The 141,058-nt window shown below is 37.8% G+C and overlaps 2 protein-coding genes and 1 pseudogene across 4 annotated transcripts; 2 read left to right on the top strand and 1 right to left on the bottom strand.

The window, feature by feature from the left end:
- Positions 1-36,713: 36,713 nt before the first annotated feature.
- LOC306864375 (7-dehydrocholesterol reductase) lies at positions 36,714-44,181 on the bottom strand. Its single transcript, XM_079408377.1, has 8 exons — positions 44,017-44,181; positions 42,918-43,029; positions 39,818-40,040; positions 39,624-39,714; positions 39,275-39,488; positions 38,310-38,514; positions 37,998-38,129; positions 36,714-37,863 (listed from the first exon to the last, which is right to left on the bottom strand). Exons 2-8 carry the CDS (start codon positions 43,022-43,024, stop codon positions 37,399-37,401), a joined length of 1,437 nt encoding a protein of 478 aa, XP_079264503.1. The 5' UTR covers positions 43,025-43,029; positions 44,017-44,181; the 3' UTR covers positions 36,714-37,398.
- Positions 43,026-69,004, top strand: LOC306870357 (glutamine-dependent NAD(+) synthetase-like; annotated as a pseudogene). The gene is made up of 17 exons (XR_013785781.1): positions 43,026-43,067; positions 44,850-44,877; positions 45,154-45,214; positions 45,376-45,484; positions 45,562-45,615; positions 52,999-53,087; positions 53,245-53,362; positions 53,673-53,804; positions 53,911-53,982; positions 54,054-54,178; positions 56,045-56,093; positions 56,297-56,399; positions 56,482-56,650; positions 57,394-57,529; positions 66,754-66,844; positions 66,933-67,064; positions 68,141-69,004. The product of XR_013785781.1 is annotated as a glutamine-dependent NAD(+) synthetase-like (transcript).
- A 1,546-nt stretch (positions 69,005-70,550) lies between these two features.
- Positions 70,551-91,226, top strand: LOC306876010 (two pore channel protein 2-like). 2 transcript variants are annotated; one of them, XR_013784792.1, is made up of 25 exons: positions 70,551-71,058; positions 72,292-72,344; positions 72,432-72,508; positions 74,358-74,535; positions 74,729-74,845; positions 75,455-75,561; positions 75,733-75,805; positions 78,008-78,107; positions 78,432-78,497; positions 78,931-78,995; positions 79,415-79,524; positions 79,643-79,724; positions 79,809-79,895; positions 80,640-80,759; positions 81,365-81,424; positions 81,623-81,751; positions 81,879-81,928; positions 82,012-82,111; positions 82,453-82,524; positions 82,599-82,712; positions 82,908-83,016; positions 83,354-83,436; positions 83,555-83,636; positions 84,064-84,155; positions 89,315-90,397. XR_013784792.1 is itself a non-coding variant. In XM_079426898.1 (25 exons), the coding sequence occupies exons 1-25, from the start codon at positions 70,905-70,907 to the stop codon at positions 89,391-89,393; spliced, it is 2,319 nt and encodes a 772-aa protein (XP_079283024.1). In that variant the 5' UTR covers positions 70,551-70,904; the 3' UTR covers positions 89,394-91,226. The 2 variants fall into 2 exon arrangements, 1 of the variants encoding a protein (XP_079283024.1); XM_079426898.1 differs by having other exon boundaries at positions 82,599-82,672; positions 89,315-91,226.
- Positions 91,227-141,058: the final 49,832 nt, after the last annotated feature.

The following is a 141,058-nucleotide window of genomic DNA, read 5'->3' as shown; positions in this document are numbered from 1 at the left end:
TGAGCTTTAAAATGCAGCGGACAAGGGCGTGGTCGGTGTCACAGTCCGCAGAGTGCATGCTCCTGTGCCTCTTGACAGCGTTGAGTTGGCGCCTCCTGACAAAAATGTGATCAAGTTGGTGCCAATGTTTGGACCAGGGGTGCATCCAGGTAACCTTGGATCTAATAGGTCCAGATGAAAAGGAACCCGGTAAGCATAGGTCATGTGCAGCGCACGACTCGAGGAGACGTTGGCCGTTGTCATTGATGCTACCAATCCCAAAAATCCCACCACACTCAGACGTCTTCAGGAAAAGGGCTACCAAGCCACTTCTGAACCAGAGACAACGTCAGAAGCGTCTTACCTGGGCTGTGGAGAAAAAGAACTGGACTGCTGCTCAGTCGTCCAAAGTCCTCTTTTCAGATTAAAGTAAATTTTGCAGTTCATTTGGAAATCAAGGTCCCAGAGTCTGGAGGAAGAGTGGAGAGGCACAGAATCCATGTTACTTGAAGTCCAGTGTGAAGTTTCCACAGTCAGTGATGATTTGGGCTGCCATGTCATCTGCTGGTGTTGGTCCACTGTGTTTTCTGAAGTCCACAGTCAAAGCAGCCATCTACCAGGAAATTTTAGAGCACTTCATGCTTCCTTCTGCTGACAAGCTTTATGGAGATGCTGATTTCATTTTCCAGCAGGACTTGGTACCTGCCCACACTGCCAAAGGTACCAAAAGCTGGTTCAATGACCATGGTGTTACTGTGCTTGATTGGTCAGCAAACTCGCCTGACCTTAACCCCATAAAGAATCTATGGGGTATTGTCAAGAGGAAGATTAGAGACACCAGACCGAACAATGCAGATGACCCGAAGGCCGCTATCAAAGCAACCTGGGCTTCCATTACACTTGAGTAGTGCCACAGGCTTATTGCCTCCATGCCACGCCACATTGATGCAGTAATTCATGCAAAAGGAGACCCAACCAAGTATTGAGTGCAGAGAAATGAACATACTTTTCAGAAGCCTGACATTTCTGTTTAAAATATCAATTTTTTTATTGATCTTATGTAATATTCAAATTTTCTGAGACTCTGAATTTAGGGTTTTCATTATCTGTAAGCCATAATCATCAAAATTTCAAGAAATAAAGGCTTGAAATATTTCACTCTATGTGTAATGAATCTATATAATATATGGGTTTAACTTTCTGAAATGAGCGACAAAAAATATTGACCTTTTTCATGATATTCTAAATTTTTGAGATGTACCTGTAATGGTAGTCAATGGGACTCGCGGCTTTGATCCACCGCACTGTCCTGACACTCCTAATTGAAATTGTAGATAGAGTGTCAATGGTCCATTTGAGAGATATGTGGCGGTTATGCACTTAAAAGTCTGCGATCTGCTGTAAAGCAAGAAAAAGAAGACGCTTCACGTGCCGGCTGTTGTGAACGCGCTCAGGACGGTTGGACAGTCCGGTGGATCAGAGGTAAAAAAACAATATAAATACAATTCAGTTTCTTGCACAGACTGATCGTTTCATGTCTTTAGACCTCAATGCATCTTCACGAGCCGCAGGGTTTCATTTGATTTTGTCTGTGTATGTTTTTTTTTTTCTCTCAAGGCCACGAGTCCCATTGACTGCCATTATATGACTGACAGACTGGTTTGAGTTAAAAATCTTTGTTTGTGTTCTACTGAAGAAACAAAGTCACCTACATCTTGGATGCCCTTCTGCTAAGCAGATAAACATCAAATTTTAATTTTTGGGTGAACTATCCCTTTAAGTATCAAGTTAATACCTCTAGTTACTTGTTCCCTGTTGAAAAATTCCTTTGTGTGCTGGGCTTTTGGCTAAATAGTTTTTACTTGCAAATATACACCTCTTCTGCATCTCTGGACTTGTTTTTCTCACCAACTGAGCTGTCAAAGCTTTTTTCACAGGAGCCAGCCAAGCACCGAGCTGAAAGTAGAGATTCTCGAAGACATTTTTGTGAGATTGGTAAAGAAGCATTGTCACTGTTCACATGTCTTTTCAAAGAGTGAGCAACCACACAAAGTTTCTGGACAAAAGACAGTGACACACACGCTTTCTACTTTTGAAGGGTTGTTCAATTTTTTATTTTCCCACAGAAACCTCAACAGGTGCTGACATCAAACATCCCCATGTTACATGATGAAATGGCCATACTTGCTGTGAAACTGATATTAAGGTCCGTTGCGTGCATGGAGAAATGCATTTGGACTTTTCTGTGATAATCCACAGCGTTATCTGATGCAGCCAGTTTAAGAGAGCTGTGTGAGAATGATGTGCTGTCAGAAATCGAGAGCCTTGAGCATCTAGGAGTCTGCTGACCTGCATGGCCTTCAGGCCACATTATCTCTTGGGTTTGAATTATGTTGCTCATCAGTATGAGAACTACACAAAACTCTCTTCTGTTTTTCTCCTCATTCCCTTTGAATTTGTCATCAGTGTTTGAACTGAAGGGGGGCCGGTGGCTCCTGGAACCCCTGTAAGAGTTAATGGACCACCCATATGAGCAAAGAAATTAAATTTAGGATTTTTTTGGAATTAAAAAAAATGTAATAGTGACCTGTAGTTCTGAAAGTAAAAACGTTCTCATCACATAAGAGCTATATACTAAAAGAAAAAAAAAAGGCACGTCATTAACTCACAGAATGCGATTCCCAGCTAACAGGGAACGTCCTCACATCTTTTACTAATATTTTTAAAAAGATAAATAAATGTTAGGAGTCAGGACAAAACATTTTTAAACTAATGTTCTTATAACTGTATTAATATTTAATATACGTTTTTATATAAGAAAAAAAAAAACAAGCGATCCCAGGCCAGATGAGAAAAACCTGTAAAAGTAATGTAATGCATTACTTTCCATAAAAAGTAACTAAGTAACGCATTAGTTACACATTAGCAAAATTGCAAAACATTGCTTTTAAAAGTATCTTTCCCCAACACTGATTTTGGGTGATAATAAAGTTGTAGAATGTTGTAAGAAACATTTTTTTGTAACCCCTAAATAATATTTTAATTATTACAATAAAACTTTGTTAGAAAACTTTAAATAAACCTTCAAGCAGCATTATATTTTGGGTAAAAATAATGTTATTATAATGTTGTAAGAAACAATTTTGGACATTTCAACATTTTAGAAACTTTCAGAACTATGTAACCACAATGTTTTTATAGCCTAAATGTGTTACCTGGAAATGTGAAGATTCTCATCTTCATTATAAGAGAAAAGTAGGCTAAGACTTGGGTCCCTCAAGAGCTCTCTGACAAAATTCTAAGTTGGGTTGTCATCACAGCAGACTTCAAAGCAGGAGAACTTTTAGCATGAGGAGTTCAGAAAAAAATCCTCCTGTCTATGAAGGTAGTGAGTGTGTTGTGCTGACGCAGATTACAATAACCCATTCATTAAAGGTCTTGTTAACCTGGGGTAGTATGGTGATTTACGGTCTGACTGTAAAGTGTCTGTGTATGTTTGGTTGTGCTGACTGAGATATTGCATTTTTGCTTTGTGTGCAGGGGAGGGATAGTGATGAAACCATGAGATGGAGGGGAAAGGAGGACAGGTGGCTCTGTATCATCTATGATTTGAAGAATAGTGGAATGCATTGCTGAACAAAAGAAGAATGCACTGTATGTTTATTGCATAAAATGTGCTGTCATGTCTAATTACGAAGGTGGTTTTCAGGCCCTGCTAAAACAATCAGTAATAAGGCTTGATCAAACTGGGTTGGCCTGGTAAACCACCTTGGGCCAGCAAATAAACAGATACCATATTACAAAAACAGTCTGACATCTTTAAGCGTGTGCTTTTCTTGTTTTGTTTTTTTAAATAAACTGCAAAGGTAGACAGTAACGAAATACATTTACTTGAGTATTGTACTTAAGTACAGTTTTTTTTCTGGAAACTTATGACTTTAACTTCACTACATTTGAAAGACAAATATTGCACTTTTCACTATATTACATTTCTACCAAGGTCCTCGAAATAGAAAATGGTTACTACGTAGCTTTGAAAGTCAGTGGGTGTTTTTTTTTCTTCTTTTCTAAAATTTGACTTTTTTTGACAGCCTATCAGTTATAACTCATGTAGGGCTACGGGAAGTGATTTCCAGCATTTTTTGAACACTGACTAGTTGCAGATGTAATATTTATTTACAACAATTCAATATTAAGAAGTTAATATTGTGGCATATATTAGACACAATGGTGTCTGACTTTGTACAATTGTGTAAACGAAAATATTAACTATAAAGCCAGAAGAACTGTTTTGCATCTCCTAACAAGACACAATAGGTGCTTGAAGCAGCACTGCACAGACCGTTCTGTGTGAGACATCAAAGTACCGCGAGAGTGGTTAGAGGGCATTTTTGAAGTTTTAGTTTTGATGTCAAATAAAACTGTTGCAGTTTTGCTTTTTTGATAAATAGTTTTGCTGTTGTAAAGTTATACAGCTACAGTTGTGTTGCTGGATTTTAAAGCAGGGTTGATTTTTCTTTTCCCTTATCAGTCTGTATTTCCAGCAATTTCACTATCCATTCGGTTTAAATGTAGATGAACGGCTACACAAAGACGTGTGCTCATACTGCCAGAGCTGTGTGAGATTGCTACCATGCTGCTTTTATGAGGGATGGAAAGAGATTTACAATATATATTATTAAAATATAGTAATATTAATATTAATAATTATATATTCCAAAAAAAAACCCATTGCTAAAACTACCCGTCCTGCAGATTTGATTTATTCAACATCAAGAAATCAGGCCCTTTCTTTCAGAACATGCTTCACTACTCCTTGTTCAAGCTCTTGTTCTGTCCAGGCTGGACTATTCTAATGCTCTCTTGGCAGGTCTTCCGGCCAGTTCTATCAAACCTTTACAATTAATCCAGAACGTGGCAGCAAGACTGATTTTTAATGAGCCAAAAAGAATGCACGTCACACCCGTTTATCAATTTGCACTGGCTACCAATAGCTGCTCGCATAAAATTCAAGACATTGATGTTTGCCTACAAAACCCCCACTGGCTCTGCACCCCTTTACCTAAATTCATTACTTCAGACCTATGTATCCCTCTAGTAGCTTGCAAGTGAACGTCGCTTTATTGTGCCATCCCAAAGAGGCACAAAATCCCTTTCACAAACTTTTAAATTAAATGGTCCCTCCTGGTGGAATGAACTGCCCAACTCAACCCTGGCAACACTGGTTCACTGTACCCTTATCCTTACCCGTACTGTACCCTCTCTCTCTCTCTCAATTCAATTCAAGTGTGCTTTATTGGCATGACAAAAACTATACATTTGTATGGCCAAAGCAATTGCAGCTGAGCTGCTTACAAATAGTGCATGTACACTCACCTAAAGGATTATTAGGAACACCATACTAATACTGTGTTTGACCCCCTTTCGCCTTCAGAACTGCCTTAATTCTACATGGCATTGATTCAACAAGGTGCTGAAAGCATTCTTTAGAAATGTTGGCCCATATTGATAGGATAGCATCTTGCAGTTGATGGAGATTTGTGGGATGCACATCCAGGGCACGCAGCTCCCGTTCCACCACATCCCAAAGATGCTCTATTGGGTTGAGATCTGGTGACTGTGGGGGCCATTTTAGTACAGTGAACTCATTGTCATGTTCAAGAAACCAATTTGAAATGATTCGAGCTTTGTGACATGGTGCATTATCCTGCTGGAAGTAGCCATCAGAGGATGGGTACATGGTGGTCATAAAGGGATGGACATGGTCAGAAACAATGCTCAGGTAGGCCGTGGCATTTAAACGATGCCCAATTGGCACTAAGGGGCCTAAAGTGTGCCAAGAAAACATCCCCCACACCATTACACCACCACCACCAGCCTGCACAGTGGTAACAAGGCATGATGGATCCATGTTCTCATTCTGTTTACGCCAAATTCTGACTCTACCATCTGAATGTCTCAACAGAAATCGAGACTCATCAGACCAGGCAACATTTTTCCAGTCTTCAACCGTCCAATTTTGGTGAGCTCGTGCAAATTGTAGCCTCTTTTTCCTATTTGTAGTGGAGATGAGTGGTACCCGGTGGGGTCTTCTGCTGTTGTAGCCCATCCGCCTCAAGGTTGTGCGTGTTGTGGCTTCACAAATGCTTTGCTGCATACCTCGGTTGTAACGAGTGGTTATTTCAGTCAAAGTTGCTCTTCTATCAGCTTGAATCAGTCGGCCCATTCTCCTCTGACCTCTAACATCAACAAGGCATTTTCGCCCACAGGACTGCCACATACTGGATGTTTTTCCCTTTTCACACCATTCTTTGTAAACCCTAGAAATGGTTGTGCGTGAAAATCCCAGTAACTGAGCAGATTGTGAAATACTCAGACCGGCCCGTCTGGCACCAACAACCATGCCACGCTCAAAATTGCTTAAATCACCTTTCTTTCCCATTCTGACATTCAGTTTGGAGTTCAGGAGATTGTCTTGACCAGGACCACACCCCTAAATGCATTGAAGCAACTGCCATGTGATTGGTTGATTAGATAATTGCATTAATGAGAAATTGAACAGGTGTTCCTAATAATCCTTTAGGTGAGTGTATATATATATACACACATACATACACACACACACACATATATACACATATATACACATAGGGCTGGTTGGTTAGGGGGATAGGGTTGGTTAGGGCTGGTAGACCACAGCACCCATCTACCATGTTCTGCAAACCATCTTCATCTTCACCTGTTATGACCTGATATTTCCACACAGGAAACACATTCTCTAACCTTGTACATGCAGATTCAGTTTCGACACTTGTTGGCAGGATATGAGGGCAGAGAATGGGGAAAACCCAGTTGAGGTTAGGTCATCTGTGGGGCCTGAAGGAGAACAGTTGTGGTTTGATGGTGGGTGGAGGGTGGAGGGTTCTGGGCATTGAGAGATGATGTCACTGACCACATGGCACAAAAGGATGTTTTGACAATATTTAGGTTAATTGTGCCAAGCAACCTGGCAATGAAAAACGACATGGCAAATTATGTCACTATGGTGCAGCATCACAGAGGCCCTAATAAAACTGAAACATGAGGACTGAGAGAACTGTACCCTAATATAAAGTCAGTCCTTATTAAGAGGAGAAGAGACAGTGTGCTTTCTTTCCTTAAATATCTGCTGAAGAGGCTGACGTCAGGATTGCTTTGGTGATCGGTTGCAGAAGGAGACACAGGGCACTGATGTCATCAATATCACCGGTCTAAGACACACTGTTGCATTAACAATATCTAATTTAATACTGGCTCATTTTCTTCCTTTTTCTCTAAAATGTGCAAACACACAAAACGTGACTTGACTAGAGTGCTGAATTGCAAACATATCCCCATCACTGTGATCAGATGCTTTCTTAAAGGGATAGCTCTTCCAAAAATGAAAATTTGCTGCTCATTTACTCACTCTTGGGCTATCCAAAAGTGTAATAAACAAAGATGATTAAAACCAAGGTCCTTAGTAAATGCAAGTCAACAGCCACAGTCACTTTGAGAGTCAAAAAAGCAAAAACAGGCAATACAAAATTAATACCCCTGACTCCTAATGATATGTTGAGGTCTTATGAAGAAAAACAATTGGTTTGTGCAAGAAACTGAACATTATTTGCAACATTATTGCATGTAATACATGACAAATTGTAATATTGAACTGGTTCATTTAGTTGACTGGATGAAAGTTCACCAAAACTGATATTTTCTCACTACTGTAATTTTTTTTTTTTTTTTACTCTAGTATTATAGTGAAATACTATAGTACTATATAGTCTGGTGTGTCAAGCTTGGAACAAGACAAAGTACAAGTAATTGGAACAATTCCAGTAACTGAAACAATTCAAGATACATTCTCTGAGACCCTGACCCATGAAAACAAAATTAGCTAATAGCATATGTGACCAAGTACAAGCCCTACAATGTCCCACCTCAACTTCCTGTTTCAGTAGAAAATACATCAACTAAGGAAGGAAACGTCTCAGGTTACGTATGTAACCTTGGTTCCCTGAGAGTAGGGAACGAGACACTGCGTCCTCTAGGGGTCGCTATGGGGAACGCCTTGGCGTGACCGGTGTCTTGAAGCATATATCTAAATCACGACAATAACATTGGCCGGTGACAGCCTATGGCGTTACTTCCTGCGCGGCCACAGTATAAAGGGGCGCCGGGAAAATACGTCATTCACTTCTTCGTCTGAAGCTTGCGTCCGAAGCATGGCACCGAACCTATAGGACACAGTGTCTCGTTCCCTACTCTCAGGGAACCAAGGTTACATACGTAACCTGAGACGTTCCCTTTTCGAGGGAACTTTGAACTGCGTCCTCTAGGGGTCGCTATGGGGAACAGAATACCCACGCCACCATGCTGAGGGGAGTGCAAGCCAAGCACAAAAGCCAAGCACTAAGTACTAACTCTACCCGGCTAAGGGAGTTGTCCCTAGAACGGTAGGACGGCTGTCAGTGACATTATCCCCTTCGGCCAAAGGCCTGAGCTGCATACCCCAGAACTTACCTGTTAGGGACCAGGCCTCCTGGACCCAGGATAGAGCTCAAAGGCTTGGAATCAGAAGAAGAGATTCCTTTAAGGGGATACACCAAGCTCTTAGGATAGTAACCAAGTCTTGGCCTGTCATCCAGGGGCTACTGCTTGCTCTACAATGAGCTCGCTGAAGGAACTGTCTCAACAGATCCTTGGTAGCAACACCCTGTTCAAGTAGTATCACTGGGGATACATAGGTAGAGTGGGGACCAAGGTGAAACCGGGGCCTGACCGACTCAAAGAATGGGCACGAAGCCACAGCACGTAACCCATACCGTACAGGATTTTAGAAAGACCACAAAACACTGGGTGTGCGATCTTACCACAACGTGGCTTTCAGAAAGTGCACAGAGACATGCGTGCGCACTTACCATATCATGGATTTGAAATATGACGAGTTTTCTTTTGAAAAGCTGTGCAGTTCTGCTTTTCATATTTTTGACATATTCCATGAGATATGCTACTGGATGCACAAAGATACTGAACAGACCTTCTTGTTATTTGTATTAAAGTTGACGGCAAAGAAAATAAATATTTACTGTAATGTGAAGGCTAACATGCACAGAAAATGAATATTTGCCTTTTAACAAAATATTTGCAAGAAAATGTATTAAAGTAGTAAGAAAATCAAGCCACATAGGTGTTTCATTTGGCAGTAAATCTGCATTCATGTTTGGAGAGGTCTAGCATGCGCAACATTCCTCGCCCATCCCTATCAGCCCAACATCCTCGCTGTGGGGTGTGCTTCCTGCTATTATACTCATCAACATCAGAAAACTCCACAGAGACAATACACAAAGCCTCTCATATTCAACTCACGGCCCTCCAATCATGTCAGATGCCAGCATTTGAAATGAGAAATGACAGTGTAGGCGCTCTAAACATTTCTTTGATTGCAATGCAAACAAACGTATGATTCTGTGGTCACGTCATGAGTCCTATACAAATGAGCTCAGGAATTATGGCTAAAATGTGGCCTTAATATCTGCTGTGAGAGTTGGCAGATTTCAGCAGATAAGGTTCTGCAGAATTCCAGCTTGAGGGTTCAACTAGAGGTCAGAAGGACACGTTCGAGAAGATGGAAAATGTATTTCAGGAAAAGTTGTTAAAAAGAGCTTTAAATAAATGAATACATTTATACATAAATATATTAATATCACAAAAGCCTGTATGGCGTAAATCTGTATAAAATACTGATTTTTTATTATTATATTTCAAACTTGTATAAATATATACAAACTTAACAACATATATTGTAAATAATAGACATGCTATATATATATATCATCAATATATATATCATCAATAATTGTTAGTTGTTCATATTTCTGCATTTGTTTTAGCCTTATATGTATATTCTAAATATAATATACATATTTATAGAAACAATTAGCATTTACCTAAATTGTATTTTTTATAATGTATTTTCCTGCTCCTTTAAGTATAGTTTGTGGTATATTTTGAAGGTTTAAATACAATATATTTTCATTTTGAAATAGATACATTTAATTATGCAGCAGGGTTTGTAACATATTTGATAATTTTTTTTTTAAAGCAATATGGGTTATTTTTTGACATGAGGGGTCTTGGGTTTAAAAATTGCTACTGCATATCAAGGGATATCACAAAAGGCTAACTGATTTGCATTTATTTTGACAGTATTTTTTGCATTAATTTTTACTTATATTTCACTGCAATAGAGAGCAGTCTGCAGAGAAAGATGGAGCGCACAACTGAGAGAGAAACAGGAGTGCAGATGGATGGATTGGACTGAAAAACAAAGTGAGAATCTTTTCCTTTTTTTCCAAATCAAAGGTGCCGGAATGCCCTGCCTGTCTTCAGGGAACTGTAATGAAGTATTAAAGCTAAAGTTACACTATTGACCCTGTCACTGTTTTGTGACCTTATGTTTCACAGAGTAATTTTTCCCTGCTGTCAGCTTGACAGTGACAGACTGAGGAAAGTTTCAGGCTTTGATTAGATTTCCATGCTACAGTGACACCAGATGGCCTTAGTTTTACAGTTACTGAGTGTTTTCCAGGCAAGTTTGCAATGACATCAAAAGTCCAGCTCCATGTTACACAGCTCATTCTGTCAGCGGCTGTGTAAATGCTGGCACTTGCGCTGACCACCCTGTCTGCTTTTTGGCTATGTAATATGGGCAAAGGTTGCATGTATGACACTCTTTCTTCTTTGGAACACAAATGCAGATATTTTGAAGGATGTTCATGCTGTTCTTTTCAAAGTTTGTGCGCCAGAGTGCATAATTTTTGCTTTAGTGGTGAGCTGTTCCTTTAAGACGTTATATTTCTGGTAACTCTCTGGTGTCTCGTCCAGCGTTTGACTTGTGTGGTATGCATCTGATGTGTGCATGTGTTTAGGAATTAACAGCATGTAGGAGTTCCAGATAGAAGAACAGAAAAATGAATGGACTTCATTACAGCCCCGAGTCTCAGCTGGCTGCGGGGGTCACCGGCACAGACTACAAAAGACTCTCTTGTCTTTCTGACAGCTCCAATGGCAAGGAATCAGCCTGATCGACTGAAGGGAACAGATATAAAGCAGAGGAAGGTCTTGCACACAGCTGGTGACTGATGAACACAATCTTTACTGCACAGAGGCTACTGTAGACGTGGAGAGAGCTGTATCTCTTTCATAGACATCTGATTTAGTCACATGTCTGTGTTTCTTGAGATATAGCTAGCATGACAGATTAGCATCTCTAGACAGTTAAAACTACGAAAGTTTTCATTTATTCATATACATTAATCACTCATATACTGTTGATTTATGCTCTTAGCAAACACATTTTTACTAAAAGTGACTCACAATAGTGCTCAATCATGTTTCTGGCAAATATGAGGAAGTGTGGCTTACACAGTGTTTTAGTGTGGCAAGTGGCTTTTAGATAATATTTCATAAAACTTCACTTACTAGGTTATGTAGTATAACAAACAGGCTGCTTTGCAATAAAAGTGTGCAGGCTTAGTGAAAATTTTAATATTAACAATAAAAAATAAGTAATGAATCAATCATTTTTGGAGTTAATGTTGAAGATAAATTGTTCTTTTCCCAGAATGTTAAAATACTTTATCCTGGCTTAATTTACAGAGCCATTTGTAGATAGATTTCTTTTTCATCCTGATCAGATTAATCTGTTTTACTAACCAATGGAGACCTGGGGAGTGTTCAGGAAATGTGAAAACAGTCATGTTTTAGGTCTAGTGCTGTCAAGACAGAAACTTTAATCTTTATGTAAGTGAGTGTATGCTGAGTGTATGATTTATCGCGGGCAAAATTGTTTACATATTTATAAGATAAACAGACATTTGAATTTTACATTTCAGCCACAAACTCTTTTCAATGAATAGGTTATGTGCTGTTTAATGAAGTGCCTGATGTACAAAAAAATTTAAGCCAGTATTATTTAAATACCAGTAAAGTGGGATATAGATATATATATATATATATATATATATATATATATATATATATATATATATATATATATATATACATATATATATATATATATATATATATATACATATACATATATACACACACACTCACATTTTTTATTTTAGATAATTATTTTATTTTATTTTATTTTTAATTAAATTGATTTAAGTTTAGAAATGTTTAGACATCCTTTTCTAGAGTATTCTAAAATAATAGGAACACATTAGTAGTTCCTGATTAGTTATAATTAAAAGGTCAAAGGTCATGCACAACCACCACCTTTTTCTTGGGCAACAGAACGTTATCAAATTGCAACGTGTGCTTTTCAGCAACAATGCTGATCTGTTACGCTGAAGTGTGATGGATATTTCAAGTTCTTTTCAGACTGGAAGGACACTGAAGCTTGATGAATAGATAAATGCTTAGAAAACAAAGGTGTGTTCTGCGTTTGTGCACACAGGCTTGGAGGGGGTCATGGTTGGGTGGATTTTTCTTGCCTAACCTTGGCTTGCTGACATCAATACTTTGGTTACTAGGGTAATTTGGCTTAAGTGTGTGAAGCAGCCAGAACAATGGAATTCCTGTGCCTGTTAGAATGGTCACTCATCTCATGCCTTCAAGGAAGGGAGGGGGGGGGATTACAATCGACAGATGAACATTTCCTGGCGGAAGACTTGTGGATGACATCACTTCTGGCGTAGCAGCCTGGATGTGAGGAGGTAGTGTGTCAAAGAAAAAGTTAGGGTCTGGATAGAACATGTGCTTTCCTGTTATGTAAAGTGTTTATTTTTAGTTATATGTATATATATATATATATATTTTTTTTTTTTTTGAGCATTCTTTACTGTTTTTAAAAACATTCAATGTTTTTAAAAATACTTGTCCAGCATAGCTCAGATAAATTGATCTGGGAAAGAAAGTGATGAGAATAGTCTGAGTTCATATTCAACCTTATAAAACCTGTCTCATATTTGATTAACATATTTCTAAATGATTAACATGTACATAATTTACTACATGCATTTTATGTAAGTAGTTTGTTATATTGTTATAAAGATCTCAAAGATTTACATTACAAGCTATCAGAATTTCATTCATTCATTTTCAACTTTTTGGCCATATAGATATTAGTAACTGCAAATGAGCAAATTGCACATTTTTACTTGATTTGAGCCTCTGAATAAAACAGGTGTTTTTTCTGTATGTTTGTTTTTTTCAGTATAGGAGTATAAGCTCCTATACTGTATATCATACTGAATGATAAAAGCCTGATATATCAGATGTTATATTCCAAATAAATAAAATAAAATGTAACAAACATTAAAAAAAAAGTGTAAAAGTAAAAACAAAGAGAAACAAATTCAGGCTTTATGTTGGAAAATGTGAGCACATTCTGAAACATTTTGGAGATCTCGTCTGTAATTTTACAGAAAATAAAGTTGAAATAGCTGTTGCTTCTGGCAAAAATATGAGTCCATCATCCATAAAAGTCTGTTGTCCTCTCACATCAAAATCCACAGACATCTTTAGAACTGTAGTTTTTGGAATGATTTTGCTTGTAAATGGAGCATCAACCATGAGAATCTCTGCTTTATAAAGCTGCCATCTCTTTCTTTCTCTAAAGGTTGTTGTAAACTATAAAGACTGAGGTGAGAACACTTAATGTGAGTGTTTTTGACCTTTGGCCTGTCGGTATTAACAGCTTGCGTGTGAGCACCAGTGTGCCGTGATAGAGAAATAATAGAGATTCCATGCTTTGCCTATGAGGTCAGGACCATTGTAATAGATCTTAATGCCTTCATTCAGGCCTGCTGTGTCCCTCTCTCTGATCCTGCCTTCAAGAAGGTCAGTCCTCCCTGAGATCCCTATCGCTAGAAGCTAAAGCTAACCCACCCATTGTAAAACGCCCATAATAAACCATGCTGAAACTAAAAAAATTCACCTGGTGGTTAATGAATAACCCAAGAGTTCCCTGCTGTGATGGTCTGCTCTGTTTGCATGAACCGGCTCTGGTATTGTTTACATGCTTCTACGCATCTCATTTACCATGAACGAGCAGGTTTTCCCATAGTGTACCATAAAATAAAAAGATGAAAGGATCAGAAGTGTGGGAGAGAGGTTCAGAGGTAGATGACAGCTCTTCAAGGTCTGATCCTCATAAGTTACATGAAGTCACCACCTTCTTCTCTGTTCTCCTTGACTCTTGGATCGGAACATATTGATGATATTCCAATAAGAGGCTCAAGCAGGCTGCTTTAAGGACTGCTGTTATGAGAAGATGAATAGGTTTCTGGTGTGCACACCCAATTGTGAGATATAACCTATAAATCTTTGATTGGCCACTGCTATAGATTCATTAAGCCTCCCTTTTCAACAGTATTCCCAGAGGAAAGCTTTATTGCTCATGGGTGCTCTATCATAGCTCAAGAGACTTAATCAAAGTTGCATTTCAGTAACAGCTTTGACAAACGGGTTTATATAAAATAATATACTTTTAAAAGAATACACAAGTGCAAACTCAATGTAATGTTTTCAGACACGTAATTGCAAATTAATCAAATGTATTATAGTTAAAATGTTCTTTTTTGATCCACTTATGTAGGACATTTTTAGATGTAATTTCATAATTACTTGTACATTCCATAGAAACATTGTTAAAGTATTCTGCCAAATGTACCGACAAGTATATCTGGTAAACTAAAATATACTTTAATGTCATTTATAGAGTTATAGTGATGAAGTTGCAATTAAGTATGTTTATAATAAATTACTTTTAAATATCAATATTAAATACAGTTGAAATGAAAATCAAATAATTAAATGTGCTTTAATCGGTCAACACATTAAAATAAGTATGCTTCTTTAAAGCACAACAAAAGATTAATAAAACAATTGAAATGTAAAACTTTTAAATTGACAATTGAAAAGTCCACATTGATATTACATGCAAGTTTTTTTTTGTTTGTTTGTTCATTTTTAGAATATGTACTACTAGAATATACACATTGCAAGTGCACATTCAATACAATTAAGCACTTTTCCCAACAAGGTTTGTTTTGGAGAAAAATCACTGCACTGCTGTCTAGGAAAAGCAACTGAGATAATTAAAGTTAGCAAAAAAAGATCTGTAATGTCTGTGAATAAGGCATGAGAACTTGGGCAGAAATGTAGAAAAGTAGTCTTTTACGGCCCACTGGCTGTAATATGGACCACAGACGCCAACATCAGACTGTTTGTAAGCGAGGGTTTCATTATTAGTCTGATGTTACTCTTCCTGCTGCTTTGTTGTCTGTTTTAATGGAATAGTGCCTTCCAAAAGAGGTCTAAGATATGCAGACTCACTTCATTCTCCTGAATCACACAGCCTCATGCAAACCACACTGTTGATAAAAATAGGGTGAATTCGTCAAAAACGTTCCTGATTTACCTGAAATAATCTTACATTCCAGAGTCCTTGTATCTGAGCCAGCTGTTTTCTCTTAGACTAACCGTCTCTCCTCTTCTTGCTCTGTTTACAAAATGTCCATTATATTGGTTTTCCCGGTTGAGCATCTCTTTTCAAAACAGCACCTGTAAAAAATAAGTGGATTGCTGAGTGGTGGTTCTTAAAACGCATTGCTGAGTATCTGTGCATGTATGTGGAAAGGGTCTCATACAAACAGCCCACTTTCAGATTTCTTTGACATTCAATTGAGTAGATCCATAGACTATTTTTGAACTGGAATAATACCTTACTGCATCTGCATATTAGGCCTTTTTTGCCTACACTTTAAGGTAAAATATCTGTAGAAGAACGGAAAAGGTACTGGTAATCTTCTGCCACTAAAATTTGGGAATGTATTAACTATATCATGAAATATCTTGATTCTCACCTTTATAGATTATGTTAGTTGATCTAGTGGGCGATGGTCAAAGTAACCTAATAATGTAATCTATATGCATAAAAACCTGTCTTTTTAGCCTACTTAATTAACAGATATGGGTGTCATGCCATAACATATTTTAATACGACTGACTTTATATTTAATGTGAATTTAACATTGAAAATTTATGTGAATAACAACATTGTTTGGCTACTAATCAACACTTTCATTGTACAGAAAGAGAGCAAAGAATATTTACATTATAAAAGAACATTTTCATTGACAGATCAAGCACTCTCAAAAACTCCCATTAAAATCACTGAAGCTGTTTACACTATGAAATTAATATCTTACGTATTCATACACACATCTGCACTTTGTTGTTTCTGATGAGAAAATTTGCCAGAAAGAGGTATTCAGTCAGCGAGCGAGTGAAGAAAACACCAGCATTTTAGCGATGACTCATCTGAACGCCTCTGATTGGTCATTGCATTCATAAGCTCAACAGCATCGTGTGTGATTGGTTATAATGCGCAGTGCTGTAAAAACATGTCTATCTCTGGCTCCAGCGAACACAGATTTGAATTTAGCAGCTGATGATATGACGCACTGAACGATTTAATCACGCTGGTGTGATTGTATTAAATATAGAAAATATTAATCTGCTATTTTTGTCTTTTAGAAGCTGCATTCAAAATCCACTTGGCTCAAAAATCTGAGGGGGCACGTCCACGTGGGCATGACGCCTCTGCTTGTACGTGTCAATCACACCTTATTTCAGGTGTTTATTCATAAAAACCAGTCGGCTTTAGGACAATGAAACTGGAAGTGCTAAAATACTTTGGCCTAAAAAATCTATACAATAGGAAAAACATCTGTGAAAAACAATACAATACTTAATGTAAACACAGTACATCAGACCCACTTTTTACTGACTTTTTAAAGTGTACTTTTATTTAAAAATATTGAAGTGAAAATATAACAGTAGGCAATGGGCATTATTTCATAAAATGAAAACAATTGTTTAATTATTTTTTTAAATTGCAATGTTATACAAAAAATATGTCTCAATATTTGGTTGTCGGAGTCAAAAAAATACAGCTCATATTACTTTGTAATGTATTGTTCTTGTAATATTACTGGGAATGGAAGCTCAAGGAGTGCATTGCGTTGTGGGATAAAATGCCCAGTGCATTTCAGAAAATAATAGGTCTTCCAGGTATTTTATGCATACAGAAAATGTGCATACTGTGCGTAGTATACAAACCATATAAAAATGGAATAAGAGAAGTACGGTAGTATGCTATTCTGTACATAGCCAAACTCACAACTTACACCTGCTGACAACAATATGGAGTTCAGAATGAATTAATCTAATTAAGAAATTCCTTTTGGCAAGCAGGAAACTGTAGCATGCTGTCAATCTGCCACATGGCGATAAATTGTCGCCCTTGCCACCCGTCCCTTCCACCCCTTCAGTGCTTTTCTTCATCTCCTCTATATGTCCCTATTTATGAGGCCTTGTCTTTTCTCACCCATAGCGGAGTGACCCTCCCCATCTGCTTTCGCAAATGAAATAAGGACTCTAATGTGATTGAGTGAGCTGCTCTCTCTCTTTCTCTCTCACTATCTCTCTTTCTTGTCGTGTTCTGGTGGAAGAGGAGGCATCCATAGACTGCCTTAGCTAATTTAATAAAAACTCCATCAGGCTAATGGAGCCATGTGGTCTGAGCACCTTCTCCTCCCCCTTCTCTCCGCCTCACTCTACTAGCTCCAGGGCATTGTGGGAATCCATTCACATTTATCAGCCGTTACTCTCTGCTAACTTATCAGACATGCCAGAACAGAGAAGGTTGAAGAGAGTACGCTTACAAAATGCACACAGAATGACAGTCCATAGTACCATACTACTCTCGGTTTACTTTTTCTGCAGTATATACTGTGCATTTTATTAGATTTTTTAGTATGTGCTGTATATGCTGCCATAACTTCAGAATGGTCATAGTTAGGAAATGAGCATTCATGAATGCCTGCACAATGTCATAATTACTGGAGAAATATGTCAGTTAGCATGCAGTTATGAAATTACACATATTGGAATCACTGCCCTCTGCTTCATGGACATTCAGTGGACATGAGCCTTAGCTGTAACACAAGAGTACATATTACTATTTTAAGGGTGCATATTACTACTCTACTGTACCACTGTACTCTATTTTATTAATACAGTTGTCTGATTTATTTTATGGTCTCAAGCATTTAGAAATCACGCAAAAGAAAATTAAACAGTTTTACTATGATAAAACCATGGTTACTTTTTGTAAGGGTTGTGATGTCCACATGTTTTTTGTTGAAGAAATTATAGAGGCTGTGTCATCTATAGCAAAAAGGTGGCCAAAAATTAATGACGTAAGTTGCTTTTAGAATAATCCTTTCATGGTCCCGTTTTACATGTTATAGTAGATTTTTATTTAGATTTATTTTTTTTAATGTCAGCTATATTACAGCCAATGAACATAACAGCAGTCATTCCAACATATTGTATATACAAATATTAAACAGACAATATGAGAACATACAAGACATAAAATAATTAACAATAATAATGAAAAAAAGAAGAAAAAAAGGTATGAGAATCATACAAATAGCGTAAAAGATTCATGTTATAGTACATAGATCGATTAATGGCATGCGTCATTCCGTCACCACGCCACGCCATCCAACGTCCCCTCCAGAATTTCACTTATAAACATAGTTCGTCTTCGTGATGATGCCATATACAGTATAGTGTTTCATTTTTAATTTTATGAAAGCTTCAAGTGCAGTTAATTATTTGTACGTGCACACAGACGACGGTGGTGTTGAAGCTCTTTTATTTGCCGTCAAACGGTTGACCACTGTGTGTGTGTCCTGTCGCAAAATGCGGCGAAAAATCCTACACAATGTTTGATTAAAAATTTGAATCAAAGTATGTTATAGAAGTTTCATTAAGACGCTAAAGAATCATATCAACTTGTGGAAAATGGGCATCCGATGACCCCTTTAAAATAATAGTTCATCTTAAAATAAAAATGTACTTACCCTGATGACGCTATTCAAGATGTTGGTAAATTTGTTTCTTCTGAATAGATTTGGAGAAATTCATCATTGCATGACTTGCTTACCAATAGATCCTCTGAAGTGAATGGGTGCCGTCAGAATGAGATTCCAAACAGCTGATAAAAACATCACAATAATCCATAAGTCATCCACACAGCTCCAGTTCATCTATTAACGTCTTGTGAAGCAAAACCTGCACTTTTGTAATAAACAAATTTACATTTTTAAAATACAAGTCCTCTATCCATAATATTGCTTTATCATAGATTGTAAAAGTTGACAATACTACCGTAACTGCATAGCCTACTACACAGTACACAGTATTCAAAAACAAAATAATATAAGGGAAAAACTGTGTAAAATTAGTCTCATGAGAAAATATAGCTATTTTGAATTGGTGGTGAATTTGTATGATTTGCTTCATACACAAATCACAAATGTTCTATATTTCGGTATTTTTACACAAAAAAGATGTGCTGGAATATGAGCAACTGCCATGATGTGAATTGAGGACAAATCTTTGAACAGCTTTATGCTGTTGTTTCAGGTTTCAGTTTTCCTCTGTAGAGTCTCTCAACTTACAAGAACGTGTATCTTATTTTGGTTTCCTTTCTTGGCCTACCCTTTGTACCAAACAGTTTCTGCAGGTCTTGAATTACATTTTGCTATCTTTACTGTATCTAGGCTGTTATGACAAGTGTGTTTGGTAAATGATCCTAATCGATCACTGACTGAACCATTATGAGATAAGAAAATGCAGTGCAGTCAGTGCAAATATCCTAAATGTTATTGCTCTACAGTTTTTCACGAAGAGCAGGAAGGGGCAGTGAAGTGCTCTGATTTGCTGGTCAGTGAGGTCTATGTGCTTTTTCCTCGTGGATGAAGAGTAGAAGGTTAATTTTGTCCTTTAAAGGAGGTCATGTCCTACATTTGATGCCATTTTATTGTTTCCCTGAAGTTCACTTATAATAAGTAATGGTTTCACGCACAAAGAACAGTCATAAATTAGTTTTATATGAACACTCTCTACCCTCACATTTAAAGGGCCAATTCACCCAAAAATGAAAATCCCATCATCATTTACCTTCCTCCCCTCCCTGTTTTTCTCCATATTTGGCACAGCTTTATTATTATTAACTGCAACTGAAATCTTAAATAATAATAAATTTCAGCTTGTGGCCAAGCTAAAAACTTAATTGCTAAAACTTAAGCAAAAACTTCAAAACACAATAAAATTAATAAAAAAAAAAAGTATAACATGAAAATTAAATCTAATTCAAAATATTAACAAAAACTGTATGCTACTAAAATAACACTGCTTCAGAACATAAATGAAGATTATATCCTCACATCATTTTTCTTTTTTCAATGAAAGTCCATGCAACCAAAATTTTCAAGCTCAAAAAAAGTACATAAAGGCATTGTAAAAGTAATCCATATGAATCGAGTGGTCTAATCAAAGTCTTCTGAAAAGACATGTTCACTTTATATGATAATGATTCCTTAATTTTGCTTTCTATGATGATTACTTATTTTAGGCTTTTAATCACATATAAACTGATCAGTGCACATTAAGCTCAACCATACTTGTTTGATGTGAAGAAATGAATGCTGTTTATGTTCCTATACTGTGAGTGGATGAACTATGAATTATACACTCTTAATTTATGCTTTATAAAGCTTATATTTCAAAAGGTCATGCTGATAAATAGGTTTACAGGGCATTTTCAGAGCATTTCAAATAGGTACCAAAACTACTCTGAGTGCCACTTTTGGGACACAACACCACTAACGTGCAGTTTCATTGAAACCACAATCAAAATGACCTTCCGCTGTCCCTGACATTTTGGAGTGACCAAATCATGCTCAGCTGTTACACACAGCTTGAATTCATTTCTTGTTGGTCTCATGAAATTAAACCCACTGTTTAAGATTATGTGGAAAGAGCTGAGTGAGCAATACTTTACAAGGATTATATGTAGCTGAATGAGTGGAACACAAATCAACATGGAGACAGTGAACGCTGGCCACACAGAGGTGACAGACAGACTGCCTCCCCTGCTGCTGGTTACCAGAGAAACATAACTGTATCTCCACCCTGCAGTCCATTTCCATTGCCTTTTTGTGCCTGAGAGACTTAAGAGCCTCTTCACTGGTCATTATGGCACATGTGTGTTTGTTAGGATGTGAGTGACCCTGGTAACAATCTGTCCTGGTTACAGCAAACTTGCTGCCAGGATTTGAGCAAACCAACCAGCCCACAGACAGTTACTTAGCATATCACATACTATGCCCGAAATGTCCTAGATTCTCTACAACAAAGTACATTTTAGCATAGCTTTAAAAAGCATAGTTATTTGGGAAACAATATACTAAAGTGTGAACTGAATTTAATGTTTTCAGATACAATTGCATGTTAATTGCAATGTATCAGTTTAAATTATATTAAATTCAATTAGCTGAACTTTGGAGTGATTTTTGATTTACTTAAGACTTAAGTACATCTTTAAATGCAGTTAATTTTGTCTTTGAAAATGGTTAAAGTGTACTGAATGCGTTGTTGACAAGCATTTATATCGAACTAAAAAAAATGAATCATCATTTTTATTTTTTTTGCAATTTAGTACACTTAATATATAATAACTTTAAATGTAATATCGAATAACACACTACAGTTAAAAATAACCGATTGCTTTATATGTGCTTTAGTATGTTAGTCATCACACCAAAATAAGTGTACTTTTAAAAGCTTATTAAAACATGATTAAAATGTACTTCAAACTTCACTTGTGGCCTTTTATTTCATAATTTTATTATAATGTCTGCATGTACAGTTTTATTTAATAGAACTAAGAACTTGAAATACACTATATGCACATTCAATATAACTACACTTTTTAGCAAGTGTAAAGGTATTATGATTACTATAGGCTAAAAAAACAACAACAACAAAAAAATGTCCCTGCATTGATTTTACACAAATTATAGCTAAATATAGGCCTAACACAAAGACACACCCACATCTCCGCATCCTCCCTGGCTTATTGTTGTTAGCAGTAACTAGTAAACAGACAGAGAGATGCCACAATAGCAACTGTCAGAGCCTCACATGGATCACATTTTACAGCAATAAAAATACTCCACCGGAACTCAGATTGATGGAACATACAGCTTATATCTCCCACACTGCCTGCTTCTTGTGTGCAATAATGAGAGGATGAGAAAGGAAACGTTAATCTAAAGATTTCCTGATGTTAGAACATCATCTCAGGACTTTTAGCTCCATGCACATATACACACATAAGGGCTTTTTACATTGCACTTAACCCTGGGTTATCAATGTTATCACCTCACTTTTAACCCTGGCTAAAGGTAGATTTCATGCTTGTAATTTAGTGGCGGGTAACACCAGCTGCTTTTAGAAACACTGCCTGTTGTATAAACGGTTGTTTCAGCATCTTAAAATATTAAATGAGGGAAACCACTTGAATTGGAGTGAAGAGACTGTTTTTTTATTCTTATAGTACCTTGAAAAGTCCATTCAGAAAAACTTGATAGTTCAATATGCAATATACATGTAGCCTATAATGTGTGAAATGCAATGCTAGTGTCACACTTTACCAGGAAGCAAGGAACGAGGAGTACGTCAAAAACACGGTCTTTAATAGCCCACACACGCAAAAGACACAGGAACACATGGAAAGCTGTTCATAAACTTATAAACACAGGGTAATCAGGGAGGAAGACGAGACACACCTGGAATCAAATTAACAATCAACATGAGGGAGAAACTGGGTCACATGAAACACACGGGGAGCAAAACACACACAAAACAGTCCACAATCCTGACAGCTAGAGCCATTATGTAAACAGGTTGCGTGCACTCTCAAAAATAAAGGTACAACAGCTGTCACTGGGGCAGTACCTTTTCAAAAGGTACACTTTTGTACCTATTAGGTTCTAATATGTACCCTTTAAGTACTATGTACCAAAATGGACATTTATGTATAAATATGTATGCAACAATGGATCAGACATTCACTGAATTGATTATGGGATTTCTCACCAAACTTATAATTTTGACCTTTGTGTCCAAGTCATTTTTAAGCAAAATATTTAAATTAATTAGTTAAATTTCACATTCATTATACATAATTACTACATAATCAGAATCATCACAGCAAATATTTACAGCTATATTATAAAAAGTTACTTTTTTTTAACCACGTAGTTTCCATTCTGCACATTCTGACTGAATCTAAGGTTTGTGGTTACTTTTTATCTGTAAAATTATTATATAATTTTAACTTTAGTGGGTTCTAAGCATTTATTACTGTTGATCCAAACCAGAGTAAGGAGTGAGATCGCTAAGCCAGTCATTTTTGACTGCGTCATAATGTGATGAAGACCAGCGAACACATCTACAAATGATTGTTGTGGGTCCTCGGTTTCTGGTGTCAGTAATTCCATTCATAAATCAGACTCACATCAGTGTTCCACATCACACACAAGCCGAGAGCGTAAGTGGTATTGAGGCGTAGTCTCTGAACCCACATTAATGCTTCCACTTAAAGGAGTACTTATGTAAAGTCTCAGGGGTCCAGCAAAGTGTATTTTCTTTATGGAGGCCACACTTTTGCTGTGTGTGTCACTGAGACTCTCATGTGGCACGTGGTTTGAATACTTGTTAATTGCTATGAAGCTATACTCTCCTCCATGATCTTAAAATTCTCTCATGAAAAAAGGTCACTATATATCCTGTGTGGGTCCCTTGAATGGCCTGCAATAGTGTTTGAAAATATCTAGATATAACTAAAAATATGTACTGGAGTATATGTGTTGGCTTAGCTGAAATCCCATCAAAACATCTGAATAGTATTAGAAGACAGTTGCATTGGCTTTGATAAGTGTTGATTTTTAAAATACATTCTTTGTGAAGTGCAGTGTATTTAATATGTGTAATGTAGCTACTTCAAATCTTAAAGGCAGAATTCTTAAAGACACCTTAAGAATACGCTATCATGACTGTTTCTTAACCAACCTAAATTAATTATTTTAAAAGTGCACTTTGTAATAATGGCAAATTAAAAGTTGCATTTTAAATACATTTAAAATCAATGTTTTATTAATCTTTTGTAGTGCTTTAGATAAATTCACTTATTTTAGTGTGTTGATTTTTTTGTAACTGTAGTGTTATTCAATATTACCTTTAAAATTTATATATTTAAAAAGTTCTAAATTTAAACTTTATCATTACCTATATGTACGGAAGCGTATTGCATTCACTTGAGGAAAAAAAAACTACTCTGTTTTTCTGAATTAACGACTTAATTATCTCAGAATTACGAGATAATTTTTCATTAAAAAAAAGTTTTTGCTCTGTTTTTCTGAATTAATGACTTAATTATCTCGTAATTCTGAGATAATTAAGTCATTAATTCAGAAAAACAGAGCAAAAACTTTTTTTAATGAAAAATTATCTCGTAATTCTGAGATAATTAAGTCATTAATTCAGAAAAACAGAGCAAAACTTTTTTTTTCTTTAAAAATTATCTCGTAATTCTGAGATAATTAAGTCGTTAATTCAGAAAAACAGAGCAAAAACTTTTTTTAATGAAAAATTATCTCGTAATTCTGAGATAATTAAGTCGTTAATTCAGAAAAACAGAGTAGTTTTTTTTTCCTCAAGTGAATGCAATACGCTTCCGTACATATGTGCCTATATGTAAATATAAATATATTTTTGTTTGCCATAAATGTTTGTTAGTACATTCAGCAGTACACTTTTTCAAAGACAATAGAAGTAAGATCCTGACATATAAAGATGTACTCAAGATCTGCTAATTGAATTTAATAAACATTTAAACTGATACATTTTAATTTAATTTAATTTACTTTTAATTAAGTCCCCAAAAAAGTGTGTTCAGTAATTACATGCACATTACATTAACTTCTTTTATAAGTGTATTATTTCCGTAATAAGTGTGCTAAAGTGTAATTCTTTTTCAAAATAGATGGCAGGTATAGATAATTTTTACATGCTATGGGACAAGGCACAGGAAGACCTGAAGGTCTATACATTTAATTATTAAATTTTTATTATTAAATTATTAAATTAAATGTATTAATATTTTAATATAATATTTTATTATAAAATTGTATTATTAATGATTAAATTAAGACCCTGAGAGAGAGAGAAAGACCGAAGGAAAGGGGCCTTACTTGAATGGGGACCACTCATACTTAGAGCCGCATTTTAACCTTAGTAAACCAGAGTGCAAAACACATGCAAAACATTTTATGTAGCTTGATTACCATTTTGCCAGATTCTTTAAGGTACTATGTTTTCACTTCAACAATATAGACCAAAAGAAATTCATTTCACGAAATGAAGACTCTATATCAGTGGCCTAAAGTAAAAAAAGTTGTTGTGTTGTACTTCTGAGTGGTCCCTCCCATGGTGGCTGCCATATTGAGATCACATGACCAACTCAATACCATTTTAGCCACTGTTGCTGAACAGTTTTGGTTACCAAATAATTTATTAATGTCAGTGAATGGCAATTGTATTTATGCCATGGCATCCTGCAACCAAAAGGTTTGCTTTTTGTGTGATGCTGCATCCACGCATGTAGATAACCTATGAGTATAAACACCAGGACCACTGATGCTTTATTCAGCAAAAATTACTTAGTGCGCTTTTAAAGTGGCATGACGTAATACAGCAAAAACATTTAGCTATTAGCCAAAATTAGACAGAGTCTTTAGGTTGTGCTGGCTTGTTCTGGCTTGTGCGCGTCACTCAAAGCTGCAGCTGGCACTTGGCAGGCATCTCAAAGCCGCTGGCATTCAGAGCGTCCAGAAACAGCAGCATTGTAAAGAGCATGGGCAGAGTCAAATCTGACTGATTACGTATTAGAATGGGCTCACTGTTGCCAAATCCCTCCCCCGTCCGCATCCTGCACCAATCACAGCCTGACTTCTGACTGATTGATGGTGTGATGCGTCATCAGCTGGAGGATGTTATATTTCTGCCTGACACCAAATAAATCTTCAGTATATCCCTTCTCTGGCTGTCCTTCAGAAGACCTTTAAAGACGGAGCCGGTCTGGAATACTTACAAAGCCAGGCTCTGTGTTGTGGATGGGATTTCCCTTTTTCATGATGTTATGAGGGTCTCTCTCAGTAAAGACAGAAGACAGACTGCAGCATATTAAAACATTTTGCATGCTATTTACTCATAAGATACATCATGTGCAAAAGATTTAGTAGATAGATTTACTTTGACTGCATCCCAAGTTGTTCCAATACAGTGCACTAAAATTATGTAAACTGTATACATGTATGTATGTTGGTAATGGGAAAGAATGTGCGTGTGCGTGTGCGCGTGCGCGTGTGCACTTACCTCTTGTGTTTCCACCAAGTGTTGTTGTCATCTGTGTCCTTGATCCAGATACTTCTCCCGAGTCTCTGTCCAGCCAGAAGTGAGGTGTGTGGCACCATCGATATCCACAAGCTCCTGTCAAGACACCAAGATCAGTCATTCAAGTATCCAGTCATCTCAAAATATCTGCTATCTGAGCTCACCTAGTCAGTCTTCTATCACCGCTCATCAGCTTTAATAAATCTTACCTTTTTACAATCTCTCTTGTGTTGAGTCCCCTTCCGTAACACTCAGGTTATAAAGCCACAAAAGTACCACAGAGCTTGATTCATAGTGTTCACAACTGCATGCACTGTAAGTGTTGGCATCTAGTGTTACCTTAAAATTAATTATTGATTAACTTCCATATTTTATTACTGTTGTGGCAGCTTCAGCCTTGCTACTTTTTCTAAAGAAAACACGAAAGTGAATTGCTACAAATTGTGCACTTAATTGTACTGAATTGTCATTATATTCAAAACTTAAACTTTAGATTAAAACTAACATACTTTTACAGTATTTCATATTAAGAGAGCACACTTTCATAACAATGTTTCTTAACATACTGAAGTACATAAAAAAAATGCAAACTCATATTAATGTCATTTTAATAATCTGTGTCATACATTAAAAGTATATGCTACTTATTTTGAAGTGTGGACTAACAAAGTACATGTAAAATACTTTAATTGTAACTGTACAGTATTGTGTTATTCTCTATTACATTTAAACTTGATATATTTTAATTGTACTAAATTGGAACTTTATCATGAAAAATATGTGATTACAAATATATTTAAATATACGACATACAAATTTCAATAGAAATTAAATTAAAGTATTTTGTTTTTAGTTTAGCACGGGCAATATATATATATATATATATAACAACAGTGTCATCCAGGATGTTTTACTTATTGGTTTTTGGTCTGTGTATGTGTGACACAATTATAATTGTGCATATTATTTAGGACAGTACACAAAGTGTCTTATTTTGTTTTCCGCAAAAACATCTAAAACAAACTTCATTTTAAATTTTTATTATTATATATAATTATATTTAGTTTATTCGTTTATTCTTTGAAAATACCTGGCAATTGAACAAGACAAAATAATCAGCATATTATTTTACGTGACTCTGAGGAATAGTGGTCTGATTGGTCACATTCTGCAGTCAAAAAATTAAATAAAATGTAGCAGTTAATTATTTTCTTCTCAGTTTATTTATTCTGCTCTCTGAATCTCCATATATCTTTGCTCAACAGTCTATTTAGATCCTCTAACTACTTTTCCTCAATTTATTTCCTTCCTCTCACTCACAAATGTAAACCCAGCTCTCCCAGGACGACTTGACCTCTCTCTCTCTCACATTTCAGGCCTATAAGAAGTGGGTCAAGTCAACACTGATGGAGAAAAGGAAGAGCAAAAAAAATATAATTCCTGTAGGAAGAGCGGATACAAAAAAGGCCTCAGAATGGGTACTGAGCTCATACAGTTAAGAGTCACCGTGGGAACTGAAGAGGAAGCCAGGCCTGTAAAAGCACTGATGACGGTGATGATGACAATGGCGAGGAAGGTTTGTGTGAATGGAGAAGGCTGAGTCAGGAGAATAATGCTGGGATGGGAGGAGGGGTGTAGTCTGGGTTATGGATTTGTAATGGGCCCCTAGCATGTGAGTTCTAATGGTTTGGCTCAAGTCAAAGAGCGTTGAGCGAATGGGACTTTACAGCACCAACGTCATTGTTTTAACAGCATTTTCTCTTATAGTACCCTCTGGCTAATGGGCAGACATGAGGCTTGCAATTATTGATGCTGATTGTGCAAATTTTTCTGCGGTGCATTTAAGTTTATTTGATTGTTAACTTGGATTCCGTTTGTTTTATTCTGGGTGAAACAGAACGTTTATTTGTAATATTGTGTACATTTGTGATTACATATGCACTTTTCTTTTATATTGCTCTGATGGACTTGAATGGCAAAAAATAATTGAATAGCATTAGGTTTCTGTTAATGGTTTTGGCATGTAACTTCTTCAACCGACTTTTTTTGCAGACAGAACAGCTTATTGCAATACACTGAACATTGTTATACAGCATTTAATGCTAGAAGGGAGACAGCTACGGCTGCTGGGTATGCGCACATCAATATAGTATAATTTTTGTGACACTGTACAACATTACTGTTTTTGCATTAGTGTAAGAAGTAGGTTTATTGTTGGGGTAGGTGTAGGTGTAGACTTTAAAAAAACACAATCTAATTGGTAGAAAATTAAATTTATTTTTAGTTTCCAGCCGTAGATTTATCCCTTCTAGTCACAAACTTATAAAGCTTAACCAGTTCAATCTGAACAAATGATTCTTATGAACTGGTTCATTTAAGTGATTTAGAAACACAAAGTGAGCACTATAGTATCACTCTTCTAGTATATTTAGACTCATGTAGTTTTTTAGTGAATAAAAACATACAGCATAACATTTATGGTCCAGTTCCTGAATGAGTGGCTCTTGTGAGCTGGTTCTTTTTTAGTGAATCAGAAACATCCAGTGGAACCAGTGTAGCCTGATTTCTGAACAAATGACAACAAATTACTCTAATGAGTCAATCCTTTTATTTATTGAAACACATATGGCTTAAAACTAATATAAGACTTAAATCAGTATAGTTACTGTCTAGTTGTTCACATGACAATGTGCACATTATAGGTTTTCTCAATGTTTTATAAAAATACATTTTTAATCAAATGTGTTAATTGTTGTTTGTTTAGATGTTATGTCAGTTATGGCATTGAATTTATACTGTAAAAAAACCTCCACGTTTCACATCATTATTGGATGCTTTAATAACATAATTGCATATATGTGACATTGCATGATTACATGAACTAGTGAACTGAACCAGTTCATATATACGAACTGTCTGAAAGAACCAGTTCATGGAAAGAAGGCTATGGATTACAGGTAACAATGTTGTTTCTTGCACTGACTGATCGTTTCGCTTCATAAGACCTCAATATATCAAGAGCCACGAGGATTAATTTTGTGTTCCCTTATATGTTTTTTTTAATCTTAAGCAAACAGACCGTCGCTGTCTTACATTTTATGAATCACCAAGGACTACAGTTTCAGCTGAAAATCTTCTTTACTGTTCTACTGAAGAAAAAAGTAATCTACACCTTGGATGGCCTGAGGGTGAGTAAACTAACAGCGCATTTTAATTTTGGGGTGAACTTTAACACTATTATGGGCTGCTCTGTGTTCTAACGCACACAGTCAGGATCACAGCCAAAGTCTGCTATTCTGGGATATGAGATGTAAAGACAAGCCCGACTGACCTTTCTGCCTGCTACTTTTGCCGGCCTTGACAAGCGGTTGGCCTTAGTCTGAGCTACATTTTCTCTAGCCAGCCCATGTGGACAGCTGACCATTACACCCACACAGCCTGTCCCAACAGTCCCCTTTCATTCCTGTGCAAATATGTCTATCAGTCACCACCGCAACTGCTGGCCGATGTCCCTCAGGAATCTCTCCACCTGTTCCCATCAGAGAGAGAAAGAGTGATGGAGGGAGGGGAGGGATATAGTAGGAGTGATAAAGAGTGTACGTTATGGAAAAAGACAGAAATACTCAAACTCCCACTGAACGCACCCTGAACATGACCCCCTGTTTAACGCAGCTTAATTAATGTTAAGCGTCACTCCTCCATATACAGACATCTCCCACACATACCGTATTTCCATAAGAGAATCAGCTGTGCTTGTAGGTGCCATTTACAAAGGGTTAGAAAGGGGAGATTTTATATAAATATGTGTTATGGAATATGTGCGGTGTGCATGAAAGTCACTTACAATATGTACCAAATTAAGTTTTTTTGGGCATAACAACATGGCACAACCAGTTTGGACATAACCATGATGGCAAACTAGATTTTTTGTTGAATAATGTAAATACTATAATGCTTGTATTTATTTGGTATTATAATAGATTACGATATTTGTCCTTTTATTTTTATTTTTTTCTCACTGCATGACTGTTTTGGACATTTGCAACACTTACCTGATAAGATGTGTAGTATTAAATAAAAAAGGTTTCTGTTTGAATTTATTTTCATATGTAATTAATTCTTGTGATGGCAAAGCTTAAATTTCAGAAGTCATTAAAGTCTTCAGAGTTACATGATCCTTCTAATATGCTGATTTGGTGCTCACTTAACACTATTGTTATCAATATTGAAAAGATTTGTGCTACTTAAAGGAATAGTACACCCAAAAATAAGATTTCTGTCATCATTTTTTTTTTCTATCTATCTATAATGAATGTTAATTAAAATGTAATTTATATACACAGACAAAATATTTGTATAGGCTACATCAGAATCAGAATCAGTTCTTTATTATATACTTTATTAATCCCCAAAGGGAAATTGGATTTGTTACTGCAGCTCCAAGTCACCAAAATAAGAATGCAAAATATAATTCTATATAAAAGGAATAAGAATAAAATATCAAAATATAAATAGCTATACAGATAAAGGCATAATATTGCACAGTAAAATACGCTATTGTACAGAGAAATTATAAAGTCTAATAGACACAGGTAAAATGGATTTCCTGTGTCATAAATATTATATACATACATTTTATATACACCAGGTCATTTCCACAAATCTAAATGTGTGTGCATTTTGTGTGACAGGAAATTACAAGCATTTTTTTTTTTTTTTTTAAATATGATGATGTGTTTTACTCCACCATGGTGACAGAAGCTTACACTCACCTGTTCGCACAATTTATTTCCACAGATGAGTGCGACAGTGTGATCCACTGTATCCTACAATCCTGGATACAGGCGGCAGAAACTTTATACGAGTCCTGCTCAACACATTCCACATTCCTCACAGATCCTATCTATTATCATCTGACATCATCTCTGGGTTACTAGTTTACTGACCCACTAACATTCCATACTAAATGCCTCCTGCGTAAAACACTTGACTAGTTACTTAACTTCAAGCAGATGCTTTTACATCCAGAATGGTTTTCAGTGCGTTAATTGTAGGGACAATCCGCCTGAAGCAACCCAGGGTTTAAGAGCCTCGCTCATTACACATAACTGAGGTCTCAGGAACTCTTCCATTCTTCGGAAACAGCAGATTAGATGAGCAGTCAAGATATATATATATTACATAATATAGTAAACAGAAGTCAACTTTGTTCAAGATGTTCTACAAATTAATATATATATAATACTATGTTATGAGCTCAAAATGTTTTACTGTGGAGTATTTGTAAACGAATACATTTTGATGTCTGCATCACATAACCAGCTCTATATACTGTATATATGGCTTTTCTGACACAGTAAACTTGCTCGTTAGCTCACCTGGTACAGAACAGCAGTTGCAATGGACTGAAAAAAGGGTGTTTCATTTACCTGTTTTAATCATGTACATTGTTTCTACATGAATTAATAAAGCAAACACAAATGTAATTTGTTCACATAACTTAAACAATCATCAAATGAAATTATGTTGAAGTGACCAAATTAAGTAGTCTCAAAGTGATTTTATATGGCTCTCAAAATGTAATACATTCAAGTTTGTATATATATATATATATATATATATATATATACACACACACACACACACACACACACACACACACACACACACACACAGAACCCGAATTCCAGAAATGTTGGGACGTTTTTTAAATTTGAATAAAATTAAAACTAAAAGACTTTCAAATCACATGAGCCAATATTTTATTCATAATAGAACATAGATAACAAAACAAATGTTTAAACGGCGAAATTTTACACTTTTATCCACTAAATGAGCTCATTTCAAATTTGATGCCTGCTACAGGTCTCAAAAAAGTTGGCATGGCGGCAACAAAAGGCTGAAAAAGCAAGACATTTTGAAAAGATTCAGCTGGGAGAACATCTAGCAACTAAAAAAGTTAATTGACATCAGATGATTAGTTATAAAAGGGATGTCTTACAGAGGCAGAGTCTCTCAGAAGTAAAGATGGGCAGAGGCTCTCCAATCTGTGACAGAGTGCGCAAAAAGATTGTGGATTACTTTAAAAACAATGTTCCTCAACATCAAATTGCCAAAGACTTTGCGAATCTCATCATCTACAGTGCATAACATCATCAAAAGATTCAGAGAAAATGGAGAAATCTGTGCGTGAGGGACAAGGCCGAAGACCTTTGTTGGATGCCCGATTCGGGCCCTCAGACGACACTGCATCACTCATCGGCATGATTCTGTCATTAACATTACTAAATGGGCTCAAGAATACTTCCAGAAACCACTGTCGGTAAACACAATCCGTTGTGGCTTCTACAGATGTCATCTAAAGCTCTATCATGCAAAAAGGAAGCCATATGTGGTCCAGAAGGCTCATTTAAAATGGATTGTTTCAAAGTGGAAAAGTGTTCTATGGTCAGACGAGTCCAAATTTGACATTCTTGTTGGAAATCATGAATGCTGTGTCCTCCGGGCTAAAGAGGAGGGAAACCTTCCAGCGTGTTACCAGCGTTTAGTTCAAAGGCCAGCATCTCTGATGGTATGGGGGTGCATAAGTGCATACGGTATGGGCAGCTTGCATGTTTTGGAAGGCACTATGAATGCTGAAAGGTATATAAAGGTTTTAGAGCAACATATGCTCCCCTCCAGACGATGTCTATTTCAGGGAAGGCCTTGTGTATTTCAGTAGGACAATGCAAAACCACATACTGCAGCTATAACAGCATGGCTTCGTAGTAGAAGAGTCCGGGGGCTGAATTGGCCTGCCTGCAGTCCAGATCTCTCACCTATAGAGAACATTTGGCCCATCATTAAACAAAAAAATACGTCAAAGACGACCATGAACTCTTCAGCAGCTGGAAACCTATATCAGGCAAGAATGGGACCAAATTCCAACACCAAAACTCCAGAAATTCATAACCACCATGTCCAGACGTCTTCAAACTGTTTTGAAAAAAAGAGGAGATGCTACACCATGGTAAACATGTCCCCATCCCAACTATTTTAAGCCCTGTAGCAGGCATCAAATTTGAATTGAGCTCATTTTATGCATAAAATTGCAAAAATTCTCAGTTTAAACATTTATGTTATATATATTCTATTGAGAATAAAATATTGGCTCATGTGATTTGAAATTCTTTTAGTTTTCATTTTATTCAAATTAAAAAAATGTCCCAACATTTCTGGAATTCGGGTTGTATATACACACACACACACACACACACACATATATATATATATGTTATTTGTATATATATTACTGAATTATAAGATAATACTAGCTAGCCAGCAAACTGTTAATGAGCAACAGCACATATTAGCATGCTAAATCAGTTCCATAATTAAAGCAGCATAGTCAATCAATACACAATACTGTCAATACTTCAGTGCAGCATATTTTGACTTTCTGCACGAGGGCACCCTCCAACTACGAGCATAAATGAAACAAGTATTACATGTGGCAATGGTGCTCCATATTAGTTACATTAAAAAAATTAATAAAAAAAGCTATTTTTAAGTAAGCATATCCAAATTTTTCCCTAGTGTTTTACCACCTCATTAAGTTTTTATTAATGTAAAAATATACCTCACGCTCATGTTATATGCTTGTTTATCTTGTAATACAACTATCAAATTTCATGTTGTGCCAGTTTTTTAAAGTGGGTATTGAAAATGGTATCATATATCTATATTTTTCAAGGTATTGTATTGAGGATAGAAATTCTAGTATTGTGATAACACTACACTGAAACACGAGTCAGATGAACTGAAACATCTGTCAAAGAACTCAACATGGTCAAAGAACTGAAAGACTTGTAAAGGCAAACTAAAATGACATGCTTATGTTTTTATCTCATGTTTTCTTATGTTAACACTATTGATTAGGTTCAGTGTAGGTGGTGTGATGTTTTCAAACACGATTAACCTTTTGGCACTACTAACTGTATCTTTCCTTTCCGAGCTGTTACACATAAGTGCAACAACCCATGTAATAAACCATTGCCAGATTCACGTTCATCTGTTTTGGATGAAACTGAAGATGCTTTTAGTGCCACTCACTGGACATTTCATTTTGAAAGTGTCACGAAATGTAAAAAGCAATGCAATATCATTTTGCAGAAACTTTGCCAAAAGGACATAATTCCAATGAGCATTTGTTGGATAATTTGGTCTTTGATGAGAAATCAAACAATTTAATGAGAAATGTTATTGAAATCTCTGATATACTCTGATATGACAGACTTTGGTATTTTTAGTCTATGAGAAACAATTGAGATACACATAGTATCATATTGTTTAACACAGGGTGGAGCTGGAGAGGAGCAGTCTGGTGACCTTTGGGGTCATGGTGTCAGGTTTGTTTAGTCTGCCCTTTTCTGATCATCCCTCAAGACATGGACACAGAGCTCGCACCTGACAAAAGCACACAGAGAGAGAGGACAAAGCATGATGGAAGAGTGGGAGCGTCTAAACGCAAAGTAAGGCTTTGTCACACATGAATACTGCAAAGGTGGAGATACAGAGGATTTTTGTGTTTAGGTGTGTGTTGACTCCTCAAGGTCACAAAAAACCCACTACACAACACCTTCTCTTACACCAGCTATATCTGTGTGGGAAAATTACCAGAGCGTGTACACAAAACTATTTTTATTGATCACTTCTCTCTTCTCTTTTTCTCTGAAATTAAGCCAAAAAGCACTAACAAGGTTGTATAAACTCCCACGCACCAAAACCCCCCCCCCAACCCTAGTTTCTTTCTTTCTTTTTCTATCAGATAACCTTTGCTCAATGCAATTTGTAGGTCAGATAAAAAACAAGGAAATAAAGTAGTAAAAAACAACAACTGAGGCCTTTGAACCTTCTATGGTACTGCTGGTAACTGCATTCTCATTGGTCAGCCATATATGTATTTATATATGAACCAAATAAATGGGCATCAAAGGGCAAATCTCTTCAACAAGCCGCATGGTTTGAAATATTGTTAATAGCAAAATGATGCAGGAGTTACATTCTAAAGTAATACTACTACTAGTAGTTGTTCTTAACCCTAAATGTGCACAATAGTAAAAGCTTGCATTAGACAGTGACATTCAGTGTACTGTATGTGCTCAGTTAGATATGTTTTTTATCCATGTTCACAAATGTCCTCTGCTCATCCAATCGCCACAATCAATACAAATAAAGATCTAGTTCATCGCGGTTTCTGTCTTCCCTTCTCTCCCATTTTTTCAACCTCTGGACAGCCATTTTGCATAATGGCTTCTTTATTGTTTTGCATTAGCTTTGTAAGAACAAAGTGAGAAATCAGAGCAAATCTGATTACCATAACTTCCTTATGTCCATTATAGTCAGTGTGAAGAATCTCATAATGTTGTTTACCCTTTTTATATTCCACAAAGGAACATTAAAACATTGAATTTATGACATGTACCACAGTACACAGTATTTTGGTATGGCAAGCCTATGGGGTTTCTTGTCACATATACATGCAGTATATATGGACATCATTAAAGTAATACTGTACTGCTCACTGTTTTAGAGAGAGCTTAAGATTCATGATCCAAAAAATCAAGTATAGTAGTAAAACTGTGGTTTATACTGTATGCATCTTGCTCTGTGTTTTATCCATGTAAAGTAAATGCAGGTGGCATGTTGTTTTTGGGAAATTAGCCCTCAATCCAGGAATGACCAAGTTCATCATGGTTCAGCAAACAAAGTCAATCATTTGTTTCGTAAAAGATTTCAGTGGTATTAATGTGTATCTGTTTCAAGTATATTTAGATAAAAAAATATGCAAGATCACCTAAATGCTCTTGTTGTTGCATGTTCTTGTCAGGCTTCAAAATGAAAAACTCTGACTCCACCTGCTGCTGGCGGTGTATCATTATCCTTAAACTAAAATTGAGGATGTGCACTTTAACACAGGTTTACTTTGTTTTTTGTTTTGTTATTTGCACATTTCCTGAATTTAATTTATGTAGTTAATTAAATTGTATTAAAAGTAATTTAATTTACATTAAATTAATGTCCAAATTATTTTTTTAACTGCTTTACCACACAACTTTTAACAATTTTCAGCTTTAGATTCATTAATATATTTGCACATTTCCTTAATTTATTTAGTTCATAAAATTGTATTATATTATAAAAGTAAATTAATTTACGTGAAATTAATGTCAAAATGACTGTTTTTTTTTTAAAAAAAAGCTTTACCACACTGTTTTTTTCTTGCACTACAAACATTTTTCAGCTTTAGATTCATTAACATCACCAGGAGAACAAGCAAAGACAAAGTGGGAAACTTTTATTTCAGTAGTCTGGCTGGTAGAAAAAATATGAATAGAAATATGTGCTGTAGTCTGAGCATTTCTGGGTTCATAGACTTTTGTCTATTTAAATCCTGAATAATAATGAGTGCTATTATCTATACAATGAGTTTCCCTGCCTATTGAAAAAAAAAAAAAAAAAAACTAAACAAAAGATACAGCTTTTTCAAAGGCAGGAACACTAAGACCGTATCTCAGGATATTTTTAAACTATCATTATGTAATGAAATGCTATGTGTCACCTTGATAATCTTGCACTTCATGTATAGCACATCCACACTCACACTCACTAAAAGGCAAAACAATCTTTGTAGAAAAATTGGTTACACTTTATTTTAAGGTGTCCTTGTTACAAATTTAAGTACTGAGTAATAATAACTAACTACATGTACTTACTATATGGTTAGGGTTAAGATTTGGGTTTGGCTTAGGGTTGCTTGAATGTAATTATGCATTATTAAGTGTTACTATAACAGCAAGTACATGTAACGTGAAACAAGGACACCTTAAAATAAATTGTTACCAAAAATTAAAGATTAAAAAGCCAACTGTTTAAAATAAGTATGTGCAGCCACATCAAATAACAAGATAAATTGCTTTTCTGTACATGGTTGAAAAGCAATCTGGGATATGGCGGAACGCTCTAGAAGATGTTGGGCAGCAAACGGTAGGGCACGGCTGCGGTGTAGCGGTCCCAGTCCTTGCTGTACTTGTTGCGACAGCGGTGCTCATCACGAATGCAGCGGTGCACCAGCAGGATGGTCATGTAGACGATGTAAAAATAAGGCAGCAAGTGCTCACCACCGCAGGCCAAGCAGTATGCCAGTGAGCCCATCAGGTCGCCCGTGTAGTTCATGTGACGGGCCACCCCCCAAAACCCAGAGGTCATCAGTTTGCTCTTGTGAATCCCGCCATCGGCCGATTGGTATGAACACTCGATGAAGGTGGGCTTCTTACCCCAGATTTTACAGTTACCCTCTGTGCGACGGAAAAGGTCTTTCTGGTGGTTGGTTGAGCGGAAAATGTAGTAGCCCACCAGACCCAGGATGAGGACACCTGTGGCATGAGGCGTAGAAAGCTGGACGGGGTTGTAGACCAAGTAAAGGCCCTAAAGAACAACAACATGAACATGACATAAACAGCATTACTCTTACTGAAATCAATGAAGCTGTGTACGAGGTAAAATAGTGAGTCCAGTATTGTAGATATCACATCCATCACATATACTGCTCAGATACACACCTGTAGTGTGTAGAGGAAAGGAAGCCACACACAGTCTCCCCATCCCAGGTACCAGCCAAAGTGATCATGGCAGATGTCTATAGTCTTGAGGTACCAGGCTTCGTTCCAGAAGAAGTCCAACACATATATGGCCTTAGAGATGAAAAGGGTCAAGGTTGTGATATGATGTAGTGAAGGGAATAATATGAATGAAATGAAAAACACTTTATGAATCAATACTGAAAAAAAAAGTTGTTGAATTTAGGCAGTGTATGCAATAGTAAAACACTACTAAGTTGTTTTATAGTGCCACCTAGTGGCTACATGACTCACTTGCAAAACATTGACCAGGATCATAGAGTTTGTCACATAACCATACAGCTCCTGCTGTTTAGCAGCGTAGGATAAGTTAATCAGGGTCCACGCCACGATACCCGGCCGGCCATTGAAGAAAAGCTTGAAGTCAAACCATTTTCCTACGCGAGGGTTGAACTCAATTCCCATCATGTAGTTGTAGAAGATGTTGCCTGTGAATTTACTGTAAATCAAACAAGAACAAGACAAAACCCTTTAGTGTACATGTATTTTACTCCGTGGACAGTCTGATAAAACAAACTTCATGCCTTTTCTCAGACCAATGGGAAAATACTGAGTCAGAAAATCACCACATAGTTTGTCATTAAGAAACAATAAAAAAAATGGTGAAAGTTAAAAGTAAAATTAATTATTATTATTTACAATATTTATTAAATTAGGCATTTAAAAAGTTCAAACGAAAGCAAGACAGTTTGCACTTTCAATTATAATTTTTGTATAGTGCACTCCTATTAAAATTAAACCATTTGGGGAAGTAAAAAATTAACCTTTTTCCACATTTAATGTAATATTGAAACCAGAAAAATGTATGGAACAAACAGACAGAAACATTTAAGAAAAAAAAAAAAAACCCATAAAATCACCTGGTTGCAAAAGTAGTCATGGGGCATGGTACTCTGTTTTTTAATTAACCAATCACAATCAAACTCTTACTGAAAAGTTACTGTAATTCTGTGGTCATTATTTAGGCTGAATAAAAATAAACTGTTTGTGTAAAATTTTCTTAACATCCTCACATTTTATTGCTGAAGCCACGGCCTGCAAAGAGCTTACAAAGGACTCGTGTTGAATTCTGCTGGTTTCAATATTACATTAAATGTGGAAAAAAGATCTGAAACTTCTTTACATCTCAAAGCTTGAGTTTAACAGAGATGTGTAGGCTCCCTGTATGCACAGTAAATAATCAAAATGTGTTTTCTCACCAGTCCTCTGGGTTGGTAGGGAACAGATAGGCCTTAATGAAAGCGAAAGTGGATACAGCATAGCCGAGGATGTTGGTGCACCATAAGAGAGGGATCCAGTTATCAATGATGATGGTTGGTGAAAACCAATGGAAGTACTGAGCATTAGCCACCCATAAAACATGAGTGATTATCCAGCACTGCAGACCGTTGACTTCATACTTATTAATCAGACCTGAGAGAGAGCAACACATTATGAATTAAATATGGTTTTAAATATATGTTTTACCACACAAACCAACAACGAGTCATTTGAGTAAATTTGCATTATTTTTTAAAATGTATATTTTTGTCCTAATTATGTTTTTACCTGCTGGTGTTCGGGCACCGTCCTGCACTCCTCCCACATAACCTGGAAGAATCTTATGCATGATATCTGGAACGCACATGTACAGCACCACCTAGTGTAGACACAACCATATCTCACAATTCAAGCTTAAAACTATTCAAATATTTCTCATTATAAATGTTATTACGCATTTATCCATCTGTAATTCTGCACACCTGAAATGTCACCCAGACTGCGTAGATCTTGGCAGCAGCCCATGTGAAGGAAGGGGCACGGTTCCAGATGGTGACCAGGGTGGCTTCATCGTTGTAGAGGTCCAGTAATGGGTGGCTGATGGAGCACTGGTACTGATCACATGCCATGATGAAGAAAAAGACGATGAAGGGGGCAAAGCACAGCAGCAGGATCACACCTGTCAGAGAGAACCAATCCACCTCCCTACAGAGTCCAACAGATCAGCAATATGAGTCAAAAGTAAAATCAAATATGTGACACTGGACCACAAAACCAGTCTTAAGTCGCACGGGTATATTTGTAGCAATAGCCAACAAAGCATTGTATGGGTCAAAATTATCCATTTCTATTTTATGCCAAAAATCATTAGGATATTAAGTAAAGATCACTATAAATATATCAAAATATAATTTTTGATTAGTAATATGTATTGCTAAGAACTTAATTTGGACAACTTTAAAGGCGATTTTATCAATATTTTGATGTTTTTGCACCCTCAGATTCAAGATTTTCTAATAGTTGTATCTCGGCCAAATATTGTCCAATCCTAACAATCCATACATCAATGGGAAGCTTATTTAATCACTATTCACAAATATCAACATCACTGAGTATCAGTATCAATATAAGTAAAATTTGAAGGACTGATGTCAATGTAATGTAAAGACAATAGCATTTCAGTTGTGGTCAAAATGGCACAAAACATATAGATCAAAATTGCTGCTAGGGAAAATTCAGCAGTCGGTGGATATTGGTAAGGCCATGTCCTATGTCTTTATTAAATTCTACACCGCTGATTTTTATGACAATTCTAAGGTTTTACAGTATTGTAGTTCACTGCAAACGGACAATTTGAACAGAGCAACCAAAATGTTATTCACATTTTTTCCTTTTATTTTCCATAGTCATACAGGTTTGCCACGACATGAGGGTGAGTAAATAATAAACGATTCACACACAATTTTTTGGTAAAATATGCCTTTAATGTTACCTACACAGTAATTTATTTATTTTTTAATTTTGTTTTATGTTGTTGTAGGCAGAATTACCCAGATAAAGACCCTCATAGTTCTAAAAGTAATTGCTTTGCATTAGGGATGCACAATATTATCGGACTCGGCCGATAATGGATTTAAATGTAAATATCGGCATTGGCCTGATATGAAAAATTATGCCGATATGTCTTGCCGATGTCACGGACAGTCCAAGATGAAGACAAAGATGAATATTTAAAAAAAAAAAAAAATCAAACAAGTTTTTTTGAAGAACTCCAATCTACTCAAAATAGCGTAACAGTGTGGTTGCATAAAAGCAATACCAGACAAACCAAGAGTGTGCAGACAGGAACTTAAGTACAAACTAAATGAATCACATAATGCTTAACACCTGAGCTGATTAAATGAATTACCATGACAACTAAGAGTGGCAGGAAAAAAGAACAAAAGGAAAACATGTGACTGAAGGTAACCAATAGAAGTCCATGAAAATCAAAATATTCCATGATGAAAATAACTGAAAGTCTGTGGCATAACACACCCTCCCGGAAGGCGTGACCTCGCGCAGTTAACGAAAAACAGGAGACGAGAGAGAGAGAGAGAGAGAGAGAGAGAGGGAGGGTGGGGGCAGGCTTTGGAGGAGGTCGAGGAGTTGGAGAAGGGCTGGAAAGGAGCAGGCAGAGGGTTGGTGAGAACAGGCAGGCAGACAGGCAGAGACTCCACGGAGGCACATATGGTGGGCGGATCCAATGACGGGAGGAGTGGCCAGATGTTGCAGACCCAGAGTGAAGACAACAGCCCACGGTGGTGTTGATGGAGGGAGCAGCCAAGGTGGAGGTGTGGCTGATAACATCTGTGGGACGACCGATGGAGACAGAGCTGATTTCAGGGGATCCCAAGGCGATGATGGAGAGCCGATGGAATCAAGCGACACCGCTGGTACCGGAGGCATGGGCAGAGCTGTGTCGACGAGCGTTCAAGGTGGAACCAGAGCTCCTGAGGCCTGAGGCAGAGCCGGTGCGACAGAGGACCAAGGCGAACCCGGGGGGTGGGGGGGGAATCCCACTGCAACCGAAGGGGTGGAGATCCGAAGCGTAGCGGGAGGCTCGCAAGTCCGTGGTGCAAGGGTGACGACTGACCAAGGGGGAGCCAGAGGGACGAGGGAACCCGGTGGAGCCATAAGGTCGAGGGTCTCTGGTGATGCCGAGGGTGGGAGGAGCCAAGGTGGAGCTGCCAGGTCAATGGGAAGAGGTGGAATGAGAGGATCTGAGGCCGGAGGCAGAGCCAATGGATCCACCCGATTTTGCGCGGCTGGCGAGTGCAAGTCCTGAGGCTTCACCGCACCACAGGGAAACCCAGGGCAAGACACAGGGCTGGAGGACTGGCAGTATTAAATAGTGGAGGTGGGAGAGGGAGGTTGGGCGGGACCACAGAAAACAGTTCACAGTGAATAATGGATGATAAATCAGTCTCTGTGGTGGTTATATCTAGCGATGATGATGAAGGTTCACACAGATCAGGGTGGGAGGCATTATTTCAGCGTACAAGTCAATAAGCCTCCCTTGAGTCCAACTCCACCAAAACACCCTCAGGGACGGCTGCAGCCAGCTCACACCCCTGAAGCTCTCCATCTGTGGGGGGCAGCATTGTCGTCTCCATGATGATGGGAGTTGGTGGGTTATGCTCTGGGTCGGTCTGCGCGACGTCTGTGCAATGTGGCTGGATGAGGCTGCTGTCATCCTCTGTTTCGCGGCATCGGTATCGGCCAAAATTTGTTGAAAAATATCGGCAAAAATCCAATATCGTGCGTCCCTAGTACTTTGCATAATGGTAAACAATGCATTCACAGCATCAATGTAATATTAGTCTGTACTTTCATTGTACTGAGCTTTTGAGTGGCTCACACAAGCATTAGTGACTGAACACAGAAATAGTACTTTAAACCTTTTTAATCCAATAAAATTAATCAGTTATTTACTTATTTACTTTACTTATAATATTGAACCTGATCAAACAATGTTTTGTGTATGACTGAATGACTTCAGCAGTGCATTGGCTGTATAGTCAGAGCAGTGCAGTGGCTTACCATGCTCTTCCCCATTGAACCGGCTCCTTCACTTGGTCTTTCACCCCTGCCCGGGCTCCATTGGAGCTGCCCTTATGGCGCTTTCTCACAGCGTCGGCTGTCGTCATGATGTCTGAGGGAGTGAAGTTTAAAAATCAGAGAGAAGAGAGGGTTAGATTGGGAAGAAGGGCATAAAAATCACCTCTGAGATAGCATAAACATGTGTCTTGCATGAGTGCATAAGAAGAGAACAAAGGGCACTGCTGATAACAGATAGCAAACAGAAGATCTAGGTGTTACATGTGTGCTAAATATGATAAGTTCATGGTTTTAAATAATGATTATAACATAACTCATCATATATGATCTCAGAACCAGGCCAGGGTTGTTTCCTTTACTGCTATGATATATAAGGTTATCTTTCCAACTGATATGAGGTTGTTAATTGTGTGCTTATGTTATGCAAGCGAAGACAGATACTCTGCATGAATCTATTTTCAGTTTATGGATTTTTAATCCACAGAAAACTCTATAAAATGTTCATGACTGTTCTAATGTTGTCAAATGGTAATTTCTTGACTTTTAATAATTTATTTTATAAAACTCACCAAAGCTAAAAGTGGCCAAAAACACCCAATCATGTATCACGCTGCTGTAACACCTGTGAGTTATTCTCCTGCCAAAGTAAATGTGCTCGTTGAGCTTAATGCGATATAAAGCAGTTTAAAGGGAAATATGACTCCAGTCGTAACATACTTCCTCACATCAAACCCAATGCAGTGTGATAGTCGTAATTACCCCAATCCGATACCATAATTAAGCAGGATGCAGATACTAAAAAGTCTTTGAAAGATGTGTGTACATAAAGTGTTAGATAAAGTATGCATAGAGTTTACAATGCACTCAAATAATCATTATTTTCTGTTGCATTTGTACTTTAGTTGCACTGGAAAGGGAAGTGCTGCACACCACACCAGAGATTTCAATAAACTGCACCTGCAATGTATACTGGACATATTGCCTTACAATAAATATAGCATTTTAATAAGTAGCAAAATGTAGATTTCTCAAATACATAAAAGCAGCTGGTTAAAAAAAATGAAATATCACAAATGCTTACTGGTATTGGGGTGATGCTGCGCCACTTCACGCTGCCCAGATGTTCAGAGTGATGTAACGAACCGAGTTCAACTCCACCCACAGGTGATGTCATGACCAAACATCCAATCAGAGACAGATGCAATACGTACTCCTGTCAGTGATTGGACAACCGAGACCTGAAGCCATGAGCGCCTGATGAGCTCAGCCCAAGGGTCCTGCTGTCTTCATCAAGAGCATCCACCTGCACCACATTTACGCAGTTACTTTAAATGAGAAGTACATTAAAATGGCAATTCTCCAGTCTATAACAATGAATTTATCAAATAATTTATTTGGAAGGGAAATGCCAACCTTTTCATAAACACACGTAAAAGCTTTATTTGGTTTACTGGAAAATTTTAAGAGAAAACACCCCAATTGTTATTAAACGCTAATAATAAGTGCATAATTGTCAAAAAAAAAAAAAAAAAAAAACTTTAGAACGTAAAATAACAAATTATAATGAAAGGTAACATTACATTTATTATTCATGCTTTATTTATTTATTCATTTCAAATTTATTCTGGTATTTTATAGAAATTAAATAACAGTTTGACTCATTTTTTATGTATTTATTCTTAAAGGTGAATTAATAAACTTAAAAGACGTTGAAACAATATTGTACAGTGTTGATAGTTTAATAATTATGGGTCTGGATAGCAAAGAGTGATTTTTTTTTTTTTTTTTTTTTAATGTTTAATCTCAAACTTTGTCCCAAAGTGCTGTCTCTGCTATTAGTTTACGGTAAATATGTTTGTATGTTTTTAAATAGTTTTCCTTACGCTAAACTTTTACTTTTATTTTGAAGTGCAGAATCGTACAGACCGGAAATGGAACTACAGTAAATAACAGTTTTGAGTACTGTTGCACGGCTGCTGTCAAGAGTTGTTTTGATACATTTGAAATAATTTGTGTCGGGTCGCAAGGTTACATTAGCGACTTGCTCCTTAAATCAGTGGGCACTTGATTTTGAAGGCAACTTGACAAGAATACTTAAAAGTAAGTTTATTATTCACCTGCAATTTGTCACCAGTAGCAGTAACTAATAATGCTAAAGGTCTTATGATCTTAAAGTGACCTCGCCTCATTTTAAATCATCTCTTTTCTCCAAAAACAGGTATTGAGATAGCCAAAGAGAAAGGAGCCAAGTACAGACTGGGACCGGAGCTAGAAATCTGGTAATATTGTCATTCATAGACTGTAGATATTTCAACAAATATGTGATGCATTTGTACAATTGAGAATAAGGAGGAATATTTACATTCATATATAATATAATGTAATATAAAAGGAGAAAACTGATGATACTGTATTTTGTGGTCTCTTTCATATACATCAGTGGGTACGGCTGTGCAGATCATTTCTACGAGTCAGACACCCTGCTCCATTGTTTCCAGGTTCTGAAGTCGCTCTTGGAATCTCCTTTGACCCAAGAGATCATCTGTGATGTGGGAATGTAGGTTATATTGTATATAAAATGTATATGGTTTTTAATGCATTTACCTTCTATCTGCTCTTTCCACAGGCCTGTTATGCATCACAATGTTCGATACAACTGCAGAGTCATTTTCTTGAACAAGTAAGATTTTACTATAGTGCAGCATTATAAAGCATTTGCATTACTGCTTAATGATTAGTTAATTACAATAATGGTCATGGCCTAATGGATAGAGAGTTGGACTTGCAACCTGAAGGTTGTGGGTTCGAGTGTCAGTTCCAGCAGGGATTATAGGTGGGGGGAGTGAATAACCAACACTCTCTCCACCCTCAATACCACGACTGAGGTGAGACCCTGTCATGATACGTGCAGAGAATGAGGCGAGAACTCAAGTGCAGGGGAATGGTGAAGTTTTAATAATAAAAAGAAACAAAACAGAAACATAAATTACCCCGAGGGGAAAAACAGACTGACAGAGCAATGCAAAAACGAGGACTAGAAAACAGACATGACTTACTGCACCAAGAACATATGACAACGTGGCCGAACAGGACTGCAAACACCAGGATCATTTAAAGGAGACAAACGAGGAGGCACCAGGTGTACACGCTGAGACAATAGGGAATAACAAGGAGGGCGGGGTCAAACAATCAACCGGGGGAACACATGGAACAATCACAACACAAACCCATGTGCTCAGACACGACAGTGACATCTGGTGGCCAACCAGGGCACACCCACAGGATACGTGACACTACCCCCCAACAAAGGAGCAGCTCCCAGATGCTCCACCTGCAACACTAAGAACACACAAAAACATGAAAAATGAAAATACAAAAATGTCAAGAAGGGAGGTGGGCAAGAGACAGATCAGGGGGAGGGATGGTGGGCCAGGCCCGTGCAGAGGCAGGGGGCCCGCAGACCAAGGCCGAGCAGGAGACCAGGACGGATCCGGAGGGACGGACCAGGGGGTTTCCGGCCCAACAGGAACCCCAGCGCACGGCCAGGGTGGGGCCGGAGGGACAAGCCAGGCAGTGAGTCTAAGAACGGCCTCTGTGGCCGTGACAGGACAGACAGTCAGTTCAGAAACGGCCTCTGTGGCCGTGACAGGGCAGACAGTGAGCTCAGGAACGGTCTCTGTGGCCGTGACAGGGCAGACAGTGAGCTCAGGAACGGTCTCTGGCAGGGTAAGGAGCTCGAGTGGAGCCTGCAGGGCGAGAAGTTCGGGTAGAGCCGGCAAGGCGAGGAGCTCGGGTGGCGCCGGCAGGGCAAGGAGTCTGGGTGGCGCCGGCAGGGCAAGGCGCTTGGGTGGCGCCGGCAGGGCAAGGCGCTTGGGTGGCGCCGGCAGGCCAAGAAGTCTGGGTGGCGCCGGCAGGGCGAGGCGCTTGGGTGGCGCCGGCAGGGCGAGGCGCTTGGGTGGCGCCGGCAGGGCGAGGCGCTTGGGTGGCGCCGGCAGGGCGAGGCGCTTGGGTGGCGCCGGCAGGGCGAGGCGCTTGGGTGGCTCTGGCACGACCTCCTGGCCAGCAGTGAGCTCCTGGGTAGCCTCCTGGCCTTGTGGGACGGAGAAGGCCTTCCTCCGCCTCTTCCTCCGTCTCCGGGAGCGGGGCGCCGCTGCGGCATCCTCGGCCGCCGCCTCGGGAGCGCTGTGAGCGGGCACCGCCGCCGCCTCGGGAGCGCTGTGAGCGGGCACCGCCGCCTCGGGAGCGCTGTGAGCGGGCACCGCCGCCTCGGGAGCGCTGTGAGCGGGCACCGCCGCCTCGGGAGCGCTGTGAGCGGGCACCGCCGCCTCGGGAGCGCTGTGAGCGGGCACCGCCGCCTCGGGAGCGCTGTGAGCGGGCACCGCCGCCTCGGGAGCGCTGTGAGCGGGCACGGCCGCCTCGGGAGCGCTGTGAGCGGGCCCCGCCGCCTCGGGAGCGCTGTGAGCGGGCCCCGCCGCCTCGGGAGCGCTGTGAGCGGGCCCCGCCGCCTCGGGAGCGCTGTGAGCGGGCCCCGCCGCCTCGGGAGCGCTGTGAGCGGGCCCCGCCGCCTCGGGAGCGCTGTGAGCGGGCACCGCCGCCTCGGGAGCGCTGTGAGCGGGCACCGCCGCTTGGAGAAGCGTCAAAAACTCCACCAATTCCCCAAAAGTCAAGTGGTCTAGCTCCCTCATCCACTCCTCATCGAGGGGCTCATCAAGGGCAAGGTTAAAGAAGTCCTTGAGAGCCACCTCGTTGTATCCCAAACCCTCTGCTGCCTCACAAAACATCCAGGCAAACATCCTGACGTCAGTGCCCCTCTGACGGAGAGAGTGCAGCGTCCTGACCTGGAGGATCCGTAAAAAAGTGGGGTTCCTCACGTTAGGGGCTGGAGGATGGGAAGAATCCATTCCCCGCTGAGTTCTCTGATGTCGGCCACGTTCTGTCATGATACGTGCAGAGAATGAGGCGAGAACTCAAGTGCAGGGGAATGGTGAAGTTTTAATAATAAAAAGAAACAAAACAGAAACATAAATTACCCCGAGGGGAAAAACAGACTGACAGAGCAATGCAAAAACGAGGACTAGAAAACAGACATGACTTACTGCACCAAGAACATATGACAACGTGGCCGAACAGGACTGCAAACACCAGGATCATTTAAAGGAGACAAACGAGGAGGCACCAGGTGTACACGCTGAGACAATAGGGAATAACAAGGAGGGCGGGGTCAAACAATCAACCGGGGGAACACATGGAACAATCACAACACAAACCCATGTGCTCAGACACGACAGTGACATCTGGTGGCCAACCAGGGCACACCCACAGGATACGTGACAGACCCTTGAGCAAGGCACCGAACCCCTAACTGCTCCCTGGCCGCCGCAGCAATGGCTGCCCACTGCTCCGGGTGTGTGTTCACAACTGTGTACACTTGGATGGGTTAAATGCAGAGCACAAATTCCGAGTATGGGTCACCATACTTGGCCACATACCACTTCCCTTTCCTTTTCCTTTCCTTAAGGTATATAATTATTAATAATGGTTCGTATTATTAATTTGCTGAGCTGGTGCTTTAGAACCAGATCAAAAACTATATATACTGTATATATATATACACTCACTGGCCACTTTATAATAGGTAGACCTTGCTAGTACTGGGTTGGACCCCCTTTTGCCTTCAGAACTGCCTTAATTCTTCGTGGCATAGATTCAACAAGGTGTTGGAAACATTCCTCAGAGATTTTGGGCCATATTGACATGATAGCATCACGCAGTTGCTGCAGATTTGTCTGCTGCACATCCATGATGCAAATCTCCCGTTCCACCACATCCCAAAGGTGCTCTATTGGATTGAGATCTGGTAACTGTGGAGGCCATTTGAGTAAAGTGAACTCATTGTCATGTTCAAGAAACCAGTCTGAGATGATTTGAGCTTTGTGACATGGTGCATTATCCTGCTGGAAGTAGCCATCAGAAGATGGGTACACTGTACATTTACATTTTACATTTATGCATTTAGCAGACGCTTTTATCCAAAGCAACTTACATTGCATTCAAATTACAGTTTTTACATTTTTTTTATCAGCTCTTGTAGTCATAAAGGGATGGACATGGTCAGCAACAATACTCAGGTAGGCTGTGGCGTTTAAATGATGCTCAATTGGTACTAAGGGGCCCAAAGTGTGCCAAGAAAATATCCCCCACACCATTACACCACCAACACCAGCCTGAACCGTTGAGACAAGGCAGGATGGATCCATGCTTTCATGTTCTTTACGCCAAATTCTGACCCTACCCTCTGAATGTCGCAGCAGAAATCGAGACTCATCAGACCAGGCTATGTTTTTCCAATCTTCTATTGTCCAATTTTGGTGAGTCTGTGCGAATTGTAGCCTCCGTTTCCTGTTCTTAGCTGACAGGAGCGGCACCCGGTGTGGTCTTCTGCTGCTGTAGCCCATCTGCTTCAGGGTTCGACGTGTTGTGCGTTCAGAGATGGTATTCTGCATACCTTGGTTGTAACGACTGGTTATTTGAGTTACTGTTGCCTTTCTATCATCTCGAACCAGTCTGCCCATTCTCCTCTGACCTCTGACATCAACAAGGCATTTTCATCCACACAACTGCCGCTCACTGGATATTTTCTCTTTTTCGGACCATTCTCTGTAAACCCTAGAGATGGTTGTGCGTGAAAATCCCAGTCGATCAGCAGTTTTTTAAATACTCAGACCAGCCTGTCTGGCACCAACAACCATTCCACATTCAAAGTCACTTAAATCCCCTTTCTTCCCCATTCTGATGCTCGGTTTGAACTTCAGCAAGTCATCTTCACCACATCTAGATGCCTAAATGCATTGAGTTGCTGCCATGTGATTGGCTGATTAGCAATTTGTGTTACCAAGCATTTGAACAGGTGTACCTAATAAAGTGGCTGGTGAGTTTATATATACAGTATCTCACAGAAGTGAGTACACCCCTCATATTTTTGTAAATATGTTATTATATCTTTTCATGTGACAACACTGAAGAAATGACACTTTGCTACAATGTTAAGTAGTGAGTGTACAGCTTGTATAACAGTGTAAATTTGCTGTCCCCTCAAAATAACTCAACACACAGCCATTAACCCTCTGGGGTCTGAGGTCATTTTGGGGCCCTTGAGATGTGTTGACATGCCCTGATATTTGTGCTTATTTCAGCTTCTTAAATCATACTATTGACCAACATGTAATTTTTTTTGTATTCAGCACAAACTGTGCTACAATAATATGTGACCAAGATGGATGTACATGTCTGCATTTCTTAGAAAAAAAACATTATGCGTGGTTAGTAAGTTTTGGGGAAAATAATGTAGCTGAAATAAGGCCATAAAAGCCACACTAAATCGTCCTGAATAAGACTTTTGAGTAATCAGTCTTGTAGGCTAGAATATTTACTTCACAATTATGTGAAAATCATTCTGCTTACTCATTCACAGAAAACAATATATTGATTTAAATTTTTAAAGACATGTTTTGTGATCTAAAGCCAATATGCGAGGGAGTGGAAATGGTCTTGAATATTAAGTGGTTCTCACCTGAGAGACAAAGGGCCCTCCCCTAAAGCTGCTAATGGCCCATCAGTGTGACTGTGACTGAGGCAGGTAAGACAGAGAGTGTGAGGAGACTGAAAAAATGGGTTTTTTAAATGATTTGTATTTTATTTACAACACAGTATAATCAAAACATACATAATGAAGGTCAAAGACACATTATTGTGCACACTGATCTAACCACAGAGATGTGAACAGACTTTGAGTCATTCCTGTAACAGATTCTGTTCAACAAGTGAAACAAATACCTGATATTTACTTATTTCCATGGATTCAAGAAGAAAAAAACACAATCAGTAGCCAAGGATCTTGTTTTACCATAGAATATCAGTGTAGTTGACCATCTGATGTTGGTACGGCGCTCTCAGAGGAAAACATCTTGAAGAAAGTCATCAGGATTCATCTGTGGTTCAGGTACCTGATCCAAAAAAATACAAACAACCAAAAAAAAAAACATTTGTGAGCATAGACTCATGCATGCTTTGTACTATCATACACAAAAAAAGACATTTACTATCTGAGAAACTAATTATTATTGTTTAGTATGTTATTAAAATCTAATTTTGAACAGAGTAGGCAATTAATAATAAACATGTTCTAAACAGACTCGTAGTATTCATCATGTTACAATGTACTCTCATATTACTTTTATTGTTTTATATAGAGCATGAAAACAACAGTTTGGGGAAAAAACAACTATGATTGTGTAGTCATATAGCCTAGTATGCATGATTTTATAGCAGCTGTTATGATTCTGCAGCACTAGACTCAAGTATGCTGTGATGTGAACCACAAAAGGATGCACTTTGTACTATAAAAAATTATATTTTATATCGGAGAAACTATTATTGTTTAGCATGCTATTATAATCTATTTTGAACAGAGTAGGCTATTAATAATAAACATGTTGTAAACATACTTAGACTCGTAGCATTCATCATGTTACAATGTACTCTCATATTACTTTTATTGTTTTATATAGAGCATTAAAACATCATCCTGCCATAAGAAATTTAAATACAATAAATTGTCCATCATATTCAAACACTGTAGTGTGGAATTACAGTTTGGGAAAAAACAACTATGATTTTGTAGTCATATAGTCTAGTATGCATGATTTTATAGTAACGTTAGCTGTTATGATTCTGCAGCACTAGACTCAAGTATGCTGTGAACCACAAAAGCATGTACTTTGTACCATAAAAAAGGATATTTTATATCTGAGAAACTAATTGTTATTGTTTAGCACGCTATTAAATCTATTTGTGAACATTAAATATTCAAATATTCATTCTTAGATGCGTAGCATTCATCATGTTGTCGGTTGGGAAAAACCTAACTAAACGCGTTCAAGTTTGTCACAATAACACGCTAACTAATGCAAAAAAGAAGCATTTACTTACTCAGATCGATCTTCTGTATGAAGTCTTGCACTTCTTCTGAGGTAAATCCAGCCTTTACTCAGCGCGTCTCCTTCCAGAAACGAGCAGCAACAGAGTCTCGTGACTGTTTGTTGTTGGGCGTCTCCAAGCGCGCGCGCGCGTCACGTGGTTATTTGCATGTGAACACGAGGGGGCGGGATCTCATTAGAAATAATGAGTTAGACTGGACAGACTGAACATGGTGTCGGTTTCATACTGATTACTTTATCACAGAACATTTGTTTTCGATAACACTTACTTCATTTGAAAGCAGACACTTCAGGCTTTCTATAGATATAACTCTCATGTTTCTGTGTTGAGTATTCGCTGAGTTACACTTCATTTTAGTGACCCGTTACTATAAACATATCGCGGAGACGGAGAAGACAGAGAGCGCATCCTGTTGGTTTTCTTTTTTTTTCCAAAACCACAAAGTTTTGTTGTAATCGTGAGTGTACTCAAAAAAAAGTAGACACTTAACAGTTTCGATTGATGTATAACACTTATTTGTGTGACCAAAATCAACAGAGTACTTTTAGTGTCTTTTGCACTTATCGTAAAAAAACCGAGTTCGTATCGCCGGCGATACGGCGGGCCCCAGAGGGTTAATGTCTAAACCGCTGGCCACAAAAGTGAGTACACCCCTAAGTGAAAATGTCCAAATTGGGCCCAAAGTGTCAATATTATGTGTGACCACCATTATTTTCCAGCACTGCCTTAACCTTAATATATCCACAGTTGCTGCAGATTAATATATATATGGCAGCTAAGACATTTATAATGTTAGAAAAAAGTTATATTTCAAATAAATGTTGTTCTTTTTCATTTCTGTTCATGAAAGAATCCTGACAGACAAAGAATCCAGAAATATTTAGCAGCAAAACTGTTTTCAATATTGATAATAATAATAACCATTATTAAAAATTAAGTACCAAAAATAATTATGTTCTTAATTATTCTTATTCTACATGTATATTTGTAAATTTGCATGTATATGTATATTTGTAGGGACACATTATTTGCCATAAATAATAATCTCATCTGTCCTCATTGATAGACCACAGTGACGTTTGGAGATGGGGTGCTGTCCACCAAGGACACCTGCATAGGGAGTGAGATTTGTGCTGAGCTGTGGCACCCCAGAAGGTAATGCTCATCTCTTCAAGATTGTATGATAAAATCCTTAAATCCTTTCCTAATGTCCTGCAGAGGACATGTAGACATCTTTTTTATGTTATGCTATAATCTGGTGAAATAAAACATGAACGTAGTTCCATAAACTTTCTTTTTCTTCTTTCTTTAGTCCACATGTCGACATGGGTTTAGATGGTATTGAGATCTTTACCAATTCCTCTGCAAGCTACCATGAGCTACGTAAGGCTGACCACAGGGTGAACTTGGTCAAATCTGCCACCACTAAGGTATAAAAGTATATTAATATTTCTGAAATATTTAAATCATATAACAATAGAAAACAGTTTAAATAGTAATAACATGTTACAATATTATTATCACTGCATTTATGATCAAATAGATAGATTGGTGAGATTTAGAGACTTCTTTTGAAAACAGTTAAATATTTCATATTTTACAGTACATATTAATTAATCCATTTTCAAGTGGCCTTTGTAAAGATAGTGGTGACATTGAGTCTTATATATAGAACCTTTTTGTAAGCAACCATTTTTTATAGTTGTTTACACTGATGTTTTGTGATTGTGCGTGTTTCAGAGTGGCGGGATCTATCTATTTGCCAATCAGAGGGGCTGTGATGGAGACCGCCTGTACTATGACGGGTGTGCTATGATTGCCATCAATGGAGATATTGTTGCCAGAGGAGCGCAGTTCTCACTCGAGGATGTAGTATGTGCCAATTCACACTTACTTGAATATTGAAACTCGCCCAAGTGACTGTGATTAACATGCTGAAGATTTCAGTTTGATCAGTCAGATTTCTTCTGACTTGCAGGAGGTTTTCACAGCCACTCTTGATCTGGAAGATGTTCGGAGCTATCGAGGAGAGAGGTGTCACCCACATATGGTGAGCAACTTTAAAAGACATCAGAGTTTGAAATGACAAAACATGCTTTAAATATGTTTCTTACTGCACAGGAATATGAGCACAATCCTTATCAGAGGATCAAAACAGACTTCTCTCTGTCTGACTGTGATGACAGGTGTCTGCCCACACATCAGCCTGTGGATTGGGTTTTCCACATGCCAGAAGAAGAGATCAGGTAACTTCAACAGGGAAAAAAATTAACCTACATATAGCCTAGATGTATCCATTTAAAGGAAAAGTTCACCCAAAAATAAAAATTTGCTAACAAGTTACTCTCTCTCAGGTCATCCAAGATGTAGATGAGTTTGTTTCTTCATTGGAACAGATTTGGAGAAATGTAGCATTGCATCACTTGCTTACCACTGGATCCTCAGCAGTGAATGGGTGCCGTCAGAATGAGAGTCCAAACAGCTGATAAAAAACATAATAATCCACAAGTAATCCAGACGACTCCAGTCCATCAGCTAATGTCTTGTCAAGTAAAAAGCTGTGTGCTTGTAAGAAACAAATCCACCGTTAATGTATTTTAACTTTAATCGACTCAGTGATAACACAAATCTCCTGACATCAAAATCCACTGACATATTTGTTTAGAACTGTTTTGTACTTTTCACTTTTAGATGGTGCTTGATCTGTAAAAATGTTCTCTCCTGATACATACGAGGCAACTTTCTTTTTTGGAGAGAGCAATATTATGGATAGAGAACTCATATTTTAGCCTAAAGCAAAATATTTTTAAAGTTAAAAACTTAATTTGTTTATTACAAACACACAGCTTTTCGCTTCACAGAACATTGATTGATTGATAGACTGTAGTTGTGTGGATTACTTGTGGATTATTGTGATGTTTTATCAGCTGTTTGGACTCTCATTCTGACGGCACCCATTCACTGCATAGGTGAACAAGTGATGCAATGCAAAGTTTCTCCAAATCTGTTCCGATGGAGAATCAAACTCATTTTTGGTAACCTGAGGGTGAGTAAAAATTTCAGTTCTCATTACATTTACATACTTAAGTAAATGTACACACATAATGAGGTATAAACGCCAGAGAAAACATTGAAAATCTGTTGTTGTTGTTTGTTTTCCTTGAAACAAACAGAACGTTTAATGATTTTTCAACACTTTAAAACATCATATAATATATAGATGTAAAAAGAAGAAGAATTTTGAAGATTCTATTTCTATATTTTCGATTTTTTTTCACTTCTGCTTTTCATTCAAATTGTTATGCAAATAATATAATTTACAATAATAAAAAAAGACAATTACAGTTTCTAAATTACAAAATAACAATACAAAGTAGAAGTAGAATAAATTTTCACTTGTGGAAGACTTTTAATTTTCATATTGCATCAACAGACTTGTTTTGCTGCTCTCTAGTGGAGCTGCACATTAATACACCCTCAAACAGATCGACTGTTTAAAGTGAAAGTGACATGACATACAGCCAAGTATGGTGACCCATACTCGGAATTCGTGCTCTGCATTTATCCCATCCAAAGTACACACACACAGCAGTGAACACACACACACCGTGAACACACACCCAGAGCAGTGGGCAGCCATTTATGCTGCAGCGCCCGGGGAGCAGTTGGGGGTTCGGTGCCTTGCTCAAGGGCATCTCAGTCGTGGTATTGAGGGTGGAGAGAGTGCTGGACATTCACTCCCCCCACCTACAATCCCTGCCGGCCTGAGACTCGAACCCGCAACCTTTGGATTACGAGTGTGACTCTCTATTTGTGTTAACATCCATCCTGTAAACTCAGTTATGACTTAAAGAGCAGCCAATTCACTAAAATTATTAAAACCAAGTGATTTAAATTTTCCTGTAACATGCCAAATTAGTGTTCTGATCCAATGAGACTATTTTGTTTAGAGGCTTAACATTACCGTCTGACACTAATTTACTCCTGGCTGTATAATCTCTGTTTGGAAATAAAGATTCGGAGATAAAGAGGAGAAACTGTGAGAAGGGAAATGTGTATTGTGCACATTTATAAAATCAATTATTACATGTTTATTTTGGGTGTTTTTTCAGTCTTGGTCCTGCCTGTTGGTTATGGGACTACTTAAGGAGGAGTGGGCAGGTGTGTTTTTTTTTATTTTATTCTATTGTGCATGTAAATATGAATGTTTACATTCATTTATACAATTTAATAAAACTTGGTGCTTGTTTTCTTACCAGTCTTTTTAGCAAATATCTTTATTTGCATGCTTATGCTTATGGTCATGAATGTAAAGATATAGGTCATCTTTAGCTAATGTGATTTGTGAGTTTTGTTGTTTTTAGGCTGGCTTCCTTCTTCCCCTTAGTGGTGGTGTGGATAGTTCGTCCACTGCCTGTATTGTGTACTCCATGTGTGTGCAAATCTGCCAAGCTGTCAAAGAGGGCAGTAAGTCCAAAATACTCACACACACACACACAACCAGCTAATTTAAAGCTTATCCTTTAAACATGTTTCCCATTGTTCTCAGATTCTCAGGTGCTGGAGGATGTGCAGCGGGTGGTCAGCGATTCGTCCTACAGACCTGAGGACCCACGTGAGCTGTGTGGACGCCTCTTTACCACGTGCTACATGGCTAGTGAAAACTCCTCTGAGGACACCCGCATCAGAGCCAAAGACCTCGCTGCTCAGATCGGCAGGTCAGTGGATGACATGGCATCTAGTACATTGTTGAATGTTTCTTTTAAAAAGAAGCCTCTGGTGCTCACCAAGGCTGCATTTATTTGATTGAAATTACTGTAAAACAGTAATATTGTCAAATATTATTACAAATTAAAATAACTCTTTTCTATTTTAATAAAATGTCATTTATTTTCTGTGATGGCAAAGCTGAATTTTCAGCAGCCATTACTCCAGTTTTTAGTTTTTGCTGCTTAATATTTTAGGGGAAACCGTGATACACTACCATTCAAAAAAGGTAAATTAATACTTATATTCATCAAGGATGTATTAAAAGTGACAGTAAAGACATTTCTAACATTACAAAAGATTTCTATTTCAAATAAATGCTGTTCTATTGAACTCTTCATCTAAGAATCCTGAAAAAGATTGATTAAAGTTTCCATACAAAACATTAAGCAGCAAAAACTATTTTCAACATTGATAATAATTTATAAATAAGCAAGTATAATAAGTGATAATTGAGCTGCAAATCAGCATATTAGAATTATTTCTGAAGGATCATGTGACACTGAAGACTGGAGTAATGATGCTGAAAATTCAGCTTTTCCATCACATGAATAATAATAATCATTAGAATAATATAATTTTTACTAGTATATTATAATTGTAATAGTATATTTCTGTGATTGTAATTATTTAATATATAATTATTATTTAAAAAAAGTAATTTATATGACAATGTTATCTGTTCTCCTCTCAGCAATCACCTAAATATCAATATTGACATGGCAGTAAAAGGCATGCTGGGAATCTTCTCTATGGTCACAGGGAAGTGGCCTCAGTTTCGTGCTAATGGAGGAAGTGCCAGAGAGAACCTGGCACTGCAGAACGTCCAGGTACTTAATAGACACTGATGCTATTAATAAATGTATGATTTTTTTTTATTAGTGACTTGTTGCATATTTTCTGCAAAGAATACATAATTAACATTTTCAGAAAAAAAAAACACTTCTGTCTCAGTATCACTAATAATAATAATAATAATAAAAAACCCGCCTTACGCAATAACATTGAATGTGCATTACTAAGATTGTTACATGTAGTTGTTGATGGGCATTTTGATATGACTTGCTGCTGATGATTTGTTTTATATGCTTTTTACATGACCCATAACATCACAAAAGCGCGGGCTTGAGAAAGCAGTTTCTGTCTTTTTTTATATGCAGTTTGCTTGCATTGTAACACAACCACCACGGTTTTCACAGAATAATATTGCGGTTAGTCACCCTAAGCGTCAATCGACTTGCAAATTTGCTGAGTTTGGGTTCTATCTTCACTATTTTAAAACATAACTAACATAGTAACATTACACAACTCTTTCCAAGCAAATAGCTTGTGCTTTAGATTGGCAAAGTAAAGCTTGATTAGAACCTATTTAAGACATTTATGATGTCACAGCTTTGAAAGTGGTATAATGTGCTCTTAAAAGTAATTTAACCACTTAAACAAAAGTTTACAAAGAAATAAAAAGCAGTTTGACTGCTATGATAATGTAAACTCACACAAGATGACGCTTCTAGTAATATCAGTGGCAATTTGATTCAATTCCAATTTATTTGAATAGTGCTTTTCACAATAAATATTATAATTGTTCCTTATCTGCATTATTGCCCTAAACCCCCTAGTGATCAAGACAGTGGTGAGCAAAAACTAGGAACAAATAAATGTATCTTAAAATTGTATACAAATTTAATTACATTTTTTTATTTCATTTAATTTTTATTTTATTTCTTAGTCAAAAACTAGACACATCAAAATAATCATGATTAGTCTTATGATTTCCAACTTGTCTTTTTAAAACAAATGTATAAAAATGGTTGCATTGCACATTTAATATCTTGACATGTTAACTTTGACCGACTTTAGAATTGTTTAAATTATCTTTTATGTTTTTCACTCAACATTTTTGCAGACCCCCTAACACCCTTTGATTACTAAAAACTTTTGCTTTCCAAAATATTTCCAAACAATTGTCTGTATATGACCGTTTACTGGTCAGTGAAACATGAACTACGGTTACTTGAGGAAAATTTAAATGATCCATTAATGTATGGAGCTTATAATATGACAAAACCATTTGAATTTGAATGGTGTAAATTTGAATTATTGACAAGTGTAATTTACAAAACTGAGTATTATGTGGCATTTAACATAGTTCTGAATAAATTTTTTTTAAACTTGAATAATGAACATTTGAAATTTAACACAATTGAATTTTTTTTATGGCAGTTTTTTTTTTTAATAGACGTATTTTCAGACAGCGGATTTTCTGTTTTGAATTCTTTGACTGCAAATATCCAGTTTTTAAAAATACAGCTTCAAGTTTTCAAGATGAAGAAGAAATTCGGAACTTCAAATTCAATATTTAAAATTCAAAAAGCAGAAATTCAGATCGTACAGAAAGTAGGTCAGAGGTCATCCACAGGTAAGACTAGATGGTCTCTGAAAAGTCGAACAAAGCATTTACTGTGACCGGGAGGGGATATGTTCGGTTCACTTAGGCTAGTTTTGTCCTGGCCACAACATATTAACTCGTGGGAGCGTGATTATATGTCGTTGCCACACGATGTGACGTTGAGGGAACAACATCCATTTCTCGTGGCCAAAAGTTTAATGTGTAATCAAACCTGTGTGACCATAATAATAATTTGTTACATTTATATAGCGCTTTTCTGGGTACTCAAAGTGCTTTACGTAGAAGGGGGGGAATCTCCTTAACCACCACCAATGTGCAGCATCCACCTGAATGATGCGACGGCAGCCATATTGAGCCAGAACGCCCACCACATAACATCACACACATTTAACATTTACTGGTGGAGAGGAGACAGAGTGATGAAGCCAATCAGTGTATGAGGATGATTAGGAGGCCATGATGGTCAGAGGCCAATGGGGAAATTTGGCCAGGATGCCGGGGTTACACCCCTACTCTTTTTCGAAGGACATCCTGGGATTTTTAATGACCACAGAGAGTCAGGACCTCGATTTAACGTCTCATCCGAAGGACCATAGCAACCTGGGATTATCAGAGATGGATAAAACATTTTTCTCCATCCCACAGTCTTGTAAATCTGTTAATTGATCGTGTCCTTTTATTTAATATTTGTATGTTATTATTATAAAACTGTAGGCTAATAATAATATTATATTATTATATTAACTGGTTAGGGTTATATTTTTATATTTATTGTTATATATGCTTATTCCCCTTTCAATTCGTGTAGAGCTTTACTTAATTAACGTTTTGTATAATTATTATTAATATGCTACCATATTTTGCAAATACTGTAAGCGCTTATGCCAATGAAGTTTTGGCCTAGGCCTATTTTATTTTATGTACTTTATGTAATTTATTCATGATAAACTTCATTCGAATGCTGTCTACATTGCGCGCAATACAGTTGTTACAGATCTGCCAGGTTCTGCTACCCAATCACAGCGCTCACCCTCACCAGAATACTGATCACGCACACCTGCCACTCATTCCCTTCTCATTACCCACGCAGCATAAAGACACACACCGCCCAACACCAGTCGTCCAGTCTCGTTTGTACGAAGAGGACTAACTCACTACGCTCAGTCATAGTGCAGTACCTACCTAAGAAACTTACCTGTTGATTACTTACCTGTTCTCCTCGCTCCTAGGCAATCTCCAGACCCAGCTCCAGTGACATCTGTTCCGAGATCGTTTCCGGATAAACCCCAAGTCTGCGGTGTGTGTCTGTCACAGCTTCCTCATCCCTCTCTTCTCCTGCAAGAAGGAAAACCTAGATCATCAGCCTGCTCGTTCAGCGACCCCAGATTCTGTCATTCACTTACCTGATACCATTACCACTGTTGATCATTAAACCTACCTTCACTTGTGATTCTGTCGTCCTGCCCTCTCATTATAACAGAAGACTGGACCATTACATCAACGATCAACAACATGAGCAATCCAGACGCATTCCAGGACCTGGTTGACATCTTAAAACAAACACTCACTCCAGCAGCGGTCTCTCCCAGCCCAGGTACTTCCGCAATCTCTTCTTCGCTGCCCACGAACCACTCGACAGTCCGACCAGCGCCCTACGCTGGTTCGGCGGAAGATTGCAATGGTTTCCTGCTACAATGCGACCTGGCGTTTGAGATGCAGCCCCACTTGTTTTCCACTGAGAAGGCCAAGATTGCGTTCATTATCCAGCATCTCCAGGGTAAAGCGCTGCAGTGGGCTACCACCATATGGACCCAAGGAGGCAGTGTTACCCAATCCTCCCAAGCCTTCGTCCAACACTTCAGAGATGTGTTCGGTAAACCTGCTTATGATTCCTCTGTCTGCGATCAACTTTATCAGTTACGCCAAGGCAAGAACGATATCCAAGATTACTCCCTACAGTTCAGAACCCTAGCCGCAGCCAGCGGATGGAACGAGCGAGCCCTGTTAACCGCCTACCGGCAAGGTTTGGCACCTCACCTCCGTCTACAACTAGCCGCCTTTGATGATGCCCTGGGGTTGGAGGGCTTAATTCAACACTCCATCCGATGTGCCACACGCATGAAGACGTGTCTGTCTGAATTCAACCCGGGTCATAGCTCCTATCTCCCTGTCATACCGAACCCACCAGAATCCATCCCTGAACCGATGAATGTTGATAATTCTCGTCTCTCCTCCCAAGAAAGGACACGCCGATATGCCCAAGGACTCTGCCTGTACTGTGGAGAGAAGGGGCACCTCCGAGTCACCTGCCCAGTAAGACCAACTCGCCTTTTGGTGAGTGCCTTGAATTCCGAGATCCCTAATCTCAAGCCTTTAACCACTGAGGCCCTTCTTATGGGCACCACTTTCTCCGTTCCAGTCGTTGCCCTCCTCGACTCAGGGTCGGCGGGGAACTTCATTTCGGGCAGTCTCTGCAGACAACTCGGCCTCACAACCTCCATCACCCCAAGAAACTACCAGATCCAATCGGTGACGGGCAAGGCGGTAAGCCGTAAGTTAGTGAACAGATGGTCTACTCCCGTATGCCTGAAGTTAGGTTTACTCCATGTAGAGTATATCAGATTATTAGTGCTCGAAGATGCTACTACGGACATTATCTTAGGGCGACCCTGGTTAGTTCAACACAATCCCATCCTTTCATGGAAAACGGGCGAGATCCTTAAGTGGGGTGAGTCATGCTTTCCCGAGTGTTTCCCACATATCCCTAGACCAACAAGACCAGCCGCGGAGATCCTGAAATTACTTACCACCTCCGTAGAGAGTCCCCCAGAGAAACTATCCACCGAAATTCCTTCTGACTATGATGAATTCAAAGATGTCTTCTGTCCCCAGAAAGCCGCACAGTTACCACCTCACCGACCCTGGGATTGCGCCATTGACCTCCTTCCGGGTGAACCAGTGCCTCGTGGTAAGATATATCCTCTATCCATCCCAGAGCAGAAGGCCATGGAGGAGTACATCGAGGAAGCCTTAAAGCAGGGATACATTCGCCCTTCCACCTCTCCGTCCTCCTCCAGTTTCTTCTTTGTCGCCAAGAAGGATGGAGGACTCAGACCTTGCATTGATTACCGAGCCTTGAACCGAATCACTGTCAAGTTCAGATATCCGCTTCCCCTCGTCCCAGCTGCTCTGGAACATCTGCGAGGTGCCACCGTGTTCACTAAGTTAGACCTCCGCAGCGCCTACAATCTTGTCAGAATACGTGAGGGGGACGAATGGAAGACCGCCTTCGTCACGCCCACAGGGCACTATGAATATCTTGTTATGCCCTATGGGCTCGTCAACGCCCCCTCCGTATTCCAAGATTTCATGCACGAGGTGCTCCGGGAGTTTCTCCATAAGTTTGTACTAGTGTACATTGATGATATTCTGATTTACTCCCGGAGTATGGCCGAACATCGTCGCCACGTTGCGGAGGTCCTACAACGCCTGAGGAAGTTCAACCTGTTCCTTAAGGCGGAGAAGTGTCTGTTCCATCGACCCTCAGTACAATTCCTCGGCTATAACATCAGCCACGGTGGTATTCAGATGGACGAGGGGAAGGTTACGGCAATCCGAGAATGGCCCACTCCTGACACGGTAAAGAGACTTCAACGCTTTCTAGGCTTCGCCAATTTCTATCGCCGGTTTATTCACAATTACAGTTCCATAGCCAGTCCCCTAACCAACCTGTTGAAGGGAAAACCCAAATCCCTCTCCTGGACAGTAGCCGCTACCAAGGCATTCCAAGCATTGAAGGATGCTTTCACCCGAGCTCCCATCCTCGTACATCCAGACCCAGAGAAACAGTTTGTTGTCGAAGTCGATGCCTCCACGTCAGGAGTGGGTGCCATACTGTCCCAGAGACAGGGGACGCCCCCACGACTCCATCCATGTGCCTTCTTCTCCCGTAAGCTCAGCCCGGCGGAGAGGAACTATGATGTTGGCAACCGAGAACTTCTAGCCATCAAGCTCGCTTTGGAGGAGTGGAGACATTGGTTGGAGGGAGCCCAACATCCGTTCCTAGTCCTCACCGATCATAAAAACCTCCAATATCTCAGAGAAGCCAAAAGATTAAACCCCCGGCAAGCCAGATGGGCTCTGTTTTTCACCCGTTTCAACTTTTCCATTTCCTATAGACCCGGTTCCAAGAATACAGCGGCAGACGCTCTTTCCCGACAATTCGAATCCCATGAAGAATACGATGAAGTTCCAGAATCAGTCCTCCCAGAATCTCTTTTTGTCTGCCCCATCCAATGGACCTCCCCTAGCTTTACCTCCTCCAATGTCTCCTCCAACATTCCGCCGGGCTGCCCCCCAGGTACACAATTTGTTCCCAGAAACCAACGCTCACAGATCATTCAGTCAGTTCACTCTTCCCTTGGCACTGGTCACCCAGGGACCAACAACACCCTCTCGCTGCTACGAGAGCGCTTCTGGTGGCCCAACATGGCCAAGGATGTGAGTAGATTCGTCCAGGGATGTAAGGAATGTGCCATGTCCAAATCTCCCCGACATCTGCCCGCCGGTAAGCTACTTCCTCTGCCCGTTCCCAATCGACCGTGGTCACACCTAGGAGTGGACTTTGTCACGGACTTACCACCATCGGACGGGAACACCTGTATCTTGGTGATAGTAGACCGGTTCTCTAAGGCTTGCCGATTACTCCCACTTAAGGCCCTTCCGACAGCCATGGAAACTGCAGAACTAATGTTTAATCATGTGTTCAGATATTTTGGGATCCCGGAAGATATAGTCTCAGACAGAGGCCCACAGTTCGTGTCCCGTGTTTGGAGAACGTTCTTCAAGCTCCTGGGTGTGACCATCAGTCTGTCTTCCGGTTACCATCCACAGACGAACGGGCAGACGGAGAGGAAGATCCAGGAAGTAGCCCGGTTCCTCCGAACCTTCTGCCATGGCCACCAGAACTCCTGGAACCAGTTCATCGGTTGGGCTGAGTATGCCCAGAATTCCCTGCGCCAACCTACTACAGGTATAACCCCATTTCAGTGCATACTTGGTTTCCAACCGCCCATGTTTCCCTGGTCAGGCGAACCTTCAGACTTACCTGCCGTGGATCACTGGTTCCGGGAGAGCGAGAGGGTCTGGGACAACGCGCATCATCACCTCCAGCGCGCAGTGAGTAGACGTAAGTTGACAGCCGACCTCCGCCGCTCCAAGGCTCCCGTGTATCATCCAGGGCAGAAGGTCTGGCTGTCAACTAGGGACATCAGGTTACGTCTACCCTGCAAGAAACTCAGTCCCAGATTTGTTGGTCCCTTTCCCATAATCAGACAAATCAATCCAGTCACTTACCAGCTCCAGCTCCCCTCACAGTATAGAATTCACCCCGTCTTCCACGTGTCACTGCTAAAACCGTTTCACCCTCCTGTTTCTCCCCCTGCAGAACCTGGTCCCGAGGAAGAACCCCCTCTCCCGCTGGTATTGGAGGATGGAACGGTCTATCAGATCAAGGAGATCTTGAACTCCCGACGCCGAGGCGGCAGGTTAGAGTACCTCATAGACTGGGAAGGATATGGTCCTGAGGAGAGGTCCTGGATCCCCAGGGATGATGTGCTGGACCCAGTGCTACTCGAAGAATTCCACTCTAACCACCCAGATCGCCCTGCCCCTAGGGGAAGAGGTAGACCGCCATGGCGTCGGGGTTTTCGGCCCTCGGGAGCGGGCCGTGGAGAGGGGGGTAATGTTACAGATCTGCCAGGTTCTGCTACCCAATCACAGCGCTCACCCTCACCAGAATACTGATCACGCACACCTGCCACTCATTCCCTTCTCATTACCCACGCAGCATAAAGACACACACCGCCCAACACCAGTCGTCCAGTCTCGTTTGTACGAAGAGGACTAACTCACTACGCTCAGTCATAGTGCAGTACCTACCTAAGAAACTTACCTGTTGATTACTTACCTGTTCTCCTCGCTCCTAGGCAATCTCCAGACCCAGCTCCAGTGACATCTGTTCCGAGATCGTTTCCGGATAAACCCCAAGTCTGCGGTGTGTGTCTGTCACAGCTTCCTCATCCCTCTCTTCTCCTGCAAGAAGGAAAACCTAGATCATCAGCCTGCTCGTTCAGCGACCCCAGATTCTGTCATTCACTTACCTGATACCATTACCACTGTTGATCATTAAACCTACCTTCACTTGTGATTCTGTCGTCCTGCCCTCTCATTATAACAACAGTCCGGTAGCCTAGGCCTATGGTTAAAATAATTTAATAATGTTACAATTTGTAATAATTAATATAATAATCTCTGAATTCAAAATTAAGTATTGGTCGTTCGTTCTTTTGTCACGTGACGTGACAGCATTGGATAGCGAAATTAGTTAATTTGAATTCCTTACAAACGAGAGCATAGTTATTATTATTATTTACTCTTACAGTTATGTGATGCGTTTCTGGTCTCAAATTGTAGCTTTTTAATTCTTACAGTTTATAAATGTGTGAATTTCTGTCGTGGTGGTTCTTTTCCATAACACTGAATGTGGTAACAAAGGTAATAAACTAAATAGTTGGTTATTATTATTATTAAGTCTTTTCCCCTCTGACTGCATAGGTTTAGCTTATGAGGCTGTCACGTGATGAACGAACGACTTGAAAAACCCGAAGACTCGAAACAGGTGAACGCATTCAATGCAGATGTTGCGTATGCGCGACTGAACGAATCACTCCCCGAGACGACTCGTTCTTCCCGAGTCACATTAAAGATTCGTTCAAAATTAACGAATCGTTCAAGAACCACCCATCACTAGACAAAACTAGCCTAAGTGAACCGAACATATCCCCTCCCGGTCACAGTAAATGCTTTGTTCGACTTTTCAGAGACCATCTACTCTTACCTGTGGATGACCTCTGACCTACTTTCTGTACGATCTGAATTTCTGCGCTTTGAATTTTAAATATTGAATTTGAAGTTCCGAATTTCTTCTTCATCTTGAAAACTTGAAGCTGTATTTTTAAAAACTGGATATTTGCAGTCAAAGAATTCAAAACAGAAAATCCGCTGTCTGAAAATACGTCTATTAAAAAAACTGCCATAAAAAAAATTATTTAAAAGTTAAATTTCAAATGTTTAAAAAAATATAATTCAGAACTATGTTAAATACCACATAATATTCAGTTTTGTTAAATGACACTTGCCAATAATTCAAATTTACACAATTCAAATTCAAATGGTTTTGTCATATTATAAGCTCCATATTAATGAAGAAATATGGTGAGAATTATGCAACAGATTAGGAATACCATGCCTCTCATATCACACCTGCATGCTTTTTTTACTTTTATACTGTAGAATATCTGGCAACGCAGGTTTCATTTGTTAACATTAGTAACTACATTAGATACATTAGGATCAAACGTTGTATATGTTAAAATTAGTTAACGCACTGTGAACTAATACGAACAAAATTGACTAACATTAACAAAGGTAAATCAATGCTGTAAAATACAGTATATTGTTTTTGTTAGATCATTTAGTTAATGCAACAAATGAGATCTTATTGTAAAGTGTTACTGCAGATCCTTTTGAATCTAAAGGTCTGATGTATGTGCATGATGCATGTGTATGTTTACTCCAATACAGGCTCGTATCAGGATGATTTTGGCCTACCTCTTTGGGCTCAGGGACAACCTGGTAGTCTCTTAGTTCTTGGTTCAGCAAACGAGGATGAGAGGTGTGTCTTTATGTTGTTCTTTCTTTCAGTATCCAACTTTCAATAGTAATAAAGGTTGCTTAAAAGAACGCATTCTTTGTCTTTGCAGCTTGACTGGATACTTCACAAAGTATGACTGCTCCAGTGCTGATATCAATCCCATTGGAGGTGTTAGTAAGATGGGCCTGAAGTGCTTTTTGCAGTACTGTGTAAAACGCTTCCAGCTCACTGCCCTCATAAGGTGTGTAACCCTTCCTTTTGTTGCACATTTGCTGATGAAATAACTGATGTAGTTACATAATCTTGATTGTTTTGGCCAACAAATTTGAAAAAATCACATTGAGTGAAAATTAAAAGAGGGACAGTTTAAGGGGAGGCAGACCACACATTGAAAAATTAATAGGAGAAAATTCTTTTTGAACTGATTTGCAGGGCCAGCCTGAAAAACAGTGATTTTAGCATGATTAAAAAAAAAAAAAAAAGGTTTTCAAAGAAGTCTCTCATGCTTTGCAAGGCTGCATTTATTTAATAAAAAAAAATACAGTAAAAACAGTAATTACAAAATTTTGTAATTTAAAACAACTGTTTTCTAATTGAATACATTTTAACATGTTATTTATTCCTGTGATGGCAACACTGATTTTTCAGTCTTCACATGATCCTTCAGAAATCATTCTAATATGCTGATTTGGTAACCATCTTCTGTACAGACAATGTTTTCTGGTACATATAATCTAAATGTCTGTAAATAATAAAAAAAGAAACATTCTGTTTACTTCACTTTAATCACTGGATGGTGCAAATGTGTCTCATGTTACATATATGAATTAAATTTTAAAGAATGACAGATTGGAGAGGATTATTGTGTGTTATATGCCTACGTGGCTTCAGCTATTTTTTTAGGCTTTCAAAAAGTTGTAGGGATGGAAAAGTGGTCAAATAGCAATTAAAATTCTGTTTAATTAGTGACTTTTAATTTCTTTTTCATTTTAATAAGTGTTATTTCTCTGTTTATTTCAATTATATATTTTATATTTATTTAATTTTATCATATTCAAATTATTCAAGAACAAATATACATTAATTATTCTATACATATAATGTATATTGCAGTCAATAAATCACTGTAGGATTTGTAATCGAATGAAATGAGAACCTGTTTGATGTCTGAAATTTTTGTGTATTTTGTGAATTTTTTTCTGTGTACATTTATGTTTCAAAATGTCAATTTATGTTTAATTTTTGTATTTATTTCATTATAATTTATGTATTTTTGTATTTATTTATTTGTTCGAGTTCTGTGCCTCCCTCCCACAGGCTGACGTGGGAATGACCTACTCAGAGCTGTCTGTGATTGGCAGACTCAGGAAGATCTCCAAGTGTGGCCCGTACAGCATGTTTTGCAAGCTGATTCACTCATGGAAAGAGACCTTCTCCCCCTCGCATGTCAAACATGCCCTAAACGTTACAGTACTCATTGTGCCTGATACTTTTAAAAGCAGTTAATACGAATATTTGACCACCGTTATTTTATGACCAGTAGGGTAATGCCATGCTTTGTGCAAATGACATTTTTGGGGGTTTTGCAGGTGGCTACTAAAGTGAAACATTTCTTTAGGATGTACTCAATCAACAGACATAAGATGACAACAGTAAAACCCTCTTATCATGCTGAAAACTACAGTCCAGATGCTTTGACCTTTCCTTTACAACACACAGTAGGTTTGGCAATTCCGCTGCATCGACAATGAGGTCAGCAGATCTACAAAACAATGTGATTTCATACAAATACTGTGTGTGTGTATAGATATATAGATGTAAATGTTTGCCTGAAGATGTCTGTATGTAGTTTTTCTATTTGTATGAATTCCATTCTGTTTTTCTGTTGTATAGGTGGCTATGATGGAGTGATATTGAAGGCGTATGTTATCAGAAGCCATTGATCCTTGGTCCAAAGATTCGTCTCATCCACTGGTGTTACAGTGAGCGCTCAACAGTTCTCTGCACATGCACGGCAACTTGTTCTAGTTATTGTTTTTCTTAGGATGTATAAATCCTAAATGATGTCTTCAGTTATGTTCGCATTATAATGCGAATAATTAGGTGTGTGATCATTGATATTCTGTTTGTAATGGTTGTTTAAAAATAAAACAATGCATATGAAATTGTTCATATGCAGTTACTGTTAAATAAGTTATCCTGTACTGTAATTTTCATAATCTTTCATTGAATAATTTGCCAGGAAACAACCATATTTGTCCAGATCAGCTCAAGCGTGTAGTGTTAATGACTCTATAACCAAGAAAATTAAATGACTGCAGCATTTTTCAAGAATACAGGCATGCCAGTGCTATAACAGTGATGACTGGGTCATTCCTTGCAGAACTCTGTAATATAATATTTCTACAAAAAGGATTATGCTCTTCATATAGTATGCTTTGGTAAAGCTCAGGCACTTAAGGTTTCTAAATTGTAGCTTGATTATCTGCAACGTCACAAGAAAACAGGAATAGATCAAATTCTGTCATTATTTACTCACCCTCATGTTGTTCCAAACCTGTATGACTTTCTTTCTAAGTATTTTTGTTGGTTCTGGTTACCATTGACTTTCTTTTTATAGACATGGTTGTTCTTAAAAATATCTTATTATTTTACAACCACAGAAGAAAGGATGTCATGCAGGTTTGGAATAACATGAGAGTGAGTAAATAATGACAGGATTTTCACTTTGGGATGAACTATGCTTTTAACTTGAGGGTCATTTTTGAAATAATAAATAAATGTTGACGTGGGAAAACAGAATGGGACGTTTTAAAGTGAGCCAAACCAACTAATACAGCAAATGATCATTTTTATTGATTTATTTTAAAGTTTAATCCTTTGCTAATGTTATGTTGTCTGTGTCTATGTTTTCCCACCAAACATATCACTTCCTAAAAAATGATTTTGGAAGTGTCTTTTTGTTTAGATATTATAGTTTCAAAGACTAACAGGATAGAATGTGATGTTGAGGACAAAATGCTATTAATTGATTACCAATTTAAAAACAAAATAAAAGTGTGATTTTCATATTTTATTCATTATGGCGTGCAAATGTAGATTTGAAAGAGATTTTAAAGGTACTTTAAAGTTGTCTTAAGGCAGAAAGCATGAGAGGGCGGATGTGGGTGTTAGAGAATTGACTTCCTCTTTGAATGTGTGAAACGGTCTAAACACACACAAACGTTTTATATACATATAAATGAGAAGAAAAAATAGTTTATCAGGGAGATTCATTTATGTATTATTTAACTGTTTTTATAACCCGTATTAAGAGTGTTGCCAATAAATTCCCACGCTTGCAGCTCATGGCGCAAATGAACTCGAAGGAAAATTTAGGACAAAGGCTCATAAATCCCAACCAGCTACCTAGATAATAATAAAAAAAAAAAAAAAAAAAAAAAAAAACTTCATTATAAACAAAGGCGGATGTTTATTTGAGCCTCGGAACGCACCAGCAGAGGATTACGCTCTTCTTTTGAATGATTCTTTTGAACCGATTCGCATTTAGTGTTTTATCACATGCCTTTATAAACACCATAAACTTCAGCATGTGACGAGCTCTATGTAATCTTTAATATATAAAAAATTGTAGAGAAACATCAGAATGTATCTAAAACGTATTTTGATGACTGAACGAGTGAATTTTTGGAGGGTGAACTGATTCATTGTAACGAATCACTGAACCGATTCGCTAAAATGAAACTTACCTAGTCAGTGCTCTTAACATGAGCGAGCAGAAACTTTCATTTGAGTGAGTGAGTGAGCAGAGGATATGGGAGGAGTTGACAGCTCCTAAAAACACCGAGCACTGTTGCTCTCTCTGAAATATTACACTTACTTACTGTAACACCGACCCAGTACCGTGGGAATAAAAACAAGTGCGTCTCCACTATGGTTACTTACTACTAGCGAGACTGTCTCTTTATTCACGGACATGGGCAGAAGACTCGTTTAGGTTTGTCCTTCCTCACTACTGATATCTTTAACGCCCTGTTTGGGACTTATTTGGCAAATTTGGAGCCTTGTTGCGATTGTCTAGATGGAAGAAGAAGAGCCGCTACTGACTGGCAGAATTAACCGGGGCTCAGGTGATTATGGGTCTCATGATAATGAACATTATCAACATGAAGAATCGCCAGGATCAAGACGACTGTCCTATTCAGTGACTGACGATTCGTACCCTGTGCACGAAGGTACATGTCCTGACTTAGCCTTTGAAACTTTCCCTTAACCTTTGCTCTGCTGTCTTGTTGTTTATTTATTTTCTCTGTGTTACTTCATTAAAGTCTAAAGATTGTGAAGGTTGTGTCTTTGTGAGTCTGGTATCATGTTTATTCACCTCTTTGCTGTCAGACAAACACCATTGCCTCTGCAGGTCATCTACTTTGACTTCACAAGTTGCTGATTGATGTATCAAATTACAAGTAATAGTTAGCTAGACACACTGCATTTAAATTATTTTATTGTTTTTATTGTTTACAGTTAATGCCAAATATTAGTTTTCACATTTTAGCAGAAATTTGGGGCAGCTGAAGGTGTTATGGGTGGAGGTGTGGAAATCTTGTTCAGACTTGTTATAAATAGTGTTGCAAAATACAATTTGAACATTATGTCAAAGTAATCTGAGCTCAAACTAACTAGTTTGGTTTAGTCTGTGATTTTGGCATGTTTAGAAAAGTTTTTATTTGTTGACATTAGTTAGCTAAATTAGTTATCACGAACTAACTACAGCATTTATTAATCTTAGTTATTTTTTTATCACATTTATGAAAGCATTTTTAAGATCAAAAGTTGTATCTGTTAACAATAGATATGCTGTGAACTAACATGAACATTGCCTTTTTTTATTAAGATCAACAAAGGTTAATAAATGCTGTAAAAATATATTGCTGTTAGTTATATGTAGTATTACAGTAAAATAAGTTCATGTTAGTTATTTTATATCTCCAGTACAAGTCAAATGAAATGTTCAGTGGCTCTTTATTGTTCTACTTGGTGTTTTCACTCAAGAATGTTGGGATTTGCTGGCTCATATCCTGTTGAGAAGTTCAGGTTTGTCAGCTCCTGAATATCCTGCGACACTTAAAAATATGCATAAACGCATAGTTTTACAATCAGAATATTTTTTCAACTCAGTACAGGTCATAGAATGATCCAGTTAATTTTGCACCGCGAGTGCGAGTGCAATATGGGAATGATTTTTATGGAGCAAAAATATATTTCACTATATTTTTGTTTAGATTACAGAGAATTTAATGGTTTAACTTTGTTTAATATTACAGGATCGCCAATGCAAAACATTTTAGGGACCTTTTTACAAATTAAAATAAGAAAAAGAAAATGTTTGGAAGTCAAACGCATAAACAAAATTCACAACTAAAACTTTTGGTTTATCTTTTTGTTTATTTGTTTTTCCTTTGACACAGATGCAGACCTCTATATCCAGCAGGCAGTTGTATTTATTGAAGATGCGATTCAGGTTATTATTATTTTTTTCTAACATCTTTTTCATTTTTATATTGATTGAATGAATGCCTGATTTCCCTGTTTGTGCTCTTTCCCACAGTATCGATCCATCAATCACAGGGTTGATTCTGGGTCCTTATGGTTATATAGATGGTATTATTCCAAAATTTGTCAGTGGTAAGCAAGCAGAAATTTATACTTTTTAGTATTTTTTTATTTTATTTTGCCAGCCATGTGCCATACAAATGCAAAACGCAGTAACTACGGCAACACCGGAATTGTGAAAAATTGCTTCATAGGTTTATATAAATATATAATAGAATTTCAGTTTATTTGATATCAGTATTCAGTCTGTAGTTGTATAAATCTTATGTAGTTGAAAAACTAAAATATTACTATTCCAGACAATTCCAATGGATAACATCAAGTCTCGCCCACATTTTGTCATTCAAGAAGCCTAATACAAGAGTTTTACTTGGATATATGTCACAGCAAGGGAAAAAAGCTAGTTGGGACAATCCCTTCGGTATTCCCTGCCTCAATTTCCTGTACCTAGTGGAGATACTGTACGTTAACACAGACAAGAAAACTAAGATCACAAAGCCATTTCATAGTTCTTTAAGCTTTATTCACAGAACCTTGTTGTTTAATTGGATCAGACACATTGTCAATTACCACAGAAAGATTAGACTTGTTTCTTAATTTGTAAAATCAAATAAAATTCACATTCTAGACGATTTAAAAGCAGAAATATTGATTGTATTTTTGTTTCAGTGCTTGTATTTTACATTGCACAACATTACAAAATGTTTGTTTTTGGAGCTATTAAGTTGTCCATGTCATCCTTTTGTGGTGTCTTTACTGTTCTAGGCAGAAGAACTGCTACAGTAATAATGCATTACCAGTATAGTTCCTGTGGGTCGAATGTAAACAGCTCTTACAGTTACATAATGTCCCTTTCTGGCATCCTTGCAGGGTTAGAAATTAAAACCTGCCAAATGTGGGCAAAAATCATCCATGCTGGCCAGTTTGGTGGGATGTGATTTCTAAATCTATCATTTTACATGTTATCGCTATCAAAGACCTTCCCATAAAAGCAGCCTCCAGCATTAGCAAAACAAAGCAAAAAGAGGGTCGCACATCGGATGAGACAAACATCCTGCCATGACACAGTGAGCCACTGTGTGTCCCACTGAATTACATTAACAATATTATGATTGTGCATTGTGCATTTTTCAATAATAATAATTTTTTTTTTTGGCTTCAATAAAGTCTTCATATAGAGAATTATATCAGAGCAGCTTTTTTCTTTCCATTAGCCCTTTTTGCGTGACCAGTTTACTGTCTTCCAGAGCCCTTGTCAGTACACAAATGCCAAAGCACCCTTTAGCGTGTTTATTGCAATGCGCCAAATTTAAAAACATTTGTCGATATACTGATATGAAGGGCATGAGAATTTCACATTCGTTAAATTAAATGCTGGGGTATACTTTTGTATCATGGTATGATGTTTTGGGGCATTATTTTCAGACACCTTGGGAGTGGCATTTTTTAATTTTTGGGCATTTTTGAAATTATGGCCTGTCCACTAATCTTCAGTGTTTAACATTAAACATTCATTTTTGAGTAAGCTATATTTGAAAATTAAAGGCTTTCGCAGAGATTTTTGTGTGTGTGTGATTTTTGACAATCCACTTTATGTGCAATATTTCTGTTTTGGCTATTAGAAGTTATAAATGGCCAATAACCTAATTTGCCTAGTCAGTGAAAAGGTTAAGGTGTATCATGCTAAAATACACAATGCTAGACAGTCTCTGCAGTCACATTAGTCAATTTGATACCTGTCTACCTTTCTAATGCTTTATTCTTTATTAGTGACTGTTAGCAGGAATATTTTACGGTAAAAAAACTGGATCTGCAACATGCCTGCAATTATTTTGACCTGCACCCTCTAGCTGCTTATGTGGTTATTTGCTTATGTTTCTCTCTGTCAGTATCAGTTCCATACTTTCTCTTTTTCTTGAAGGGGTCTGGGGTTCATTATTGCTCTTGTACTGGGACTGGCTCTCATTGAGAGACCCTCCTCTCTGACCTACACCTCGGACATTCGTTTCAAACCCAAGCCTTGGGAGCCACCCTGTGGACTGACGGAGGGGATTGAGATGGTCTGCCTTTGTATCTTCATCTTAGATGTCACTGTGAAGGTAGAAATCCAGAAATATTCAGTTGACTATTGAGATAGCATTAAACAGGTAGTTCACCCCAAAAAATGAAAATTCTGTTATTACTTGTCATTCAAGCCTATATGACAGAATTAAACAGACCTCTTTTGTAATGTGACTTAAGTTGCTTAATATCATATTAAAGAACATATTGGATGTTTTGTGTGTTTTGCAGAGTTATCTGATAGGATGGGAGGAGTTTCGTATGAACAAATGGCTGATTGGTTATATAGTAGTGATTGCAGCATCGGTTATTGATTCGATGTTGAGTATTAGCATGGTGTGCAGTGAGGTGAGTTTATAAGAACTGTACTACAAAGCTGCTTATTTGTTGTGCCTCTTTACACTATAACAGTTTATGACAATATTTACAATATCAAAAAAATTGGTGTAGAATGTTTTCACTCGAAATTGCTAGTAAATTCCACAAATAATTACAAAGAAATGGCAATTAACGCATTAAAATTAAACTGAAGATTGAAATAGTATTAAGTTAAATGTGACAATAAATAACTAAATTAATTCAGTATAACATAAATATACCTCTTTATGTAGTTTCATTAAATTAAATATCGAAAGTCCCCACATGTAATTTGCCCACTATTGTCAAAATAAAATGTTCTTATAATGCATAGAAATGCAAGAAAAATTTAATTCTAAATTAACTTCATTTTTCTTTTCTTTTACTTGACCAAAATTTAAGTTGTATTTTAAATCTTGCCCTCCATTGTCACTTAAATCTCATTTGCATAAGCACATAAATATGGCCCGAGGGAAATGAAATGAAATGTTACATTTTGGACAATCTATTCCTTCATAATCTTAAATAAGTAAATGTCTCAGTCAGCTGTCAGTGTCAGGTCTGTTGATTGTAATGCTTCCTTGTCATTCTGTCCCACAGAGTTTAAGAGTCAGGAGACTAATTCGCCCGTTTTTCCTCTTGCAAAACTCTTCCCTTATGAAGAAAACTCTAAAATGTATCAAAAAGACTCTTCCAGAAATAGCAAGGTAATAACACATTTTCTGTAATAAGGGGTTTCCCCCATAACAGCCTCCATTTAATTCCTTATTTTCACTTCTCAATTTGTGTGCAGTTCCATTCTAATGTTATAATTTAAAAATGACCAGATAAACATTGACCGGATCTGTTCTCTCTGTTTTTCACTCTTTCTGTTTCAGTGTTATTCTGCTTCTGGCGTTACACATCTGCTTATTCACCATGATAGGAATGCTGATCTTTGCCAAATCAGATGTAAGAAGTGATCACATCCTTATCACATAATTTCTATCAATACTTATAAGGGCCCACTTTTTGATTTAAATAAGCCCCTGTTCCCAAGTATTACATTTTCCCACATAACTCATACTTAGAATTTGTGCTTTGGACATGAATGATACTTGATACATGAGATGTTTAAGAGATCAGATTTGTACTGGGCAGGCAATAATACAGGCAAAAAAAACTTATGTTGATGGGGAAACCTGAGTCATATCTAGAGATGAGAATACAGAGACTTGGATGTGGGATCTTTTGACATGGGCCAGTAAGTAGCCACATAGCAGCATTGCAAATCTCCCTAATAGAATACCGTTGTAACCACCTAGCTACATGCTGAATACCTCAGAAACCACACAGCATCCATCCACAACACTTTAACATCCTGGCAGCAATTTTTGCACAGGCAAGCACCACTAAAAATGTATTCAGAATATGTAGAAATGTAATCAGGGTTCGTGTGGGTCTTAAAAAAGCCTTTAAAAAGTCTTAAATAAGAGCAGGTAGTCTAAAACTGATAAAGTCATGGCATTAAATGTTGCATACATTGCAAAAGTGAAAATCTTTTTGTTTTCCAATACAAATCTAATCATCCTTAAGTCCAGATACATTTACATGCAAATGTAAGTTCTTGAAAAATATAACTAAATTGAGTGAGTTTATGTTTAAAACAAGAACAAATATCTGTCAATGGAGTATGAAATATTTTTTCGCTTTGAATTAAGTTAAATTTTTCTGAGCCCATTTGCAGATATTGTTTATATTTTAATCAAACTCGCTTCATTTTAATCAATTTCAGACTTCTTTTCTTATGTAAATTTGCTCTTGACTTAGACATTTTGCACAAAATTACCGTGGAAGAAAATCACTTTTTTTGCAGTGTGATCAGGAGGTAAAGTAAAAGTTATTTCCATATACTAGTGGTTGGAAAGAAAGCTATCCAAGCTGTAAGTTTTTTAAAAGTTTTTTGGTAAAAAAATAAAAGTGTTGATAATACAACTCGTGAGCTCTCTAGACATTTACATTAAGAGAGCATATTGTCGTCTTGTATTCTCTTCAATTTATTCCTTAAATGTTCATTACTTGTTCTTAAAAAGGTCTTAAATAGTCTTAAATTTGCTAAGGGCCAAATTTACTAAGCAAGACAATTAGTGCGAGAGCACAGTTCCAAAAAAAAATCACTACATATGGAAGTGGAAAGTTCTGTGGGTGATTTACTGATAGTGTGTAAATTAAAGAACAGATGCAACATCTAATTTCCATAATGAACAACGTAATCTACCAAGATCAGCACAAATTAGGGTAGCCAAAAAGCAGAGCAAATCAAAAATAATGTGGCTTAGCATACAGAGAACATCTTCCTCTGGCATTCCAAATAAATTAATATGAGTGAGAGAAAAAAAAAACTCTCCCTGTCAGAGCCCACTCTGGAGCAGGGAAACATGGAGGCGAGGAACTTCACAAACTTCAGAACTTTATTGATAACACTGGGATCGCAGGAGACATGGAGATGATGAGTCGAGATGACGATAATACCGGACACAGGGGCAGGGAAACACAGGGCTTAAGAACACAAGGAAATCACAGAGGAAGAACAGAAACAGGTGCGGAGAAATTAAACAGGGCTAGGGACTAATTCACTACTGATGACAGGGAACGAGGACAGGAACAGGAAGGCCAAATATAGACACGAGAGGAGGGGGAAACAAGACACAGGACTGACACTCCCTTCTACCATGCAATGCTTCCATGTGGCAACTGCTGCAATCACAGCCAAATCAAGTGCAAAATGGGTTAAGACATGCTTTTTATGAGCAGTAAAAAATGGCGCAAATGCCAGTAAATTGACTATCGCAAACCTTAGTAAATCATGTTGCATGACTCATTTAAATACTCTCCTCCCATAAAATTTGCATCTGAAAGGGAAACTTTTACAAATGCATATGCAATAATGTAAGGCGCAAAAATTACTGTTTTCATCGCTAATTATTCACTGCACATCTTTAGTAAATCCTGACGGTTCAATTTTAGTGCCAGAGGAGGGTTTGCGCTGGCACTAATCTGGCCGTAAATGTACAATCTGTAATTGTCACCATCCAATCTTTACATTTACATTGAATCATTTAGCAGGCACTTTTATTCAAAGTGCTACAGTTGACTGAATAGATGTTTCTGTAGGACCCTAAGAAGAATGGAGAATGGGAAACCTACTTCAAAAACCTGCCAAAGGCCCTGTCTTCTCTGCTAGTGCTGCTAACGACAGCCAATAACCCTGACGGTAAGTCTTCATTTGACTGTAAATGTTGTTAAAGTTTCTCAGGAGGTGCAAATCTCAGAATGACTCGGTAAAGTTTTAGATGGTCAGTTACAGATGACATTTTGGCACCGTCAGTGTCAAATTCTCAGTCATCTTTGGCTCATTGCAATGAAGGCTATGAGTCATTGGCTTTAACCACATGATATGATGTCTTATGACTTGTCACAACATTCTGTTAAACTTTTACAGGTGCCTGTATTCATTTTAGATTTGAAACTGCCTAAAATGGCCTACAACCTTTCTTGTAATCTGTGTGTATTACAACATGTTTTCCTCTCTCAACAGTCATGATTCCAGCATACTCTCTGAATCGTGGCTATTCCATATTTTTTATACTCTTTAGTGTGTTTGGTAAGTTTTTATGCAATCCAGATCAGTTGCATATACGCTACTCTTCAAAAGTTTGGAATAATATAAGATTTTGTAATATTTCTGAAAGAACTCACTTAGAATTATTTCTGAGAGATCATGTGTCTCTGAGGACTGGAGTAATGGCTGAATAAAACTCATAACAGGAATAAGTTGCATTTTAAAATAGAAAACAGATATTTTAATTTTTATTTAATTAATAATTTTTATTAAAAAACTTATTTTTCATCAAATAAATGCAGCTTTGGTGAGCATAAGAGAATTCTTTAAAAAACATTACAATAATAATAATTCTTAATTATTCCAAACTTTTGACTGGTAGTATTATATATAATACATTTAATATTACTTGCATTCATAACTCTCCACCTGCATTAAACACTGGCATTTTTATTTCTTATTTCTTTCCTGTCAGGAACGTATTTGTTAATGAATCTAATGACGGCTATTATTTATAACCAGTTCAGGGGATATTTACTGGTGAGTGATGTACTTACATTAGACATTGTTTTAGGAATGTATTGCTTGTTTGCTAAAGGAACATTTCAGTAATCTATATTTTGTTATAATTTCCAAGCTCATATGACTGTTTTTTTCCCCCATGGAGCTCAGAATGTATTTTATAATTTCCAAGCTCCTCTTTTCCACATAACAGAACTTACCTGGGGGTCCGTCAAGCTCCAAAAAACAAACAAACGCTTGACAAACGTAAAAATTTACCATATTACTCGTTTTAAGACATACCACAAATATTATTGTATGAAAAAGAGTGGTGTGAAAATTCTTCAAAAATTGTGTTTTGTGAAGTCATATATGTTTGTGACAAAATGAGGGTCAGTAAATGTTGATTTCAGGTGAACTGTTCCTTTAATTATTGATGTCATGGTCTGTATGTTTAGATGTCGGTTCAGACGTCTTTAATCAGGAGGCGTCTGGGTGTTCGTGCTGCCTTCGAGGTGCTGTGCTGTCCAGGCCGAGGGCACACTAGCACTCAGTCTGAAGGCCATGTGTAAGATCCAGTCCTCTCCAGCACTTTAGTCTTTCTTCCTTATAGCAAACATTCACTCTTTATATCTCTGATGTGGTGTTTTATGCCTGGTCACATGACTTTTCCTGTTGCTGCTCAGGGAGCGAGTGGCGGTGAACATGTTTCTGCAGGTCATGGATAGAGTCCACATGAAGTCTTACTGCAGGCAGGCTATCATTAAGGTCAATACAGATTGCAGAATAGTTTGTTATAGTAAATAGTGCGTGACATGGTTGTTTGTTTTACTTGTCTTTTGTTTCCTCCAGGCTGCTCAGCAGTTCCCAGACGGCTTTATTAATGGCGAGGCCTTCCAGAGGCTCTTTAACGAGCTGGATAAGGATTTTATGAAAGAGGTTTGATCGTCTACATTTCTGGATCAGTTTACATTACAGTATGAATTCGAACAGTTTGTGCAAGCTGGTTAAATCAGTATTTGAATCATTAGAACAGTGCATAGCAGGGTTGGCCAAGTTGAGAATTGGTTCCCTTGCATTTTATATTGAATTTGAATCAGAATGACCGCTTATGGCAATTCGCAAAACTCACAAAATGAGTTTTGATGAATCCAATACAACAACAAAACAGGCAAGAATAGATAAGTGTTTAAAGTTTGCATCTTAAGTTTGCTTCATTTTGTTTGGATTTAATACAATTAAGAGAGCATTCTTAAAAATAATAATAATAATGTGTTCTTCAACAGTGTTCCAAACAAAAAAGTTAAATTCTTATAAAAAAAAAAATAATATAATATAATATCATTAGTTATTAAATGATTATTAAATTAAATCATTGAATATAATATGTATAAATATAATACAATTAATATAAATTGTGTGGAAAATTCTTATACAAATATTGAATATTAATACATTTTTGGGAAACGCCGAAATAATGTTAATTGGCAATTCATATAAAAAATAGAGTGTTGTATTAATCCACACTTGTAGCAGAGTTTTCATTTAAATGTGATTTTACGTCCTCAGATTCAAACTGAAGGAGTTGAATTGGAATTTCTAAAGACACTCTTAATTTAATTCTGAATTCAGCTTTGGTGTCAACAGACATTTTAACTCTTCTATTTTTGTTTTTCCCTGCAGCATCCACCAAAACCAGTGTACAGTTATCCTGTCCTACAGCATATCCAGAAAATCTACAGTCACTTATATATTACCGTGCTGGGGAATGTAGTCGCTCTGGCAAATGTCATCTGTATCTGTGTAAGAAAACGATTTCCTTTTACTTGCTTTGATAATTATATACATCACCCTACATAAAGAACATTACATACTTTTCCAGAATTCAGGAGACTAAAACAGGGTTTTCCAAATTGGTTGTTCACCATCTAGTGGTTGATTATGGAGCTGCAAGAGGCTCTTGAGATAGAAATGCCAAATTAAATTGAAATCTGTAGGTTTTAATATTAAATAATCAAGTGTAACACTTTACTCTTAAGCAAACAAGCCATTAAATGCATTTAAACATCGACTACAGATTATACTTTATACAATAAAATGAAATCTACAAATGTGAAAGTGCTCATACTCACGATAAATGCTTACAATTCATATGATAAAAAAATATTATTAACAAACTATAGTATTGTTTGAAATCAGATCAGAAAATTATTTGAATAATTTAGTTCACAAAAATAGATTGCGTGATGCTTTTAGTTTTTTTGCAAAATGGTGCCATCTTGTGGATAGCATATGCACCCCCCCCCCCCCCCCCCAAAAAAAAAAAAACACAAACCATGTACTAAGTATTGCTTTGAATCTTTGAATCTTGAAGTTCATCTCTGATATCTGTTATTGTTTTTCTGCAGACTATCTTGGTTCTGGAATCAGAGAAATCTGCTTCAGAGAAAAATTACTTCTATATGGAGGTGACTGTTTCATGCACTGAAAATAATTGATCAGTAATAATATAATTTTGTATAGAAATATAAATTGTTGGTATTTTGTAAAACAAATGTTAAATCCTTGGTGTTTTTTTTCAGCATTAGTTGATATACAGTATGTGTTTTCTGCATTTTCTGTGTAGTTCTATAAATATTCATGTAAATATATTTTCTGTCTTTTAGATCATCAACTGTATTTTCATCCTGTACTATTTAATAGACATGCTGCTGAAAATAGTGGCTTTTGGTTGGAGAGGTTACCTGTCTTACAGGAATAACATCTTTGATGGATTCCTCACTGTTCTTCTTCTGGTAACACATTTCCTGTGTCATTTCTTTTGTGATTTAAAATTATTAGGAATTCTGTGGCATACATAGATGTTTACATGGTGAAGGCAATAACTGGAGACACATTGTGTTTTTCTTTTATTCTCAACAGGCAATTCAGATTTCCATATTCATCACGTACAGGATTCCCTATGAGGACATGTGAGTGTGCTCAATTTCAAGAACAAATCTCCTGATCTCTTCTCCAAATGCTTTAATGTGACATTTTACTCTTATGTTAACAGAGATCCGGCTCCACGGCATGTGATGGCTTTGTGGGAGATGGTGCGACTGGTCAACATGTTGATTGTCTTCCGTTTCCTCAGAATAATTCCAGAAATCAAGGTTGGTGTGGGCTCCTTACATTAATAACCTTGCACACAAGGAGAAATGATGTTACAGCTTTGCACAGTTGCATTTCTTTTTTTCTTTTTTTTATAGTTTTTTGCTGGTCATCATTAAAGTTAAAAGGTTTTCAGCGCACCAAAATAAAAAGCTTGAAAAATAGTTGATAGATAGATAGATAGATAGATAGATAGATAGATAGATAGATAGATAGATAGATAGATAGATAGATAGATAGATTCACAGTTCACAGGAGCCAGACATTAAAAGAGCACTAATAAATGCTTAAAGTGTAATAAATGCGTAATAAATGTGTAAAGATTTTGTTGTGCTTGCTTTAGTTGATGGCCTTGGTGGCCAGCACTCTTGTGGACCTGGTGAAAAACTTACGGGCATTTGCTGGCATTCTATTGGTGAGTGAACAGACTCGTTTTACTCGTAGTTTTATTATTGATGGCCTCTTCACTTGTTCATTTCTCTGATGCAGGTGGTGTACTATGTGTTTGCCGTCCTTGGTATCTGGCTTTTCCAGGGTGCTATACCCCCTCCATCAAACATGAGGTTCTGTTCATCACTTGCACATTTAACAAGAAACATAAAAGTACAGTAAAAACTGTAATATTGTGAGATATTATTACAATTTAAAATAATTGTTACTACTGTGATGGCTGAATTTTCAGCAGCCATTACTACAGTCTTCAGTGTCACATGATCCTTCAGAAACCATTGTAATATACTAATTATGCTCAAGAAATAGTTCTTATTATTTTTCTCTCTCTATGTGCTCTCCTTTCAGTCTAATCTTCAACGACAGCACAGAGAACAAAACGGATGGTCCCTTCAGCATGGCTTGTGGCACTTTTGAACAGCTGGAGTACTGGCCAAACAACTTTGATGATTTTGCTGTAAGTTTCACAGAGGCCTCTGGGAACTTGGTTTTTAACAAGTTCCCAGAATGCCATGATAAGCACGTATGAGGAATTAGTCAGAGTATTTGACCAGATTTGCTAGGTTTATAGTATTAAATTGTGTTTTTAAAGTTTTTTATTTTAATGCTATTTTCACTTTCGAAAGTGACCATTTAGATTTTATTCACAATTATAGTTCTGTTTTGTTTTTATATGTTTTAGCTTTAAGCCTTCATAAAATTAAGGAAATAGTTTTTTGGTTGAACTATTAAATAAAAAATTAATGTAACATGTAATGTAACATAAATGTATTTTTCCTGTCATATTTTTCCAGTCCTCTCTGGTTCTTCTCTATAACATCATGGTGGTGAATAACTGGCATGTTTTCACAGACGCATACACCAGATACACTACAGAGTAAGCTAGATGTTTTACACACACATACACACACACACACCCTGCTGTCTGCCTTTAACACGTGTGCTTTAACTTAACAGGGTTTTGTAAATTTGTACCCATAATTCTTCCATGGCAGGTGGTCCTTGGTGTACTTTGTGGCCTGGTGGTTGACATCTTCAGTCATGTGGGTCAACCTGTTTGTGGCCCTCATTTTGGAGGTATGTAGATTGTTTGCTGTAAATGGTTCATAACTGACCATATTTACTTTATTAATACACATTCCTAGTCTTCCTATTCCAAATATATATATATATATATATTTTTTTATGACTGAAATCTGATGAACTACTGAACAAATGATCAATAGCATGATTTTTTTCCCCCAAACCAGTTAAACACACCCTGTCCCACAGCTGATTGAAAATATTTCATTGGTCATGTCAGTGTTGAATGCCTATACAACACCGAAACCAATACTAACCCCTAACCTTAACCTTAATAACCAGTAGTAGCACATCCTGTTAGTTAGAATTATTGTCATGATCAGATCATGAACTGAATCAATAAATTCTGACTATTTCTTGACAGCGCAGTAAATTAGTTTCTACACATGCTAGTTAACCTTGTTTTTTCCACTTTGTTTAGAATTTCACCTATAAGTGGGACCGCAGTAATGCTCTTTCTGTTGAAGATGTGGAGAGAATTGCCTATCAAAGCACTGTACAGCTTATTTTCAGGTAAGAATAAAGCCTTTGAAAAGTTCTCATTAATAGATGTTTTTTTTTCATTAATAGATATGTTTCCATCACCCCGCTTTTATGCACAATTTGAAGTATACGAGTGATGGAAACGCTGAATTTCTAATAAAAATTGTGTTTGGTAACACTTTCTATAAAGCCCATATTTATAATACATTATAAGGGTATTTTTAAGGCATTATAATGAATGCATAATGCATTATATAAAAAAACTTATAATATGTTATATCATCTTATGAATATTCATAAGAACAGTTTTAATGTATTATAATATTTACTTAGTGGTTATAGCTTTTAACAGTATGATGGTTTATAACACACAGTGAACACGTTGCATCCACTTAAGTTACAATGGATTATGTTTCTCATAGTTATAATGTATTATAAGTCTCATATCTTGTCACCTTTCTTATGCTACTTTACTTAAAGCCATCAATGACCACTTAAAAGTATAGTACTAATAATAGTAATTTTTTTTCTCTCAAACAGCCATAAGATCAGATGAATGTGTAATATGACACATTTGCTTTGAACTATTTGTATTTTAATATCAGTTTGATTATTTTAATGGTACCCTTTAGACAGCTGTTGATAAGTAACTCTGCAACTACATGTTAACTAGGAGTCATTGGGGTATTAGTAGTATGTCTGCTAAATATATGCTATCACTTTATTTTGATGGTTCCCCAACTGACAAGCTGACTATAAGTAACTCTGCAAGTACGTCAACGTTCTACCTACCCTAACCTTAACCTAAGCCTACTAATACTCTAATGAGAGTTAGCTGACATGTAATTGCAAAGTTGCTTATAGTCAATAGACTAAGGGGACCATCAAAATAACCTAACATATAAATATTGCTCTTTTTTTTTTCAGTTGAAATGATTAACTAGCTCACATCAGAATGAATATTAGTCTCACAGGGAACACAAATAACACTCCACACCTAACCACTTACAAGATGTACTGTAGTAAGATACTATGCAGATCTTAAATAATATAAATAATATATTGTCCATTATCAGTGTAAAAGTAGATTTAATTTGGTGTTCATTGTGTTATAAATAATCACAGTCTTAAAAGTTATAACCACAAATGTGTAAGCATTATAATGTATTATAATTGTTGTTATGATTATTTATAAGACGATGTAACATATTATAAGGTTTTTTATAATGCATTATGCATTCATTATAATGCCTTAACAATACCCTTATAATGTATTAAAAATATGGGCTTCATAGAAAGTATTACCAAACGTTTTTACGCTCACTTGAGGTGGTTTTTTACTTGGGGTTGATGCGAATAATGGAAGATGGAAATGCATTTGCCGAATAAATTCCTCCTTGCGCATCAAATAATTCATGTGACTCTGTGCTGTGGGACAGCAAATCCTGACTAACCAGAGGACCGATCTCATTCCATAGCATCTGAAATGTTATGGTCATTCTGAAATCCCTGAGCAAAGTCTGTCATCAAAGTATTTCTGTATAATTGTCTTACACCGACTGCATTCCCAAACAGCAGGCATCTGCCTCCGAAAGCAATAACCGCATTTACTGTGTTTCATCTGCTCATTCTGAGGCGCAAGTAATTATTATATAAGAAAATTATTATATTCAGTGGATTATCCTACTTTTCTAAGTGTTATATAGTGGCAGTTTATCGGGAAGTGACGATTTTGTTATCTTTGTCTCGTTGGATGGAAATGGTGCTTATTCGCAAACATTTTATACGATATTCCAATTTTGCGCATAAGTTAAATTTGCAACTTCGGATGGACACCCGCTAGTGATTCTAGAGACCTGGGAGAAAACAAGTTGCACAATTTTACCGGCCATTAGTTCTAAAAATAGCAAAATTTCCACTTTAAAATTAATCAGTGAGGATCAATAAATTATCGATTTATTGTTCAAGTTATCGGAATCTTTGACAATGGCGATAATTCAATAGATGGTGCTGAAAATAAATTTGAAATGAGTTTGAATGGTCACACTTTATTTTAAGATCCAGTTCTCGCTATTAACAAACCATTAATTACGATTTTTGCCTCAGTATTATTAATAGTTAGGAAGGTAGTTGTTAAGATTAGGTATTGGGTAGGATTAGGGATGCAGATCATGTGATTTATAAGTACTAATAAACAGCCAATATGTTATTAATAGGCATGCTAACTAGTTAATAGTGAGAATTGGCCCTTATACTGAAGCATTACCTTTGGAATTCATAATTCAGTACCTCATTGAAGTGAATGCTTGTTTTGTCAATAGTCAGTACACATTATTTTTTAAATCTCACGATGTTGAGCCATATTAAATGATGTGAAAGGGAAAAAAAATTATTTGTAGAAAAATGGAAGCATGAATGAATGGTAATGGAATGAATACTTGTTAATGCAAAAACACTTGGTATTTAAGCATTTATTTTTGCAGTCCTGTAGCCTGTCAGTGATTTATATTTTTATTTCGTTATATAATGATGATGTCTTGTATGTGATTTTTTTATTTTTATATTTTTTGTGCACAAACGAATACACCTTAGCTCCAAAACTTGACATAATGTGCCCAAGGCTCCTCTGCTCTGTATATTAGGCTGCATTCTGCTCTTTCCTCACAGCTTTCCCCCACATTCCTCTCTGATTAAGGAAGGGAAGGGTAATGATTTAATTTAGTGGAATGTGGTGTGGTTTATCCTGTTGTTTATCACTCCTTAAGATTGAGTACAAATCTTAATTTCCTAATATATAGTATTTCTGATATTTATGTATTTCTGTCATTTGCCTGCATCTCTAACTAACACCCTTTGTTAGTCCTGGAACAATGTTTCTATTCAATCATGTGCCAAACTAGGGGTATGGCAAAAAATATCATAGCAGGGTATCTGCAGAATTTTTTATAAAACCTGAACAAAATAATGATGATGATGAAGTTAATCTATACAGAGCACTGCCAATACTGAACAAACCCATACATTCTCAAAATAAATAATAAATCTCAGAATATTTTACTCAATTAAATTGGTTGTGGTACACATTCACAACGGTCATTGCAAGGTCATTGCACACTGAGTCCGCAATTTTTGTGTGTTTTTCTGTTTTTTTCTATTCCTTATCCTTTCCATTCCATCCTTTCCTTATCATAATGCATACTACGGATGCGAAAATGCAGACAATCGAACTGGATCATAATTTTTTTTTATCAGTGTGTAAACGTGATTGACACAACGTGAGGTCGTATTTATTTTTTAACGTGCAAATATTTTGGATTCAGTGTGCAATGATCTTTAGACTTGGAGTTACCCAAATCTGTTTTGCTAATATTAAAATGCTAAATACGTTTTATTTAGTAAATGTATTAAAATTGGTTTGTGAACCAATTCGTAAATACATAGTCATGGGCAAAAATATCGTCACCCTTGGTAAATATGATCAAAGAAGGCTGAGAAAATTAATCTGCATTGTTAATCCTTTTGATCTTTTATTTTTAAAAAATCACAAAAATCTAACCTTTCATTGGATAATAAGAATTTAAAATGGGGGGAAATATCATTATGAAAGAAATGTTTTTCTCTAATACACGTTGGACACAATTATTGCCACCCCTAAAAATTCTTATGAGTAAATTATCTCCGAAGTACACTCACTGGCCACTTTATTGGGTACATCTTGCTAGTACTGGGTTTGGACCTCCTTTTGCCTTCAGAACTGCCTTAATTCTTCGTGGCATAGGTTCAACAAGGTGTTGAAAACATTCCTCAGAGATTTTGGGCCATATTGACATGATGGCATCACGCAGTTGCTGCAGATTTGTCGGCTGCACATCCATGATGCGAATCTCCCGTTCCACCACATCCAAAAGGTGCTCTATTGGATTGAGATCTGGTGACTGTGGAGGCCATTTGAGTAAAGTGAACTCATTGTCATGTTCAGGAAACCAGTCTGAGATGATTTGAGCTTTGTGACATGGTGCATTATCCTGCTGGAAGTAGTCATCAGAAGATGGGTACACTGTAGTCATAAAGGGATGGACATGGTCAGCAACAATACTCAGGTAGGCTGTGGCGTTTAAATGATGCTCAGTTGGTACTAAGGGGCCCAAAGTGTGCCAAGAAAATATCCCCCACACCATTACACCACCACCACCAGCCTGAACCGTTGAGACAAGGCTGGATGGATCCATGCTTTCATGTTCTTTACAAATTCTGACCCTACCATCTGAATGTCGCAGCAGAAATCGAGACTCATCAGACCAGGAAACGTTTTCCAATCTTCTATTGTCCAATTTTGGTGAGCCTGTGCGAATTGTAGCCTCCGTTTCCTGTTCTTAGCTGACAGGAGCGGCACCCGGTGTGGTCTTCTGCTGCTGTAGCCCATCTGCTTCAGGGTTCGACGTGTTGTGCGTTCAGAGATGGTATTCTGCATACCTTGGTTGTAACGAGTGGTTATTTGAGTTACTGTTGCCTTTCTATCATCTCTAACCAGTCTGCCCATTCTCCTCTGACCTCTGACATCAACAAGGCATTTTCGTCCACACATCTGCCGCTCACTGGATATTTTCTCTTTTTCGGACCATTCTCTGTAAACCCTAGAGATGGTTGTGCGTGAAAATCCCAGTAGATCAGCAGTTTTTGAAATACTCAGACCAGCCCGTCTGGCACCAACAACCATTCCACATTCAAAGTCACTTAAATCCCCTTTCTTCCCCATTCTGATGCTCAGTTTGAACTTCAGCAAGTCATCTTCACCACATCTAGATGCCTAAATGCATTGAGTTGCTGCCATGTGATTGGCTGATTAGCAATTTGTGTTACCAAGCAATTGAACAGGTGTACCTAATAAAGTGGCAGGTGAGTGTATATTCCCATTCATATTCACAATTTTGTGCACTCCAGGGTTATTATGAACATAAAATTATCCAGCCATGGCTTCCTGTATCACAGAAATATAAATAGGAGGGAAAACAAAGCCCAAATTCCCTTAATCATCCATATAGAAAATGAGTTGTGTGAACTGAACAGAAGCAGCACCAACATGGAACTGGGAATCTAAAGGGTCTGGAGTGAAGAATGCTGGTAACTAAAAGTTTGGTTGTTTAAATATCTGATTTTTTCCTGTTCTTTTGCCCTTCCTCCATCTTCAGGGAGCATGTTCAAGAGCCGACAGAAGAAGAGTTGCTAGCTCAACTACAAAAACATCCTCATCTGCACCTCTCCTGGTGACCCTAAGCTTGTCCCCCTCACCTCCACCTCACGGGACGCCTTTAATGCATAATTACACCAAAACACCCAGAATCCACCAGGATTCCATCACGTTTGTGTAGGCCTCATGTTTACATATCCATCCATTTTGGAGGGCCTGCTTCCCATTATAGGATCTGTGTAGCCTCAGGTCGGCCTGGGAAAGGATGTATGTGTTTTTAACAGAGCGTCACACAATTAATGTTCGGAGGGACTTCAGTTTATAAAGAGGCTATAGCTCAAGTCACTCCTGCTGCTGGGAGTCCCAGAGTTCTTGTTTAATGCTCAAGACAACCTGTAAATTACAGTAGTGTTCATGATACAGTATCAGTACCACAGTTTTTGATCAATGTCTGTAAGAAATTCCTTCTTTGAGTTTGAAAGAAAAAACATCATTTTCGTTGTACATTTTACAAAATACATATTTTGTATTTATTTTTTAAGCCTGTTACAATCAAACAACAAAACAAACTATAGATTGTTTTAAAAATCATGGAAACAAATGGACATAACTCATTACTGTATTAAATAGTTTTAGCTGTGTTTTTATTGATTTGTAGATTCTATGTTTTTGACTGTGTTTTTATTTATGTTAGATTTTACTGTATATTTTACAGAAATATTTATGGGTGAATCTCTCAAAAACGGTCAAGTAATGTCCAGATCATATTTCACCCAAAAAAAAAAAGGAAAGGAAATTGATTCTCATTGCTGTAATGTGAAATACAATTGAATTAAATCAGTCACTGCATCCTGACAGGAAGACTGAGAAGTGTTTTGTATTATAGTAAATTTATTAACTAACATTTTTAACTGCCATTGTACAAACTAGGCTTTTTTTTTTTGCATTTTGGGTGTAATATCTTCAGTGGCCTTATCCTGTGTCATTATTGGGATATTTTTTCATGTTTTCAATATTATCAACAGATGACGTTTTGCTGCAATCGATACATTTGACAGAATTTTGGAATAAATGGTTGAATTACACCACTGTATTGTGTTCTTTCTGTTTTGAGGGCAACATGTTGATTAAATTTCTACTGTCAAATCTGGTTTATATCATTACCTTTCTGTAGCATGCTTAGATCAAACCAACTTTAGATGACATTACATATAAAATTACATTTTTATTAGTTTTTTTTTTTTTAGATAAAATGTTAGTAATTTTGTTGTTTTTATTCAGTTTTTGATTCATTTTTTTAAATGTCTATTCAGTTTTTATACATTTTTATTTCCGTTTTAATTTGAGTTATTTTTCTACATCAAGTTAAATGAGATGAGAAATGAAATTTAGAAATGTTGCTTTTATTTTTGGTCATTTTAGTTTGAGTAAAAGTGTAATAATCCCAATAAGAGGACCACACAGGTCTATGTGCTTGAGGTCTTAACAGTGTCTAATTTCCAACACAGTCTATTTAGTGAGACCATTTTATAGGCCAGTTGGAAACTCCCAGGTGATTATATGGACTTCCTCAGGCTCCAGAAAAGTAAATCGGTACTAACACACACACTCTCTTTGCATCGATTTAGGGTGCTAAACATACAAACACACCCTCTTGCACAGGGCATGTTTTCCCAAAACAGTGTTGAGGTCTGCCTGTAAGTATCTTATGCCCAAAAATGCTGCATTTATTTAAGCTTTAATTAAACTTAATATTATTTCAATTAAAACTTTTCCATATTCATATATTTTAAAATGTCATTTATTCCTGAATTTTAGGCAGCTGTTACTCATGTGACATTACTGTCACATGACCCTTCATAAATATAATATGCTGATTTGGTGCTCAATAAACATGTCTTCTTATCAATGTTGAAAACAGTTGTTGCTGCTTATTTTATTTATTTGGTGGAAACTGACACTAGCATTTAAAAGTTTGGGGAAAGTATATGATATTAATAATATTAACTTTCAACTTTTAATAAGTATTAACTGTCTTGAAATGTAGAATAATAAGAACCGTTGTTAATAATTGAGCACCAATTATAATTGATACTATTCGAGCAACAAATCAGCATATTACAATGATTTCTGAAGGATCGTGATACTGAAGACTGGAGTAACTGCTGCTGCAAAAAAAAAAAAAATCAGCCATCACAGGAATAAATTACATTTTAAAATATTCTAAAACAGAAAACAGTTCCTTTAAGTTGTAATAATATTTTACAATTTTGCTGTATTTTCGATAAAATTAATGCAGTAAACATTTATTTCAGAAACATTAAAATATGAATTATTCCAAACGTTTCACAGGTAGTGTATGTATGTTGGCCAACTGACAACTTTGCAATGTAAACCATGTAAATTATAGTATTATTTAATCAATTATTAGATTAAGCACTTTAATAATCTGCCAGATGCTTCTTTGTAAACTGTGTCAGTGGCTAAACAGGTGATAAGCTTAATTCAAATTCAAGAACTACTGTTACAGAATGTTTAAAATTGCTTTACTACATTCAAAAAGTCTAAACATATAACATTTAACTTGAATTATTATTATTATTATTTTATTATTACTATGCAGTGAATTGGATTGTGCAGTATTATTTCCGTTTCTCATTTATTTCTTATTTAAAAATAATTACTGTTCACAAATTCACTATAAACTTGACAACTTACCCCTAATGTGTGGTAAGTCATATTACTGGAGCAGTCATATTTCTAAGGCCCTGTGTTATAACTGCTTCCTTGTAATTGTCAGCCGTTTGATTTGCAATTTCTCTTTGCTTGCAGAGGACAACGTACCTTATTTTACTAGCCATTTGAACAACTACACTGTAAAAAAAAATCTGTCAAATTTACGGTAAAAAACTGGCAGCTGTGGTTGCCAGAATTCTACCGTAAAAAATACGGTAGCAACGTTTTAGGTTTTACGGTTTTAACTTAAATTTACAGTTAAATACCGTAATTTCTTTAACTGATATAATCTTAATATACCAACCTATTAAAGTACTGAAATCTGTTTTGTTCCTTTGAAATACACTGATAACCACCAAATGCAGGTGATGATGAGAAAGTCACATGATGAGCCAAAGCCCATCACAAGCAACTTTTAAACAATAGAATATACAGAAGGTGCACATTGTCATTCACACAAGCACTAAACACCATCATGGTGAGACTCATTAAACTGAAATATGCTATAAACATTAATTTAACAACATTAGATGTAACATACAACCCTAATAAACATAACTGATAAGAAAAAACTAAGAAGAAACATAGTTATTTCAAAGAAAAATACAGGAACTTTCCGTTAACCATGTAACAGGTTTTTACCGTAGCATTTTCACAGTTTTTTACCGTTAAAATCACGATCATTTTTTACAGTGTATGGTTATGCAGTTTGTGAATGATTTAACATGTTTACTCAATATTATTCTTCCAACTTCTATTTCAGTGAGAATGTCAAACTTAAAGAAGGACTGTTGTGGTTATAATTGCTTAGATAGCAGCGCTTTCATAAATAGCTTTAAACATTCAAAACTAGATTATTGATCTTTATAAAGTGTAGTTTACACAGCCTGATTGTGAAGGCTTTAAATAATAAACAAGCTGTTCTTCTGAGGATTGCCTTTGTCAGCTGTGAGGAGATCCATATTGCTCTGGAATGTGTGGAGCTGCCAAAGAGATTTTCAACTTAGTTGTCAAATAACAATTTTCTGTGACAGAACTTTTTGCCCAAGTACTAAATACACTATTTTAAATGAACCCCCGAAGCAAGAAAAGTACTTCTGTCAAATATGTTTATCATACAAGATAAAGACTTATAAGTGGTCTAGAAAAAGCTGGTTTCCAATTTAGGTGATAAATATTGTGGATTACCCCTAATTAAAAAAAAATAATGTTTTAGGGACACAAACTTGTGAGGAGTGAAAAGGGTAACACAATTACATATCCAAGTGGATGCTTCAGTAAGTTTCAACTCATTTAATCTTTTTTTAATTAAACAAACACATGCTGACTGACCTGTTTCAACCCCCATCTCCCCCTAAACTACAAAATCTTTGGATTTGTACAAATCGTGTAAGTGACCAATATTGCTTTCAAACTGTTCATTTTACCAAAAAGGTGTTTGCATTCCCTGTTGGTTAATTGTAAGTCCATGGCTATTTACCATTAATGCATCAAGCTGTTGCTCTGACATTAGTTAATCGCCATCATAAAGAGTTAGATGTCCTACAAATTCAGACAGCTCTTACAAACTTATTATGTAATGCATTTCTTTAGGCTTTCAGTGCACAATTTTCACTGTTATCTATTATGACATGTTTACTGGTTGGCACAGACAATTAAATAAAATTGTCTTGATGGTCTGGAGGGTTAAATTCTTAAAATAGACACTTTGGTAAAAAAAGAAAGGGAAAGAGAAAGGGAAGTGGTGTGTGGCCAAGTATGGAGACCCATACTCGGAATTTGTGCTCTGTATTTAACCCATCGTTATAAAAAAAGTGTTCCTGTGGCTCACTTTGACCACAGGAACACAGGTTAGGGGCAAATTGAGTCAGTGGGTAAGATGCACCATCTGGTCAAAACTGACCATCTTACTGAATAAAACCCAAGTGAAATTTTAAAGGTAATTTACCTCTTAACTTAATGAAATTTCATTTTACGAACAGTCATTTCTTTTCTTTAAGCTAATGTAAAATAATACCAATCAAATGAGGGTTAATTTTCAGTCTTGAATTATCTGCATTTCTGAAACAATATCTTGAACACCAACGGTTTAACCTGCCCAAAAACAGACTAAACAGTGTTTGAGTAAAATTAAATAAAACTGAATTAGAATGAAGGAATAAATGTCACTGAAACTAATAACGTTTTAGTCAAAAGATTATTGGTTAGCAGTGGTGGCCAGACACTCCACACTAGTGATGTCACAGGCTCAGCACAGGCCTAGCAGCGTGGCAGACACAGGGAGGAGACCGGTAGCCCAGCCTGCTGGACGAGACGAGACGAGACGAGACGAGACTGGGGACTGGTGAGAGACTAAATCTACAAACAACAAGGTAGGGAATAAGCGGATTCACAGGACTGGTAAGACAGGACAAACAAACTGGCAAAACAAGAGGGAAAGGGAGAACAATATAAAGGACAGGAGAACACGAGGAACAGGTGACAACACTCAGACCAACGAGGACAAAACAAGGGGCCGTGGTAATGGTAACAACGAGGCAGGACAGGAGGAGCACATGACAGACAACAACAAAGAAAGAGCCATGTGTACTACCACCTCATACATAAAATAAGTAGACAACCATTCTACCTCTAATTCATAAGCTAAATATTCATGATAGCTTCCCACTGAAGACCAATTCACATGTCCGGGCTTCTCTCCAGCAAAGCTCAACAGGTGGCGGTATTTTATTCAAGTGGCAGTGTTGTCTTGTGTTTTATTTTTTGACTCGTTCGGTTCATCAGCTCAAACAGAGTCACAGGTTTGTGTCCCCCATCATATGCTGGAATACAGGTTCTGAAAATGTTGACAGCTGTAAAAAGTGATGTCAAGCACAGCGGTATGTGAGCAATGCCACTGTCTGTTAGTTCTCCCATGCTTATCTTGTCTCTGCAACCTGCTTGTTTGATGATTGAGATTGTTCCCATTACTACTTCTTTTGAGGGTTTTGCATGTGGAATTTGCAGCTTGTAAGGCCTTGCCTCCCAGTGCATTCTTGACTTGCTCACACAGAGTTCTCTTTACACAGTGCTGTATTTCAAGTGTCTTGTCCCATTTCTGTCAACTAAAGCAGTCTGTCAGAATGCAGTTCTCAGCATGGCTGAGAATTGGTGTTCAGGGGAAGTAAATGCATCTATAGGATGGTCGTATGGAGGTACGACATGCCTGAAGTGACCACAAAACCATTCAGTTTATCCATAAATCTGCAGCGTTGTCAGAAAGATATTGAAGTTGGGCTTGGGCATGTGTTGATCTCATAAGGTTCAATGCTTTAAACTTTCAGCTGTCAGATAGCCTGGCCGGCATTCCTTTAGCTTCAACTTCCCCCTGCGGCTGCTGATGTTAGCTAGGTCAACAGATCTCTATTGGGCCTTCAGCAGGAACATCTCACCTGCTTCTGAGTGCAGTGAAGGGTAATCAACATTTTCTCCCTTTCTTTTAGGTGTAGGTTCCATTTTCTCACAATTTAACTTAAAGAGACAACTATAAATGAGTCAACTGTGAGTCCCCCAAAACATGACTTTGTGGCATTTTCATTGCTCTGTTTAAGAAATCCAACATAGCAATATTGGCTCATCTAATGGTTGGATTATGTGGACTGAAAAATGACAGACAGGAGGAAAATATGTCCTTACTTTTGTATTGCTGTATTGTCTGTATTGTTTGTTTTTGGAATAATATAATAAGTGTGAATGGGTAGGTTCAAATATGAAAATTATAGGCCATAGTTGCTCACTTTTGCATTTATAGCAACTGCAAATTTGATCAAAGCTATGATTTGTGCTCCAGACCACCTTCTCAAGCAAAAATTTACACCAGCCATATTAATTAAAATCTAACATCAAGCGGGATAGAGACTTTGAAAAAACACCCATATTAAAAATCAAATGAGTTTCTAAGGCCTGGTCCAGACAGGAAGCAGAAATTATTTTATTATTATTATTATTTTGCCAATGCAATTTAAATTGGTTTAATTTTTTGTAGGGGAATGACGTAACATAAAAAAACATAAAATCTAAATTTTCATCAGCTGGATCTTTAAGGTAAATGTGTCTCAGTCTTAATTGTCTTTTTTGATATCATTAGTTTTTTATCATTAATCATGTTTTTTTTTCTCAACATTGGCATTGTGGACAGAGTAGCAAAAGCAGCTGCTGTGTTTTTTGAGTTTATAATGTTTACTCAAGATGTAATAACATGCTTTTGTATGTGAAATGACTCACTTGTCCTGATGTATGCAAGGCCGTGTTGCAGTTAAGCCAATCAGATTTGCCTCCATTTCGGTATATAATGCTTAATTTTCACAATCCACACAAAAACAGTGTATCATTTCAAGTACCGTCCTATGTTTGGGGGGTTATTAAGTCATGTTACTTGGAAATATGTCAAAATGCACTAAAGTTACACACTTGATTGTACTCTGGCTGTACCTGGCAGTGCGGTTTATGCCGTACTGTATGCAGTTTAGCAAGACTAAAGGTTTAAGCTCATCAAGCTTGTTGATCTTTTACGAGCTTGCTTCTACTGATGACACCCTAAAGTTTTAAGTATTGATGAATGCTTGTGTAGAACCCATTGTTTAGGCACATTTGACAGTTCTGTTGTCCATGGCGGGAAGTTCAGCTAAACGCCTCTTAAACACTAATGATGCCCCTCTTTCTTGCCTCCCTCTATTTCTGCTCGCTCCACTCACCCGCCCAGCACCTGGACCCCATCCTCGAATCCCGCTCCTGAAAACCCAGCCTTGCCATCTTTTTTTCAAGTTGTAATTAAGGAGACGGCTAGCCAGGCTCTGCTGTAATAGGAGTGAAAGAAATGTCCAACCTCACCCTCTGGCAGGGCATGGCGAAGAAAAGGAGAAGGTGTCACTGCACCTACACAATGCAAGTTGGATCAATGAGGGTCCTTGATTTGACACGTAGAGACTGGACCATCCACTCCTCTTGCTCCTCCTCTATTCTCCTCAACTGCTGCAATTCAACGCCCTCTCCGCACGCCTCCTTAACTGTAATTAGGTGGCTGTCCCTGCCACGCGGGGCCCTTTTGACTTTCGGTGTGCGCGGCAGCCCCAGCAGATGCACCTGCCCCCTGTCTTCATCTGCTCAGGTGAGCAAGGGCAGTTAATCTCCTGCGACCCCTGGCAGACTCTCACAAACACCTGTCTACCAGGTGCCGCTTTATCACCTGGCCGCTCCCTGTTCTGGCCTGGTTGAGGATAAGGAGGGCGGGAAATAGCGAGAGACAATGAGAAAGAGAAAGTTCAGCACTCTTCAGCTCCAGCTCAACCCACTTTCTCCCGTTGCCCAGTCTTTTGTGAAAAGCAGCTGCTTAGGTGTGTGCATGTGTGTATGTGTGTGTCTTTGTGCCTCAGATCAAAATCTATTGGAGTGATAAGAATAGGCATTTGGCATTTGAAAAAAAAAAAATATCACTAATGATGTGATAGAACACTTGGTTGACCACTTTATAATTACTCCTTTAATCGGACATTAATTCTATTTAAACAAAGAATCAGAGGCTGTGTAATATTGTGAACATAGTCATATCTAAAAAGAGTTTTATCCTCTGAGTACGCACGACTGACCATGAACTCTTTCAAACAAGTCCTGCATCGAAGTATGCAGGTATCCAAGTACACTCTTAAAAATAAAGGTGCTTCAAAGCGATACCATGGCATAGAAGAACCATTTTTTTGGTTCCACACAGAACCATTCAGTCAAAGGTTCTTTAAAGAACCATGTCTTTCTAACCTTCTTTCGCCATAAAGAACCTTTTGTGAAACAGAAATGTTCTTCAGATGTTAAAGGTTCTTTATGGAACCATGTAGACAACATAGGTTCTTCTATGGCATCGTGAAGTACCTTTATTTTTAAGAGCGTATATCCAAATTCATCGTATTTATAAAACAGTGCACAAAAAGTACCTGGATGACCTACTATTTCCAAATCTGATTGACTCTTTAATATCCCATGAGGCCACAGGAGAAGAGTTAAATGACACAACTGATGCTGTGAGACACAACAATGATAACATGGGGGATGTAAAATGTCTGGATTTCTTTTATACTACTCGCATCCATACTTTATAGACCTTACTTTTTTTAATGATTGTGAAGTTGTCTTCATCAAATGCAGCACCTACTCTGACAGTATGTGATAAAAATAGTACAGTAAAGTGTCCAATGAAAGGGAAAGGGAAGTGGTGTGTGGACAAGTATGGTGACCCATACTCAGAATTCGTGCTCTGTATTTAACCCATCCAAGTGCACACACAGTAGTGAACATACACTTGGAGCAGTGGGCAGCCATTGCTGCGGTGCCCGGGGAGCGGTGCCTTGCTCAAGGGTCTCACTTCAGTCGTGGTATTGAGGGTGGAGAGAGTGTTGGTTATTCACCCCCCCACCTACAATTCCTGCCGGACCTGAGACTCGAACTCACGACCTTCGGGTTACAAGTCCAACTCTCTATCCATTAGGCCACGACTGCAATAAATGCACAATTTAGAATCTTGGTCAAATCAGTAGATCTTTCTGGTGATTTTCCTCTATTGTTTTATGAATACTGCATATTATGACATATTTCTCATTTGATGTGCTGCTTTTAACGTACTATATAACATAGGCATATTCGGCTACAGGGTTCGTCACTGACCTGACAGAACGGTACTGTGCAAGAATGAACAGCTATGAGTGCTGCACAGCGATGTGGCATTAAAGTTTTTTTCTGCATAATAACCGCTAAACTGTATAAGTGACTGTAAGGTGTTGACTGTCTTGTTTCATTTTGTGGTCTCTTAGCCATGTAATAACCAGTATAATGTTTAGCCCATTGGTCATTACTTCAAAATAAACCCCCTTCAGGGTAATACAAGACCCCTCCACTTGGCGTCGCCCTAATAACCCTTTGTATAAAATACAGCATTCTTTCTTTCTTTCTTTCTTTCTTTCTTCTTTCTTTCTTTCTTTCTTTCTTTCTTTCTATCCACTCCATCTATGTCTCTCTCTCTCTTTCTCAAAAACTGCCCCTTCGCTTCGTTCCTCAGGTTGCCTGCGCTCTCTGAATAGGCACTCTTTAGGGGGAATAGCTGGGGTTCAAAGCACTGTGCTCTGGCCGACTGAATGGAGTGAAAAGGATCTTTAACAAACATCCCCTGTGCGCCAGGCGCTCCAAACCCTCCAGTAATAAATTAACTTGTGGCCAAAGTGCGGCGAACATTCTGCTGCAGCGGAAGCAATCTGCTGCTATCTCACCCTACCTCTCCCAGATTAATGAAACAGAATGCTGGCCAATTTGCATACAGGTGAGAAGAAGAAAAAGCCAAAAGAAGCAGGTCTAGATAAAGGAAGCGAATGGGGTGATGAGCTTTGAATAGCAAAAGAGGGATACTTTCATGCACATGGACGGGAGAGAGAGAGAAAGAAAAAAATAAGAAAGACAGAGTCCCCCCCCCCCCCCCATCCTCAAAGGCCGGAGGTCAGTGCTGGCATTTGAAGAGACTGCGCAGCAGCTGTCTACATAGCTCCATCATTAGCTGCAAAGGGGGCCATTAGTCCTTGTCAACAGTGTTCTGGCTCACACAAGCATAGTTAAGTTACTTCGGCCACCACTAGAGGTCGGTATGTACCGTGCCCGGAGCAACAAGTGTGCGCCAATCAGTCCATGCTCCCTTTGTTCTAAATAAACTGAGAAGTTTTGGTGTGTGTGGCGGCAGTTGATTAATTGAGAAAGAGCTACATGTCCAAAGAGTAAGGAAAATCTCTTTGACTTCTCTCTGCTTTGTTTTGCAAGTTTGCACCCTGTTATGTAACAACCTGCCAGTGCAGTTCACATTTGACTCTGGCGTCCTGGCTAAACAACTCATTTAGCCATTCCATGCTGCAAATACAGTCTGTTTCAGAGATAAAGATGCACAGCTGCATAATCTCCCCATGTGTGGTAAGATAACGGTGACCTTTTGCCTCCCCATCTTCTCATCTTTGGCCCTATCAGAATGAGCCAATTATCTGTCTCCCTGCTGAGAAGCAACAGGTCGTGTCTGTAGGCCACACTGAGAAAATTGAAGTTCACACCTAGGCCAAGTGATAAAGCACAGTTAGTCTTCGTCTGGTGTGTGTGTCTTCGGTGCATGTGTGTAGATATGAGGGGCAGATTTCTATGTTCTTGCGGCAAACGTGAGAAGTGTCATTGATACAGCATCTTAAGTTTCCTGGTAATCGCCCTTGAAGGAAGTAATGTGGCTTTCCCACAGAGACGGGACAATAAGCCCAGTCTTGAGCAGTGAAACTCAGCTACCTGCACCTCTCTCCACTTGCACAGCCCATCCAGGCAGTCCTGGTTTATGGAATGCATGTGTCAGCTCAAATTTAACCACTTGCGCTGTATCCAGAGGTGCATAAAGCTGCTACATTGAGTATGTTTGCAAAAGTGTTCTCTGGAAACATGTTGGCTTATATTACTATTCCTGAAACTCTCAATCATGGGTTTCCAAACCAGCTTGTAATATGTATTGCATATTACAATACATATTTTAAATCACACCCTGCAGCTTCATTGTTGACTAGGTGTTGCTTAAAGCTGCAGTCCGTAAGTTTTGCCTCTTTGTCGCCATCTCTGTTTGAAAACCTGGAATTGCAGCTTTTTGCTGAATTATTTTCCGTGCGTGGGGTTGTGCTCTGGCACGGCTCCAGTTCTGATGAATCCAATGTTTTGAGGAATATGTGTGTCAGTCTGTCAGTTACCGCACCGGTGTGGATATTTACAGTACTTCGCAATTACAGATTCTAGCCTACGTCTTAGAATATATGACCCAAATAATAATTTTCACCGTATATTGCCATCTGAACAAGTAGGTAACAAGTCTGCCACGTTTGTTCTGACCAACTGAGGAAAAAAGCATTACCATAAATCGCGCTACCAATGGTGATTTAATCTAAAGATCGGTTAGCTCATATGGCATTAAACCATGCAAACTATTATTGTTATACTTTATTTTCAAATTATTAATGTTAACAACATCAGCATTGCATGATGTATCAGTATAGTGTGTATTAGCATGTAGATTTAAATTTCTGTACAGTCTAATCTAATTGTCATGCCATTCGAATTTCATATTTAGAAATTCTTTTAACCCAAAAAGCAAACTATATGCTCCCTTCGAACTGGTTTTCTTTAAAAATACAAATCTTGTGTAATCCCAGGCTATCTGTAATCAAAAGCATATTTAAAACTGGAATATAATTTTAATTAATTCATATGTTTTTCATAAACACATAATCCTTTCTGGATCATAGTCCGCCATCAAAATGATACATTTAATTATTCTAGCTGCTGTGAGAAAAGGCTATGAACTATGCGCCACCTGCAGGATCCTCACATGCGATATAGCCTACAAGCCGGGACAACTTCTTTATGTTTACAGACGTGACATAACATGCTCGAATTTCCTACCCGTACCACTCAAATTAAAAAACATTATTTTAAGCTAACCATTGTGAATCGGGCTAAAGCAAGGCGGTAGTTTTGAACACTGGCTGCTTATGTACTTGCTCAAATATTGATTTCGGATCATTTTTAACCAAAAAAAGTTTCAGACTGCAGCTTTAAATGTGCTAGCTCATGCTAAAAATGTGCTATCAGGGCTGATACTGGTTGTTGCAGTTAATCCGTCTGCGTCCCGCTAAGAGATTGTTCAGTGTAAAGCTAATATCAGAACAGTTTAAGTCTGTTAGTGGTTTAGTTTCGCTCTAGTAAACTCCAGCAGTGTCAGGTCAGTCTAAGCTCATTACAGTATTTTAGGCACACTGTGGTGGCTAGCCTAGTGACCCTGAATGGTCAGAGGGGTTATCCTTTTGGGTCAGATGAAGACTTTGCTGCTGTGATGACCACGAGGCAAGAGATGGTTGTCTGATCACACAGGAACAAATGTTTGCTTTGTAGAGAATGTTTACTTTTTGTGCTGTTTTCCAGATGCTGATATCACCTCAGGTAGTTCAGACAAATGATGATAAGCCTTCCAATTTAAAATAAGTAAATAAAAAACAGTAAATAAAAACAGAAATAAATTAATACAGAAAATATGCATTCAGGATATAAGATTGGAATCCAGGTGCATTATGGGACAGTTGACTGACAGTCAACCAAATCCAGATGTACAGCATCCAGGTCAAAATGCAAGGGGCCGCAAAATGTAAAATCCATATTTAAATCCTATCAAAGCAAGAAAGATCAGCAATTGCGTTTGAAACATTTACTAATGATACTCATATTTTACATAATTTTCAAAGGAAACTTAAGACTTTAAGTTTTCTGTAAGAGATTACAGAATAAAGCACAATTATTTACACCCTTGTGTACTAAAAATATGGTATGAGATCTTTAAGGTTCAAAGTTTATGGTCAGCAGTTTTCAGTTGGTTCCCACTCATTTGCACTGAGTCAGCCATCATTTATCAGTTCTTTTGGACATTCATGCCCTATCTTTATCATCCTGTCATTTACTGGTGCTGTGCCCCATTGATGAGACACAGTAAGTCTAGCTGTCCGTGACATCAGCCTGTCTTCTGAGAACTTTGACACAGTTCAACCCCCTGTGTAGAGGCCACAGCATCCTTGTATTGGGAATAAGTAGGTTTTTTTGGATGGCCTTGAGGAGATGCAGATGGAGTAAAGTCTTTGAGGAAAAGATTTGAGAAGGAGAGAAGATAATGCTAGTGAAACAAATGGGCCAAGTAAATAGAGAGAAGAAAGACAAATAATCTCATAGGAATGGGAACCCCTCTGACTGGACAGGGCGAGAGGGAGGCCGCTTTATTTCCCGCTTGCCTGCATCATTAGCATGATGCCCCCCACAACCCCCCGACACGACACATGCATACCTCACACAGTTGCCATCGTTAGCGACCGCAGCCTGTCAGCCTCTGCCGCGTTGTACTGGGCCGTGCTGGGCCGCGCTGGGCCAGGCAGGGCCCCCTTTGTGCCGGAGCGGGAAGGAGGGGGTGAGCGGGCCTGACGGCAGGGCCTTGCAGCTGTCGCGAGGGTCGAGCCATGGACGCCTGTGATCAGCCAGCCGTGAAATCTGCCCTGAACAGAAGTGCATTCAGAGCCTGACCCTCTCACACACACTCCCAAACACACACACACTCGCTGCGACACTCCGCTCTCTTTGGTGCTAAATCTTCCCGAGGCTTGTGGAGCTCGTCTGGCGCCAGCTATTCGTTGCGCCCTGCCTGTCGATAACCCTTGTTTCCCCAAAACCCCCACTCGCGCTTCCTTGCTCTCTTCTTGCACAAACAGACCCTTAACCCCCACCTTTTTCAGTGCCAATCCCTACAGTAGGTTTAAACAAATGGATCAGCAGGCATTAAGAAATTATGATTTGGCATCATAATACAGTAAGTACAATCAGTGTGAGATGAAGGCTTCAAATGATTAACATTCAAAAGTTTCTTTTGAAACCCCCAAAATCTTTTTGGAGGTTTATCTATCATATATTACAGTATTAATGACTGTTTATACTTTGAGGAGTGTTCTAAAGGTTCATGTTTTTGTACCTTTACTTTACATGAAGTTAAATTTTATCCCTACAGAAATTAACACTACTTTTGAAAAATGTTTAAAATCATGTTCACTCATATTGAATGAAGACTCCATTTACAACAGTAGCTCAATAAAAGTTTGATTTTACATACAGTGCCGTGAAAAGGTTTTTGCCCCTGTTTTGTTTTATATATTTTTTGCATATTTGTCACACTTGAAATATTCAGATCATCATAAACACATAATCATTTCTGGATCATAGTCCACCATCAAAATGATACATTTAATTATTCTAGCTGCTGTGAGAAAAGGCTATAAACTATGCGTCACATGCAGGATCCTCACATGCGATATAGCCTACAAGCCGGGACAACTTCTTTATGTTTACAGACGTGACATGACATGCTTGAATTTCCCGTGAAAACCTACCCGTACCACTCAAATTAGAAAACATTATTTTAAGCTAACCATTGTGAATCGGGCTAAAGCAAGCCGGTAGTTTTGAACACTGGCTGGTTATGTACTTGCTCAAATATTGATTTCGGATAATTTTTAACCAAAAAAAGTTTCAGACTGCAGCTTTAAATGTGCTAGCTCATGCTAAAAACGTGTTATCAGGGCTGATAGCACTTGAAATATTCAGATCATCAAATAAATTTTAATATTACACAAAGATAATGCAAGTAAATACAAAATGCAGTTTTTAAATGATGATTTCATTTATTAAGGGAAAAAAGCTGTCCAAACCTGCCTGGCACTACGTGAAAAAATTAATTGCCCCCTCTTGTTAAATCATGAAAGAACTGTGATTAACCACATTATTTTAGAAAGAGTTAAATTTCACTAGCAAAACCCAAGCCTGATTCTGCCTGTTGAATCAAGAAATCACTCAAATGGAACCTGTCTGACAAAGTAAAACATGCTTAAAGAGCAACACATCATGCCGCGATCTAAAGAAATTCAAGAACAGATGAGAAACAAAATAGTTGACATGCATCATTCTGGAAAGGGTTATAAAACCATTTCTAAGGTTTTGGGACTCCAGCGAACCACGTCAGAGCCATTACCCACAAATGGAGAAAACTTGGAACAGTGGTGAACCTTCCTAGGAGTGGCCGGCCTACCAAAATTACTCCAAGAGTGCAATGACTCATCCAGGAGGTCATAAAAGAACCCAGAACAACATCTAAAGACCTGCAGGCCTCACTTGCCTCAATTAAGGTCAGTGTTCATGATTCAACAATAAGAAAGAGACTGGGCAAAAACAGCGTCCATGGGAGAGTTCCAAGGCAAAAGCCACTGCTGACTAAAAAGAACACAAAGAATCATCTCACATTTGCCAAAAATATCTTGATTATTCACAAGACTTTTGGGCAAATATTCTATGGACTGATGAGACAAAAGTTTAACTTTTTGGAAGGTATGTGTTCCGTAACATCTGGCATAAAACCAACACAGGATTACATAAAAAGAACATCGTACCAACAGTCAAACATAGTGGTGGTAGTGTGAATCTGGTCTGGGGCTGCTTTGCAGCTTCAGGACCTGGACGACTTGCCATAATTGATGGAACCATGAATTCTGCACTCTATCAGAAAATCCTGATGGAGAATGTCCGGCTGTCAGTTTGTGACCTCAAGCTTAAGCGCACTTGGGTTATGCAGTAGGACAATGATCTAAAACACACCAGCAAGTCCACCTCTGAATGGCTCAAGAAAAGCAAAATTAAGGTTTTGGAGTGGCCAAGTCAAAGTCCATGCTTAAATCTGATTGAGATGATGTGGCATGACCTTAAACAGTCCTGTCATGCTTGAAAACCCTCCAATGTGGCTGAATTAAAACAATTCTGCAAATAAGAGTGGACCAAAATTCCTCCACAGCGATGTGAAAGACTCATTGCCAGTTATCGCAAATGCTTGATTGCAGTTGTTGCTGCAAAGGGTGCCACAACCAATTAGATTTAGGGAGCAATTAATTTTTCACAGTATAAACAAATATTTTGTGCATCTGTGAAAAACTGTGCAATTTTTGTGTGATTACAGTAACCAAACAGATTGTTTTCAAACAGGTTTCCTGAAATCTCCTTCCATCTGCAATCAGTCATTCAACAGGTAGTTTCTACCCTAAAATCACACTACTGGTTGACCTAATGTTGCTATGTCAAGCTTGATATATCAGTGTGATGTGCACCAAAGAGCCAAAGTGTTTATGCTCGGATATCAATCCACAGGTGGCTAATTTATAGTTTTCTCTACATATTAAGTTGGGACAGGAGAATGTATCAACATTTAAAATTGATAAAATTATACACTTTACATTTGATCCTAATAATATTAGGTGGGGATTTGTTCTTTGGGGATTTTTTATACAATAACTACTGAATCAAAGTGTCTGATCTGTGTCTAAACCTTGCTGACCCTGAAAAACATTTTCAAACCCCAGAGGCTAAGAAGCGATTTGCATAAAGCAATGGCAAGTAATGATAAATACCAACATTCCTTCTTACCTCACAGCAGGGAATATACTGTATATATATATATTTTTTTTTTTTTGTGATCAAATTTTTATTAATATTTTGAACAAGCAAAACACAAGATCCATACCTAAAGATGAATGTAGTTATCACTGTTTTCATTCTAACTGCTAATTATTACATTTTATTGTAATTAAATTATGATTTAGCAGCTTTCATTTTAACTTTTGTCATATTGTCTTGGATTTCCCTCACGAAAAAGAAGTTTATTCAAGTGTGCTATTAGTATACTTCTTTTAAACTAAAAATAGGAAAATATACTTTTAGCCTACTTTTTATGTACTTCTCAGAAATAGGCTTTATGTACTTCTCAGGAATATACTTAAAATTACATTTTAGTATACTTATACTTTGAAAACGTTTAATATATTTGAGCTATTGTGTTTTCACTGTTATACGATAGGGAGCGCTAGCCTAGTACACATCTTTTGTACAGAATTTCCAAAAAAACACAAGTGAAGAAGAAACTGAAACAACAGATGCTTCCACATGTAATCTAACACAATCATCAGACATAAAACAGCATCAAAACTGTGTAATGTTATGGAGTAAAATGTCGACCAATGAAGAGGTAATAATGACTTTCAAGCTTTTGGGTGTTGATCGACTCATTCTGAATCCAATTCATAGGCTTTTTTTCAGCTTTTTGTTTAAATGGTTTTTTATTTCTTTTTTTTTTTCTTTTTATGAAACTTAAACATTTTCAAGTGTTTATTAAAAAGAAAACTTACGAGTATACTTGCAGTATAAATCTACTAAACTAGTAGTTTACTGAGACTATACTTCAAGGTGTACTAAAGATGCTACTACATTTAATTGGTAAATTATCAGTATACCTATAAGTTCACTTTTAGCATAGTTGCAGTACAAGCTAAAAACTTGATGTAAACTAGTTGTGTACTCAAAGTATACTGCTGTTATACTTAAAAGTGTACTTTTATATACTAGAAAGTTGGCCAGTTTAGTCCCAAGGAGTATTAAAATAGTGCACTTACAAGTATACTACTAGTACACTGATATTTGTATACTTACTACATAAAGTATACTTAACAAATATAGTTGAACTTTACTTAAGTGTACTTAATAAAATAAACTTGAAGGATACAACTTTTTGGTAAGGGTTCTTTATGTAAGATGTGTACTAGTTAATTTGGTGCTGTACCTGTACTGACTAGACTGGCATGAAACTAATGCCTCTAGAATGTGTGAAATGAGAGGTTCTTGAACTGACAGTAAACTTCCTGGTCAACTGAGCTGAGCATGAACGTGCTACTTGCCTTGTAATTTGGTCCAATTATTCTTCTGTTTAAAAACACGCATTGAGATTTGTGCAAAAGAGTAGCATCTGGCTGCTGAATTGCCTGGCCATGAGAAAGTAGCATGGTGTGTATTGCCAGGAAAGCAGCTCAATGGGATAAATTTCAGCAAGTTAGCTCTTCATGGATTGGATTTCAAGGAATTCATTCCTGACTGAACCCAAGGTTTTGGAAAGAAATCTTCTTACTCAGCCAAGTAGGTTAGTGCAGAAATAAAATGGGTAATTTCTTTTTTATTCTTCAGAATTTAAAGAAGTTAACTTTGAAGAATTAAATTTTAAATGGTACATATCTAATTACCACAAGTTTTGAATAATAAACAAAAACGAACAATAAATGTTTCATTTAAAAATGTGCTAACTTGCAATAAGTCAATGGAGGTTAAGTGGGGATATAAGAAGATAGACATGCCCTGATGCCCATTGATCCACAGGGGCCAAGGCATATGGAGAGGCTGGGTCAGCCCACCCATACTGCTGAGTCAGCCCACATCCTGGGTCCTGTGCCCTCATCTCTTGGCACTTGTGCATGGCTTGGAAGTAAACCAAGATGGCTGCTGCATGTAGTGCCACAGTGGTTCTTTGCTGGCAAGTTCTGCCAGTCAAACTCAGGTTTTTGTGTTCCACTTCCTCTTCTTTTAGCTTTTCCTGTCAGACTAAATTCTGTCTCGCTCTGGCCCCCCTCCCCTTCCCCCAAACTACATTTATTGAGCTATAATATGAATTTATTAAAAACATTATCTTTTTCTTTTTATGCGGTCATTTGGCAAATAAAGTTTGTGGGTATGCGAAGACTGAAGATCACATCCGAAATAGCTGCCATTTAAGAAAAAGGGGAAAGCCTCTTTGGATTACTCTTTGTTTATGCTGATTCTCAGCGCCGGTTAGAGTAAAGTGTATATTGTATTATGGGAAGATGTGGAGGAGGATATGGAGCTTCTAAATAGGCAGGGTGTGTGAAGATCAGTGACTGATAATAGAACAAGCCACTGCAGGCAACCTCACCCTGCTTTGTGCTTCACCTGGAAACTGACTGTACCTCTGGAATGCAATATTATTTCATTTGACTACTGGTAAATACCTCAAGGGCTGAAGTTATAATATAATACATCTGGTTGTATCCAACAACAAGGAAAAACCTGACACTCTTGTTGTAAAAAAAAAAAAACATTTAGGCTTCAAAGTATGTGAAAAGCACCCATTAAAACTGCTGAAGAAGAGAAAGCAAGTTTTTTCCCAGCCAAACAGTTAGTTGACAGATAGTTCTAAAAGGCACCTCAGGTTACTGTAAATATTAAACCTCTACAATGAATTAATCTCTATTCAAACTTTGTGTTGCAGATAGCTTTAGTCATAGATTTGTTAAGAAATGTTGACTTGTATCAATAATATATTCATAATTTAGAGTGTAATGGACAGTTTGTAATTTTTGTGCGTTTAAACACATTTAAAGTGATTATGATGCCCACTGAGTGTCATTTACTAAAACTTACCTATAAGTAACATTTCTCTATTCACTTTTTCCTACAAATGCAAATCTTATATCAACATGTTCTTGCTCTTACATGGGTTTTACTGAACACTTTAACACTGTTTATATACCACAAATCTGCACATGTGCCACTCTGAGTTTGGACTTCCTGCCCTGCAGTCGCACAGGGGTCCTGGTTCTAAACGCACCTTTTCTCGCACCCTGACCTGCTCCTGTGCTACAGACTTCCCCAGTTGTAGCTACTAATGGCTTACTCTGTGACTGCACAGACATTTACATAAACTCACATTTTAGGAAGGTTAAAGAGGGTCAAAGGTGGCAGGAGGTTTTTTGAAGATATGAATAATGATAAGATCTGAAAAGCATGTTGTGTTCTTGAACAGATTAGTTTTAAATTTGAATATGCATTTTTGAAGACAGGGCTTCAGTAATACACCGTTTATTTACCCCACACAAATTTCAGGCATTCTTAAAAGATGTGATGTATCAGTGTTTGCTACACAAGATTGCCCTCAGGCCTTTCAAAACAGCACCCAGTTTCTGCATGTGAAAACAGAAATACACCTGTGTTGCTTTTGTTGTAACGTTTACAGTCAATTTTTCAAAAATATAATTTAAATAAGATTTCGCCAACTGACTTATTTACCGTTGGCAGCATCCAAGGCCTTATGCGTCACATCTGAGATTTTAGTGGATTCAGACCACACGTGTTCTGTCGTTGCCTTCGGCTCTGGAGTTCAGGTTTTTGTACATTACCAATACCATAAATACAATAACTACTGTCAGGACTTCCCGACTGATTTAGTGATGCTGGTTTTCTGCTACGAATTCCTGTTCATTGTGCAAAGGCATAACTTCAAAACTAGGATTTTCATTTTACCCTCGACCCAGACGCTGGAGGCTCTTCCAACAGGATACAGAGGTAGATGGCAAAAGAGATTTGAAGTGATAGCCAATTTTAGCAGAGAAAAAGGCTCTGATTGTCTCCGCTCCCCATCGACCCCCGCTACCCCCCCACCCCACCCCCGTGACAGCCTTGCATGCCACTGGAGAAAGAAAGGAAATAAAGCAGCTGAGAGAAAGACAGAGAAAGTGAGGGAGAGAGTTAGAGAGGACAGTGTCGCTGTGCAGCTGCTCCTCTGGATGTTTTTGGATTACATCAGTGCTGCGGAAAGAAAGGAGCGAAGGACAGATAGAAAAGGGATCAGTGGGAGAAGGGAGCGGGGCACACTCCACAAATCAGGGCTCTTATTTTGGGAGGGGGCTGGGGCTCGCTCTGGAGTTCTGTAGGACAGAGCTGTCATTGTTAGCAGGTTGAAGTGGGTAAAGCCAGGACTCAATAGTGTGGCGGGACCCCCCTGAAACTGTACCCCCTACTACCACATCCTGACAACACAGTAACAGCAACCCAACCTGGCCCTGTCAGCTGCCTGCGCCTGTGGATGGCATGCAGCTGAGATCACATTGCTTCGGTACCCACTCCTGTCCCCCCTTCGGAATTAATACTCCTACATCTTTGTTTGGCTGGCGAGCGTTGGCATTGAATTGGGCAGAGAGAAGGAACAAACACAGAAGATCAAGGAAAACTGGGGAAAAAGGGGAAGTTGACATTTTAAAGCCACATTAATCAGCACCTTACAATTTTAGAATGTTTTCTGGTGTTATAATGGTCATATAATATTAAAAATGTAAGAAATATTAAGATTTTTACTGCTGTAAAAGACAGGTGTTTGATGAAGAAAATTATGAAGATTACTGAGTAAAATAACTTTATAGTCTAATAATGTTTTAATTCTTACACTAGCTAAATGTAAATATTGATACATTTATTTTAGCACCATATGCATGTCAATTTAGCTTTTTATTTTCACAAATATGTGCAATGTACGGTAGCTGATTTATAATATAGCATAACATAGTGCCTTTTCATGTCAAAGTCACTTAGAAATGTTCTTTGAAACTTTTAATCTCAGTCAAACTTAAAAAATGCAAACATTGAGATTTAAAAACTTTATTCAATCATATCTCCCAAAGCAATGGTGCACAGTACAGATATGGCATCATGGAGGCCAACAGTGTCATTATTGAAACTACTAGTGTAATCTGTACTCAATGGGCAGTTACCATTTCACCATCAAGATGAAGAGAAAGTTGTGGAGGTAATGGATTGAGGGCAGTTTGATAAGGACAAAGACTGCAAATATGTGGTTTGTAAGGTGTTGTTTGCAGTTGACTGATACAGTCTTTGCATGGAAATAACTAACAGAGTACATGGATTGTGGGCTTAGCCATGGGAGAGTATTCTGTGGAATGTCCTCCTTTGCATTGGCTCTGACCTTTCTCACTGATTGATTGGTGTGCTGTCCATGCGCCAGTGAACATTGAAAGGTGAGAGACCTTAAGCACCACACAATTCAACTTCCACTCTAGAAGGACCAGACTTCAGATTCGTTTTCCTTTTCATGAATTTATAGGTTCAAGCATTAAAACGCTCTCATTTGGTGTTGATAGATATTGGCAATTGTTCAGATCCTGTGAAGCAAGAGTGGGATTTGATGGACTAAAGAGCATGGCGCTATAATTCACACAAAAAGAATCTGCATTTACGAGGGGATGTCAACACAAGAATGCTCTCCTTTTTTTTGGGGATGTTCTTCTTCAAATGGCTTTTGAGAGCATTTATACCTCAATTGAGTTAAGAATAGGGACATTGTAAGACTGCTTCTTCACCCTGTTTTGTTGTCTTGTGACTTATATTATGAAACAACCCCTCAGTTGTCCAACAAAGCTCCAAGTGATCAGCACAAGTGCACCCTGCATTGTGACACTGGTGGGCGTGACCTCTTCCCCTCCTTCAGATTCTTAGTGATAGCTTTTATTGGCTTCCAAAGTCAAGGGCTCGTCCTTTGAAATGCCCCACCTCTGTGTCTTCTTATCCAGACCAAACCATAACATAATGTCAGTTGAGGACCTATATGAAAGTCATCATAAATGAATGGACAGATTGATACCTTTAAACCTGCAGAATGATGAAGATATGGAGATGTCTTAAATTTGCTGCCGAAAGATTAACATGGTTGGTGGATTTGACATGGTTTAGGTGGTATGGAGCTGGCAGAACTGGTAGACCATCTTGGACTTGGAACAAACCCTGTCACAGTCGATCAGATATTCTGCCAAAAGATCCCGCTGGGATGGTAGTTCAGTGGAATTATGATGGGGAAGAGTTAAAGTACATTGTTCAATTTTGAAGGCTATAGTGATAAACCTACATCCAAATACACAGACGTACACCATATCAAGTTCTTTGGAGGGTCTTGGGGAGTTTCAGTGTCTTAATGGGGACCTCTGCTCCATTCTTGCCCTCTCTACACTTCTCAGAGTATTTACTTTGCCTCAAGTGCATGGATTGGGTGATAGAGGCTGTCATCACTGTAGTATGACCTAGGTTCACTGAATTCCAGATCGTTTAAGATCTGGTGGTTGGGAGTTAAAAATCAGAAATGTTAGGAGACCATGCTAGGGAAACCACTGAACATCAGTAGAAGACTGTAGAGGTTACACATTTACCAGATCATTCTATCCAAGCATATGTGATAACTTGTCCTATAGACCCTAATCATTATACATAATGTCTGTGGGTTTAGAATGCTTCTTATACATTTCCTGCCCTGCAGGTAGGATTACTAGGCCTCTTAATTAAACAGACATTCAAAATTGCTCCAGATAAATGGTACAGGCTATAGGCATTTTTAGATGTGTAGTGGGGACAAACACCAACACCAAGATTAAGGATAAGAAGATTTGGACAGATTAAATTTAGGTAATTGAAGCTTCATTATAGTCTTAACAATTTACATGGACTCCACTGGTTTCAAAGGATCTGACAAAAGAAGACCTATTTGCAGTTTTAGTTAGCCTTTAGGTAGTTTTTATACCTTTGCCACTTTCTCAGTTACTAATTGTCAATTGCTATCCAATAAAGGTGTACAGTGTACTTGACCGTGAGGAGACCAATGATCCGTGATAATCCCTTTACCTCTGTCTTCCGGTCACCCTCACTTCCTTAAATGCTTTCTTGATGTCTTTGTCACCTCTTTGAGTTCTAAACAAACCTAAAAGGGATTCCAGAGATGCCAAAGCCAAACAATTTCCAAATGGTCACTCCTCAGTGCTTTGATGATTCTGGGGGTGTGAGTGTCTCCTGCCATGTTTATAGGAGTGGTCAATGATGGTGGATGTCAAGCCTGCAGTTAAGCTTCAGGTCAACTCGGATGCCAAGGCCTTAAAAATTATCAGTAAAACTTATGGCCCCTAATGGGACCACCATGGATAGAAGTTGCCTGTAGCAAAGCCGGCTGGTTCACCAGCTCAAGCTTTCATGCACACCAGGAACACATGACCAGTCCAGACAATGCTAATGTGAAAGGAATGAGTTTATGAATAGAATTGAGGCCTCTTTTATTGGACGCAAAGCTATACACTTCTCAAAGGGGTCTGTTACTTTTACAGCATCTCTGACCTACTCCAGAAACCACGAACAGATGTAGGCCTATGCCTAAAAGCAGCTCAGGGGTAAACAATATGTTGCTTGTTTTTTGGAGATATTTCACTGTTAGTTTAGTTTATCCTTTCAATTTGCTTATCTGCCTGAAAAGGGTCAGGTCCCATCTTGCTTTTCTGCAGGTGATCTTTATCAGAATGACCCAGACTGTGTGGACTCATGGTAATTTCCACCCTAAGAGCAGCTATTCTGACCAGACACACTCTAACAAAACAACTCAAACCGCAGAGAGCCGCTGAAATTCTGAGTCATCTTGTAAGTCCCCATTTCAGATGATCTAATGGTCAATGGGTAACGGACTCTAAAGAGTCTGGAAGCTAAAGAGTGAGTTGTCTACCAGATATGAATGTTTGCAAGTGATCTTGTGAGATGTATGACAGATTGTGAACGGGTGTGAAAGCATAGTCACTGAGGAGGCGCTGGAACGTTTCCGCAGCTTGTCCATTCAGACTATTCAGTCCAGTGTGACATCCCCAGGTCAAATGAAGAAATTCTGAGCTTGATAACAGAAAATATTGAGTGCACTTGTATTCTCTAAGATCTCCTAGTGGCCTAAATATGCTAATATGCTAAGTATGCTATTTAAACATAATGTCATCACCTGAATTGACTACAGTCATTGCAAATACTTTTATTTGTTTTGTCAGTTGAGTCAGAGAAAACAGTCAGATAACTGTAATTTATCGTGCATTGGGCTAAAGTTTGTTCAAGAGAACTGTTAAGAATAATGGTTTGTGTTTGTGTGAATGTTTTTACAACTGCAGGGAAGGGTGTGTGTGTGTGTGTGTGTTCAGCCATTTTTTATACTGATTTTTTTATGTTAATGGATCTCTAACAAAGCTATCTGGAATGGAGTGCAACATGATAAAATGAGCCAAGAGTTGTGATCCGTAATTGACTTGTAACAAGTGTAAAGTTTAGGTGAGGCATATCAAAAGGTTTGCCCCCCCCAAATAGCAAGTAGGGTTTAGTTACATCATAGCTGTGAACAATGTTTTTCTCTCTCTCGTCTCTCATGTGTTTTTCTTCCTATCACACAGTTAATAAGCTCAGTTCTTAAATTACAGAGTTGCCTCACCAGCAGTCGAAACATGAGAGGAACAGCACTTGTTTTACAACATTTGCTTGTTTTTCATCTTTTTGTGAATGGACATTCCGTCTAGAAGGTGAAAAAAAAATCTTTCGGCCCATTTAAGCTGTGTCTGGGAGACCTCTGAGTGAGCGCTGGAAGGTGAGAGAAATGTTTATTTAACTTCCTGCTGCAGTTTAAGGCTTCAGGGTAGTGCTATTTTTAGGGCCTAAATATGTATATTTTTTATCCATAATTATGCTTATTTTGGTTATAAAGATTTAGTAATTGACAAAATATTTCAGTATTTTCATGAGCATCATTTATTTAGGTATAATCTTGTCACTTAGTGCAAGAACACAGAATTTCCTTGCTTACAAGAAGTACTCTCTCTATTCTTTTTCGTTTTCAAGGAACCACCCTGCCCCCTTTTGCCACACCACCCTGAAACTCTTCATACATCAGTGCTAAATGCACATTTTTACCATTCCCTTCCCCTCCACCGACCTCTCTGTCTGCGAGTGAGAGGCCTTAATGCCGTAGATCCAACTCTAACCATAAGAGATCCATTTATTTTCATGTGGGCCGCTCCCCCTCCCAAGCCGTGGCTAGGCCTGAGCCCCGTGGGTTCCAGCAGTTGAGCTCCCAGTGTGACGCTATTTAAAGCCACATCTGTCAGCGGCCTCCATTTGCATCTCTGAACATATACACCACAAGGGCTACACCCTCACAGCTTAGCATAGCAGAACACCCATCTGTTAAGAAAATATAGACCCTCTACAGCTTTCATTCTTTGACTGTAACCTGTCCTTTATTGACAAAAGCAAGCTTTTGTTCTGCTTGCTACTATTGGGAAAGCATTAGTTATTATAGCATTAGCGGCATTGATATTATAATGGCACATGATCTGTTTTGCAGTCGCAAAGAGGCTTGCTTATTTAGGTTAACTTACTACTAGCTTAATAACTAACTAGGATAACTGTAGCTCATTTGTAGCATGTAAAGTAGCTTATTCTTTCCAAAGGAGCTATTTATTAGAACTTCCAAGAGCACACGTTCTTGGAAATCTAGCCTCTGTTTAGTTTGCGCTTGTATTATTTGAATGTTTGATCCCATTTAATAAAGAGGTACGTTTTCTTAGAGGTACTTCTCTTTATTCTTTTATTTGCATGTACACGTCTCTTTAAAAGGCTATAACTTATCCTTTCACTTTCTCTGCCTCTTTCCTTCGTCAATCAGTGAATGGAAAGCACTTCTTTTAAAAGCGTACAATGTCTAACCACCCGCATTACACAGCCCGTGGTAAACTTTTGGGCCTCTTTGAATTCGTTGTGCTGACCTTTGGGATGTAAGAGGCACCAAATCAATTTATTTATCTGAACTCTGTCTCATGCCTAAGTTTCAGCTATTCACCGAATACACTGGGCCCAGTTCATTATTGGGGGCTGAGGGTAGATCGCTTACTTTGACGTCTGTGTGTGCCTGTTTTCGGTTTTCCATGCCTATAGTTCTCCTACACCTACATTTAAGATGCTTGCATTTTGTGAATAAGTAATTACAGTGCATTGTGCACACTAACTATAGCATGGAGGTTGCCTGTCCACTTGCATTAGAGTAATTTGATTGTGAGAGCAACACAAGATGGCCTTCTTTTTTGCCCATCTTCTCAAGCCCATCGTAAGGTCTTGTGTTTTTCACAAGGTGGTGGCGGGGGTGCCGAGGTTGTTTCTGCTTTTGTTGTTACACGATTGGCCTCTGAATTGAAGCTCTATCAAAAAGAGCATGGCGGATTTACGCATTCAGCAACTCCCTCTTGTGAAAGCACGTTTGTCTGGTTTGCTGTTGCCTTCATTTAGTCTCTGATGAGACCTCAGTTTCTTTAAATGTGTCTCAGTGTGAAGAGAGCTTTGTGTGCGGATGCTGCGAATCGTGCGGGATAAAGCCCAGAAGTGATGTCCCTCTTAATTTGTGTGCCCTTTGGAAATTGAATCATGGTCAATGCATTCATTTACCAATGGGTGGCGCTCACTCACAAAACAACTGCTCACTCTAACTGTGGAAATTATGCATGTGCTTACTTTGTTTTAATGTATTTTGTCTTAAACTAGATTACTTTCTGTTCCTTTGTGGCATTGTAGACCTGTCTAAATTTTGTCCACATAAAAATAATTACCCTTTACAAATGTTGAACACAATGCTACGGTTTCATCTGTATGTACCACTTTAGAAATATTCAAGATTTTCATAAGTGTTAATGAAAGCACATCTGATTTCTTCTTGAGTGATCTGTCCTTCCAGGTTCATTCAATTGTCCAAACATCTATAAGATATCCTTCGAGTTTGATGTGGGAAAATTACAACAACCGAGTCTCCTTTTCCACAAACAACATAGAGGGCTGATCAAAGTTATCGCATGGTAATTGGTCTCTATTTACACTCCAAAACAAATAGGCATTCTGCTGAGGCGGCTCCGCACTGACTGCACCCTCTAACCTGTGATCACGGCGTGGGCGTCAGAATGCAGCACAGCGCATGTACCTGAGTCTGCTATGGAGCATGCTGACCTGTGTTCGGCCTTATCAGCTGATGCACTCTGCCACTTTGTTACCAAACAGCCGACTTTGTTGATTGAAATAGCCGACAGACTGCAATCCACTTTAGCACTTCATTTTTACACCGTTTTTTTTTAACCCACCCACATTTTTTTAAGGTCATGTGCACTGCTTTGAAGCACTGAATGACAGGACTGAGCATTTAAGGAATTATGTGATTTCTAACAGTAGCATATTGTGAATTTATTTATTCTCACACCATTTCCTCACATACATGTTGAAATTGTATCACTATGTAAAGGAGCTCACTTTTGCGGCATGATAGTCACTACAGTAAGTAAATCTCAATAAGATTAGAAAGGAATGCTCAAACACCCTTGTGGGGGATGAAAAATCATTCAGGCAATGCAAGGTATGGTTATTACAGCCTATTAAAAAAACAGCTCCAAATGGGTGTGGTTTTGATTTTACACAAGCTTAAAAGAAACTTATGGTGATCTATTTGCATTCTGTACAGATGTCACTTGATTTACGCGTTCGATCTTGTGTAGTACATCCAGATGATTTTATCTCAGTTTTTCCACTGGCCGATTTAAGGAGTCCTCTGGCTGTGTGGCCTTTTTTGTGCCTTTTGCATGCTTTAACCCAGAAAGTTATTTTACTGGAAGGTAAAAGCAAGTTTGTACACATCCTTCAGGTTTAATAGTTCGGTCGATTAACATGTTACTGTACTCAAGCTAACTGGCAATAAGAGAGGCTCTTTGAAACTGAAGCATTAGAGGCTATAGGACAGATGTGCAACAAGTGTCTGACATAACTTCCTTTTGGAAGCCTCATGCCAAATCCTGTGCCATATGTGCTTTGGTCCATGCTGTCCTTTTTGGCAGCAGCTCGTGAAAATGACACCTGCACCTGCATATGATGGTTCTGCGCCTGGGCACAATGTGCATGGCCATGGACAGATTGGCCACTTGTACAGTAAGAGCACTCATAATGCATCCTTTATTGCTTGTTATAGAGGGAGGACATGTGCATGTGTTCTGCACTCCCCACTGTGTCCATGGCCCAGGGGAACCTGTTTTCCTGGAGTGCAGACAGTAGAGCTGATATGAAGCCACATACTGTACGTTCTAACCCAACAATATGACCCTGTGGTGTACCGTGTTGGACTCAGTCCCCTGGGTTTTCCTGGAAGCGAGGAACTGGGTGGTTGGGTTAACAAGGGGGCCTTGTGTCCAGCGCATGGCTGGCCAGTGTGGGGGGCGATACTCATGCTCGCTGTTGAGTCATCAGGGAACTAATCTGACAGGTGCCTCTTTTGTTTCAAGGAAATTGATTGCAGACAATGGCCCTGACCCTGTCGCCGTGCTTACTGATGTCGTTTTTGTCGTTTTTCGAGGCCTTGGGCAAACTGGACACAGAAAGTTTTAGAACAGACATAATCTCATTGAGGTGACACCAGAATTAAGTGGATTATGAATGAAAATGTCCAGGTAGAATAAATGCTTTTTATAGTGCAAATATAGTGGTTGCAAAAAGTACTAAAGAGGTAATTCAGCCAAAAAAAACTAAAAAACTTTACTTCTACCCTCATGTCATTCCAAACCTGTATAAAAAAGATATTTCAAATTTTAAATTGAGAAATGTCTGGTAACGCTTTAGATTGCAACCCGCAAAGAACTACGTAAGTATACTGAATTTACAGTGTACGTTTCTGTAATTATAGTGTACCTATAAAGAACGTACGTGTAGGTATAAGGAAACAATATGTTACGTTGGGGTAATAAGGGGGAAGCAACCAGATATGCAACCTGCAAAGAACTGCATAAGTAAACTGAAGTTGCAGCGTAATGTTTTTGTAATTATAGTGTAGGTATAGGGGAATAATATGCAACGTTTGGGGAATAAAGGGGTAACAACCTCTAAAATTGCAAATCATTTACACTGTAAGTATTTTGAAATTAAGGGGTACCTATTCTAATATTACGTGGTATGGCCTAAACAATAATCTTGTGTTTAGGAGTGATTTAGAAAGACAATATTCTTTGTATCATTTTATACTGGTATTTTGTTATAGGCCTAGGTATTTTTAACCATTATATTATTAAAGAAAACATGATGATAACTGAACAACAAAACTGGACATCTAGTGAAATTAGTTAATAAGTTTCTGCTATGATTTATAATTCACAAGTCAGCTTACTTTATGAAAGCTTATTCGTCAATCTCAGCTGAGTCACAGCAGCAACTTCCCAACACCACTATCACCAAATAACTATACCATCAAGGTTCAATACAGCTTAAAACAAGCTTACCTCTTTCCAGCTGTTCGCAGAAAAATAAAATGCATGATAAAATATTTGTATTTCAGTGGATGTATACAGTGATGTTTTATAGCAAAAAAAAAAAGGATTTAATTTGGCCATCAACCAATTAAATTAAAACTAGTGCAATATTTTTCTCTGTAATTACTGTGCAAATATATACTTGTTCTGTATTTAGCCCAACTTGTTCCTCCCTTATTCCATATAGTTACAGGGTAAATACAACATTTGCAGGCTGTAAATTAAAGTGGTGCTTGTTACCCCCTTATTCCATGTAGTTACAGGGTGGCTACAACAAATTGCTCTAAAACGATTGTTTATACAGTAGGTCATATATTATATATCAATATAAACATGGTGACTGTTTTATTTAATTCAAATATTATTTGAAATTTGGGTTTTTAAATTAAAATCACAGACAATATGATAACAGGAACAACACAGGCAACAGATAATAAAATATAAAAATGTATTACACCAGTTCAGAAAAAGCAAAGCAGCTCCATACTTATACAGCTTATACAATTAAACCAAATTCTTTTGAAAAGTTTGTTTAACAACAAAATTAAGATTTTGTTCAATTTGTTCATGTTTTTCACCCACTGACGAAGTTAAACTATTATGACCAAACCATCACGTCAATAAACACTGAAGTCAATATTAAACTATGTATTATAGCGAACTAACAGGATTTTACCGTCTTTGATTTTACCGTTTTGATCCACCTCCTAAAGCACCATTTTGACTTACTTCAGTTCCCGGCTTTACTGCTCAATGTTGTGAGAACATACTCGGACAAAACTCTCCAATTTTAAAAGAACACATTCCAGTCAGTTTCAAAAATCTCTCTCCTCTTCGCTTCGTTTAGTTTTCTTGTATTTTCGACACATATTCCTGTCATGACGCGGATAGACTCGTCTCAAGCGCCATTCAAGCTGTTTCCAGTTCCCGATCAGCACCACAGTTGGCAACTCTCGCGAGACAAATAAGCAACCGCAGCTTCAAAAACAAGCCCAATACAAGCCCAATTTTTTTTCTGATGATTTATTATAATCAGTATTATTTATTATTAATTATTTATTACCAATAAATGAGTCTGCAACATATTTAACTGAAACCACTCTTTTATCTGAAAAGCAAAAACAGAAGCTATTTTACATAAATTAGCAAACTGCAACAAAAGTGGGAACAAAACTCATCTCCAGGCACCTGTGAGCAGAATAGGATTGGAGAAATGGAAAAGGAGAAAAACACAAGAGCTTCAAAGGGGAGCTGAAACATAGCCACATATTTATAGCCTAAAACATACTGTGATAAAGTTATTTTTTTCTTGTAATTTATTTCAAAAAGTGAAACTTTCATATATTTTAGATTCATTGCATGTAAAGTAAAACATTTCAAAAGTTTTTTTGTTTTAATTTTGATGATTAGAGCTTACAGCTCATGAAAGTCAAAATCAGTATCTCAAAATATTAGAATATTTACATTTGAGTTTCAATTTATGACCATCCCTACAGTATAAATTCCGGGTATCTCTTGTGCTTTGAAACCACAATAATGGGGAAGACTGCTGACTTGGCAATGATCCAGAAGACGAACATTGACGCCCTCCACAAAGAGGGTAAGTCACAGAGGGTCATTACTGAAAGGTGTGGCTGTTTACAGAGTGCTGTATCAAAGCATATTAAATGCAAAGCTGACTGGAAGGAAGAATTTGGGTAGGAAAAGGTGCACAAGCAACAGGGTTGACCGCAAGCTTGAGAATACTGTCAAGCAAAGCTGATTCAAACACTTGGGAGAGCTTCACAAGGAGTGAACTGAAGCTGGAGTCAGTCCATCAAGAGTCTCCACGCTCAGACGTCTTCAGGAAAAGGGCTACCAAGCCACTTCTGAACCAGAGACAACGTCAGAAGCGTCTTACCAGGGCTGTGGAGAAAAAGAACTGGACTGTTGCTCAGTGGTCCAAAGTCCTCTTTTCAGATGAAAGTAAATTTTGCATTTCATTTGGAAATCAAGGTCCCAGAGTCTGGAGGAAGAGTGGAGAGGCACAGAATCCATGTTGCTTGAAGTCCAGTGTGAAGTTTCCACAGTCAGTGATGATTTGGGCTGCCATGTCATCTGCTGGTGTTGGTCCACTGTGTTTTCTGAAGTCCACAGTCAACGCAGCCATCTACCTGGACATTTTAGAGCACTTCATGCCAACTTCTGCTGACAAGCTTTATGGAGATGCTGATTTCATCTTCCAGCAGGACTTGGCACCTGCCCACACTGCCAAAGGTACCAAAAGCTGGTTCAATGACCATGGTGTTACTGTGCTTGATTGGCCAGCAAACTCACCTGACCTGAACCCCATAGAGAATCTATGGGGTATTGTCCAGAGGAAGATGAGAGACACCAGACCCAACAATGCAGATGACCTGAAGGCCGCTATCAAAGCTACCTGGGCTTCCATTACACTTGAGCAGTGCCACAGGCTGATTGCCTCCATGCCGCGCCGCATTGATGCAGTAATTCATGCAAAAGGAGGCCCAACCAAGTATTGAGTGCCTGACATTTCTGTTTAAAATATAATTTTTTTATTGATCTTATGTAATATTCTAATTTTCTGACACACTGAATTTTGGGTTTTCGATATCTGTAAGCCATAATCATCAAAATTTCAAGAAATAAAGGCTTGACATATTTCACTCTATGTGTAATGAATCTCTATAATATATGGGTTTCACTTTCTGAAATGAGTGACAAAAAATATTGACCTTTTTCATGATATTCTAAGTTTTTTAGATGTACCTGTACAGAGGTAATTCTATGGAAATATACATTTGTCTGTCCCTATAGAAATATTACACTTGAAAAACACTTGGTTATTTTTTTTTTCATATTTTAAAATTAAACAATGTGTTATTTGAACAATTACACCTTCTTGGGCCATCAATGTGACAATATTTATTTTTAATTAATTATAAAGAATTCCAAGCACCACAAAACTGTTCGTCCCCACAGCCATGTACAGAGGGAAAGTGCTTTATTTTGAGGTCAAAAACAGGATTTTCTATCATTTAAAATAAATGTATGTATTCATAACTATCAAATAAATGACATAAAAAAACAAAATGCAAAAATATAAAAAAATATTATAGTAATTTATAATATATATTATATTAAAAAAGGAAATGGTATGTTATATAATATTATTAAAAATATTATAAAAAAATATAAAAATCTTTTTTTTTTTCACCGTTCGTGTTTGAACCTTCACGGTCCTAACCAGGGTTTTCACAACAAAACCCACCCAATTGCTACTCAAACCTAGCCCAACCGTGTTTCGAGGGGGGTTATCAGGTAAAAAAAAAAAAAAAAAACTTGGCTTGGCAACCAAGGACCGTCGGGATACTTTTATTACTGATATCCACCCAAACTGGGTCAAATCAAGTCAGCTTCCCAATGCAACAGTCTCAACCGAGCGTTGGGATTGAAACAATAACCTAGCGTGTTTAAAAAGTAGGCCTACACAGTGTACGTTTTTGCTAAATCGCTTGCAAATATAAGATTGTTGTATAGCCTACATACCACGTAATATTAGAATAGGTACCACTTAGTTCCAAAATACTTACAATAGAAATAATTTGTAATTTTACAGGTTATTACCCCTTTATTCCCCAAACTTCACATATTATTCCCTTATACCTACACGGAGGTGCTGAATAGGTACACTGTAATTACAAAAAAGTTACACTGTAAATTCTGTTTACTTACGCAGTATGTTGCGGGTTGTAATCTGTTACCAAATGTCTCAGTTTTTTTTGTCTAAGGAATGAAAGTCAGTGGTCACCAAATGTTATACTAAATATATTATTTTATGTTTTACATAATAAGCAAAGTAATACAGGTTTAGAATGACGAAAGATTATGTCAAAGTAAATGATGACATTTTTGGGTAAACTCACCTTAGACACACTTACTCACAAAAACATCCATAACATGATGAGCTACAATTGTGGTGACACCTGCATGAACTTGAGGGAAACTGATGGCATTACAGTATAACAACCACTAAAAAAAAAACTTGGCACCATTTGGTTAAATATATCTGAAAAATGCCTCTTTAGTTCAAATTTAGTTTAGAGAATATCTCCATTTGTTTGCAGTAGATTTAGTATAGATATGTTTGCTATTTATGTAAAATATGTTTTATCTTATTGTTTATCTTACTAATTTTCATCAGAACCTACAGAGCAATAAGAATCAAGTAAGGCACATTCTATGTTCTATTCTTCATTGCTCCAGAAAGTATTTTCTTGCATGCATGACAACATCATACCTGTAGTTGCAGTAATGCTAAGCCTTAGGTCTTATTGCTTTATGGAATCTTGCACCTGGCAAGATTTATCAGTCACTTTCATCAGGCAGGTGATACTCAAACGGTCTTGTCCACAGACTGTCAAGCTTGTTAAAGGAGGGAGAACGAGTCAGACAAGTCCAAAGTGTCTCTCCCATTGGTAATCCCCCTTCCACTTTCCTAATCAAACCGACTCTCTCAGCCCCAATATGCCTCTTGATGAGTTTCCTCTCAAAACAGATTTGACAGAGCCCAGTGGGGGATCGCGGCCCATGCTTAGTCCAAGACAGTGGCCTGTCAGAACTCCTTAATGCTGGGCCATTTTACCCCAGCCTGTTGTCCTCATTCCTTGTGGCCCCTTGCCCTTCTAAACACTTATTAGTCGTCTCCCCAAGACCCGAGTCCCTTATACCAGCTATAGAAAAATAAAAGTTTAAAGGAAAGAAAGCGGGAAGGGGTAGGGGAGGTGCTTACGCTTTGCATCAGCCGCACTTGTTTTGCGGATTACGAGCGGGACTCTTAAACCCTTTATAGATGCGAAGACTGTTTGGGTTGACCACCCATTGTCATTTTGAACTGTCCACATATCTCATATGTGATATTTGGCAGTTAGGAACAGGAGACCGATGTCCTCTATCACAAGAATAATATAGTGCTCTTAATTTGTAAAGACACTTTTAAACACTGCCGCTTCAAGTAATTGAAATCAAGTAAATTCTCTTAGTGATACTTCTAAGTTTACTTTACAAGTAAACTCCATGATCCTAGGATATTGTGGATGGTTGCCAGGGTATGCTATGTAGATGCAAAAGAGTCCTGATTGGTTTAACACATTGTCATGAATAAATAAATATTACACTTAAACTGCCAGTAGGTGGCTGCAAGTCTATCTTAATGAATGTTTCATTTAATCATTCACTCAAATGATTACTTTTAAATGGTTGATTCATTTATAAATGAATCAAGTGACTGTCTTTATAAATGGATCATTGAATTATTGACTCATATAATTCATCCAAAAACAGATTCATTCAGGGACGAAATACTGCAGTGTTTGTGCAGACGCACATATGTTCTGCTCCGGTTTTGTTTGGAACTATTTTTGTTGGCAAAACCGAAAGAAAAATGACACTATTGAGTCTAAAATGTTGCTCGCTCAATATTAACTTCTTGTTAACTTTATTGTTGTATAAAATTTATACCACATTTGCGATCGTGCTCACACACTGATATTTGAGAAAACAGCATATTGCTTGTGTGATATTACTTAACTATCATATCTTATAAATATATAAAAACAAAAATCCATACAAGGATTTACTGTATACAGCCATTCTAACTGCATTCTAATAGGCTTCATCTCATAATACTTTTGGACTCTCAAGATATTTTTATTTGTTGCAAAGCTAGTGACATACTTAATAATGTCAGGTCACACATCATTAAAACAACAATTATGATATTATCGTAGATGATAAATATCGCATACCCATGGGTCCTTCTCTACATAAAAAATGATAGGATTTTTTCCCTGGTTTTATCATCCATGTGAAAATCAAATCTCTCAGAGGACTAATTGCAACCACCTTAGAACAAATGGACGAGTTATGCACCAAATTACGTTTAAAACCCTATCCGTAGATAAAAGTGACAGTATAGTGATGCTTCTCTTGCCTGCGAGTGCCACACTTAGCTCATGCGCATGAAGTCTTTGTTATCTGTCTACCAAGTTTGTGTCCACTCACTGTTTGCTCAACCATGTGGAAAACAAATAACCTTCTGCCACCATTTGTGTGCTAATGGCCATTATAGTCAGCGATAAATGGTTCAAAACACAAGTTATCTAGTCATCTTGTCCGCCAGCCTTGTTTACGATGATGGCAGCCTTTGAACTGTGCATGAATAGAATAATTGCTGAAGTGCATCTCTGGTTGAGAGGGCATTGGCAGAACGATACAGATACACTAGCTGTAAGTGTGGGATAGGGGGATGTACACTAGTCTGAAGTGCTGGTAAACAAACGTAAAACAAACACAAGTCCAGTGTCTCCCTGTACTGCACCCTGGCCCCACCCTTGATTAAAGATACAAGGACCTCCTTTATTCCAGAACAAATGTCAGCCCCTCAGTACAGTTAGGAGCAACAAAGGGAATCAAAGCTGGTGTGTATGAATGGCCGTGAGGTTCTGGCACGGTTGGCTGGCTACTGGAGCGTGCGGCCGCAGTCTGAAACAGATGGCAGATGAGGAGAAGGTGGAACAGACACCAGACCGGCCAAACACCCCCTGTTGGTGACAGGGTCCAGTTTGGTTTGGTCACAGGAGGTGGCAACTCTTCAGAGCGGGCAGTGGCCATAGTCATTTTGTGTTATGGAGCAGAGAGCTTGGGCTTGGGGCAAACCGAGCAGATGCTTGGCAGGGTCCACAAAGTTAATGAGGGGCACGCGCTGGCCTCACATCATGTCAGGGAACTTTCAAACAAAAACAACATCAGAGAAATTTGAAGGTGCTCAATTAGTTGGAACTAAGGTCCTTCTGTCCATTGAATGGTTTCCCAGATTGGACCCTAATTGGACCTCATAATATTGGGGAAAAACACTAGTAGGTTGATCTTGATGCAATGGATGGGAATTGTGTTTTATATGCTTTTAATATTTCAATAAATTCTGTGGATCAGTAGTACCTAAAATAGTTGTTTTTAAGAAGTAACACTATTGTTACATAACAAGTATCAAATGGAAGGTTCGAAGAAAAATGAACAGCAATGACAAACAGCAATAGTTATATGTCTAGACTGCTCTTCTCTGTAAATAAAACTCCATTTTAATCCTCCACAGGCTGTGAGGCTCCAAAAGGACATACTGTAAATGTAATTCATGTGACTTTGCAGCATTTCAAGGCTTCAGAAATAATTTAACTTTTATTCACTGAGAATTGTGTTGTCTGCTCTAGTTCTCAAACATTGTTTCTTTCACATGTTTTACAATTTACACAATGGTAAATCCTTCAGAAAGCCACTGAAAATCTTTCAGCAGGCCACTTTGTGTAAATAATAATAAGTCCTTAACAGTCCTTAACAAAAAAAAGTTAAAATTAATTAAATTAATTATTAGACTGTTTTTCCACAGCTCAGCACTGCACAGCATCTTCTTGTCTTTGGAGCATCTTTATCATTTGGTTTCTGTGTAGACCTGCATTCACCTCTCTCATTATTTACACTACGTGCGCGAATCGGTGGGCGGGGCTAAACAGACAGCGATGTAGAAACAGGTGTTGATCATCTTCTGCGGAGTGTTTAGCCACACTATTACATTATAGAGTGGTATATTCCACAAGCTGTCATTCTAGCAGACTGGCTTCAATAAAAGTTGTTTGTAGACTAGTTTTGAGTTCTGAAACTTGCAGGATGTTTTTATAGCACAATGACCTCTTATATGTCAAAAGATCAAGGTAATTTTGGTTTCTCAGTTCATAAACCCTTTAATGTTATTCTGCCGTTAATTTAATAATAATAATAATAATTATTATTATTATTACCATTTAAAATTGTATATATGACATATTTAAGTGAATGATGACAGTATTATAAAAAATATAAAAAATGGGTAAACTGTTTTTGTCAACTAGCATGTCTTACAATATAAAGAAAAAGTTACCAAAAACAACCTTCAGCAGGGTATCCTAAACATTTTTTGTCAGTCAAACCCCTTAGACGTAAAATGTTTACTTAAAGTATTTAAATAATTTACCAACACTATCACGTTTCCTGTCAGTTAACGATCACATGATATGCAATTAATCAGATAAAATATCTAATATTTTTTTAACTAAATTATTATCGACTATCTTTTTTATTGTTTTAAATTTTCAAAATGTGTGCATGTGTGTGTGTATAGTGTTGCACAACATTTCCTAAAAATTATATTATTTCATCATATATTGCGAACTTTAATTTCATATGACATTTCTCATATTGCTACTGCTGGGACATCCAGATTCAAAGGACAAATCTAAGCTAATGGACGGTTTTCACATAAAGTTCATTCTTCACAAGAACCAACTAACACTACAGCTTTCAATAGAAATATTTCTATTATATCCTTAAAATAATGTGAAATCCTCAAGTGCCCCCTCCCCAGAATATTGGTGAAATGCTGTAAATTTCTGTCCACAAAAATGATGGAACATTGTAAAGTTGACTTGCATTCCCAAATGCACATTAAGAATTGAAAACATATAGTGCCGTTCTTCACTCTGAAACAGGCAGTTCAACTGACTACGTGCTTATTTAATTAAAGCAGCTAAGTAAAATACAACTAAATAAAAATATTTTTGTTTTATTTAGATGAATTGTGCCCAATTTGTTTATTTTAATGTTACATTCCGTTTAATGAATTTGTAGCTTTTCATCAACTCTCTAACCCCCTGCAGTTTCCCATGTTTGGGAAACCCTACCCCAGAAATTCTTAAATGCTTAATGCTTATCCCCATCAAATGACAAGTTTGCAAACCTGGCTGGTCAGCGTTGGCCTGTGCTCCTTTTGCCCCCGAGTGCTATTTTCTGTTCAGACAATAGAGGGATCTGTGCTGCAAATCAGGGGTGAATTGAATCGGGCAGCTTCAGTTGACTGCCTCTCCAGGTACAGAGGCTGTGGATGCATTCAGTTATGGAGAGAGGCATTCCTTGTGGATCGTGTGTCCAGGTACGAAATGATTCCCACCCCACCTCCGCTACCTGCCACTGAGAACAGATGCAGGGATCCATGGTCCCATCCCAACAACCATTCTAATAGCATGTAGACAATTATGCAGTATTTTAAAGTGAAACTTTTTACATTTTACGAAGGATCTCACAGGCTCTAGGCTCACCTCAGGAGGTTGAATGCCGTGCCACAAGTGCGGTCCTGGAAGCGAGCCCACCACATGACACTTCGTAGGGATTTTGATTTATTCAGGACTTTGTACAGAACAGGTCGATGTGGCGGTACACGATGAGCCGGTCTTTTGTGCTAAGGACAGCTGTGTTAGCAAGGCTGCCTGCATTTTGGCAGTTTTATTAATTCTTTTGTAAGAGATTGACATGAATTTTCGACAGTTGTATAGAATAGCGCTTGAAGATGTACAAGTATATGTTGAATATGTAATTCAATTTCAGTTTGAAAATGAGGGCAACATTTCATTATTCTCAACCTTGTCCATTCACAAAAACAAAGGCTTGTCTGACCGTGGGGCTAGTTTGAATAATTTTGACAGCTCCTTTTTATGGGCGCGTTGTCTCTGGGCTACCAAACAGATGACCATTGTTCACCAATATCTGTCCTGGCCCTCGTATTGTCCTCTGACATATGAGTGGCATGCGGCCCCCAATTGCCGACTCTATCCACACGTACAAACACACACTCACAAACGCAGCAAGGGTACAGCTGGCCAGAAAAGGCGCACTCCGCGGGACCCCTCTCTGTGGGGATAGTTGACATCACGTGTGTGTGTGTGTGTGTGTATGTGTGAAAGAGAGAGACTGTCCTTTTGCGGATATGCCACCTTTGAGCCACCACGACCTGTTGATCGCAGCCACTGAGCTAGAAGTAATCTGCCATAGCGCGGCTCTGGAAATTAAAATGAAAATTTGAATTGTGGGAAACTTTGCCCTGTGAATCATTCTCTCTGTCTCTCACAGTGTGTGGTTGAGGTGGCTGAGAGTAAATCAATGTATACTGTAGCTCATAACAGGATTAAACCACCAGAATCTGGTCAGCGTAAGGCATTATTTTAACGTCTCTGGAGAGACCAGCACGGTTTGGAATCTGTGTAATAGTGAGTCAGTTTATAGACATTTCAATGAATTTTTAACAAACTGTCCTGCAGTTCTCTGAAATCTTTGTTGGGACACACATTCCTTTCAAATAATAAGGAGATTTTTATATGCATTAACATTTTATATGGCATAAACTTTTTTTATCAAGCACCATTGTTTTCTTTTTTTAAATTATGCGGCTTCAATAACATGTAATTCTATAAAAATAAAAATAAAATCGTAAAATAAAGCTGCAATCAGCAATTATGCAAACATTAGAAAAACAATAAATAAAAAATATGTACCCAACAATAGTTTTAGATTAATATGTCCTTCAAGATGGAAGCTAACTTTATTATGATTTGATTGATAATACATATTTTTTATAAATATCTGACCCTTTTGAAATGACACACAAATGTAAAAGCTTATAAAAATGATATTATGTTATTTTAAATGCATATATTTCATTATATTTTAGTACTGTGTTATTGTTTATTACTGAGTTATGGTCAGGGGATTTTAAGGCTAGTTCATGATGTGTAATATCATAACTTTGATTAAGAGGAAACAAAATATCTAAGGATCACATTGGATTAATTTCAAGGAGGAAATATTGATGGTTTCATAACAAATGGCAGGTAAAATTGTAAGACATGTTTTATCTCATATCTGAAGAATAAGTGTTATGTCAATAAAGGTGGTTCCTCCCAGGGTAACACTTCATTTTACGGTTACATCTATTAGTTGCTTATTAGCATGCATATTACTAGAATATTAGCCATGTAGTAGTGCTAATTAAGCACATATTAATGTCTTATTCTACATGACCTTATTCTACATCCCTAATCCTACCCAAAATCTAAATTTAACAACTACCTTACTAACTATTAATAAGCAGCAAATTAAGACTTTATTGAGGGAAAAGTTGTAGTTAATAGTTAACAAGTGTTACCTATTCTAAAGTGTGACCACTTAAACTATTAACAACTTCATAATTCTACCTATAAGCGCTTGCCATCTGTCCTTTAGTGCATCCTGAACTCTGAAAGATTTTAAGACATGCTTGCTGAACAAATAAAGGCTGGGAAGGGATAAACTTTTTAAACAGTCAAAGGGATTTTCAGTAACGGGCTACAGGAAGTAAAGTATGCACACAGAAAAAAAAATGTCTAAATAAATATTGAGGATAATTAGGTCATTCTACAAACGGGGTGATAAATTACTGTAACTCAAAACGTGAATTCAATTATTTAAATATTTTTTAAATTCATCAAAAATTATTTATGTTATTTAATTATTGAATGTATACTGTTTTTTAAGATCAATGTTATATCACACTTTATAAACCCTCTGAGGTTGAAGGTTTTAGAAAGGAAAAACTGAATTGGAAAAAATGAGTCGAAAAAGGGGTCTTTCTCAGAGTTTATACATGGTATTATGGTGTAATGTGATCCAAATATCCTTTTTTTCATGAAAATCACCTCAGAATGTTTGCTAAATATTTCATATGGAGATCAGCAATAGCATTGTTGTTTTTGATATACTGATTCCTTATTTTACGTTTGGTGTAACTTCAAACACATTAGAGAATGTAAGCAAATGATGAATTAAATTTATTTTTAAAATCCTAAATTATTTAATTTAAAAATGCAAACTACTAATAGTAATTAATGTTTATCATATTGTTATTTAATTAATTAATATTTATAAAGCTAATAATATTTATTATTATTATTATTATTACTATGGAATGACTTACTGCTATCGTTAAAAAGCCTTGTTGAAATTAAGCTCCATGAGGGAAAACTCTCATATTGGTCTGTGCATGTTTATGCTTTGCTTATAGGACTAGAGAAATGTATCTTCACATCCGGAAACTTCGCTAGTGAGCTGTCAGTGGACCATCTCGCTGTGTCTACATGCTGTGGATGAGTTTAGGTCAGGACCTTTGACCTGAGGTCTTTCCTGCTCTGGGTCACTGGTCCTCAGGATGCTCCTCTTTCAGACGCTAGGACATATTTCTCTCATTCACTCATGCAATGCTGCTTTTTCTCAGTGAGCCAGCAGGAGGTCTGTCTAAATACCAGTCATCCTAGTCTTGCTTATTACATAGGTCACTGCATGAGATAAGGAAACAAATGTTTATTTATTTGATTATATGTTGTTGAGTCATAGTACGACCTGTTCCCACTTTTCACATAATTTCCTAGCATCTCTAGTAAAAAAGAAAAAAAGAAATGAATAAATGCTTATTACAGCTAGATTTGTATATTTTCTAAGAAAATTAGGAAATACTATTTAAACTTGCTGTATATCTTTGACCTGGTGGCTCTACAAATCTACAAGAATAATGTAATTAATTAGATCATAAATGAGTATTGATGAGGGTTCAACTCAGATGGTTTAACTTTCTCTCATGTGACACCTGCCCATAGCTGAACTGCAATACAGCAGGTGACGTGACCATATCCGATTCCATTCATTCTGTGGATTCATTCAGCCATGTAATATCTCGTGTGTGTCAAACATTAAGCACACTTGAGGTATAGCTACTACATGGAGCAAGCCATATGTTGCTTTATCTCTTATGTTCTCTTAAGAATCACTTTACCGTTTTTATGTTTGAGTTCCTAAACTGATGTAGTTATTGAAAGAAATAATATTAGATTTCTTTTTAATTTATAAAAGATATTAACAAACCTTTGTAAACTTACAGTTTTTATGGAGGAAATTTAAAAGTGCGTTATGAAAGATTATTATTATTTTTTTTAATTAGAAAAAGGAACCTACCTGATATTTGAATGTTAACCCTATAAAGCCATAAATGTCTATGACATCTAAATAATTAACATGATCAAAACTAGTTTGCTAAATAAAATGTTATGCACAATCTACTACATGCCTGCTGTCATCTCATTGGTAGTTTATACTTTTTTTTAGTAAGTTACAGGCCTTTTACTATAACTCTAAAAATGTCCACCTCCAGTTTGTGGTGCACATGTTTTTTTGAGAGAATTGCAGAATAAGGTTGAGTTTCGGGGTCAGAAAACCTTTTAAAAAATGATCAAACAGCACCTACATCACCACATGTTGTTTGCTTCAAGAAAAAAATCAAGAAAAGAAAATGCTTTCACCAAAAAACAATCTCCAGCATATTCAGTTGTCAGACACGACTTAATCTTCAAATGGAACTGGCTTCTGTGGTCAGATGAATCTAAGAAATTAGCTTTTTAGCAGCAAACACTCAAGATGGGTTTGGTGAATACAGGGATAAAAAGTACCCCATGTGTACAATGAAATATCCTGCTGTATTTGTGATGTTGTGGGCCTATATTTCTTCTAGAGGTCCTGGACATCTTGTTTAGACCCATGGCATCATGGATTCTATCAAATACCAGCAGATAAAAAAATGATAAGTGACTGACTCTGTTAGAAATCTTATACTGGGCCATGTTTGGATCTTGCAACCGGACAATAATCCAAACACAAACCTCAAAAACAACACAAAAATGGGTCACTGAGCACAAAACTCCTTTACTATTTTGGCAAATGGAGGTTTCAAAAAGTATTTAATAAAAGGGTAACGTTAACTGTGTCCAATGTGTATTAGAGAAAAACATTTATTTCATAATGAAATTTCCCCCCATTTTAAATTCTTATCTCCAATGAAAGATTCGATTTTTGTGAATTTTTTAAATAATAGATCAAAATGGTTAACAATGCAAATTTATTTCCACAGCTTTCTTTGATCATATTTATAAAGGGTGCCAACAATTCTGACCACATGTGTATATGCATTTTATGTAAATACTCCCTTATGATGTTATAAAGGTTTGATTGATTGACATAACAAGCTTTAAGAATTTCATTTTATTTTTGTGCCATAATACATTTTAACAGTTGAACCAAATTGTATATGTTTTGCTCAGTTTGGGCGGCTGAATAAAATTTAGTTGTTTTCTTCTTCTCGAATATGAGCTCCATATTCTCACTACTATATCTATATGAGCAATAAAAGCCTACTCAGGCAAATGCATATTATTATTTTTTATTTTTTTTTGACAAATGGCTCAATAAACTGTTCCATTAAAAAGGTGTATTTTCTGACTATTTATCATTTCATATGTCATGATTTACAGGGTGAAGTATATTTTTTGACTTGTTCTAAGGGCCTTGTGGTCTCTTCAGAGTGAGGATTAAGCCTTCTGTAACAGAAGGCCTGCAACTTCACTGCCTTTTGCTTGGACATGGACGCATTTTCTTTCTTTCTTTTTTGCCGCCAACGAACAGCTGATGCATTTTGGATGATAAGGTGTATATCACACAGTTGCATTGTGAAGCTTAAGTTCTCCACCTACGCCTTTCATCTGGTATCTCTGGCCCAGCCCAGGCTGAGAAGAGGGGGTGGTCCATGATTATCAGGTTCTGCACATGAACAGCTGGCCATGTGGACCACTTAACTCTGAACATGAGAGGGGTGGGATCTCGCCACCCTCTCAATTAGACTCCTTTCATTTCCCTGATACTTTTATGATTGGTCAGTGGGAAGAACATAATGTAGAAATGGGTAGGTATTACATAAAACAACACAACAGCAATTGAACAAATGGAGAAGAGCTCAAAGGATTCCCACAGATGGCCATCACGTATTTTTTTCTGTCTGTCTTTTAATAGGGTTTGACCTCTGGTTATACAACAACCTTTATCTTGGGAGGTTAACCCACCTCTTATTATATGTTAGATGTGAGTTTTGGATCTTCTGCTGTTTGTTCACCATTGTGTTACATATATGCTGCTTAAAAGAGGGCCAGTTAGCGATCACCGCTGTAAAAGCCTATGGAATCTGCTAATGCTGAGGCGTTCATAAAGCATTGCTTTTTCTCCCCAAGAGACCTTAAGTAAACAGCAGCTGACAGAAAGTCTTTCTCTCCAAAATAAAGCTTGACTTTGCCCATTTGTCAGTCAGGTTCTTGTCTGGTTATTAGGAGGTTAATGTTCAAACTCAGGAAAAATAAGGCAAAACAAGGTTACTTGCTGCTGTAGCTATAAAATGTAATCAAAAGAGTTGTGTATATTAACCCTCAGCCCGAGCGAGCCCAGTGTGAAACGGGGGGATACAGGCTCAGGTGAAGCCAACGCGACCCATGTGAGGAGTTGTGAAGCTGCAAAAGCTGTGGGTCTTTCAATCATTCACTACAGGAATGTCTTTCTTACAGCCGCTGTGTGGTTGTCAGAGCTTCACAGTTCTGTGTATTTCTCACCTGGCCAGTGAATTCTTGGATGAACAAACACGGGTCGAACCTTTCTCGCTCCGAGCTGCGAAAGCCCTTTGCACTTTAATCGCCCTTCTCCGAGTCACTCGCTCTCACACACATCAATGAAAACACTGCCAGTCAAATGTTTGGTTTCTCATGATTAGTAAAGGCCTTTTGATCTAAAGACAAGAAGCATGTATCAAAGCTTGAAATTTGTTTTGTTGACCAATAGGCTATGAACAGAGGTGTACAAGTATCTGGCCAAAAACATGCTTGAGTAAAAGTTAAAAAGTACAACTTTAAATTGTACTCAAGTATTAAAAAAGTAGAAGTACTTTTTTTTCTTACGGACATACAGAAGTTTGGTTAAAGGGAGAAACCAAACCAAAATGCAATGGCACAGGTCAAACACATATATCTAGTGTAGCAATAACAATTAAAATGCAGCACAGCGGAACACACACAAAAAATTGCAGGGAATGGGATTAAAAGGAAACTCCATTTCCTCCTTTCCACCCTCATGCCATCCGATATATATATATGTATATATACAGTGGGGCAAATAAGTATTTGATACACTGCCGATTTTTTAAGTTTTCCCACTTAAAAAGAATGGAGAGATCTGTAATTTTCATCGTAGGTACACCTCAACTGTGAGAGACAGAATATTAAAAAAAAAAAATCCATAAAATCACATTGTATGATTTTCGAATAATTAATAATTAATCAATTTTATTTCATGAAATAAGTATTTGATACAATAGAAAAATAGAACTTTATATTTGGAACAGAAACCTTTGTTTACAATTACAGAGGTCAGACGTTTCCTGTAGTACTTGACCAGGTTTGCACTCAATGCAGCAGGGATTTTGGCCCACTCCTCCATACAGGTCTTCTCCAGATCTTTCAGGTTTTGCGAGTGGAGTTTATACCTAAAAGTTATATTTTGGTCTCATCTGACCACATGACCTTCTCCCATGCCTCCTCTGGATCATCCAGATGGTCTTTGGCAAACTTCAGATGGGCCTGGACATGTGCTGGCTTGAGCAGGGGGACCTTCTGTGCGCTGCAGGATTTTAATCCATGACGGTGTAGTGTGTTACTGGTAACCGTGGAGACTGTGGTCCCAGCTCTCTTCAGGTCATTGACCAGTCCTCCCGTGTAGTTCTAGGCTGACCTTTCTAAGGATCATTGATACTCCACGAGGCGAGATCTTGCATGGAGCTCCAGTCCGAGGGAGATTGACAGTCATCTTGAATTTCATACATTTTCTAATAATTGCGCCAACAGTTGTTGCCTTCTCACCAAGCTGTTTGCCTATTGTCCTGTAGTCCATCCCAGCCTTGTGCAGATCTACAATTTTGTCCCTAGTGTCCTTAGCTCTTTGGTCTTGCCCATAGTGGAGAGGTTGGAGTCGGATTGATTGAGTGTGTTAACAAGTGTCTTTTATACAGGTAACAAGTTCAAATTGGTGCAATTAATACAGGTAATGAGTGGAGGATAGGAGGGCTTCTTAAAGACAAACTAACAGGTCTGTGAGAGCCAGAATTATTGCTGGTTGTTAGGTGATCAAATACTTATTTCATGCAATAAAATGGAAATTAATTATTCAAAAATCATACAATGTGATTTTCTGGATTTTTTTTATATTCTGTCTCTCACAGTTGAGGTGTACCTACGATGAAAATGACAGATCTCTCCATTCTTTGTGGGAAAACTTGAAAAATCTGCAGTGTATCAAATACTTATTTGCCCCACTGTACATACATAAATCGTTGCAAAGCTGCTTTACAGAAAATTTTAATTTGTTTTGTTTAAATATTTAATTTAATTTAATAAAATTTTTATTTTAATTTTTAGTACAAAATTCCCAAACTTCCATTTGTGTGTTTTCATAGTCTTGATGACTTAGGTGTATCCAAATATTTGACTGGTCATGTAGCTGTGGACTAAATGTGCGCAGCTTTATTTTCTAGGAATCGTATTTGGAAACATTCTTGAGGCCGTCAGCTGATGGAATTATAATTCAGTGGGTTTTTTTGTAGTTTTTTCTGCTTTCAGGGTATGATTATACATCAGGGAAAGAAACCTCATGTGGTCACTTTGCATAAGTCTCTTTAGCCCACCTTCCTGTCTTTGATCATAAGCCACAGCTCAGGGGTTATAAATGGAGTGTTTTGCTGACTCACAGCTGCCCTTCAGAATGCCGTCAGTCAGAACCGCTGTGTCAGCCTGACGGTCATTCCCCTGTGATCGATGCGGCCTGACTGCACAGCCTCTGATGCATTACCTCTAGAGTCTTACACTTCCAGGTGTAATGTAGAAATGACAAACAGAAAGAATAGGAACGCTACTTTCAGTTCACACTTGTTTGAGTAAACGATTCAAAATACTACATTGAATCACCAGCTTTTTAAATAGTTTGACCTTTTAAAGTTTCAATGTCTCAGAGCATTGTTTTTCAAGGAATGCGTTCCATTGTTAATCTTCCTGTGTGGCCTATAACGGAAAGTGTCAATGAGTCACTCTATTAAAGCATGAATCACATCATACTTTAGATTCTTTTCAACATCTAAAGCTACTTAGCAAATGCTTTTGTCTTTGAATAAACATCCTCATGAATCATACTTGTTTTTTGTATTATATTTATGCTATTTATTTACATAGTCAGTACACATGAGTGTAATTAATCAGAGTTTATTTTTGTAATTATTGTATAATCATGTTATAGTGTAGAATATTAATGATTTGACTTACAAGCTGTGTGTTGATTGTCAGTTCTTTACTATGCTCTCTGGGGAACTAGCTTTAATTCTACCTATTTAACTACCCTTTGACCTTAAATTGACCTAATTTTACCTATTTAACTTGTCAGACGGTAAAATAACATTCCAAACACATCACTCCAGTATGACTTTTTTTTTTTTTTGCTTATAAAATAAGTATGTTTCAGTGTGAAATATAATAGTAGATAATAGAGTCAGGTTGTGTTTCATGTTAAATATTATCAAGTTCCTTCTTAAATCCAGAGGGGATTTACAACTGTTTTAAATTTAAAAGGCAAAAATGACAGAAAAGGACAGATGCATTTCTGACTGCATTTCTGTTTTAAAATGTTTCATGCTCTGTCGATCCGTTTGTCGGGTTTTTGGTCTGGGCCTTTTATTGGCAAACTGTTAGGCAGGAAGTTATGACATATTTGTTTTATGAGGCACACATTCAAAACGATTTTCTTCTTTCTTTCTTCGATGTGAACCTGAATGGAGAGCAGAATTCAGCAGCATAAGCAAACAGTGAGTTTTACCCAGTAACCGCTGCACAAACAAATACAGTAATATATATATTTACTTAAACTATCCACAGCTCTGTCTTCAGCACCAGAATTTAGCAACATCCAGCACCTTATGATATCTTTAGTTTCGTTATTGCAGATTTCCCTTTTTTCCCACCGAATAATCAACCTCTGCTGATGATATCTGAGTCACTCACCTACATTTGTGATCATTAACTAACCTTTATAAAAGTCTTTGAAGATATTTATTTAATGCGGAAGCTGAAACTGAAGTGTAAATGACTGACTGAGCTGCTGTATAAATGTCATAGATTGACGAGTCATGAGTTTGAGCATGTGCTAAGAACTTGATTGGCTATGACTTCAGCACACAAGTGCATTTTTGTTGTAGATCTGTGGGAGTCTGTTCTGTTAGCGCACATTAGGACTGGATGTTAAATGCAACTAAACATGTAATCATGCATAGTGTATTTGTTTTGTTTTTACAAAAATTTGTTTTTACGTCAAAGGCCATGTGTTCAATCAAATTTTACATCTGTCACTTGGCTAAAATTTTGCCCAGTTTTTGTTCCATGTTTTAGTGCTGTTGTTAGTGCATACCTAAAATTGTTAATTTTCCTATTCATTTGAATAATTTTGCAAATTGTCGAGTCTGTGCCATTGGTAATAATTGATAATATTACACATTTTTAATGTTTATTGTTAAGTATTTGTGTTTGTTTTATCCTAAACAATTTAAACTTCTTAACATATCTGGGTTGAAAAGTTGAGAACCGGCGATTAAAAATATATAGAACACAGTAAAATGTGAAATGTGTCACAGAAAATATGGATATATAGTATATGTTCAATTGTGAATGATAAGACATCTTTATTGACACCAAATAGACAATAAGGTGCTAGGGAACATGACAAATCATTTTATACTGTGATAAGAAAAGCAACTCACTTTGATATCACCACTGTAGTGATAAGAAGATAAGATTATGTAATTTGTCCTACATTGTCAATGTTGTCTTAAAACAGTATGCAAACTACTGCAAGATTTTTTTGATTTTCTGAACAAAATGTTAGTGGTGCCACAATGTCAGGGTGGTTGTCAGGTGCTAAGCGATTGCTAAAGTGTTTTGCATGGGTTTTATTGCTACACTAACTGCTAAATACTAAACTATACTTTTGCATAACCGTCTCATAAACTGTTGCTTGGGGTCAGTTTCTATTTTCTGTGAGACACACTTAGCCTTTTTACACTTGCAGCTAATCTGCACAGGCCTTGACTTAAAACGGAACCTTGCTGTCCTCTGATAACATTAATCTTAAGCCTGGCATCATTGATTATTTGCTTGACAAATGATAATTTAGTGCTGCTAATTTGTCAATGCTGTATTGTTCTGTTCAGATACCGGCCTCTGCCTGCTTGTCAAGCTAATGAGGAAAACTTGATTAGCCCAGAGCCCACCTCTGATGGTTTGTTTCCCGGCTTGTCACTTTGAGGGAAACCTTCTACTCTGTGTTGCTGACCGTTTGTATATTTCTTTTTTCAAAGGCAGACCACTGTCACCTGACTCCTGGACCCGTTCGTGTTGCAATGTGTGTTGTGTTATATGGCTGTTTTCTTTTCAGCTGAATTCAGCTGCCCTTGGCTCAGGCCTGATAGGGACGAGCCTTTCATCCTCCCACAAAGTGATAGAGCGGTGATGGCCTTTGTTCTCTGAGGTCCTTCCCGGACTGAGGCACAAGTGACTTGGCAAAACGTCTCCTCCCACAGATCCTGTAATCCCCAAGTTGACCGAAGAGACTCATTTACTTGTAATTATCTAATGGAAAGTGAATAATATCAGTGGAGATCATCTCACTCCAGGTGGAATTATGAACTCCTATTTAAGTGTATAGATTAGATGAACTTGAATGGACATGCACTGTTTTTTTGATGGATTTGCTTGTATATTTTTTGGTTTTATTCTAGATGTTCTCCTGATGAACAGTTAATGGCTCTTCAACTAGTGAAAGTTGAGTCTAATGTTGATTATGATTATCAGAAAATGTCTGCAGGTGGCAAATGATAAGTGGATGATTGTGAAGGTGTTGTGTCTGAATAATAGTTCCTCTAAACGGTTGGTAGCAGGGGGTTTACCCGTGGGGGCCAAAGGGGGGTAGCAGAGAAGATCAAGGGTAGCCCGGGACATATTGGAGGTCAACGCTCTAACACCCAATCTTGCCAGGCAACCGCTCCTGGAATGTTCTCACGGGCTGCGCAGGGGAAGTCAGGAGCCCCCCACAATTGGCCAAGAGTTAATATTGGCCTTCCGGGCCAAAGGTTAAATTTGGAGAGGTCAGGCAGGAGTGCAGGAATGAGCTGATTTGTTGAAACAGTGCCCCAGTTTTTATAAACTGCTCCTCAGAAGTGCTGGCTGAAGGGGGCCAGTGTGAAAAGTAATGCTCTCCTGACTTCAGAACACCCATTGAGCAACAGCTGGCTGAGGAGTTGGGTTACCTCCTTCATACTGTACAATAGACAAGCCAGCGCTCTCAAGCATATGCAGACAGATGTTCATGCCATAAACACACTCATTTGTTAGTCCTAGACAGGAAGAGCCTTGAACATTTATTAATTGTAGCTCTGACAAAGATCTTACATCTCATCTCATCTCATCTTGTTTCATTCATTCATTCATTCATTCATTCATTCATTCATTCATTCATTCATTCATTCATTCAGTAAGTCATTCATTCATTCAGTCAGTCAGTCAGTCAGTCAGTCAGTCAGTCAGTTATTCGTTCAGTCATTCATTCATTCATACAGTCAATCATTGATTTGATTAAACAAGATTCATTCATTCATGTTCTCACTCAAGTCAATGAATTATGTTCATTCATTCAGTTTACATTGACTTCATAGCATTCAT

Source organism: Barbus barbus (assembly GCF_936440315.1).
Source record: "Barbus barbus genome assembly, chromosome: 1".
In the NCBI taxonomy this organism is placed as follows: domain Eukaryota; kingdom Metazoa; phylum Chordata; class Actinopteri; order Cypriniformes; family Cyprinidae; genus Barbus; species Barbus barbus.
This window is presented reverse-complemented; position numbering and strand designations above follow the sequence as displayed.

What these genes read in the sequence shown, in the direction of transcription:
- LOC306864375 (XM_079408377.1), bottom strand. Translation starts at nt 43,024, where the DNA reads ATGACGACAGCCGACGCTGTGAGAAAGCGCCATAAGGGCAGCTCCAAT. An exon ending in GTTCAATGGGGAAGAGCATG is followed by an intron (nt 40,041 to 42,917) that starts GTAAGCCACTGC and finishes TGGACTCTGTAG; the next exon opens with GGAGGTGGATTGGTTCTCTC. An exon ending in TCCTGGTCAATGTTTTGCAA is followed by an intron (nt 38,130 to 38,309) that starts GTGAGTCATGTA and finishes TTCATCTCTAAG; the next exon opens with GCCATATATGTGTTGGACTT.
- LOC306876010 (XM_079426898.1), top strand. Translation starts at nt 70,905, where the DNA reads ATGGAAGAAGAAGAGCCGCTACTGACTGGCAGAATTAACCGGGGCTCA. An exon ending in CAAATGTCATCTGTATCTGT is followed by an intron (nt 80,760 to 81,364) that starts GTAAGAAAACGA and finishes GTTTTTCTGCAG; the next exon opens with ACTATCTTGGTTCTGGAATC. An exon ending in TACACCAGATACACTACAGA is followed by an intron (nt 83,437 to 83,554) that starts GTAAGCTAGATG and finishes CTTCCATGGCAG; the next exon opens with GTGGTCCTTGGTGTACTTTG.